The following is a 144,179-nucleotide window of genomic DNA, read 5'->3' on the forward strand; positions in this document are numbered from 1 at the left end:
AGGTGGGATGTCAGTATAGAAAAATGTGTACTAAATCCTGAGAGTTTGCTACCTCCCCAGTCAGAAATTAAATATATTATGACTTATGTCACTGATAACAAGCACTAATGGATAGCTCTGGTGATGTTCCAAAACAACTGAAAGAAGACACCAGCTGCCATCAGATGCAAATTAAAAGATTGTTATCAAATATGATAGGAGACGAAGATCATCTTATCCCATCTTAGGCATTCCAGAGGAAAGGATATATAGCTGCTGCTACTCTTACTGTGGATTTGTATGGCCTTTATAGTGTGTCTGTGTATGTGTGTATGTGTGTATTCAAGAGTTTCCCAGTTCCTAACTACTGCAATCCATTCAATCCTTTGAAATAATTAATTCATGGATTGCCAGACTACAGCCCAAGGACCAAACCAGCCCAAAGCCTGTTTTTGCAAATAAAATTTTATTGGAAAGCAGTCATGCTCATTTGTTTATGTATTTTCTATAACAATTTTTGCACTACAAATGCAGAGCAGTTTCAGTAGAGATTGGCCCCCAAAGGTGAAAATATGTAACCTCCTGCTTTTCACAGAAAACACTTGCTAATCCCTGAGTTAAATCATTAGGTGTCGAAAAAGCTGGAGAATCACTTAACCTAGGCAAGTGACCTTAAACTGGCCTTCATAAATATGTATCTGGGGTCCGTCATTCCAAGAAATAATTTGTGTTATTTATTGTATGTGTGCATTTTACTGGTAAGAGAGTCCTGTGTCTTTCGTCAGATACTCCAAGAGGTCTTGTGATCCAAAATGTGTTAAGAACTAACTTTTAGGTGAATACTGTTTATTTGTTCTTTTGAAGGCTTATGGGCTAGAAGAAAAAGCAGTTCACAAAACTGACCCAACACAATGAAATATCATTAGACCTGTTAGGATGGCTATTATTAAAAAAAAAAAAAAAAAAAGATAAGTGTTGGCAAGGATGGGGAGAAATTGGAACTCTTGTATAATATTGGTGGGAATGTGAACTGCTTCAGCCCCTACGGAATCAGTACAGAGGTTCCTCAAAAAATTAAAATAGAACTACCATATGATCTAGCGATCCCACTTCTAGGTATATACCTGAAAGAAATAAAATCAGTTGCTCAAAGAGATAGCTGCACTCCCATGTCCATTGCAGTATTATTCACAATAGCCAAGCTATGAAAACAACCTAAATGACCATCAATTGATGAATGGGTAAAGAAAATGTGATATTGATATTATTCAGCCTTAAAAAAGAAGGAAAACCTGTGATATGTGACAATATGGATGAACCTGAGGACATTGTGCTAAGTGGAGATAGGCCAGTCACAGAAGGACAAATACTGAATGATTCCACGTATACGTGCTATCTAAAATAGTCAAACTCACAGAAACAGAGAACAGGATGGTGGTTGCTAGGGGCTGGGGACGGGGGCAATGCTGTTCAATGGGTATAAAGTTTCAGTCAGGCAAGATGAATGAGTTCTAAAAATCCGATGTACAAAAAATGCGATGTACAATACTGTTGCCTATGGTTAACAAACTGTATTGTGCACTTAAAATTTTGTTAAAAGGGTAGATTTCACATTATGTGTTCTTACCACAATAATAATAATTAAAAAACTGACCCAAAGAGTTTTTTGAAAGAATGAGGAAGTTGGTAAATACTGTTGGCTAAGGGAATTTTGTGTGCAAGAGAAAGAATTTTATAACTCTCCAGAGTTAAGTCTAAGTCATCTATTCCTATTGATTATGTGCCACATATTGTTCATAATGTCTAGTTTTCATGACCTTGCCTGATGGGTATTAACCCCTCATTTTACAGAAGCATGAACTAAGGCTCACTAAGGATACATAATTTATTGTCAAGTAATAGTAAAGATGTGAAAGAGCGTATGATTCCTAAGACTGTGTACCACACACCCTCTTCACCAAAGTTTCATACATTATCAGAAGTTGTCTATGACATGTTGTTAAGGAATTTAATGCTCGTTTTAAATTGAGAAAAATCTTCTCTTGTTGCTCTACTGGGAAGCCCAATGCTTGAGGTCCATTTCCACGAGGAATATTATACAACTCTTCCCTCTGAGCTCAGATCACCTCTAGAGAGTGGAGTAGGGGGCTACTCTCTTCAGAGAACTCACCGACTTTCCACAGTCTGGGGAAATTTTTCCTCTCACCAATGCCTTCCTCAAAGTCATTCCTCTCTCTCCCCTCCTTGGCTTTGATACATAGCTTTGCCTTAGCAATGAATTCAGGCTTTCAGAAAAGAGAGAGGGTTATTTTCAAGTTGTGTCTGTTTTAGACCCTGAACAAACCTTTATGCCAAAAAAATACAAACTTGATCGTGTGTGTGTGTGGAGTGGGAGCGTTATAAGTGCGTTTAGGTAAAGAGAACCAAACCACAAACTAATTTATAAATACATTATCATGTGACAGTCTTATTTGCAATGAGAAGCCATTCGGTTCTTTGTGGAGGGGAGTGAAGGATGGAAGCATTGTTTTAAGAAAAGGGAAACACATATTTGCTGCAAACTTAGAATCAAGCCTTAGACTTTTCACAATGTAATTATTTCACAATAAAATTACTGTGAAATAAAGTTTACTGAGGTTACTTGAAAATAGGTGCAAATACACAAATGGCCAAAATCTACCTTAAAATGTAACTTGCAAATAGAATGGAATTGAATGGGCTTTCCTACTGCCCACCCTCTACCTTACACCTTTGGTGCCTTCTACACGTGAGAAAAAGAAATGAAACACTGGAAATTTTAGCTTTTCCACTGTAAAATCACTAATGTGTTAAATCACCCTTTAAAACTAGTAACCAGCATCTTTCTTTGTGATACTAGTGTTCCGATGCTCTCCTTTTCAAGCGTTTTCTTGGGAAAGGTATTCTGTTTTCTGAATGTATGAATCATTTATATGATGCTCAATCAATCATTCTGGATCAAATTGCCTTTGGTCTTTTTATATCACTGCACTCCAAGAACATCAGGTCCTGGCAATGACATCTGTGCTTCCTGAAGTGTGTGCTGTCCCTTCTGGGTAACCTTTTGTGAAGTCACATGAGTGGCAGCTACCCTAACTCTGGTTGTCCTCCTCTAGGCAATGACATTTGTGCGGCTGCTGTTTCATCTTGCAGCGTCTCAAAGCCAATTTTTCCTCCAGGTTTGATTACTCTTTCCCTTGCTGAATCTGTAAAATGTGTCTTGGCATTTTCAATTACCCAAGCATTCAAGAAGACAGCTTTTGTGTGTGTTGACTCAGGCCCACACCCACGCTAATGACAGAGGCTCTGTAAACACACAGCCAACTCCCTGTAATAAGAGTGAATGCACACATAAACTGAATTGTGATTTAATCTATTATTTTAATCACCAAAGTAAAATTCTGGATTATCCTTCCTACATTAGAGGAGCAATTTACAGCTAATCCAAAATATCTTTTTTGTATTAGATTTGGCTTCTCGGTTACAATTTACTACTAACAACATAATAACTTAATGAGAGGAGGAGGCAGCACAAAAACATGTAATTCTTGCAGCTAGAATTTAGTAAAAACATAGAAAATAAAAAAGTGGAATCAAAAACAGAGTTTAAATTTGAAAACAGTCACGGATCCACAAAGTAAATAGTCTATGCCTAAAGCATGGAGCATGGTTTTAAACGCCCGCTATAAATTGTCTTTTTAGTGAGGGTTTTCCTTATATCGTCCACACACCCCCTAACCGCTTCCCGCCCTGCCAGTGCCCCCAGGAAACTGACATTGGGGGAGCATGCGCAGAAATTCTGAAGGTCGAAAGGAAGGGAGAGAGAGGTAAGTGTATTACTTGCTGCTTCAGGGAGGGGTCTCCAGTACTCTGTCTGCCCTAAAGACTACAGCTCCTTCTGATGGGCCCTTCCTCTTCCTCCATGGTTCCAGTCTGGGCTATGGTTTCCTCTTCCTGTCCTTTAACACCCAAGGCTGTTTACCTGCTTCCCACTTTTGCTGGTCTTTTAGCTTTTCACATCCCTTCATTATTCCCTTCCCCAGGCCTTCACATGCTTGTGGTCCCTGCAGTAAAACCTCTTCATTTGAACCACCTGCTGCAACCCTGATTGATACGAAGAAACTACAGTGAATAGCCATGGAGTGCTTTGAATGGTATCTTTTTCTTTTTTACTGGCCATATTGGAATGTAGGTGTGCATGGGGGGAAAAATCTTGTGATCAAGCGTCTGACTAATTTACAGATCAAACAGTTAAGGGTTGGCTATTCATAGCTCCTTTGTTAACCATTTATCATGGTGGCCTCCTAGAATTACACTTCCTGAAGTTAGGTCAGATCGTCATCGTGTTTATAATTTAGTAGCATAGAAACAGGGATTCTTTCATTTATTTCAATTTGGTAACTTCTCAATCTGGTATTATTTGAAGGAAAATAGAGTTGTATGACCATAGCAAGCATAAAATGGCTATTAGTAAATCTCAGCATTCATTGGTCATAAAGTCAAACACTTTAGCATAAGTTTCAAAATGTTGAACACTAAAGTAGGTAGGGCATTAAAATGCCTCAAAGATCAAATCAAAGTCAGTAATAGAATTCAAAATGAATAACTCACTTATTTGCATAAGCAATCTGAACTTTAACTCTCAATATTCCAAATCAAATACTAATTTCTTTTATCTTGTGCAGGTGTCTGTAGTAATGTACCAACTAGCAACGTTAATCTGCTAAAACCTCACCCAGTACTAGCATACTATAACTACATCTGTTAAGTGTGTTTTCTTGTTAACATTTATGTCTCAGTGTAAGATACACAGGCACCCACACACACATGTTTTAGAGAAGCTATTTAAGGTTTTTTCAGTGAAAAATAGAAGTGTTTCTAGAGTGTAGATTTGAGTTCATCCCAAGTAAAATTAAAACAGTCCCTCAGAAATGTCTCCTGTTTGCATTTGGTCTGAAACATTGCTTCTCTAAACTGTCTACTTGTCAGAATTGCCTGGAGAGCATTTTTAAAACACAGATTACTGATTTCAATCTCAGTCCTTCTGTGGAGGCTGGGGCAGAATGGGACTATATCTGTTTCATTCATCACTGTGTATCCAGAATGTCATGCAAGGCCCTCAGTAATCATTTGATGAATGAATGAATCAGAATGTCTGAAGGTTGAATCCAGGAACCTGTATTTTTGTAAGGGCCTCCAGGTGATTCTGCTGACCAATCACTTCTGGAAAACACTGATCTTTTTTTTTTTTTTTTTTAATAAATTTATTTATTTATTTATTTTTGGCTGCGTTGGGTGTCCGTTGCTGCACGTGGGCTTTTCTCTAGTTGCGGCGAGCGGGGGCTACTCTTCGTTGCGGTGTGCAGACTTCTCATTGCAGTGGCTTCTCATGTTGCGGAGCACGGGCTCTAGGCACGCGGGCTTCAGTAGTTGTGGCTCGCAGGCTCTAGAGCGCAGGCTCAGTAGTTGTGGCGCACGGGCTTAGTTGCTCTGCGGCATGTGGGATCTTCCCAGACCAGGGCTCGAACCCGTGTCCCCTGCATTGACAGGCAGATTCCCAACCACTGTGCCACCAGGGAAGCCCAAAACACTGATCTTTACCTTAGAATTTTAGACCTGGAGGAGATCTTAGCCAGCATTTAATTCAACACACTTACTTTGGAAATGGAAAAACATGAAGTCTGAGAGATTAAATAACATATATAATCATATTTTCATACTTAGCAACACATTTTAGGACAAATGATGAGAAACAAAGAGAAAGGGAGACTAAAAGATACACTTTTTCTTTGTGTGTGTGTTAAAATGCCAATGTGGCTAGAGTAAAGATTTTTTTTTAATTGAAGTATAGTTGATTTACAATATTATGCTAATTTTAGGTGTACAGCATAGCCATTTAGTATTTTTACAGATTATACTCCATTAAAAGTTATTACAAAATAATGGCTATAATTCCTTGTCCTATACAATATAGCCTTGTTGCTTACCTATTTTATACATAGCAGTTCGTATCTTTTAATTCCATACCACTAATTTACCCCTCTCTCCCCAATGGTAACCACTAGTTTATTTTCTATGTCTGTATGTCTGTTTCTGTTTCACATATACATTCATTTGTATTATTTTTAAGATTCTACATATAAGTAGTATCATACAGTATTTGTCTTCCTCTGTCTGACTTATTTCACTAAGCATAATATTCTCAGGGTCCATTGATGTGGCTGCAAATGGCAGAATTTCATTCTTTTTAATGGCTGAGTAATATTCCACACCTTCTTTATCCATTCATCTGTTGATGGGCACAAGGGTTGCTTCCATATCTTGGATATTGTAAATAGTGCTGCTGTGAACATTGGGGTGCATGTATCTTTTTGAATTAGTGTTTTCATTTTTTCCAGATACATACCCAGGAGTGGAATTGCTGGGTCATATGGTAGTTCTATTTTTAGTTTTTTGAGGAGTCTCCGTGCTATTTTCCACAGTGGCTGCACCAATTTACATTCCCACCAACAGTGTACAAGGGTTCCCTTTTCTCCACATCCTCTCCAAGATTTGTTATTTGTGGGGTTTTTTGTTTGTTTGTTTGTTTGTTTGTTTGTCTTGGTGATAGGCATTCTGACCGGTGTGAGGTGATACCTCATTGTTGTTTTGATTTGCATCTCTCTAATAATTAGTGAATAATTAGTGATGTTGAGCATCTTTTCATGTGCCTGTTAGCCATCTGTATGTCTTCTTTGGAAAAATGTCTATTTAGGTCTTCTGCCCATTTTTTGATTGCATTGTTTGTTTTTTGATATTGAGCTGTATGAGCTGTTTATATATTTTGGATTAAAAGATACTGCTTTTACCTTCAAGACAAGCCATTTTACAACTTGGCCTTAAGGACTATAAGAGGTCAGCTGAAGGGCACTCACCTACCTGAGACTCTTGGTCAGGATCCTATTTCAGGGATAACTAAGGAGACTTCCCTCCTCTGCTCCCTTTCACTCCCACAGACTTTCATCCAGTTATGTCAAATCCTTGAAGAAAAGTGTTTTGCTTTTGCTTAAAGTATCTATAATGGCCTTCTCTTCCAATGAGAATTTCTCAAACAACTCTCATGTTCTCTGTGCTGCATAAATTAGGCAAATAGTTGTGAAGTTATTTTTTTCTTCCAAAAAAATCTGTCAATAATGTAAAATTCACTTGCTAACATAGTATTTTGTGCAAATACACCAAAAAATGTTTAATACCTAACCTTCTTACTTCTGCCTGCATATTAACATGATTAGAAAATATTTGTGTTTCGATAGTCATCAGAAAGTAAACATTTAGTCACCTAGCTATTATTCACAAAATTATTTCACTATGTTTCAATGGAATTTACTGCTGACCACAGTAATTCTTATCTCTCATAAAAGGAGCTATGCAGCTCATATCTTCAAGAGTATTCAATAGCCCAAAATAAAAGTGCTGGCATAATTTTTTAAAGTACTGGCAAAGTAAAATTTAGCATTTGCTAGAAAATGAGCCTCATTCTTTTTAAAAAGGGTGTATATTGTCTTAAAGACTATAATAATAACAAAACTATAAGTAAGAATAATAGTAATTAGCATTGATAAAGCACTTACTATATGCTAGTTATATGCTAAGCAATATGCATAGAGTACTTCATTTATCTAAAAAATGTAAGATACTTAGGCAAGTATCATGTGTGGATATTTATGTGTATGTGCATATATACATATCTGACCATATATATGGCATATCCATACATATGATACAGTATATAGTACTCACAATATATTTACTTAAATACATACGGAAAATTTCTGGGCAGATATTAAGACACAGTTGATCATTTTCATTCTGGCCATCACTGGTGGTTGCCTGCCCAATAGCCATCGCCCTTCTTTCTTGCCAACAGAACACTGGTTTTGTTGAGGCAGCCATGTGCCGGCCCAGGGGAGGAGTTACTATGAACCTAAATCAGTCACGGGTCTCATTCTCTTCTGCCCATGGTGGGTCTAGGGATAGGAGTCAGTTCTTGTCTGGGGCATGAGAGATGAGGGGAAGTCTGCTTAGGGCTTCTAGGAGGATTTCCCTCCTCAGGAAACAAGGATGTGCATGAGGAGAAAGGTCTTTTTGCTTCTAGTCCATTCCCTCCTGCTTAGGAAACTTTGATTTGAAAATGCCTAGAGCTGTGTTAGGCTCCTTGTGGCAATGAGGTGTGACACTGCTGGTACACTGTGAATAGAGGGTGACTTCTTGATTACGTCACAAAGTACAGAATCAACCCTGATACCACCTACCTCTGAATTTCATATAAGTTAACAAAAGCCAGTATTAATAGGGGTTCCTGTTACTTGCAGCCAAAGTATTCATGACTGATACAGTTACTTCTGGGGAGTGAGATTGAGGGTACAGGAAGGGAAAACAGTGTCTTACTTTTGATTGTATATTGTTTTCTGCTGCTTTAATTTGATTTACCATGTATGGGCAATACTTCAAAATTACAAAACAACTCATTTAATTTTTTAAAAATTGCATTTCTGAATAACTGGTATATTAATTTGGAGAAAACTGAGAGCCATAATGTTTTAAATAGTACCCCAACTCATTAGCTCACAATTTATATCCAGGCACTCTTTGCACCAATACATATACGCAATCACTTGGAGTATTTGAGCAGTTAGCTAATTTTGAATTTTAACATCAAATTCTCCTTCTTTCCAAACTATCAATATTTGTGAGTGTTTGTGTATCTCCCAAACAATGTAAGTATGAGTCTCCCTAGCATGTGTTTGGAGGGGAGATGTTTAGTGTGTCTACTGGGATTTACTTCCTACCCACAGTTTTTTTCTGAGTAACAGAGTGAGAATGAAGAGTTGCTTCCACTAGCTGTAGCTAATATGAGTCAGGAGGTATTTATACCAGGTAGATGCATTGACCAGGAGGAGGATGAAGGGCTGAAGCATCAGGCAACATGAGCTCAAGTTCTCACTGGAATTTCTCCAAGAAAGGACCTTTATCTTTGTACAACCCAATTGACACTAACATCAATTTAACAACTATCAGCCTAGGAGAAGGGTTAGGATTGTACTCGTGCAGGATTTCTGGGGACTAGGCTTGCCAGGGAATCCATTATTTCCTTCCCATTTCTCCTCAGAGCTCTCACATCTCATTCTTCTTTCTCCCTTAAATGAGGGTGTAGGAATTGAACAGAACAGTATCAGGTTCTCTGATACTACCGCCTAGAGAAACGACAAACTACTGCATCACCAAGAGCTAACATCCCCATCCTCATCAGCAATATTTAATTAGATGGATACAGGGTGAAGAATCAGGATCAAGACAATCAGAGCCAGGCCAGTCTTAATACTGCCTCTCGTGTGAACCTTCCCAAGGAACAGTCCTCGAATTCGGCATCACATTGACTTCATTATTCATAATGCCATCCTCTACGCCTGATCTGTCATCAAGACCTGTTGAGGTTTTCTTGGTTAAAGTTCTTGAAAACCTCACTTCTTTTTCAGTTCCCTGTGCTCTTTTATAACTACGGTATCCCCCTTTCTAGATCTCCAGGTCATTTACATATAGCTGGCATAATAATCTTTCTTATTTGTCATCATATTATTCCCTTCCTAAGTTTTACTAAGAGATAGAAACAAACATTTGAACAAATGGAGAGATTACAAAATCAATCGTTTAATGACAAATGATGGGATCCCCATTTTTCCATGAGATAGTACTTCTCCCAATTTTTTGGTCCCACTTGTACATATAAACTTTTAGGGATATAGGGAATTCCCTGGCGATCCAGTGGTTAGGACTCTGTGCTTTCACTGCCGAGAGGGCCCGGGTTCCTTCCCTGGTCGGGGAACTAAGATCCCGCAAGCCGCATGGCACGGCCAAGGCCAGAAAAAATAAAAAATAAAAAAACTTTTAGGGATATAGATGAAATAACCATAAATCTATTACTTATTTATTTATATTATTTTAAATACCCTCACTACTTAAAATCACAAATAAGAAATTTTAGATTGATGAAGTTAAAATATTTCTTTTTCTCATCAGTGAAGGACAAAAATTATTTAAACTGTTTCCATTGTAGCTTCTACATGGCATCTTTGTCATGGTTAGAGCTCCTTTTTATCATCTCACAAAAACAGATGTGCACGGCTCTCTCTCTGGGGGAACTTTACTTAAGAGGAAGAAGGTAACAGAAAACCTAAAGGAGGCTCTGAGGGGAGATCAGGAGGAAGAAACGAAGTCTCCGGCTCAAAACGCCTGTGCGGACAGTGCGTGGATAAGGCATTTCCCAGCACCAGCCTCCTGGGTCTGATACACCACCTCAGTGCTCACTTAGACGGTACATTTTGTTCGGGAAGCCAAAGGAATGTCCTGATTTTTACTAGTTCCATCCATGACTCTTTACCTTAACTGACAGAAGATGCTGTGACATATCCATTCTTCTTAATCTCAGTTTTGACCCAGTCAGCTGAGTATAAATGGCTTTGAGACCTTTTCCCAGTAAGAAAATCTCCAGAATCCCCCAAGAAAAAACAATGTTCCTTTTACCATAACTGTAATAATCATCAATCTTAGAACACTCAGAAATAGAACAGCCTTGGCTGCACAGACCAGAGGCAGAGCCCTAGGCCACTTGGTCCACGGGGGGACCCGGGCCCCGCCAGGTGGGAGGAAGGAAATTGGAGTGTGAGAGGTGCCCCCCGGGTCCCAGATGCACCTGGATGAACCCACAGTATTTTCTTTATTGCCGTGGAGCCTGAGAGGATTACAAAAGTGTGTCTGGTGAAGTAGGGCCAGGGGACCGGGGTGGGGGAGATTAGGGACAGTGGGTTAAACTAGAGATGAGGGAGGTTTAGGAAGCCCTCTGCCACCGTGACTGTGAGCCCTGGTGGACAATGCCGTGACCACTGTGCAGTCCGCGTCCTGGAGATCAGGTGATGGGGTGTGTTCTGAGAACCGACTGAGACTGGGGAAAAAAAGAGAAAAGAAAGCCTTGATGTTGCTCTTTTCATGTAATTACAGTGCAATGTCTGTGGGTCTACTTCTAGATATAATAATTCAAACCTAATGAGAGTTTACTGAACAAGGCTCTATAGCCAATATATTATCAGCTATTTTCTCCTCTTTTACAGGAGAAAGTGGGTTGTCATAACGTTACAGTGAGTGTAATTTTGTAATGATGGAGTGAGAAAATCACTTTCCTACCGCCCTAGCATGCTTCTACATACACAGACACTTAAAATGGAGCTTTAAATTGAAGTGGGCTGTAACTAATTCAAACATACATGTTGTCTGCCCTAGGAATACCTGCTGTGAATCCAAGTTTGTGGAACCATCAGACCACACGGTGCGAGAGAGCATGGGTTTCAGGATCAGACACACCTGAATTAGCAACCAGACTCTGTCACTTACTAGCCGTGTGACCCTGGGTAAGTTACTTAATCTCTCTAAGTCTCAGGTTCTTCATCTGAAAACCAGGAATAGTGCTGACCTACCAGCGCTGTTGTTTTTCCTGGAAAAGTAACTGAAAAATTCTGCTTATTTGTCCAACTTCCTTTCCCTCTCTGCAAATAAAGGCCAAAGAGGGCTTCCCTGGCGGCGCAGTGGTTAAGAATCCACCTGCCAATGCAGGGGACACGGGTTTGAGCCCTGGTCCGGGAAGATGCCATATGCCACGGAGCAACTAAGCCTGTGCACCACAACTATTGAGCCTGTGCTCTAGAGCCCGTGGGCCACAACTACTGAGCTTGCATGCCACAACTACTGAAGCCCACGCTCCTAGAGCCCATGCTCCACAACGAGAGAAGCCACCACAATGAGAAGCCTGAGCACTGCAACAAAGAGTAGCCCCCGCTCGCTGCAACTAGAGAAAAGCCCGCACACAGCAACAAAGACCCAATGCAGCAAAAAGTAAATAAACTAAATAAATAAATTAAAAAAAAAAAAGGCCAAGGAATAAGTAGTGTATGCCAAGTGCCAATGCCCAATTAATTGCAGATACATTTTCTTTCCCCTCTGGAAGAATGTTGTTTGTCTTTCATTAAAAACTATAGCTGGGTTTAAAATAAGATATCCTCAAGTGTTAGAACCATATAAAACTCTTTTTTTAAAACTTTTGGCTGAAAATGACAACCACTCAATTATACACAAAAGTTTAATGTAAAAGGGTTCAAACAAAATAACAATACAGTGACAAAGTGATGTGGAAACTGGATTTCAAAAGAAAAAAAGATCAATCACACATGCATCAAACAATACAAAATCAAAGTAATGGGCAAAAATAAAAATTTTACTTTAATTATAACTGAAAAACTAAAATAAAATCCAAGTTTCAAAATTTTCTAAAGAATATATATAACTGCATAATCAAATGATTATTTTTTTGCTTGAATAGGATTTACAACCATTTTTTAAAACAGTGGATATAAACATTGAATATTTAAAAGATTGCATATCCTACATTTTAGTTAAAAATTGAAATTAAAAATAATGTAATATTCAAAAAATGAGAATATTTTGCTATTAAACTATTCCACTGCCAGAGATAAATTCTGATCTGAAATGATGGCCCCAGGAAGTTGAGTCAAGCCAGTTGATTACATCCTGTGAAGTCCCCTCTCTCTGGCCCCCAAATCCGGGCAGGGCTAGGATTTGGCTCTGGCTTTGATCCTATTGGGGGTGATGGAGGCAACAGAAGCTGTCTCTCTAGGAAATTCTTGATCCTGGCCCTTCTCTGATTTAGAAACAAACTTCAACCGGGTTAGGTGAAGGTATCAGAGAAAAAATGAAAAATTCTACTCTCTGCTGACTCTCCTGAAAATGTTCACATTGTCTCAGTCAAGCTATAGCACAATAAAGAGGCATTTTGCTTCAAAATCATGTATTGATAAATATTTATTGCATATACCTGAGTTGGATATTGTCTGCCTTATGTATCACATTATGTTGATCTTAGATACACAACTCCATCGGTATTTGTCCTAAAAATCTTCAGTTAATGTTCAAATGTGTCACTAAAAGTTTTTATTTCAATTTTAGAATTTCATTTCATTGATGGAGAGTAATTCATGAATTTAAACCTCATTTGGTGGAAAATAATTTACATATATATTACTTTTTCCATTTTAATGGCTTTTTTCCCAAAGCCTGCCCCAATATTTGAACTTGTCCTTGGTAGTTATTTAAGATACTGTGAGGGTTCCAGGACACTGAAACCCTGGGTCCAGACCGTAGTGATTAGAGACACATTTTGAGATTTCTTCCCAGCTCTCTTCTTGAAGAACACCTCTCTCCCTCGGCCAGCTAGAGCACCAGCCCTGGGCCCTTCTTTCCTATGTTTATACCAAATAAACCCAACCCTCCTTGATTAGATAAAAGGTGGACACCTGATCCATGAACCAGACAAGTCTGATTATTTTTCTCTTGAGAATTTGAACTGAGAGACACAGGCTGGTGGTCAGGTGCTGGTGGTCATTAGAGCTTCAAGGTCTTGTGGAATGAGAGGCTATGACAGTTATTAAGGGCCATGCATGTGAGGGGCTCACACAGAGACCCAGTCTGCAGGGAGAGACTGGACAGGAGAAACAGAAACTGTAGGCGAGAGAACTTGCAACCCGAGAACAGCTGCATAGTCCTGAAGCCTTTTCAGTTTCCAAGTCTAATTCCCCATGGGGCTCGACTCTCCTTCCTGTCTTGAATCCCATGAGGAGCTGCTGTAAAATAAATCCTCATTTACGTGTAGTGGCCAGAGCGAGGTTCTGTTCCTTGCAACCAAATGAGCCCTACGACCGAGTGAAGCCTTATTGTTTTAGAAATTCTACACGTTTCACTCCATTGACAGCAAGGGAGCATTTGATAATGGCATCTTCTTTGAAATACTTCCACCAAAGAGTTGTGGATTCACTCCTCTGAGAATAATGACATTTACAACTCAATGTTAATTACACTATTGGATTAGATATATATGGCCTTAGAGAAAATCAGACCATCATATTTTATAACTTAATTCCTTTGTAGAGAGTGAGTTGTAAAATTATGACTCGCTTTACATTTGCCCTACTCTTTTCAGTGTGAAGATGCTCCATTTTCCTTGAAGAAGAACAGCAGCTATTGAAAGGCTTTGCCTCCTCCTGGCATCTGTTAACGTTTACCATCTTCCCCAAGCAGTAGGCCTGTTCTTTTCATGGTGATTTTCTCCTTCTAAACATTGCTAAATGAGTTCTGAGGGCCTTAGCATTTTTGTCCAGCTCAACTTATTTGGGACCCAGCAAAGGACTATTTCTGATAGAAAGCCAGTTCATTTACCTTTTAACCTAAGGGATAGGTAAAAGTAAAATGAACTTGGGGAGATACAGAAATAGGAGAATGAAAAATAAAAATGATAAAAATAATTGTGGTAAAGAGATGAGTTAAGAATTCACCTTGTGGGGAAAATACACATGACTGCATAGGTTCTGAAGAAGTCCTTAGAGCCAAATGGAATAGCTTGAAGTTTCCTATGTGCTCATTTGCCTTCACTTGGACATCTCTACAGAAACGGTCTTTCACAGCCAAGGTGTGTGCTATTTTTAACAGCCACGATTAGGATGCTTCCAACCTTGTCTTGGTGGAAACAGTCCACTCTCTGTCCCTCTACTTCTCTTATTAATGAATAATAGTATAGCAAGAGCAGGAAATGTGATGGTTACAAACAGGCTCTAAAGCCAGACTGCCTGGTTTTGGACTCCAGCTCCACCACTGAACAGCTGTGTGACCTTGCAAGTTACTTCACCTCTCTGTGCCTCTCTGTGTTTTAATATGTAAAATGGGAGAATACTGGCACCTACCTCACAAGAAGGATGTGAGAAGTAAATGAATCCTGCTGTATTGTATGTGCTCAAGAAAGTCAGCTGTCGTTGTGAGGGTTGTCGTTAGTATTATTTGAGCAAGTCAAGCCTAGGCGGTATGAAAGAGAATGGAAACTTGAGTCATAATCTCCCAACAGGAGTTTACTCTTTCTACTGGATGACATAAGTGAGGGGAGCCAGGGCCATGAAGTCAGGCTTTACTTCTTTTTTTTCTGTTGATTTTATTTATTTATTTATTTTAACATCTTTATTACAGTACAATTGCTTTACAATGGTGTGTTAGTTTCTGCTTTATAACAAAGTGAATCAGTTATACATATACATATGTCCCCATATCCCCTCCCTCTTGTGTCTCCCTCCCCCCTCCCTATCCCACCCCTCTAGGTGGTCACAAAGCACCGAACTGATCTCCCTGTGCTATGTGGCTGCTTCCCACTAGCTATCTATTTTACATTTGGTAGTGTATATATGTCCATGCCACTCTCTCACTTCGTCCCCATGTCCATTCCTTCCCCATCCCCATGTCCTCAAGTCCATTCTCTACATCTGTGTCTATTCCTGTCCTGCCCCTAGGTTCTTCATAGCCATTTTTTTTTTTTTAGATTCCATATATATGTGTTAGCATACGGTATTTGTTTTTCTCTTTCTGACTTACTTCACTCTGTATGACAGACTCTAGGTCCATCCACCTCACTACAAATAACTCAATTTTGTTTCTTTTTATGGCTGAGTAATATTCCATTGTATATATGTGCCACATCTTCTTTATCCATTCATCTGTTGATGGACACTTAGGTTGCTTCCATGTCCTGGCTATTGTAAATAGAGCTGCAATGAACATTTTGGTACATGCCTCTTTTTGAATTATGGTTTTCTCAGGGTATATGCCCAGTAGTGGGATTGCTGGGTCATATGGTAGTAGTTCAAACAACCCAATCCAAAAATGGGCAGAAGACCTAAATAGGCATTTCTCCAAAGAAGATATACAGATTGCCAACAAACACATGAAAAAATGCTCAACATCATTAATCATTAGAGAAATGCAAATCAAAACTACAATGAGATATCATCTCACACCGGTCAGAATGGGCATCATCAAAAAATCTACAAACAATAAATGCTGGAGAGGGTGTGGAGAAAAGGGAACACTCTTGCACTGTTGGTGGGAATGTAAATTGATACAGCCACTATGGAGAACAGTATGGAGGTTCCTTAAAAAAACTAAAAATAGAACTACCATATGACCCAGGCTTTACTAGCCCTCTGACCTTAGCCAAATGACTTAACTTCTCTAAGCCTTGGTTCGCTTACCTAAAATTGGGCATAATAATAGGGGCTACCACATCACAAGTGCTCAAAGTTAGTTATATATATGGTGCAGAGCAGGATTTAAGTACCAAGTGAATATCCATTGTCGTAAGAAAACACAATAAGGATTTTGAAAATGAGGAATGCTGCCTCAGCTTCCCCAAAGTAACTGACAATGGACAGAAACACAGAGTAAAGCAAAGCTAAGTTCACTTGACCACCTGTGGTCTGTACAGGCCTGCCACACAAAGCTCTCCTCTTAGCCCCACCCTAAGAAAGGAAGTAGGAATGGCCAATGAATTTTTTATGTCTTTTTTTTCTTTTACCTGCTTTAAGATTTTGTCTTTGATCTTACCAGCATCATCTAGGTGTGGTTTCCTTTGTATACATCCTGCTTGGGATTCGTGACGCTTTTTAAATCTGGCTTGATATTTTTCCAAAAATTTCGGAAAATTCTCAGCCATTATCTCTACATACGTTTATTCTGCCCCATTCTCTTTGTCCTGATGTCTCTCTCCTTCTAGGATTACGATTACATATGTATTAGACTTTTTCACTTGTCCCAGATGTCGCTCACACTCTTTTGTATATTTTCTATCCGTTTGTCTCTCCATGATTCAATCTAGATGTTGTCTTCTGACTCATCTGATTCTTTTTCAACTGTATCTAATCTGTTATTTAAACCTATTCATCAAATTCTTAGTATCAGTTATTGTGTTTTCAATTCTAGAATTGCCTTTTTTTAACTTTTATTTTCATTTCCCATTCTCTGCCAAATTTCTCAATCCAGCCTTTTAATTTCTTAAACATATTATCCTAATATTCAAAAATTCTATTGAATAACTCCAATGTCCATACTCCCTACAAGCCTGTTTCTATCATCCTCTGTTTCTCTTTCAGTCTCATCTTTTTATGTGCTTGATACTTTTGAATTGATAGCCAGACTTTGATATAAAACATTCAGAGAGGATTTGTGACCACAGGTGATGTTGTCTTCCTCCAGAGAGGGTTTGTTTGGCCTCTGGCGAGCAGCTGGGCTAGAGCGGTAGCAGATAGAGATCACCTAATCAATTAGGCTCTGACCTTTGTGAGGCTACTCTGTAGCCAGCATACTTTTATTCCTCGGGTATACCCCTTTGAGACTCCAAAAGAACATCTGGGGGGTTTCCCAGGTCCCATCCTCCTCGGCAAGCTCTGAATTCTAATTTTTCTTCCCCCAACCATACATCTGCTGAGAGCTCTGCTCGGGATCCTACCTCTCAGCTCCCACTTTTAGAATTGACATTTGCCTGAAGAAGCGAAGCGGGGAATTTCAGGCTCATTTTTTTGGGGTTCCCTCTGTTCCCATGTCCAGACCCCACTAACCCAGTTCCTTACCACCTAGGTAGCTTTTCTAATTCTTGAAGAGAGGGTTGGTTCAAAACATTCTTTTTTTTTTTTTTTTTTTTTTTTTTAAAGGTTGACTTGCACATTTTATTTTATTTATTTATTTATGGCTGCGTTGGGTCTTCGCTTCTGTGCGAGGGCCTTCTCTAGCTGCGGCAAGTGGGGCCACTCTTCATCGCGGTGCGCGGGCCTCTCACTATCGCGGCCTCTCTTGTTGCGGAGCACAGGCTCCAGACGTGCAGGCTCAGCAATTGTGGCTCACGGGCCCAGTCGCTCCGCGGCATGTGGGATCTTCCCAGACCAGGGCTCGAACCCGTGTCCCCTGCATTGGCAGGCAGACTCTCAACCACTGCGCCACCAGGGACGCCCCGGTTCAAAACATTCTAGTTCACCATTGCTAGAAGCAGAACTCTTGACTATGCTTTTGTTGAAAATCTGATGATCTTACTCTTCATATTTCAAGCAGCATGCAGATTTCTAAAAAAATAATATTAATAAAGTGATAAAGTTCCAAACAGCTTGCCAAATAAACCTTTAGTGGAGAAAATGAATTTTAAAGACATAGGTAGGTCAATGGGAAAAGATGGAAGCATCTCTAAGGAGATCCAAATCTTTACCACAGATGGTAAGGCCAACATATTCCTTCAGGTTATAAATCACATTATCTATACCTTGAGGAATCTTGTGTGACCCCTTTAGTTTCCAGGATGTTACTAAATTCCTTGGGAGCCTTTGTTCCTGACCTGTTAGTTTTTTTGTTTTTGTTTTTGTTTTGGACATCTTAAAAATTTTATTTATTTACTTATTTATTTATTTGAAGTGTAATTGATTTACAATGTTTTAATTGCTGCTGTACAGCAAAGTGATTCAGTTATACATATATATACATTCTTTTTTAAATATTCTCTTCCACTATGGTTTACCGTAGGATATTGAATACAGTTCTCTGTGCTATACAGTAGGACCTTGTTGTTTATCCATTCTATATATAATAGCTTACATCTGACCCATGAAGTTTTAATCTCCTTTCTCCTAGCCCATCCTAAGGTTACTTTTGATGAGTAAAAAAGATTGATTCATTACCATACAAAAGGCAACAGCATGGTCACAATAATCTGTTTTACAGGTTTGGGGCGGCGGGGGCGGGGGGGGGGGGGGAGGGGTAGTTTGAGAAAACAAAACCAAATTAAATGACTGTAAGGGATGAAGCTGTCTTCAATCCCAGACTGAAAGGTTGGATACGACTTAGATGTATCGCAGTACAACACACACGAGAGTTATGCAATAGATACCTGTTGAATTATTTATTGAAAAAAATAAATCTCTCTTCTAGACTATAAAGAAATTTGAGCTGATTTCACCAAGGGTTGACATGAGCTGAGAGGACATCTCCCGCCAGGCAGGGAGCATTTGGCGCTGCTCCTAGAAACTGAACCTGGATATCAAATCCAGGCGGTGCTTTCTTTTCATTCTTTTGAGTTGGTATGTGTCACTTTCATCTTTATTTCATTAAAATAATAAACTCTTTATGTCTCTAGTCCAGGTGAATCCTTCCCTCTCTGGAAGCTTCAGTTGGCTAGTCTGTTGGCAGAATTCATACCTGTTGTTGAAAGACAGGAGGTCTTCCGCTTCTAGCCTCTATTACAGTAAGAGATAGGAAATCCCTGTAGCAAAAAAAAAAAAAATGATGTGCTCATAATAATGCAGAAATGGTCAGCATTCCTTTCCATCCCAGATGCTACGTCAAGAGATAGAGGGGCAGACACTCCATGGCTTTATATTTAGATAAAGCATGAGCATTGGACAGTGACCCAGATCATAACGTTGGAGTTACACCTCCTAATTAGGCTTACTTTTCCTAACAGCTACCATTCATTGAAGGTTTTCCACATACTAGGCGCTGTAATGATGGCATTATATTTTAACTCATTATATTTTCACAGTAAGTCTGCAAGACACATGTTGGTTGTTTTATATTCTTTAATGAGATGGTCAGTCAGGTGAGGCCACAAGAGGAGTCAGAGGAGAAGCTTAGGAAGAAACAAAGTTTATTATACTCACAGGTCCTAGAGGCAGGAGGCACACCAACCAGGGCCACATGGAAAAAAACAGGGTGGTCAGAAGGCAGAAGACAGGATGGGGGGGTGGGGAAGCGCTTAAGCTACTTCATTGAGGTTTCCATGGGAAATGCAAAGCAGGGCAGGGTAAACAGTTTAGGATTGGTGAGTTTGAATCATTTCATTTGGCTCTGGCCTATAAGGGTGGTCACCAGTTGCCTGGCACCTGGCCCTGGGATGATTAAGGCAGAGGAATATTGCCTCTGTACATGCCAGATAGAAGAGATAGGGCTCGGGATAGGTTAGCTTGCATAACAAAGTCATGCTCCAGGCTGGGCCTTTTGCCATCTCTAAGAATCAGCTAGCCCAGGGAGGGGCAGTCTCTCTGTAGCTAGAATGGTTTCTTATGATGTCAAAACATCATAATATACAAGAAATTATGTATACACAATATATTAGTATTCCTATATAACAGAAGAGGAAATTGAGGTTCAGAGAGGTTCATTTAGAGCTCAACTGGTATTTATCAGAGTAAGATTAATTTTGAAGTCTGAATGACCGTTAATTGCTATCCTGCATTAATTTTTCTCTTAAGTTCTTCCAAGTCATAGTATTTCTAGATATGCATTTAGAAAAATGAGACAATACTGCTAGAGTGATTTGATTTCTTTGATGGATTATTTTGCAAATTAACTGTAGTTAATATGCACAGTTATCAGAGTTGAAGACACTCTGTAATTAAAAACATTCATCAACCAATATTCTTCAACTGTTCAATTTTAACAAATTTTATATTTCATGTTATTTGCACTGGGGAGTAGGGCTTTGCTCATTCAATAGACCATATAGCTTGAGCTGTATTGTGTTTTGTTTTCTCCAGCTGGGACAGAGCAAGTAAAAATGGTCTTCACTGGGACTTCCCTGATGGCGCAGTGGTTAAGAATCTGCCTGCCAATGCAGGGGACCCAGGTTCGAGCCCTGGTCTGGGAAGATCCCACATGCCGTGGAGCAACTAAGCCCGTGCACCACAACTACTGAGCCTGCACTCTAGAGCTTGTGAGCCACAACTACTGAGCCCGCGCACCACAACTACTGAAGCCCATGTGCCTAGAGCCTGTGCTCCGCAACAAGAGAAGCCACCGCAATGAGAAGCCTGCGCACCACAACAAAGAGTACCCCCCACTCGTCGCAACTAGAGAAAGCCCACACATAGCAATGAAGACCCAACGCAGCCAAAAATTAATTAATTAATTTTGAAAAAATGGTCTTCACTGATTTAGGTTATATATAAGAAACTTTCCAACAAAGAGCTGAGAGGTCTTGGAATTGTATTTTGCAGCTTCATTTAGGAAAAGGCAATCTATGCTATGGGAGACAGATTTTACTGTTTGAACAGAAGGAGCAAAAGTAAACTGTTATAAAGAATGTGAACTATATACATACAGGTAAGATAGTACAATTCAAAATTTAAAGAATTTCTGGGAACAACTCAATGTTAGAAGCAGGAAAAAAAAGCTTTGATGGGAAATCCTAAAACAACAAACTAAGAAGCAACTAAGCTACAGCTTTTAGATCAAGCCTAAATCTTAATAGTTGGGAGACTATGTTTTTATCTTTTTATTTATTGAATTTATTTTGGTCCTGCTTCTTTCCAAAATGGACTTGGAGAAAAGCCTAAAGATACGGCAATATAAAATAAGGGTAATAAAAGAAAACTCTGTTTCTTCCTACTCACAACACTTCTGACACCAAATGTGTGGGTTTTCCATGCCAAGCAGTTCTCCAGTTCTCTGTGACACCATCTGGGTGTCCTACAATTTAATTCGTTATGACACTAACTATCCAGATTTAGCACAAACTCCACAAGTTAAGGGCTCAGTCCCGTAAGACTGCCCCCACTTCAGACACCAGTCACAAGTCCCACGTTGTCACTGGTATTTCTGACTAACAGGCTATAAACCAGAGGTTCCCATGACCCTCTCCTTGAGTTCAATACTTTGCTAGAATGGCTCACAGAACTCAAAAAAATACTTTACTTACTATTGCCAGTTTACTATAAGGGATACAACTCAGGAACAGCCAACTGGAGATACACAAGGCAACAAATGTGTGAACAGGTGAGGAGCTTCATGCCCTCTCCAGACCACCACCTCCTGGTATGTGGATGCGTTCAACAACCTGGAATCATTCTGAACCAAGTCCTTTAAGACTTCAGTGGAGGCTTCCTTACGTAGGCATGGCTGATTAAATCTTTGGCCATTGGTGATTAACTCAGTCTCTGGCCCTTCTCCCCTCCTCAGAGGTCTTGGTGTGGGGCTGAAAGTTCCAACCATCTAATTGCACGGTTGGTTCCTCTGGCAACCAGCCCCCATCCTAAGGCTACCTAGGGTCCCAGGGAGAGTCACCTCATTAACTGAAAAACAAGAATGGTCAAAAGGGGCTTATTATGAATAGGAAAAGACATTCCTCTCACCCTTATCATTCAGGTAATTACAAAGGTTTTAGGATCTCTGTGCCAGAAGCCAGAACAAAGACCAAATATATATTTCTTATTATATCACAACATGTTAGGTAATAAAACAGAAAGAGAAAATCGGGACTAGTGAAAGAAAAAAAAAGAGCACACATGCTAATCCACCTCAAGAATTTAAATACCGGGCTTCCCTGGTGGCGCAGTGGTTGAGAGTCTGCCTGCCAATGCAGGGCACACGGGTTCGAGCCCTGGTCTGGGAAGATCCCACATGCCACGGAGCAGCTGGGCCCATGAGCTGCAATTGCTGAGCCTGCATGTCTGGAGCCTGTGCTCCGCAACAAGAGAGGCCACGATAGTGAGAGGTCCGTGCACCACGATGAAGAGTGGCCCCCGCTTGCCACAAGTAGAGAAAGCCCTCGCACAGAAATGAAGACCTAACACAGCCATAAATAAATAAATTAATTTTTTAAAAAAATTAAAAAAAAAAACAGAAACAAAAAAATTTAAATACCTCTTGTGGCAGAGTTTAACTCAGAGAGATTGGTTTAAGATGGCTGAGTAGAAGGAAGTGTGCTTGTTCCCTCTTGCGAGACCATTGGAATAACAACTAACTGCTGAACAATCATCGACAGGATGATGCTAGAACTCACCAAAAAGCATACCCTACAGCCAAAGACAAAGGAGAAGCTGCAATGAGATGGTAGGAGGGGCAGAATCACAATAAAATCAAATCCCATAACTTCTGGGTGGGTGACTCACAAACTGGAGAACACTTATACCACAGGACTCCACCCAATGGAGTGAAGGTTCTGAGCCTCACATCAGGCTTCCCAACCTGGGGATCCAGCAACAGGAGGAGGAATTCCCAGAGAATCAGACTCTGAACACTAGTGGGATTTGATTGCAGGACTTTGACAGGACTGGGGGAAACAGAGACTCCACTCTTGGAGGACACACACAAAGTAGTGTGCACACCAGGACCCAGGGGAAGGAGCAGTGACCCCATAGAAGACTGAACCAGACCTACGTGCTAGTGTTGGAGGGTCTCCTGCAGAGGCAGGGGGTGGCTGTGGCTCACCGGGGGAACAAGGACACTGGCAGCAGAAGTTCTGGGAAGTACTCGTTGGCGTGAGCCCTCCCACAGTCCACCATTAGCCCCACCAAAGAGCCGGGTAGGCTCCAGTGTTGGGTCGCCTCAGGCCAAACAACCAACAGGGAAGGAACTCAGCCCCACCCATCAGCAGATAAGCGGATTAAAGTTTTACTGAGCTCTGCCCAACAGAGCAACACCCAGCTCTACCCACCACCAGTCCCTCCCATCAGGAAGCTTGCACAAGCCTTTAGATAGCCTTGTCCACCAGAGGGCAGACAGCAGAAGCAAGAACTACAATCCTGCAGCCTGTGTAACGAAAACCACATTCACAGAAAGATAGACAGAACGAAAAGGCAGAGGACTATGTACCAGATGAAGGAACAAGATAAAACCCCAGAAAAAAAAAAAACTAAATGAAGTGGAGATAGGTAACCTTCCAGAAAAAGAATTCAGAATAATTATAGTGAAGATAATCCAGGACCTCAGAAAAAGAATGGAGGCAAAGATGTAGAAGATGCAAGAAATGTTTAACAAAGACCGAGAAGAATTAAAGAACAAACACCTAGAAGAATTAAAGAATAAACAAACAGAGATGAACAATACAATAACTGAAATGGAAAATACACTAGAAGGAATCAATAGCAGAATAACTGAGGCAGAAGAATGGATAAGTGACCTGGAAGACAGATGGTGGAATTCACTGCTGTGGAACAGAATAAAGAAAAAAGAATGAAAACAAATGAAGACAGACTAAGAGACCTCTGGGACAACATTAAACACAACAACATTCTCATTATAGGGGTCCCAGAAGGAGAAGAGAGAGAGAAAGGACCCGAGAAAATATTTGAAGAGATTATAGTCAACAACTTCCCTAACATGGGAAAGGAAATAGGCACCCAAGTCCAGGAAGCAAAGCAAGTCCCATACAGGATAAACCCAAGGAGAAGCATGCCGAAACATAGTAATCAAATTGACAAAAATTAAAGACAAAGAAAAATTATTAAAAGCAACAAGGGAAAAACGACAAAGAACATACAAGGAAACTCCCGTAAGGTTAACAGCTGATTTCTCAGCAGAAAGTCTACAACCCAGACGGGAGTAGCATGATGTATTTAAAGTGATGAAAGGGAAGAACCTACAACCAAGATTACACTACCCGGCAAGTATCTCATTCAGATTCAATGGAGAAATCAAAAGATTTACAGACAAGCAAAAGCTAAGAGAATTCAGCACCACCAAACCAGCTCTACAACAAATGCTAAAGGAACTTCTCTAAGTGGGAAACACAAAAGAAGAAAAAGACCAACAAAAACAAATCCAAAACAATTAAGGAAATGGAATAGGAACATACATATCAATAATTACCTTAAATGTGAATGGATTAAATGATCCAACCAAAAGACACAGGCTAACTGAATGGATACAAAAACAAGACACATATATGTGCTGTCTATAAGAGGCCCACTTCAGACCTAGGGACACACACAGACTGAAAGTGAGGGGATGGAAAAAGATATTCCATGCAAATGGAAATCAAAAGAAAGCTGGAGTAGCAATACTCATTTCAGATAAAATAGACTTTAAAATAAAGAATGTTACAAGAGACAACGAAGGACACTACATAATGATCAAGGGACCAATCCAAGAAGAAGATATACCAATTATAAATATTTATGCACCCAACATAGGAGCACCTCAATACATAAGGCAAATGCTAACACCTATAAAAGAGGAAATTGACAGCAACACAATAATAGTAGGGGAATTTAACACCTCACTTACACCAATGGACAGATCATCCAAACAGAAAAGTAATGAGGAAACAGAAGCTTTAAATGACACAATAGACCAGATAGATTTAATTGATATTTATAAGACATTCCATCCAAAAATAGCAGATTACACTTTCTTCTCAAGTGCACAGGGAACATTCTCCAGGATAGATCACATGTTGGGTCACAAATCAAACCTTGGTAAATTTAAGAAAACTGAAATTATATCAAGCATCTTTTCCGACCGCAATGCTATGAGATTAGAAATCAATTACAGGGGAAAAAACGTAAAAAAGACAAACACATGGAGGCTAAACAATACGTTACTAAATAGCCAAGAAATCTGAAGAAATCAAAGAGGAAATCAAAAAATACCTAGAGAAAAATGACAATGAAAACACAACGATCCAAACCTATGGGATGCAGCAAAAGCAGTTCTAAGAAGGAAGTTTGTAGCAATACAATCCTACCTTAAGAAACAAGAAAAATCTCAAATAAACAATCTAACCTTATGCCTAAAGAAACTAGAGAAAGAAGAACAAACAAAACCCAAAGTTAGCAGAAGGAAAGAAATCATAAAGATCAGAGCAGAAATAAATGAAATAGAAACAAAGAAAACAATAGCCAAGTTCAATAAAACTAAAAGCTGGTTCTTTGAGAAGATAAACAAAATTGATAAACCTTTAGCCAGACTCATCAAGAAAAAGAGGGAGAGGACTCAAATCAATAAAATTAGAAATGAAAAAGGAGAAGTTACAACAGACACCGCAGAAATAAAAGCATCCTAAGAGACTACTACAAGCAACTCTATGCCAATAAAATGGACAACCTGGAAGAAATGGACAAATTCTTAGAAAGGTATAACCTTCCAAGACTGAACGAAGAAGAAACAGAAAACATGAACAGACCAATCACAAGTAATGTAATTGAAACTGTGATTAAAAATCTTCCAACAAACAAATGTCCAGGACCAGATGGCTTCACAGGTGAATTCTATCAAACATTTAGAGAACAGCTAACACCCATCCTTCTCAAACTCTTCCAAAAAATTGCAGAGGAAGGAACACTCCCAAACTCATTCTACAAGGCCACCATCACCCTGATACCAAAACCAGACAAAGATATTTTAAAAAAAGAAAATTACATACCAATATCGCTGATGAATATAGATGCCAAAATCCTCAAAAAATACTAACAAACAGAATCCAACAACACATTAAAAGGATCATACACCATGATCAAGTGGGATTTATACCTGAGATGCAAGGATTCTTCAATATATGCAAATCAATCAATGCGATACACCATATTAACAAATTGAAGAATAGAAATCATATGATCATCTCAACAGTTGCAGAAAAAGCTTCTGACAAAATTCAACACCAATTTATGATAAAAACTGTCCAGAAAGTGGGCATAGAGGGAACCTACCTTAGCATAATAAAGGCCATATATGACAAACCCACAGCAAACCTCATTCTCAATGGTGAAAAACTGAAAGCATTTCCTCTAAGATCAAGAACAAGACAAAGATGTCCACTCTCACCACTATTATTCAGCATAGTTTTGGAAGTCCTAGTCACAGCAATCAAAGAAGAAAAAGAAATAAAAGGAATACAAATTAGAAAAGAAGAAGTAAAACTGTCACTGTTAGCAGATGACATGATACTATACACAGACAATCCTAAAGATGCCACCAGAAAACTACTAGAGCTAATCAGTGAATTTGGTAAAGTTGCAGGATACAAAATTAATACACAGAAATCTCTTGCATTCTTATACACTAACAACAAAAGATCAGAAAGAGAGATTAAGGAAACAATCCCATTCACCATTGCAACAAAAAGAATAAAATACCTAGGAATAAACCTACCTAAGGAGGTAAAAGACCTGTACTCAGAAAACTATAAGACACTGATGAAAGAAATCAAAGATGACACGAACAGATGGAGAGATATACCATGTTCTTGCATTGGAAGAATCAATATTGTGAAAATGACTATACTACCCAAAGCAATCTACAGATTCAGTGCAATCCCTATCAAATTACCAACGGCATGTTTTACAGAACTAGAACAAAAAAATCTTAAAATTTGTATGGAGACACAAAAGACCCCAAATAGCCAAAGAAATCTTGAGGGAAGAAAACAGAGCTGGAGGAATTAGACTCCCTGACTTCAGACTATACTACAAAGCTACAATGGTCAAGATAATATGGTACTGGCACAAAAACAGAAATATAGATCAATGGAACAAGATAGAAAGCCCAGAGATAAACCCACGCACCTATGCTCAACTAATCTATGACAAAGGAGGCAAGGATATACAATCAAGAAAAGACAGTCTCTTCAATAAGTGGTGCTGGGAAAATTGGACAGCTACATGTAAAAGAATGAAATTAGAACACTCTCTAACACCGTACACAAAAATAAACTCAAAATGGATTAAAGACCTAAATGTAAGACCAGACACTATAAAACTCTTAGAGGAAAACATAGGAAGAACACTCTTTCACATAAATCACAGGAAGGTCCTTTTTGACCCACCTCCTAGAGTAATGGAAATAAAAACAAAAGTAAACAAATGGGACCTTATGAAACTTCAAAGCTTTTGCACAGCAAAGGAAACCATAAACAAGACGAAAAGACAACCCTCAGAATGGGAGAAAATATTTGCAAACGAATCAAGGGACAAAGGATTGATCTCAAAAATATATAAACAGCTCATGCAGCTCAATATTAAAAAAACAAACAACCCAATCAGAAAATGGGCAGAAGACCTAAATAGACATTTCTCCAAAGAAGACATGCAGATGGCCAAGAGGCATATGAAAAGCTCTTCAACATCACTAATTATTAGAGAAATGCAAATCAAAACTACAATGAGGTATTACCTCACACCGGTTAGAATGGGCATCATCAGAAAAATCTACAAACAACAAATGCTGGAGAGGGTGTGTAGAAAAGGGAACCCTCTTGCACTGTTGGGGGGAATGTAAATTGATACAGACACTATGGAGAACAGTATGGAGGTTCCTTAAAAAACTAAAAATGGAAATACCATATGACCTTGCAATCCCACTATTTGGGCATATACCCAGAGAAAACCATAATTCAAAAAGACACATGCACCCCAGTGTTCATTGCAGCACTGTTTAGAATAGCCAGGTCATTGAAGCAACCTAAATGCCCATCGAGAGACTAATGGATCGAGAAGATGTGGTACATATATACAATGGAATATTACTCAGCCATTAAAAAGGAATGAAACTGGGTCATTTGTAGAGACATGGATGGACCTAGAGACAGTCATACAGAGTGAAGTAAGTCAGAAAGATAAAAACAAATATAGTATATTAACACATATATGTGGAATCTAGAAAATAGTACAGATGAACTGGTTTGCAAGGCACAAATAGAGACACAGATGTAGAGAACAAACGTATGGACACCAAGGGGGGAAAGCGGAGGGCGGGGGTGGTGGTGGTGGGATGAATTGGGAGATTGGGATTGACATATATACACTAATATGTATAAAATAGATAACTAATAAGAACCTGCTGTATAAATTAATTAATTAATTTAATTTAATTAAAAAAAAGAAAAGAGGGCTTCCCTGGTGGTGCAGTGGTTGAGAATCTGCCTGCTAATGCAGGGACACGGGTTCGAGCCCTGGTCTGGGAAGATCCCACATGCCGCAGAGCAACTGGGCCCGTGAGGCACAATTACTGAGCCTGCGCGTCTGGAGCCTGTGCTCCGCAAGAAGAGACGCCGCGATAGTGAGAGGCCCGTGCACCGTGATGAAGAGTGGCCCCCGCTTGCCACAACTAGAGAAAGCCCTCGCAGAGAAACAAAGACCCAACACAGCCATAAAAATAAAATAGATAAATAAATTTAAAAAAAAAAAGATTACCTGTGGGTATACATGTGCCATGCTTTGAAAAAAAGAAAAAAGAAAAGAAAGAATTTAACTCAGAGCTTCCTGGTAGACACTTTAGAAAATATATATGAATTTATTTATTTATTTATTTATTTATCCTCCAAGTTTACATGAAAATTTTAATTGTCCATAATTTAAAGTAAATAACATTAAACACAACTGCCATATGAAATTTAAATTATTGGGGAAAATTAGTGGTAAGATATATAAACCCTTTCTTTTAAAAAAATTTTAATAGATTTATTTTTTAGAGCCGTTTTAGATTCACAGCAAAATTAAATGGAAGGTACAGAGTTTTCCCAGACACTCCCCTGCTCCCACACACCCATAGCCTCCCCCATTATCAACATCCCCCACCAAAGTGGTACATTTGTTACAATCAGTGCACCTACACTGACAAATTATAATCACCCAAAGTTCATAGTTTTTTTTTAATAAAATTATTTATTTTATTTATTTTTGGCTGTGTTGGGTCTTTGTTGCTGCGCGCAGGCTTTCTCTAGTTGCGGCGAGCGGGGGCTACTCTTTGTTGTGCTGCACGGGCTCTAGGTGTGCGGGCTTCAGTAGTTGTGGCTTAGTAGTTGTGGTGCACAGGCTTAGTTGCTCCGCAGCATGTGGGATCTTCCCAGACCAGGGCTCGAACCCGTGTTCCCTGCATTGGCAGGTGGATTCTTTAACCACTGCGCCATCAGGGAAGCCCCAAAGTCCATAGTGTACACTAGGGTTCACTCTTGGTATTGTACATTCTATGGGTTTTGACAAATGTATAATGGCATGCATCCCCACCATCACCATATGACACAGAATTGTTCCACTGCTCTAAAATTTCTCTGTGCTCTGCTCATCATCCCCTTCTCCGCATTAACACTTGGCAATCATTGATCTTTTTGCTGTCTCCATAGTTTTCTGGAAGCCACTTTTAAAAGGGAAACTTGATATAGTAAGTGTTCATCAGAAAATAGAAGACGTAAAATTTTCTCCAAAGAAACAAAATTTTTATTGGCCTGAAATTCTATAAGAAATTACTTTATGGGATCAAAACAGATACATCAGACAACATCCACAACAATCTTGCAGAAAGTGCAGGTGAAGATCTTATTTAACTATATCTTATAATAAACTCATTTAAGCTGTAGGTCCAACTTAGTAAGAGAATAATCTTCCAGGTTCTAAGTTAAGTTCCAAGAGACTAACTTGATCCAAGGTTAATATTTGGGAAATCCAGAGGAATTGTTAGATAGCACATCCCCTTATCTAGGTTGGCTTCCATAAATATCATTTATTTTAAGAAGGATTTTTATAAGCGCTAAAGTTTTGCCTAAAGAATTGGTCTTCCATGTTGTTTGAGAACAGATCCATGCTTTAGAGACCAGAAGAGTAGGTTGATAATTTATTATGAAAGGTGAAAAGCTTAACTAGTACTTCCCCCGTGTGGCAGTGAGATGCAAGAGTATTTTAGGCAACTTTGAATTTCCTCAAATACTTTGATAAAAGCTAAATTGAGATTAGAGATTCACAACACAGCATTGTCAGAGCTGGTTTAGGCATAGAAGATGTTCAGGCAAGTGTTTGCAGTTGCCTGTCTTAGACATAGAAAAATCTTAGAGAAGCATTTAATTCCCAGCAGTAAAACCAATCAGTATTTGTTGAGCACTTATTACATGTACCATGTGCTTGACTAGGTACTTTACACAATTTACCTAATTTAATTGGGTGAATTATATGTTAAGAATTACCAAATAAATATATTGACTTACTGTATGATGAAAATCATAGACTAAGTGAATTTTGGAGAATGATTTTCAAGTACAATGATTTTTCAGTGATGTCATAATTAGTGTTAAGTTTTCTTTCTGGCAATAATTAAATACTAAGTTTACTGATTTCTTGAGGCTATGGCAAAGACAATGCTAGATATTCAATTAAAAGTTTTCATTTTCCTCCTTGGCACACTGGAAAAATATATTTCCCAAATTCTCTTGTAGTTAAATTGGAGCCATGTAACTAGGTAGTGGCCAGTGGAATGCCACAAACCCCCCAGGTGTAATTGCCTGGGCTCTCTCTCTCCCTTGGCCACGTGGCTACAGGAGAACTCCAGGAAGATAAAACCACAGGACGGAAGGAGGCCAGCTGCCTGAATAGCCACTTGCAAAGGATCTCTTAGGAGAGCTGTCCAACTTGCATTAAAATTTTGCACTAATGAAAGGAACTGAATTGTGTTAAGCCAAAGATATTAGGAGTAATGTGTTAAAGAAGCTGGCTAGTGGTACCACTCTTGGTTTTGTGATACTAAAAATTTATTGTCAATGAAGAAGAATCTTTCTACTTTTATACATAAAAACATGAAGAAAAAATTTTTAAATTTGTATCAGATCATTAAGATACAAATTTAAAACAGCTGAAAGGTAAGAGACTAAACATAACTTATTTCATAATTCTTGAAACTGCTTTCTAATGTGTTGGTCAGCCATTCATGCCTATTTCAATTCTTCCAGTGATATTAAAATAGAATTGAAGGCCTATCAAATAAAGTCTTCCATTGTCTTTGCAGAATTACTTGAAGATGGATGAGAATCATTGACAGTAAGTACAGTTGTCCTTCCATATCCGCAGGGGATTGGTTCCAGGACCCCCACGCAGACCAAAATCCACAGATGCTCAAGCTCCTTAAATAAAACGGTGTAGTACGGTTGGCCCTCTCTTATCCGGTTCCCACACTTGCAGATTCAACCAGTGGTGATCCATCTTCAGTTCCATCTTTGTGACAACCCTACTGGCCTAGTGTCCAGTCTCTGCACGGGACATGCGCAGTCACTGAACTCAGGTTGTTCCAAAGCTATGGTTTGCCATCTGGCATATTTGGTTCTCCCTGTCTAAATGCAGTTTACCAATCAGGGGTCCATTTTTACCAGCCACATAGCTACACAGTTCACAAATCACCTTATCAGGTTGCCAGGGGAACAATGCTAAAAAGTTAACATAAGATCAAATTCTCATGAAGAATGGGAAAGGATTTTGTTAACCGTTTACCCACATAGAGGTTTCTGTCAACTTGACTGTAATGGATTCTTTTAATATATTCCTAGATTGTACTTACTAATCATTTATTTAGGGCTTTTGCATTGATATTCATATCTGTATATGTGTGTATGTTTGTGCACATATGAAAAGGCTATTTTTTCAGGTGTAGATATCAACGACTTCTCAGGAATAATTCGTAAGCATTTCTTTTTTGATACTTTAGAAGAATTTAAGGGAGATTAACCAAGATGGCGGAGTAGAAGGACGTGCTCTCACTCCCTCTTGCGAGAGCACCAGAATCACAACTGGCTGCTGGACAATCATTGACAGGAAGACCCTGGACTTCACCAAGGAGGACACCCCACGTCCAAGGACAGAGGAGAAGCCACAGTGAGACGGTAGGAGGGGCGCAATCAGAGTAAAATCAAATCCCATAACTGCTGGGTGGGTGACTCACAGACTGGCGAACACTTATACCACAGAAGTCCACCCACTGGAGTGAAGGTTCTGAGCCCCACCTCAGGCTTCCCAACCTGGGGGTCCGGCAAAGGGAGGAGGAATTCCTAGAGAATCAGACTTTGAAGTCTAGTGGGAATTGATTGCAGGACTGTGACAGGACTGGGGGAAACAGAGACCCCACTCTTGGAGGGCACACACAAAGTAATGTGTGCATCGGGACCCAGGGGAAGGAGCAGTGACCCTGGGGGAGACTGAACCAGACGTACCTGCTGGTGTTGGGGGGTCTCCTGCAGAGGCGAGTGGTGGCTCTGTTTCACCGTGGGGATAAGGACACTGGCAGCAGAGGTCCTGGGAAGTTCTCCTTGGCGTGAGCCCTCCCAGAGTCTGCCATTAACCCCACCAAAGAGCACGGGTAGGCTCCAGTGTTGGGTTGCCTCAGGCAAAACAACCAACAGGGAGGGAACCCAGCCCCACCCATCAACAGTCAAGTGGATTAAGGTTTTACTGGGCTCTGATCGCCACAGCAACAGGGAGGGAACCCAGCCCCACCCATCAACAGTCAAGTGGATTAAGGTTTTACTGAGCTCTGACCGCCACAGCAACAGTCAGCTCTACCCACCACCAGAGCCTCCCATCAAGCCTCTTAGATAGCCTCAACCACCAGAGGGCAGACAACAGAAGCAAGAAAAACTACAATCCTGCAGCCTGTGGACCAAAAACCACAGTTACAGAAAGACAGAGAAGATGAAAAGGCAGAGGGCTATGTACCAGATGAAGGAACAAGAAAAAACCCCAGAAAAACAACTAAATGAAGTGGAGATAGGCAACCTTCCAGAAAAAGAATTCAGAATAATGATAGTGAAGATGATCCAGGACCTCGGAATAAGAATGGAGGCAAAGATTGAGAAGATGCAAGAAATGATTAACAAAGACCTAGAAGAATTAAAGAACAAACAAACAGAGATGACCAATACAATAACTGAAATGAAAACTACACTAGAAGGAATCAATAGTAGAATAACTGAGGCAGAAGAACGGATAAGTGACCTGGAAGACAGAATGGTGGAATTCACTGCTGCGGAACAGACTAAAGAAAAAAGAATAAAAAGAAATGAAGACAGCCTAAGAGACCTCTGGGACAACATTAAACGCAACAACATTCGCATTATAGGGGTCCCAGAAGGAGAAGAGAGAGAGAAAGGACCAGAGAAAATATTTGAAGAGATTATAATCGAAAACTTCCCTAACATGGGAAAGGAAATAGCCACCCAAGTCCAGGAAGCGCAGAGAGTCCCATACAGAATAAACCCAAGGAGAAACACGCTGAGACACATAGTAATCAAAGTGGCAAAAATTAAAGACAAAGAAAAATTATTGAAAGCAGCAAGGGAAAAACGACAAATAACATACAAGGGAACTCCCATAAGGTTAACAGCTGATTTCTCAGCAGAAACTCTGCAAGCCAGAAGGGAGTGGCATGAAATACTTAAAGTGATGAAAGGGAAGAACCTACAACCAAGATTACTCTACCCAGCAAGGATCTCATTTAGATTTGATGGAGAAATCAAAAGCTTTACAGACAAGCAAAAGCTAAGAGAATTCAGCACCACCAAACCAGCTCTACAACAAATGCTAAAGGAACTTCTCTAAGTGGGAAACACAAGAGAAGAAAAGGACCTACAAAAACAAACCCAAAACAATTAAGAAAATGGTCATAGGAACATACATATCGATAATTACCTTAAACGTGAATGGATTAAATGCCCCAACCAAAAGACATAGACTGGCTGAATGGATACAAAAACAAGACCCATATATATGCTGTCTACAAGAGACCCACTTCAGACCTAGGGACACATACAGACTGAAAGTGAGGGGATGGAAAAAGATATTCCATGCAAATGGAAATCAAAAGAAAGCTGGAGTAGCTATACTCATATCAGATAAAATAGACTTTAAAATAAAGAATGTTACAAGAGACAAGGAAGGACACTACATAATGATCCAGGGATCAATCCAAGAAGAAGATATAACAATTATAAATATATATGCACCCAACATAGGAGCACCTCAATACATAAGGCAACTGCTAACAGCTGTAAAAGAGGAAATCGACAGTAACACAATAATAGTGGGGGACTTTAACACCTCACTTACACCAATGGACAGATCATCCAAAATGAAAATAAATAAGGAAACAGAAGCTTTAAATGACACAATAGACCAGATAGATTTAATTGATATATATAGGACATTCCATCCAAAAACGGCAGATTACACGTTCTTCTCAAGTGCACACAGAACATTCTCCAGGATAGATCACATCTTGGGTCACAAATCAAGCCTCAGTAAATTTAAGAAAATTGAAATCATATCAAGCATCTTTTCTGACCACAACGCTATGAGATTAGAAATGAATTACAGGGAAAAAAACGTAAAAAAGACAAACACATGGAGGCTAAACAATACGTTACTAAATAACCAAGAGATCACTGAAGAAATCAAACAGGAAATAAAAAAATACCTAGAGACAAATGACAATGAAAACACGACGACCCAAAACCTATGGGATGCAGCAAAAGCGGTTCTAAGAGGGAAGTTTATAGCTATACAAGCCTACCTAAAGAAACAAGAAAAATCTCAAGTAAACAATCTAACTTTACACCTAAAGAAACTAGAGAAAGAAGAACAAACAAAACCCAAAGTTAGCAGAAGGAAAGAAATCATAAAGATCAGAGCAGAAATAAATGAAATAGAAACAAAGAAAACAATAGCAAAGATCAATAAAACTAAAAGTTGGTTCTTTGAGAAGATAAACAAAATTGATAAGCCATTAGCCAGACTCATCAAGAAAAAGAGGGAGAGGACTCAAATCAATAAAATCAGAAATGAAAAAGGAGAAGTTACAACAGACACCGCAGAAATACAAAACATCCTAAGAGACTACTACAAGCAACTTTATGCCAATAAAATGGACAACCTGGAAGAAATGGACAAATTCTTAGAAAGGTATAACCTTCCAAGACTGAGCCAGGAAGAAACAGAAAATATCAACAGACCAATCACAAGTAATGAAATTGAAACTGTGATTAAAAATCTTCCAACAAACAAAAGTCCAGGACCAGATGGCTTCACAGGTGAATTCTATCAAACATTTAGAGAAGAGCTAACACCCATCCTTCTCAAACTCTTCCAAAAAATTGCAGAGGAAGGAACTCTCCCAAACTCATTCTATGAGGCCACCATCACCCTGATACCAAAACCAGACAAAGACACTACAAAAAAAGAAAATTACAGACCAATATCACTGATGAATATAGATGCAAAAATCCTCAACAAAATACTAGCAAACAGAATCCAACAACACATTAAAAGGATCATACACCACGATCAAGTGGGATTTATCCCAGGGATGCAAGGATTCTTCAATATACGCAAATCAATCAATGTGATACACCATATTAACAAATTGAAGAATAAAAACCATATGATCATCTCAATAGATGCAGAAAAAGCTTTTGACAAAATTCAACACCCATTTCTGATAAAAACTCTCCAGAAAGTGGGCATAGAGGGAACCTACCTCAACATAATAAAGGCCATATATGACAAACCCACAGCAAACATCATTCTCAATGGTGAAAAACTGAAAGCATTTCCTCTAAGATCAGGAACGAGACAAGGATGTCCACTCTCACCACTATTATTCAACATAGTTCTGGAAGTCCTAGCCACGGCAATCAGAGAAGAAAAAGAAATAAAAGGAATACAAATTGGAAAAGAAGAAGTAAAACTGTCACTGTTTGCGGATGACATGATACTATACATAGAGAATCCTAAAACTGCCACCAGAAAACTGCTAGAGCTAATTAATGAATATGGTAAAGTTGCAGGTTACAAAATTAATGCACAGAAATCTCTTGCATTCCTATACACTAATGATGAAAAATCTGAAAGAGAAATTATGGAAACACTCCCATTTACCATTGCAACAAAAAGAATAAAATACCTAGGAATAAACCTACCTAGGGAGACAAAAGACCTGTATGCAGAAAACTATAAGACACTGATGAAAGAAATTAAAGATGATACCAACAGATGGAGAGATATACCATGTTCTTGGATTGGAAGAATCAACATTGTGAAAATGAGTATACTACCCAAAGCAATCTACAGATTCAATGCAATCCCTATCAAATTACCAAGGGCATTTTTTACGGAGCTAGAACAAATCATCTTAAAATTTGTATGGAGACACAAAAGACCCCGAATAGCCAAAGCAGTCTTGAGGCAAAAAAATGGAGCTGGAGGAATCAGACTCCCTGACTTCAGACTATACTACAAAGCTACAGTAATCAAGACAATATGGTACTGGCACAAAAACAGAAACATAGATCAATGGAACAAGATAGAAAGCCCAGAGATTAACCCACGCACCTATGGTCAACTAATCTATGACAAAGGAGGCAAAGATATACAATGGAGAAAAGACAGTCTCTTCAATAAGTGGTGCTGGGAAAACTGGACAGCCACATGTAAAAGAATGAAATTAGAATACTCCCTAACACCATACACAAAAATAAACTCAAAATGGATTAGAGACCTAAATATAAGACTGGACACTATAAAACTCTTAGAGGAAAACATAGGAAGAACACTCTTTGACATAAATCACAGCAAGATCTTTTTCGATCCACCTCCTAGAGTAATGGAAATAAAAACAAAAATAAACAAGTGGGACCTAATGAAACTTCAAAGCTTTTGCACAGCAAAGGAAACCATAAACAAGACGAAAAGACAACCCTCAGAATGGGAGAAAATATTTGCAAATGAATCAACGGACAAAGGATTAATCTCCAAAATATATAAACAGCTCATTCAGCTCAATATCAAAGAAACAAACACCCCAATCCAAAAATGGGCAGAAGACCTAAATAGACATTTCTCCAAAGAAGACATACAGACGGCCACGAAGCACATGAAAAGATGCTCAACATCACTAATTATTAGAGAAATGCAAATCAAAACTACAATGAGGTATCACCTCACTCCTGTTAGAATGGGCATCATCAGAAAATCTACAAACAACAAATGCTGGAGAGGGTGTGGAGAAAAGGGAACCCTCTTGCACTGTTGGTGGGAATGTAAATTGATACAGCCACTATGGAGAACAATATGGAGGTTCCTTAAAAAACTAAAAATAGAATTACCATATGACCCAGCAATCCCACTACTGGGCATATACCCAGAGAAAACCGTAATTCAAAAAGACACGTGCACCCGAATGTTCATTGCAGCACTATTTACAATAGCCAGGTCATGGAAGCAACCTAAATGCCCATCAACAGACGAATGGATAAAGAAGTTGTGGTACATATATACGATGGAATATTATTCAGCCATAAAAAGGAACGAAATTGAGTCATTTGTTGAGAAGTGGATGGATCTAGAGACTGTCATACAGAGTGAAGTAAGTCAGAAAGAGAAAAACAAATATCGTATGTTAATGCATGTATGTGGAACGTAGAAAAATGGTACAGATGAGCCAGTTTGCAGGGCAGAAGTTGAGACACAGATGTAGAGAATGGACATATGGACACCAAGGGGGGAAAACTGCGATGAGGTGGGGATGGTGATGTGCTGAATTGGGCGATTGGGATTGACATGTATACACGGATGTGTATAAAACTGATGCCTAATAAGAACCTGCAGTATAAAAAAACAAACAAAACAACTAATACTAAACTTTCATTGGGTTATTTGTATGGAAATATGTTAATATAAATGTTTCAGACATTACATGAAATTTCTAAAAATCTTATATTTGTATTTGTATGGAAATATGTATGGAAATATGTTAATATAAATGTTTCAGACAGTACATGAAATTTCTAAAAATCTTATATTTGTATTTGTATGGAAATATGTATGGAAATATGTTAATATAAATGTTTCAGACATTACAGGAAACGTCTAAAAATCTTATATGTTCTGGTATAATGTTATAAGTAATAATCCTAGTTATTACTTTAAAATGTATATCTCAGAAATAACTAATTTTCTTGTCAACTGCATTATTATGAACTTTCATCAAATCTTTAACCATGGTCATTTTTAAGTCTTTTGTCATTTACAGACAGTTCTGGGTGTACTCTGATGATTTTGCAAATATGTTCCTATAAAAGAGTTTCATCTTCAAGAAATTCATGGAAAAGACTCTGACAAGTACAGGTTTCTGGTAACTGACTGTACTGCTGAACTGAATGAATAAGCATTTTCAGAACTCTAATGAAAAACTGATGAACTCATAAAAGTGCTAACAAAAGATCAAGATGAAAAAAAAGAAATTAATTACATGGGACTGAGTGAACTGATGAGGATGAGTATAATTTTTGTGACTTTCTGTCTGAATTAAAAAAAAAAAAAATCCCACAAGGACTCAGAGGAAAAGAATATACAAATCAATTTTCACTGCAAAGTAAAGGAGCTGTTACAGTGGAGGATTACTGGACTGAATGTCAATGTTATGACATAGTATAAGTGTGTTTCATGTTTGGTAATTGCAATCATTGTTGCTTTTGTTGTGGTCATCCATGTACAATGCTTGGTGTCAGTCTATCTATCTCTTGTAAAAATAAAATACAGTGTGTGTGTGTGGAAAAAAAAAAAAAAAAAGAATACTAGTTGAAGGGTTTCCTAAGGAGATTACAATAGGATAAATTAACTCTATCTACAGAAACACTGGAGAATAGCATATAAAATGTAGTAGATCTGTATGTAGTAAACATGCAAAGATATCTAAGGCCTGTTAGTGAGTAAAAATAAGGATGTTACACACACACACACACACACACACACAATATAATCCTACCTATCAAAACAGCACAGAACAATTCTCTATTTTTCTTATGGGATGTGTGTGTGTGTGTGTGTCTGTGTGATCTTGAAGATCACATGCCAACATGTTAGCACCTCTGGGAAGGTGCGCAGGACAGGCAGAAGGAGAGGAAATGGGGACGGAGAACAATGACTAAAGGGGGGTTTTAGCTTTGTATGGATTTTTTTTAAATGAAATGATTGTGTTTAAAAAAAAAAAAATGTTAAAAGCCAAAAAATCATTATGCAAGACCAAATATATAATATTACTACAATTATGTAAAAAATATATATACTCAATGTAACATAAGTTAAAAAAAACAAAAACAAAAAAAAAAAACATTAAAACCGAAGTAAAACACACAAAAAAAAAAAAAAAAAAAAAAGAATTTAAATAGTATTAGAATTGTTCTTTGAAGGGGTGGTATGCTCTGATTGTGGTATAGCTACAGCTGCTGTGTGTAGGCTGGAAAGCTTGTGACACATGTTATTTTGTAAAATTATTACTATGTTCACTTGGAAGGTACAGTATATATCCAGATAAAAGGAATATCATTATAGAAAATGAGAATGTTAGTATCTTTGCTGCTCCTTGTTGCTTTTATAAGGTATCTTAAGAAGGGGATGGGCTCAGGCAAGAACTGGCTGTTTTATAAGCAGAAATGGCAGGAAATGAGAATGTCCAGAAATTTCGGGCCTCCCAGGCTTGAAAAAGACAACTGCTTTTAGGCCCTGAACATTAATATAAATATATATCTGATCCCTGTGGCCAGGATCAGAGTACGGGTGTGGCCCTCCCCAACAACCCTATAATTTCAGCTAGCCTCAAGGGGGCCTCCGTTAAGATGAAAGAGTAAGGTATGGACACGAGGAATCAAAGAAATAAAGCAGGCTTAAGAACTAGGACTAGAAAAGACTTTGGTTATGTTATCTGCACAAGGAACTGACTGGAAGCAATTAGATCAGAAGTCTATTAGGGTTTTAAGGAGATCTTAAAGCCACAGAAACCATGAGTCTGGCCTGAAAATGTGCTGTCTCTCTTAGCTCCTTAAAAGCAACACTCAGGCCTTCAAATCTGTACCAGTAGAAAAAGAACTGTCAGTGATGTACAGTCCCCAAGGAAGGCATATGCTCCAATAGTCACTTCTGATGTGGCCCTAGAGGATGGATGAATGGACAAGGTAGTAGAAGCAGGGGTGACCTGATTGTCTGCCCCTCCCTCTGCTGCCAGAGAAGAGCATCTCCGTGATTCTTGCTCACCTGGGGTCAGAACTGCCGCGAATGAGCAGCTGTGTGTTCCTCATCCTTCTCTTTTCTTAACAGGACTTTTTGAAGCAGTAACCCTGTCCCTGTGTCACGGCCGCATATGGGACAGGAGGAGCAATCGCTTGCTTAACAGCTTGCACGACACAGACTATGAGAACTTGGTAGAGAAAACACACTTTCTCTCTCCTTTGCCTGAACACTACCGCTACCCAACACCCTCACTTTATCCTGACTCTGCTCAAATGTCATCTCCCAGAGGTGACCAAATCACTCCACCTAAAATCACAGTCCATCTCTTTCTATCACCTTATCCTTCCTTTATTTACACCTTTTACCCTCTCTTTATAGCACATATTGTCTTGCTCCTCCAGTGCAATGCAAGCTCTTTTGGGGCATGACTTTGTCTTGTTGCTGAAGTCCTAGCACCTAGAAATGGCCAATACAGGGTAGGCTCTCAATAAATATTTGCTGAGGAAACAAAAAAAAGACTAAATAATTAAGAGCTTCTGATTCCCAGGTATTGGAAGTTGTGTTCACTGAGTTCTATTTTGCCGTTTATCTGTATCACATTGTGGCCAGTGATAGATGATTATTTGTGTGCAAGGAAATTGGGATTACTCCTTGCAAGGTGGCATTATCTGGTATGAAACCTAACCGAAACGTTGTCCTACTGGAGAAGTACAGATATTGCTAAAAGCTGTTTGGTATGGTTCTTTCTTATTTTATTTATTTGGCTGCATTGGGTCTCAGTTGCAGCATGCAGGATCTTTCCCTGCAGCACGCGGGCTCTAGAGCACGTGGGCTTAGTTGCCCCTCAGCATGTGGGATCTTAGTTCCCTGACCAGGGATTGTTCCACGTCCCCTGCATTGGAAGGTGGATCTTAAAAACTGGACCACCAGGGAAGTCCTCTTGTTTGTTTTTAAGACTGAGATAGTGAAATGTCACTCCCATAGGAACTCCACCTCTTTTTTGGAATGGGCACTGGTGGTCATAATGGCAGCAGATTACCCAGTTAGACCTTGGAATTCCTTTAGAGTCTCCTCACTCCATGATTCAACAAAGCCTGATATAATTAGCTATGGCTGACTCAAGGGAGAAGCTAAAGTTCACCAGGCAGAATTTAATCCAACCCAATGAGATCTATTTAATATTTGCTGAATTTAAGCCTTGTGCCAGGCATCGTGCTGGGCGCAAGGGATACAATGACGACTGCCCTTGCCCTCCTATTGGTTAGATTAGTGTCTCGAGGGAAACTAGATTTGATAGAGAAGCAGTTCCACCACAGTACATTAAGAGTTACTCTAGGGGACGCATAGGGCTATAGAAGCACATGCCACAGGAGTCCCAGGCACGCGAAAAATCACAAAGGCTTCCTTCTTGGGTAACCGTCAGCTAAGCTTGTACCCAAACGGTAAGTGGAGAGTGTCCCTATGAAGAAGGAAGATGCTGATTCACTTTGCTGTACACCTGAAACTAACACAACATGGTAAATCAACTATATTCCAATAAAACTTAAAAAAAAAAAAAGAAGAAGAAGAAGGAAGATGAATTGAGTGTTTTCTAGGCCAAAGAAAATATATGGAAAAAAAAAAGGAAGAGATAGGCAGAGGGGGTATTACACACTTACTCCAGACATTTGTCCTATTTTCACCTACCACTCATCCTCGTTTTGTTCTATCTATCTCCAGTTTTTAGCCTGTAGGTTGGCCCCTTTCTCTCTAATCATCCATTGCTCAAGCCAGGAACCTAGAAACAAAGAAAATGGCTAAGAAGCAGCCACTGGAACCTGGAACCAGGCCTACATTACACTTACAAAAATTTGATTTTCTGCAGAAAAAATATTTTGACTCCTACGTTTTTAGAAAGATCTGAAATGGATGACACCAAGCTGTTTGCCTAAAATAATGTCCCAAGCCTGAAATGGAATGGATATTTCCTGAGATTAAAATAGAAACTTGTTTTGCTAACAGAAAACAACTTGGAAATCAAAGAGTCATTTAACTTGAAACCATTATTTTTCCTTTTCTTGAAGAAAATTCCTGTGTTTATACACACTAAGAGATTGAGATAATGAGGTCCCTCTGCCACAGAACTTTCCATTAAAAATTTAAAGTTGGAGAAATCTCAAAAAAACAATAAGGATGGGGCGGGGAGTTTGTAACGTAACAAACTCATTCAGTAAACATTTATGAGCACCTACTACATGCCAGGCACTAAACAAAGAAACTTGCCCTTGTAGAGTTTGCATTCTACCAGAAAGAAGACATGCAAAACAAGAAATAAGCAAATTATATAGGAAACTAGAAGATGAGTGCTTTGGAGAAAAGACAAATTAGAACAGGCAGGGACAGGTTGCAATTTTAAATAGGGTGGTCAAGGTTCGTCTCCACAAAGAGGTGACATATGAGCAAAGACTGAAGTGAGAATGGGAGCCATGCCGATATCTGGGTCCAGGCAGAAGTAACAGTCAACGGCCCGAGGCAAGGGGCATGCCTGGAGTGTGGGAGAAAGGCACGGAGGCCATGGATTAGAGGAGAGGTGTGGGAGACCAGATACTGGCCTGGGCAGTTATTCCGGGTAGGGCTTGGGAAGAGAGGTGACTTGATTGGACTGATGTTTTAACGTGCATTTTAGGTTAATCACTGAGTGTTTTCATTTGAACACAGTCCTTTTATAATACATTTTACTCTGCAATAACAGAGCAATGACGGTTCAAAATGGTTTTCTAAATGATCTCTGCAGTATCGGGCACCACAGGACTGCTAAGTAGTAACCGCCCTCCCTCTCCGGGCGGGGTACACGTGCCCCTAAAGGGGCAGCCGTCGCTCTCCTTCTAATGTGCTCATTGTTGAGCTGGCAGAGATGGAAACAGTCTGCACGTCTCTTCTTCAAAACTCGAAAAAGAAGCCAAGCATTTCTTTCGCTTGGTTACAAAATTTTTAAAAATCTGCCTCTGCCAACTCTGCGGGAGAAGCAAACTCCCTGAGTTTGCCTTTGCTAATTTGTCCAAGTCGTGCTGCGGTTTCACTACATGCAGACACTGCTCAGCTCCAGTCCCACAAACCTCTCTCATCTTGGACTTCGCCCTCCGGTGAAAGCTGCGGCTCGCCCCTTCGATCACCACCTGCTCGGAAGGAACCCGCGGAGCGCGCACCTCCGGCCCGGGCCCCTTTCCTCCCCGGCTCTGACTTTCCTGCCGAGCACCCTGCTCTCCCCAGCCCAGGCCAGGCTCGCAACTTTCCTCCCAGCCTGGCGCTCACCCCGCTTGGCTGGTCCCCAAGAGACGCTGCCTTCCCGCGGCGCCCCCGCCCGCGAGCTTCCCGCAGCCAGGCCGAGCACCCTCAGCCCTCACCCGGGGCCCCGCGAGCGGCTAGTCGGGCGCACGCGCGCCCCCCGCCCCTCCCCGCAGGCGGCGCAGCTTCCCCTGCAGCACCTCCCCTCTCGCGGAGGGAGCCGGAGGGGGCTCGGGACGCTGCGCGCAGACCTGCTCCGGCTGCGCGCCGCGCCGCCCTCCTCCGAGAGTGGCAGCAGTAGCCGCGGCGGCCGCAGGGGTTCCCGGCTGCCGCAGCTCCCCGGGGGAGCCGAGCGCGCCTCTCCTGCGAGCCCAGCACCCCCAACCTGCTCGCCGCGCGGGACTCGCCGCCCACCATGGATTTCCTCCTGGCGCTGGTGCTCGGGTCCTCGCTCTATCTGCAGGCGGCCGCGGAGTTCGACGGGAGGTGAGTCGGCCCCCGGGGCGCCCTCTCCTGCTCCGTGCAGCGCTAATTTCACACCGCCCTGGGGTTCCCCCTCTCTGCTCTCGGTCCAGAAGTTGGGCCACCGCGCAGCCTCGGCGGGAGGAGAGCCGTCGAGCCGCCCTCTCTACCAGTGGCTGCCCGAGGCCTGGAGGGCGCGCCCCCTGCGCGTCCGGGAACCCCGCCGCGGCTCTCCGGGAGAGGCTGCGCGGCGGCGCGAGCCGCCCACGCCGCGGCTCGGTAAAGAGTGCTGGGAGAGAAGGGAGGCTGGAGCCGGGCGTCTGGGTTCTGAGGGCGCGGGTTAGCCGCCCCAGAGGAGGTGACGCGCGGGACATCCCTTGGCTGGGAAACTCTCGCTCTTGATTTAGACAGCTCTGCGGTGGGGAAACTTCCAGGTGGTCGGGACCAAATCCCGGCTGGGAGCTGTCAGGGCCGCTCACACAAAGGGTGGGGAGAGGAAGCGACTGGGCTTCCGGGGGGGACCTGTTTGCCTCCCCTCTTGGTTTTCTTGGCGGGGGTGGGGAACTCTGCGTGCGTGCGTGTGTCTGTGTGGTGTCTGTGTGTCTGTACGCACGCACAGCTCCCGAGACTCAGGGCGAGCCTGACTGCTGCGTGCTCTGACAGGTTCCAACAACCCAAGGCTCTGCTCCGCTCCGCTGTCACTCAGCCGCTCCTCCCGCCGCTGCGCGCGGAGCCCTCTTCCCTGCCGCCGGATCGGCTCCCGCGAGTGTGTGAGAGTGTGTGTGTGTGTGTGTGTGTGAGTGTGTGAGTGTGTGTGTGTGTGTGTGTGTGTCGGGAGGGCGTGCTCGGCTTCCCCACCTCGGTGCAATTGCAGACCAGACTCGCCCCGAGCGCCGCTCGCTGCTGCTTGCGCAGAAATTAGGCAGGAGCACCCAGGAGAGTTTTTAACTTGGGTCACACCGCCCTGCAGTCGCCCTCAGGCAACGACCGGCACCCACACTCCCGCCCCCGCGCAGCCGGAAAGACTGCCGCACCTGTTTTTCCTGCAATCTTGGAACGAATCAATTCCACGATTGATTGGTTTTCTTGTACCTGGAAGGAACGGAGGGAAGCCAGTGGAGCGCTGAAGAGAAGAAGCGCAGCCTCTTGTTTACCACCTGGTTGGAGGAAATGGAAAGTTCGTGGTTATTTCTCCTTTGGGCTTGGGGGCATAAGGGGGAGTTGAAAGGAAGGGGAATTGAAAAGATTAGGGAACTAAAAAAAACGTGGGTAGCGGCCAGAGGCTGTTTTATTTTATTAAAGTAATAATTTGCCCACATTCGGGTCTGTTGTGCGTTTCTTGCACACATATTTGCAACAAGACATACATCACATGATTATGCATAAGATTTCCATACAGCCTTAAAAAGATGTCTAAAACAGACAATTAAAATATTGATCCTCTAGGGGGAAAATGTCATTGAGGTAGGCGTGAATCTAAACAACGAACCGATTTACCAAATAAGGTGCCAAAGTGGAATCCGGTAGTAAATCTTATCCTGAAATCGAGTGCTTGCTTTAGTCCTTATTTACATTAGAGAGGACGGTAACACGAATCGTTGATGCAGGAAAGTTTCAAACCACAAGGACACTTGAGATGTTAGCTACACTTTAAACTCTCCTTGGTTTTATTTAGTCTTCTTTCTCAAGTACATTTTTTTTTCTGGGAACTTTTTCTGAAGAAGAGTCATATCTGGAAAAGAGTTCTGTTTTCATTTGATTTTGAGAAACCTCCCTTCCTTCGCCTTCCCACATGTACCTGTTATATAAGGCAGAAAAATTTTTTCTTTCTGCTTTGACATGTCTTATTTAATACTTTTCAGTTTAAGGTGTTATCAGTCAAAACTGACTTTCCTCTCAGGAACAGGTGTGGGCCTTTGAGGAATCTTTTATTTCAAGCTTAAGAAACCATCCTGTGAGTGGCAGCCTTGAGAATTCCTGGTTTTAGCTGGTGCTCTTTCCTTGTAAGAAAGGATCTTCCCCTCCCTTCCCCCCCCACCCCCCCACTCTTGGGTGGTTGTATCTGCGTTTGTCTGATGTTTGAAATTAGATCATGGCAGAACTATTTCCCTGAAGGTGTGTTATTGTTTTGTTTCTTCAGGCATGAAGGAGTCCATAGAAAATTGTTGGGTGTGATTAAAATTTTTTTCTAAAGTAATAACAAAGAGGAAATTATTTTTAATTTCGAAAAGTGTCTTTATTTAATTCGAATCTTTTTGTTTGGTAGGTGGCCCAGGCAAATAGTGTCATCCATTGGCCTGTGTCGTTATGGTGGGAGGATTGACTGCTGCTGGGCCTGGGCCCGCCGGTCCTGGGGACAGTGTCAGCGTGAGTATCACCCCTGGGACTTCGGCTTCCTTTGAGGGCGGGCCGTCCACCGTCCGTCATGGCTTCGCTCTGCACGTCGGAGGGCTCACTCCTGAGCAAGGCTTGGTGGTGTGGTTCTGACAGAGTCTGCAGTCCCTGACCTCTTATTCTGCCCCTTTCCAACCTGAGCCACCTGTAGGAAGGTGCCAGTTTTGTTATTCACAGAGAGCCACCTAGGATGCTCCTTTTAGCTTTTGTCCCCCATACCTCCAGCTCTTGTTTTCCCATCAGGCTTACTCTTTTCTTTGCTCTGGGCTCTGAGGTGTGGGTAAGATAATGAGTCTAGACTGTATTTACACTAAATAAACTCTGAACCTTATAGCACTTATAAATTCCTTAAACCATGGCTGTTGTATAAAGTGGCCTATTTGTAAATCTTTTTTTTGAAGTGAGATTGTATTGACTGGCTTCTAAATGGACCACCCAGTATAATCCAATAATACCTCTGGAAAAAAAACCCATCACCTTTAAGTTCCATGAGTAATCAACATCCTGTAATAAGTGCCCAATCAGAACACTGATTTTTAATTTTACATGATCACAAATGGGTATTTTAATGGTAGAAATCAGAGCCACATCCCAGTATTTTGAGAAATTCATTCCCAGCATTTTATCTGGATCTTAAAATTTTATCCCACTCCCCCTAACAAAAGAATCCACAAACTATCAAGTAAATTTCTGGGATATCTTTGGAGCAGGAGGTTGGCATGTCTGGTTAGATAGTGGGAACCGAGTTGGGTGCTATATATCCCAGTGTTCACTGCTGATGGAAAAGGGGCTTAGAGGAAGAGGGAAGGCTAGTTAAGTCTGGAGCTGGAAAGGTAGGAGCCTGCCTTAGAGAAGTGCTGGCAGCATGAGGAATCAGGTAAATTTCAGTTTGGAAAGCTAGGCGCTCCCTCAGCTATTTCAGTCTTTGAGAACTGTGTGTGATGCCTGTCCTTTGTGAAGGAGGGAGAGTGACAGTCCCAGGTTGACCTCTCTGGTTAGGGATGGAAAGGTAAAGGGGATTGAAGTTGGTCTACCTGCTCCCTGCAAGCCACTGGGCCAGACTTTTTGCCCAGTTGGGTCATTGCTGCTTTTTATAAAGGCAGATGGTGGTAACTCCAGTTTTCAGTAAACAAAAGAACTAGGTAAAGGTTCTGTGCCCCCACTGGTTAGTCTATTCCCATTGTTTTTAAGGGAAGATGGTCAAAAAAGAAGAATGGTACCTGGTGAAATAAAGTCTTATGCCACAGGGCCAGAGGTATTTGCACAGCTGGAGGCCACAGGTGTGGAACTTGAAGAGCAATCCAGTGTTGATAAGCAAAGGGTGAAGAGAGGATTCTTCTCTTGACCCAATGCACACACCTCTCCTGCATAAAAAATAAGTAGTTTCTTTGCAGGAAGGGAGACAGTTTCCTCCTCCTTCACTGCCTTCATTTCCAGGACACTCCCAGAGCAAATGTTGCAGTGCTTTGGGTGTGCACAGGCCGCCAGCCCCACCCAGGACAAGGCTGCCTGGCAGAGTGCCCTGAGCTCCGTGGAGTACACCTTCCATGAAGGCAGCGTGTCAGGGCAGTCGGCAGAAGCACGCGGAGGAGTATATTTGCACTCTGCCAGATGTGCTAAAAGAATTCCGCGGAGAAAACCCTCTCTCTTAGAGGTTCATCAACTGCGGAATTCCCCAGAAAGAACCTCTAGGAGCTGTTTTATGTCTCTTTACCTTGGAATTAAATTTTCTCTAATATACACTGACTTGGTAGTTCTGAATTTGAATGAGTGTAAAGACCTTTGAAAGGTCCAGTGGCATTACAAAACTTAAACATCCAAGTGATTTCCTAGCATTCCACTTTCTGCACAGTAGCTTTCCCAGCAGATATGGGACACTATTCTGTTATTTTCTATACCTTCATTTTGTTTCTAAAAGACTGCACAGTGGTCAAATATAGTATTGGATAGTACTTATCTTTTCCTTCCTGTTATTGAATCTGAGGAAGCTACAGCATGGCATGAGGTAAATTACTGAAATGGTAATAAATGCGTAAGGTGATCCTGCACAAATCACAGTTTACCTTAGATTTGGTGGAAGTTTGAGAGGCAGCATAATGGAGGGAACGTGGACTCTGGAGCTAGATTGCCTGGGTTTAAATTAGTTCCACCTCTTATTAGCTGTGTGACCTTGAGCAGGTCATTCAATCCCTCTGTGCTTTATTTTCCTCATCACTAAAATGCATCTAAAATAGTACAATACCTCCTAGGACCACAACACAGCTTAAGTAAGTTATGATTTGTAAAGCGCGTAAAACTACTCCTGGCACAGAGTAAACACTGTTATGTGTGTTTGATGAAATTAAAGAAATGTAAAGGACTACTGCTACTGACACAGTGTTCTGGGATGGGACATACCCATGCTATCAGATTCTTTGTTCTTTAGACATAATATATGCATTTTTGCATTTAGACTGCTGAAATAAAAAAATGGTTCCAAGGTTCTGTGTTGCAATAAAACAAAATGTCTTTAAACTAAAAAGGGCCAGATGGATCTTTACCATTAATATTACAGATGGCAGAGTTGTAAAAATGAGTTCAAAGATGGATGCTTCCTTGTCTGTGTTTTATTTTTGCAGAACTTCAGATGGTCCAAATGTCTCTTGCCAGTTCAGAGATCCCCCTGTCTTTGTTTTGCTGTAAACAGGTAGAGGAATGTGGGAGAGGAGGTCACCTCAGAGTGGGAAGGAAGAACAGTGGCAAAATGAGGCTTGTAGGGGACAAATGGAAAACTCCTGATTAGTTTTTAAAGGAAGATTTTGTGAAATTAAAACCTTTGTCACTATATTTATTCAAGGAAAATACCTTGCTATTCTTTAACAGTTACATCTGGTAATGGATTACCTATAAAAATTCCAAACAGCTTCTGGGAAATCTAATGTGAAAAATGTTTTTGCCTTCCTGACCCTTAGATAATCTCAGAGTTCTTTTTCCCATGAGGAGCATTCTCCCTTCCTTAGCAAAAGTGCCCTGGTTCTCGTTTTTCTGAATGATTTACTTTGGAATTTTCCTTCAAATCAGCACAGCAAAGCAAAAGGAAACTGTTCCCACCTGCATGGAGAAGCTCCCAATTTATCCCTTAGAAGATGTGTAAGTTGGGGGAGACCATACCTTCATCGTACTACTTGTCAGGCCTCACACCCTAGAGCACTGACCCTTGGGTGAGTGTTTACTTACATTTGGTTGAGCATACGTGAGACATATTGACTCAATATTCGTGTGAGTCGAGTATATGTATTTACACAAAACATGCTGCATTTCATTTTCACTTGCTGCCCCCCTTTCCATGGACTTGTTGGGAGAAGACAACGAACGTGGCAGGGGGCTTGTGTTGCCCAGCCTCACTCCTGCCTCACCAAGTCCAGCCACAAAGCCCTGTTCAGCCCAGACTTCCCGCCCTTCCCTCTGGGACTGAGGAAGGACCAGAGCTGCTACCCAAACAGGCACAGGAGCTGTCCTTCTGCTTCCCGCCTGTGCCACCCAATATTCCCACCCCGCTGGGGAAAGCATGACCTATTCCAGACATAGGCAGGTTATGTTTTCATTGTTCTTTTAGAGATCATACCCGTACCTTCTTAATATCCTTTGATTCTTTGTTCTATGTTCTTGACTTAAAAACAGATCTCTACACGTTGAGAATTCAAAATTGGGTTTTCCAGTTAATCGTCTTGGGCTTTACCTTTATTGACTATTGATATGGCTCTTGATTGTAAAGGGAAAATTTCTTAATATGTTTGTAACACACCGATGCTTCCATATTTACAGCACACAGCACCTTAATCACTTAGATTATCACAAAATACTTGTTTCTTGCTCTGTAGTAACTTCCTTAACTTTTCCATCTTGTTAATGGCACATTTCATTTTAATTATTTTAACAATTTCTCTACTCCAAGTGGAGATCTCTGTAATAAAGTTTTCTCAGGGTTTGTATACCTGATTTTAAAAAGCCATGTATTCCGTGGAAACAGTTCTTAACTAAACGCACTAAACAATTTGGGACAGCTGAGTGGAGCCCTGACTTTTGTACCTGATTAGCTATTTAACATTTCTCAGCTGCAGTTTTCTTATTTTACAAGTGGATCTCTAAGGTGCCCTGCAGCTCTAAACCCCATCTGAGAACTTCCTTAATATTGAAAAGGGTATATAGGGTCTAGATAGTGCATTTCTGTATGGCTGTCTTTCTGTTTACTTGGACATTTGGCTCTATCTGTGGCTATAACAGTGTTTCTGTTGAAAGCACTTTGTTAAGGTATGAAGAAAAACTCAAAATACAACTAGTTCTAGGTTTCAACAAAGCTATTCAGTTCCTGAGTTCTCTGGCTGTCATTGAGCAATTTGTGGTTTTTGAAAGAATTTATATAAATTAAGATGGTTTTGGATCATTTTTCCTTAAGACCAGACAAAATGCAGGTGTTTTGTTATGTTTCTTTGGAGATTTTGGTGAGAAGTGAAACCTACTCCTAGAGTTTGCTTTGCTTTATTAGTTCTAAACCTTGTTTTCTCCTCCCTCCTCTCTGAAGTTAGTAAAGGCTACAACTGTACAATTGCCATGTAAAGTGAAAATTCTGGATTTTTATCAGCGCTAGATAAACGTATAGGTTAGTGCAACTTAAGGACTGAGAAACAGTAATTCATTCTGAAACTGTTTTGGAGTTGTATAATTTCACTTGGATAATGTATGTTATGGCTGATGATCGTGGACCACTAGAAAGAATGATGAACAAATCATTGAATTATTTATTTCTGTATTTCAAATGAAATGGTTATTAGTTTAAGCAGAGAATTTTGATTTGGTAAGTGAAACATTTAAATTTCATATTTCATTCCTTATTCATATCAGGGTTCAGGAATCAGCCTCTTAAAAGGAACATGATTTTTAAGTTTTTGCTCCCTATGTTGGTCATTGATTTCCTGTCCCTAGTCACAAAAGTATATAGATTACACCCTTCTTTGATTTTTTGGATTTTGAGTACTTTCTTTAAAATAGTTAAGAGTAAACAAGAAATATTGGAAGTGACTTTGAAGGCCACACATAGTGTTCCCCTACTGTTCCTAGTGAGTGCCTTTCCATTAGTAGTGAACAACTATGGCAACCGCCACTGGCCATGAATCGGCATTTTATAGATGAAGCAGTTTCTTACATCCATACAACCGTATGCGCTCCAGGAGTAATTGGGAATCTCAAGGCAGGTTGTGCTGCTTAGAGCCGTGTTGAAGATTGCCAGCAGGTCCCAGGCCAGCTTAATGGAGCTGAGCACGCTTCACTGTCTTAAAGTTTATCAGCTTCCTCCTCTAATTTTGGGGTGAGAATGCAAAATCTCATGTTTTATTTTTTTTTTTTATTTTTATTTTTTTTAAATTTTTTTTTTTTTTATAGCTACTTTATTTATTTATTTATTTATTTTTGGCTGTGTTGGGTCTTCGGTTCGTGCGAGGGCTTTCTCTAGTTGCGGCAAGTGGGGGCCACTCTTCATCGCGGTGTGGGGACCGCTCTTCATCGCGGTGCGCGGGCCTTTCACTATTGCGGCCCCTCCCGTTGTGGGGCACAGGCTCCAGACGCGCAGGCTCAGTAGTTGTGGCTCACGGGCCCAGCTGCTCCGTGGCATGTGGGATCTTCCCAGACCAGGGCTCGAACCCGTGTCCCCTGCATTAGCAGGCAGATTCTCAACCACTGCGCCACCAAGGAAGCCCTCATGTTTTATTTTTTGAGGTAGGAATAAATGCAAAGCAGTGGACAATCTTATAACTACTTTCAGCGCTAAACCTGAATCTCCAAATCCTTAGGAAGTCAATTTTTTGTTTAAGATTATCCAACCACCACTTTCCATGAAAAGGTTAAGAACAGCATGTACTTTGGGTGACTTCAAGTGGTCTTGGAATGCAGATTCCAAACTAGAATCAGTGTTGAAGAAGTTTGACCTTTTTCCGTAGGTAGTTTTGGAGTATGTGTCGTCTTGAGAGTTAAGGTTCACAGAAATTACCTTGTTCCTTCATTCTTTGCCCCCATTAGAACTGATCTTTATATCATACTGTTGAGAGCTACTAATTTCCTAAGATCCCCTCATAAATTAATCTGGGCAGGTCTTAACCTTTACGGACTAGAAATTTTAGCACTTCTCAGGCTGGGAGGTCAGGTCAAGTAAAGGGAAGCCCTTCAGTGGCTGCAAGTTCAGCTTCTCCATCTGCCCTCCAATACCTGCCACGAGGAGATGCCGCCTGAAAGCGCACGTGCGCGTACACCTGGTCCTGAGGAGCCGCTTCCAGCCCAGAAACAGCACTTTGCTACTGGGAAACTTTTTGATAAGCTTTGGAAAATGTAGGTGTGCTTCCCACACCCCCTTCTGTAGCAATTGTAATGGTGGTTTTCATGTTATATGCATTTTCGGTCAGTTGAATCAACTGCATGCTTTTAAAGCGAATCCAGAGATGCTGAGTGATTCCCTGCAGTTTCCTTCAGTGAGTAATGGAAGATATTCATCACAGGGGCTGCGCCTTCATCACGGGGGAGATGAAAGGGAACGAGAGAAGGGTTATAATGGTCTAATCCTCATCACTCCTCCCCTCCCCCACCGCCATAACAGACCCTTTTGCCCCTTTCCCACCGATTTTGTGCAGGCTTAACAATTTTCCCATCAGTCTTTTAAAACTATTTATTTTATAAGAGAAAATGCGTTCATCGCCTCAAATACCCCTCCTTATAGCAATAAATGTTACCAGGTTTTTGTATACCTTTCAGAAATACTTTACGTACTTATGGGTAAATTCTTATGTATCTTTTATATATATATATATATATATATATATATATATATATATATATATTCTTATATATAGCATGCTATATACAGCATTTTACCTTCTTTATCCTAAAAATGCATCTTGAAAGACTTTCTTTATCATCAGCACATGAAGAGCCTGCTTACTTTTTTATGGCTGTGTAGCATTCCACTGTATGGCTATACCATAATTTGTTAACCAGTTTCTTATTGGTGGACATTTATGTTGATTCTAATCTTTTGCTAACACAATTCTAAAATAAGCAACCTTAAACATACATTGAAACAAATATTGTTCTGCAAGATAACTTTTATATGTGGTCAAATGACATATACAGTTGTAATTTTGACCAGGGGGCCAATGGTTTCTTCCTTGGTAGTAAGCAGGTAAATGAAAGACTGGATTGCAATGCTGACTTAAGGTTCTGGCAATTCCACATCATGAATCTGATCTGTTGCTTGACTCTAGGATGCTCTAATCTCTACTCTTTCCCAGAAAACCCCTCTGACAAGTCAGTGAAGGTCCCTCTGCCCCCATTTTTCATCTGTTTAATCTTGGACTAGAGGCAACTGGTTGGGAGGATGGGGTGAGGTTGTCCATCAGCCAGGATCCCCACCTGGCGTCCTGCCTGTCAGTTGTCTACTCTTTATGGATATGAGGTCCTTTTTACTTATAAGAAAGACTCATACATTCTTTTAGGAATTGCTTAATTCGTTGACCTTTTATTATGTTTATAGTTCAGCCGTAATTTTTACAGCTATGTATATAGTGTTTGCTTTTTTACTAGACCCATTACCTGTTAGGGAGAAGTATGTAGAATTTTGATACCTGAATAAAGTTTTTTGGGACACCTGCTATGACATGAGTATTTTCAGGAAATATTAGACTATTGTACCAAGATACTTTTAAAAAGTGACTTTGAAACTCTAGGGGTGGGACTTCCCTGGTAGTCCAGTGGTTAGGACTCTGCACTTTTACTGCCAAGGACCCAGGTTCAATCCCTGGTCAAGGAACTAAGATCCCACAAGCCACGCGGCATGGCCAAAGGGGTAAAAAAAAAAAAAAAGCAAAACTGTAGGGGCATATCATTTCCATTAGTTACTCTAATCCTTATTCCAATTATATCTTAAGTCATCTTATTTTTTTAATTTTTTTTTTTTAATTTATTTATGGCTGTGTTGGGTCTTCGTTTCTGTGCGAGGGCTTTCTCTAGTTGCGGCGAGCGGGGGCCACTCTTCATCACGGTGCGCGGGCCTCTCACTATCGTGGCCTCTCTTGTTGCGGAGCACAGGCTCCAGACGCGCAGGCTTAGCAATTGTGGCTCACGGGCCCAGTTGCTCCGCGGCATGTGGGATCTTCCCAGACCAGGGCTCAAACTCGTGTCCCCTGCATTGGCAGGCGGATTCTCAACCACTGCGCCACCAGGGAAGCCCCAAGTCATCTTATTTTTTAAAATTAAGAAATGCGTGCATAAGTTAAAAATTAAAAGAACCAGATTGGGAGAGAGAGAAGGCAGTGAAGGTAAGTCTTTCTAACTTCTCTGTTTTCCTGACACCTAGTTCCAACCTCCAGCAGGCCACCACTGTTCCCTGTTGATCTTTGCAGAGATTTCTAGGCATTCCAAAAATTTTCCGTGTTCATAAAATGATGGCACGAAGTAAAACTAGTCTGTACCTTCTTTTTTCATGTAATGTTACATTTTGGAGGCTAGTCCTTATCAATTCATGTAAACCTGACTCATTCTTTTAAATATGGGTGTATCATATCTTTTAAATATGGATGTACCATAATTAATTTTAAATTAATTAATTTAAAAATCCCCTATTTATGTACATTTAGGTGGTTTTCAATATTTTGTTTTTACAAAATATGCTGTAGTGAATATCTTTACACATTCATCATCACTGTTATATACATACAGATATGGGACAGATAGTCATCCTATTTTTATGTAAGTACAATTGTTGAAGAGCTCTCATTTTATTTTTATAGATTTTCTTATATAAAATATGTAACTTAAAGGCGATTAAATCTTGGATAATATTACAGAGTGGAAACCTTCCATTCAGTCATTTTCTATTTTTGATTCCTTAGAAGATACCTTAAAAAACGAATAGAATGGATTTATTTCTATGTTTTTATGCCCTACCTTGTTTGGGAAAGGATGTGAAGTGGCTTCCAGGAATGAATGCAGTAAAATAGGAGGATAGAATTAACAATGGCTAGAGGAAGAAAAAAGGATAGAGTAAAAGGTAAGATGTTGGGAGGCGAGTTAATAAGTGCAGATATGTAAGCCATAGGATTTAAATTATGCTTCATAATTTGGCTCTTAGTTTCTGCTAGCCAAAGGAAAAAGGGAAGTTTCATTGCTTATATAATTCATGTTGTTTGTTAGGGAAAAATCAAGCCAGTTATTTGGGGAAATTATGGCTTTTCCCACATATAGTACTGAAAAAAGACTTTCATGTGGTCTTCAGAGAGTGGGGTTGAATGATGGAGTGGAAGGGGCTACAGCAACGTTTTTATCATGAAGCAAGTGGTGGTTTTGTAAAGCTGTTCCATAGAAGAGCCTCCAACCTAAGAAGAGGCCCTGACTCTAGAACTGCAGTTCATAGAAAACTATTTTACAAGCAGCTTAAGAAACGTTATACATACTTAGCTTTCTGATGACTCAGCTTGATTCAGCCCAGAATATCTAGCAGTGATGGGTGAACTGTATAGTATAGGGCTTTGGGTGGACAATTCCAGGCTAGACAAAAGACAGTTTCAAGTTGGGATCTCTAACAATGTCAAGTTTGCTGTAATATTAATTCAAAGCTAGTCCATATATTTTTTCCTTTTTTTTTTTTCAGCCCATGTATTTTAAAAATCAGTCAGCAGTTGATGGAGTTGGTACCCAGAGGCACTGGGAATGGAATACAGATAGGTGTCTCCTAGGATCCAGTATTAGGAGACTCTGCAAAGAAATCAGTGGGAGAATTTTTTGTATCAATTTTGTATGAGTTAATTATTTTTATATTCATTGAATATCAGTATAGAAAGTCATTACCATTTTGTATGTACTTACTCATTTTCACGCAAATTATAACTTGGGGTAAGAGGTGAGGCACAAACATTGCTTCCAGGAATCATTTATCCTGCTTATGCTGTTACATGGAATAAGGGCCAGTGAGCCCAGGAACAACAAAATCTTTGAGCAGTGCTCATTTCCCCAAAGCTCCTGATTGTTACAGGTGTGCAAAAGAGCCCAAATGACCCTTAGTTTTTATTCTAGTTCATCTGGATCTCATGGAGGGCTGCTTTAAATAAGCCACTGGGGCCTGAATAGACTCAAAGCAGAGTCTCATGTCACCGTCCAGACACAAACTTAACTTGTTTTCACTGGGGTATGAGGAAAGGTTAATCCTCATGCACTCCTGAAGCTCCATTGGCAATGGAACCTGGAACTCTGGGGTAGGGTACATATGCCCTAGGAGAATCTCTCTCTCTCAAAAAAAAAAAAAAGAAAAGAAAAAGAAAGGCTCAACATGATGTGTCTGGAGAGGGCCCCAATCCAGTAAGTGCCCCATCTCCTTGGGAGAAAGGGACTTTGAATGCCTTTCCCCAGAGATCAGCACCAAGCAAGAATCTAACCTGTCCAAGAATTGTCACCCTATATCAACCTGGAGGGGAGCCAAGGAGTTTACATTGCCAGGGCCAAGATCTTACATTTCTTTGTGGGAATAAATAAATGATCAGTTCTCAAATATAATAGACTGTAGCCAAGATAATTTCATTTGAAAAAATTTCAAAGTGATATCAATCGCTGACCATAGAAACATACTGTAGCATAGGCCTGATGTGATTGACAGTGCATCCCTGGGAATCTACCAGAGACAATTGGTTTCAAAATGTATATTTAGTTACTTAAAAATCATCAGTGTGTTACAAGGTATAGAGTTCAGTTAAGTAATATCAAATATAAAGAAATTTATATTTGTGCATTTTAAATTACATTTAGTGCATTTTAATGCACTAAAGCTTCATTTTAAATTTTCCAATTTCATCACGTAATTACTACTAGTGCCTAGTTGAGATAATTATGGTCGTAATATAAATACTAATAAAATTCCTAATAAAGCCAGCATAAAAGAGTACGTTACAGCCTAGATGTGATAAAGTATTATTATGTATGGTAAAATAGCGTAGATATCCATGTGTTATTACATATTCTTTCATAGATAGTCTCAAGAATTTTTGTTTTAACTTAGCCTGATGAAACACTGTTAAGTCAACTTGTTATTCTTAGGTCTGATAGAAGGAAAAAGAGATATGAATAATCAAATTGGTTTCATAGCTTTATAATATAGTAGTTGATTTTGTAGAAGAAACAGTTTTCCTCCTAATTATATTTAATTAGAAGCCCTCATTTTCTGCCATATATTAACCAAAGGCTGGAGACAGCCTTGGTAGGTATTAGATGCTGGGGAAAGCCAACTTGAGACTAAGGATTTGCTGTAGGTGATTTGCATGAGGATAGTCTAGAATCAAATAAATTTTAAAACTGAACACTTCATTTGGTTAGTACCTCTTTAATGGTCCTGTAGATTAATGATATAAATTCTCCAAAACTGACATTGTTTTCCTATTATAACATCATCAGATCACAAGGTTAAGGTTGTCTTTTGTAAATATTACTGACTTATTCTGAACTTTTAGAACTATGTCATCACAGTTTAAATTTGTGCTAATGTACACAAAAGAAACTATTAGACATTTCTGGATTTATGCTTACCTTGCCAAAAACAGTGTTATTTTTCAAAAATCTCTAGCCTTATATTTATAGATCAGAGTTTTCAAACTCAGTTTCTGTGAAAAATCCCTAAATGGTCAAAGGTGTGTGTTTAGCACACAGACTAACTCCTTGGATAGATTTTCCAAACATAAGCTTCCTGCCACCCAAAATATTTTGCTAAAGCCTTTGTTACCTCCTATTTTATTTTAATGTTAAGATTTTGTAGGTACTTAGTAACTATCTGCCAAATGCTTTCATGCCAACAAATAGCAAATAATAGAAAAACACAAATTGCAGCTCATGCTTAAGTGTTTTTTTTAATGTACATGGATGTTTAGAGTTGATTTTATATTATATAACTTACTGTGGCAATAGTTTCTACTGGGTAAATTGTCCCAAGCTCATCTGATTACATAAATATTTCGTGGTGTTTCATATAGATAATGGTTTCAAGTTCTTTTGTCCGTTGGATTGAGCTTTTAAATCAAAACTCAATTGAGTTTTTACTGATGAATTAAAAGGTTCATTGCATCTTGGTGTCTATGTATGGCCAAAAATTAGGATATTCCCCTGTATAGTTTATTTCCTAATTAAGGCAGAATTGTGTTTTTTTGAAACAGGTAAATTGGGGGAGAAAATATAAAATTATGAAGAAATTATTTGTAGATTTGTTAAATGTTCTGTTCTCTAATCTTGTGTTGAGGTCTGATGAATGCTATAGCTTTAATGCCTATAAAGCAGTAGACTGAAAGTTGGGGTCATCCAAATTCTTACTCAAAATGCGATTCGTGGGCATGGGATCTCTTGTCCTGGATGTTGATGTTATAAACATGCAGAGTTGCAGAGCTGTCTATGAGTAGAGTTTGCCAGGCTAATATTAACTTTTTTGACAATGAGAAATATGTGAAATTTAGGGTTGGGGTATGGAGAACACCTTAGAATTACTTTTTTTCTAGCTAGAGATTAGGGTTAGAAGGTAGAAGTACAGTGTCAGGGAGGACCATTCCCTTTCATCTGTGTACCTGGCATTTATCACCTGGAAAGAGGTGCCTGTATCATGCTTAAGAGACTGTCTGACGATATGCCAGAAGATAGAGATACCTTTGGCTAATAAGGAGGCTCAGTTCCTTTGGGTTTCTTATCCCTCATTTTCCCTAACTCTGTCCAAAGCCTAGGATGGACTCCAAATCTGTAACCTGTGTTTAGCAGGCAAGAAAAGTCATCCCCGAATAGTTCCGTTTCTCTGGTTTATATTAGTCACAATTTTATACAATCATTAGGGTGCTTATGATCTTTAACCATGCCTGATAATCACTGAGACCCCTCAGTAGAGTGTAGTGTCACTGAGAGCCCTCAGGTGAACTGAAGCAGTGGTCTGGGACAAGTCACAGGATAGAGTTCTACAGTTGTGAATTCTCACCAGGTGGCTTTGCTGGCGAGATTGCATGTGTTAACCACTGTGGCTCTTTATAGTGGCTGTCGGGAAGCAGGTTATCAGGAAAAAATGGGACAGATTTTTCTATATTATGTGCTACTAATGAATCCTATTTTAGTGCTTTTTAGTGGGGTTTATACCACAAAACAATACATGTAGGGCATTTATTTTTGGCAGCTTTCACAAAAACTGTGGTGATGGTTGCCTGTGAAAATTTCCTTGTGTCAGTAGAGAATAGATTCCAGAAACTTCCTGGAAATAATCTTCTCCATGTTTAAAATTGCTTTGATTTAAAATGCAGTTTTGTATAGTTTTAAAATGCAAATTTTAGAATATGGGGCATTGGCTAAAATTTCATGCTAAAAAGTCTTACTTAATGGCTATACATACTGATAACATAAAACTTGCTAAATCTATGTGTGTCAAGGCTGATTTAAGTAAGAGAAATGTGACCCAACTTAAGATATTATGAACAAAAATAAACTATACAGAACTGTTGGATGCTTGGTACTAATATAACTACTTAGAAAACAATGACGTTTGCTATTCTTCATTGGCTTGTTTTACCTTTGTTTAAAAATCATTTAATATTTTTTCTTGATAAATTAGATTTTTCAAAATTGGCATTTAAAGAGTATTAAAGAAACGGTATCCTTTTATATTTTTCCCTTCTCATACATAACCATAGTCATAAACAGTTTTCTTTAATATGTGATCCAGAATATAATTTGCAACTTATACTTTGATTTATTTTCAGCTTTTTGCTTAGATTGTGCCTGATATATTTCATTACTTTTTTTTAAGAAATGTATCAACATCAAGATATGGTGAGTTCTTTTAAAGTTATAAACCTAACCAACACACAAAAAAACCTCTAATGGGCAAATGTAATGTGTACCTTTAAAAGTACAGAGCAATCATTCTGGATCGATAGTTAAATTATTACTTCAATTGAATCAAATTGGACTTAGAATTTTTTTCTTCTAATATTACCTAAAAGAAGGCTCCATTCACCTAATTTTAAATTACACAAATAAATACACAAATGGAAAGTTAAAGTCTTTCCTCTTTAAAGCATATTTTATGCTTTAAAGAGGAAAGACATTAATCCAAAAGAGAAGTCATACAATCATCTCTTCCCTTACCTCTAGGATCTCTAGGTTGGTCGAACGCTGATTATTACTAGTAGTGTTTCAAGTTTCTTCCATTTACTTTCATTAAAATGGGTAATTTACGTATCTTCAAGTGAAATGGCTGAGCTTTCACACTAATTATTGTTGCTATTGACAACCAAAGCAGCCATGCAAGAAGAAAATGCTGTGGAAGGAAAGAAAAAAAAAAACCTTAATATTTCCTCTGCAAAGTTGGAGAGAAAAGGGAACACACAGAATGTAAGAAACAGGTAAGTAAAGATATATCAATTTAAAAACTATCAGACTTGGTTACTAATTTATCAAAAGTTTTAATTTTTTTCAGATATTTTGTCCAACACTCATTTAAATAAAAGGATACTGTCTCTTGGAACCAAAAATTAATATTCTGAAAATGAAAAATTGGATTGGAAGGTACAGTGTCACAAAAGGTCTGAAATATTTTAATTTAGAATTTGAACTATGAAAGAATAGCACAACTTCAATTATTGGTTAATATTTTTGTTACAAAATGTTTTTTAATGACAAAATGGTGACTAAAATATACTATTTTGAACATGTCCTAGATTTTTTTGTTTGTTTCAGAAAAGCACTGAAAGTTGCATATGTGTAAGTCTCCGGGAATGTAACAAGTTGATAAATACCCAAGTCCAGCCTCCTTACAGAGAAAAGATCTGGAATTTCTTTTTTTGGACATTTGTTTTGCAGCTTTCTACGTCTTAAGGCAGAGAATAGCCAGGATAAGGTGCCAGCTCAAAGGTTAGATGAACATATTTTTTGAAATAATTTTGGCTAATCTATGTCTTGAAAGACATACAGTACTTCTAAATAATAACTTTACAAAGTTATTAATAAAACTTAACACTAGTTGTGTTTTTGAGTTGCTTTTGGTGGGGGGGGAACTATATTCCTTAGAGGTGTGTTTCTTCTGTTTATAATTTTATTTCAGTTATTACATTAAACATTTCCCTTTCAGTTTATAATTCCTTTCTCCTGTTTTATGAATCTAATAAATTGACCTCCATTCTAACTTAAAGGACAGTTTATATTTTTAATACTTAAAGAAGCAAATAAAAAAAAAGTCCACCAAATGAAATTACTAACACCATCCTATCATTAACCTGAGGGAATTGTATCTCATATTCATTAATTCTCCATGGAAAGAATCAGGTAAGAAATATTTTTATTGTATAAGATATGTAAGATGTTATAATAGCACCTCGTAGTATTCATGCTATTGTTTTGGTGCATAAAGTGTTTCTTGTTTTAAATATTTTTGGAAGTGAACAGTGTTACCTAACAAATCACCCTTGTGATACTTTTGTGGAAATTTTTGGTGAAATATGTGAAATTCTATTTAATGGAGTTGGGGCCAAGAAGACAATGTACTTTAAACTGATAGATGGAAGATACTATGACATGTCAGAGAAAATGTTTTTAAGGGGAGATTTTAATAAAATCACTTGGGAACAAAATTGATAGTTCTAGAAATAAAAGTTAAGAAATTTCTCTGTTCAGGGACACTTAAAAAACCAAAGCATATGTATCTTATATTTACTATCAGCTATAGTATTAACTAGCAGAGCTGTGGCAGAGGTTAAGGAGGTCATAACAAACAAAGAGTATAATGTGGGCTTTGTCACCAACAGATGTGGGCTCAGGACCTGTTCCTGTGACTCACCAACTATGACATACTAGATATTTTACTTAAATTTTCTGAGCCACAATTTCCTAATCTTTAAACCTACTTGGCAAGATTGTTGCTGGCCATAAGGAGAATGCCTCATGCAGAACAGTTCTTGATAAATGTTTGCTATTATTATTGTATGGTCAATATAAAGAATACAAATGAACTTTGAAAAAGTGTTTTAGTTTTACTAGGGTCCATGGTATAGCATGTTTTAAAATACATTTTGTTTACCATGCCCATCATTTGGAAAAAATCCATTGGAAGTAGTAGAAGATTTCTCAGATTATTCATTTCTAAAATAAAAACTGTCATTGGATGACCATCTGTGCTTTTGAACCATGCCTTTTCCACTTCTTTAATAACATCCATTTGCAAATGTCAGAGTGAAGTGTAGGGTTTTGGTTACCTAACTCAAGGAAAAGGAACTGGAAGCATCGAGAATTGAATTGTAGAATTACATGTAGAGTTACTTAGTCATTTATTTGACACACATTTGAGAGTTTACTAGAGGCAAGGAGCTAAGTTAGGGGCTGGCAGAGATACAGAGATTAGTAAAACATGGACTCTTACTTGGGAGGAGCTGAGTTGGTAAGATGGTTGTCTCTTATTCCTTCCAGTATTCTAAAGTAGGCAAGAGTTAAGGATAAAGAGTTGAGGCTGTTTAGAGGAAGAATTACTTCCTGCTGGAGAGGATCAAGGAACATTTCACAGCCTCAGTAGTGTTCAGTTGATTCATTCATTCAATAGCTACATACTGAGGGCGATTACCTGTCTGATCCTGTGCCAGCCACTGCAGATACATCAGTAAGATGAAGCTACAGGCGTTTATGTCATTCCCTGTCAATGCTGAAGGCCCACAGATGAAGACAATATTGGGTGAGAGGTGTGTTTTGAGATAGGATATTGTGAGAGCACGTCTCAGTGGGCAGTATCCCCGCCCAAGAGCGATGGGCTGGTGGCCTAGCTAAATCCCGAGGGATAAGTAAGTCAAGTAAAGGGCACCCTGGCCAGACAGAAAAATGCACTGAAACTTCAGAAGCCGGAGTGAGAGGCATATTCCAGGAAATGTAAGAACCTTCATTTGGCATTAGGGTATGTGTTTGAAGGATATCTGATGAGAGATGCTGTGGGAGAGGTAGGAATGGGCTGACTCATGGAAGGCCTTTGATGTCATCTTAAATAGAGTAGGGTTTATCCCGGAGTTGCAGAGGGAAATTGTACAGGTTTTAAGCAGGGAAATTGCGTAATCAGATTTATGTTTCATAAGTTATAAGCTGGTGCCAGTGGGTCAGATCTAGCATACAGGTGAATTTGAGTTTTGCTCACAGAGAGTTCTAACATTTTTCGAAATAGTCGCCAGTGTTTCCGAGGAAAAATGGGTATCAGGCTTTGTTGATAAATCAGTAGCTCTGCATTGCTGCAAGGAATTGGTGAGCTGGAGAACACGGGAGAAAGTGCAGATGAAGACTTCAGTGTTGGATGTGTATGTGTGAAGTGCTTACGAGACTTTGAAGTGGAGAGATGTGATACGTGGTTGGATTCCAGGGCCTGGAGCTCAGGGGTGAGATGTGAGAGGGGCACAGGCTGTGATTTGATGATCTCTCCACCCCTGTCCTACCCAAACCTTCCTTCCCCTCCGTCACCTTCGGTCAACATTAATGATCCTCACAACTACCTCCATAGAGGATTCATGTTACACAGTATCAGAAGAATGCGGGAGAGGTAAAATACTGTATTGCCTGTCGGCTGAAATGTTCTCTGAGAGTTTTCAATTCTTGAAAAACTTTCTTTCCAGTTTACCGTTTTGGCCTCCAGCCGAAAGAAATGAGTAATTCAGCATTTGCTTATATCAAAGGCTGAAAAACATCACACTCTACAAACATTCTATCTTTTTTCCCCTTTTGGTTGGCTTTTTCTGTTTCCAATCACTATCACTCCTAAAAGCAAATATTCAACTAAAAGTAAATCACTGTTAGGAATGAATGACTGTACTTATGTTTGAAGTTTGTATTCTTTCTTAGCTGAACATAACTGAGAATCAGCCCTGCCTCCAGGCCTGGCTCAGATGCCACCTCCTCCTTTCTTTCTTCCTGATTTTAGTGGCAGGAAGCCTCTTCTTTCTCTACATTTAGTTATTAACACTGGCACGGAGCCTATCTCATCCTGCCCTACGTTGTGGTTACTTGTGGATCTACATCATTTGTTCTGCTAGGCTGTTAGTTCCAGGAAGCTGGGGCCTGTGTCGTATACATCTTTAGCTTCTGCAGTGCCTAGTCTAGCTCAGTGAGTACTTTGAAGGTATAAGGACCAGGCACTTCTATATAAAAGGCCTGAAAAGTGTGAACATGATGTAATCTTAATAAGCAGATTGTAGTTTTAGGAAAGACTGTTTACTGGGAAAATACGTATATTTAATTTGTCTGCCTGTCTTATGACCTTATTACATATTAGAGATCTTAACTCTTGATGAAGGTGCTTAAATCAATTTACATGCTTGAAAACACATAAAGTGTAATCTGATTGTGTCATCTACTGCTTATAATCCATTATTGTTCGCCATTATGGATAGAATACTGGTTCTCTGAGTGCGAGAGTCTTCAGGCTGATGATTGCCTTATTTTAAAAAGGGAGTATTTTTTGCAATGTGGACACAATCCCAGTGGACTGCCCTCGCATTGCCAGACCCTCTGCTGCTTCACGCCCCTCTGGCTTTGCTTATGCTGCTTGGTCTGAATTAGGCCCTTCACCCAGCCACATGGTGAATTCCTACTCATCCTTTAAGATTCAGTTCACATTTCTTCCTGCTGCCTTTCCTGACATTTTTCCTACCCCCTCCTGTCTGCAGAGAAATTCTTCCTTCTATATTCTTTTAACACCTTGAACACCTGTCATGTCTGTCTTTGTCAGGAGACTGTATGAGATTTCAGAGCGGGTACTGTGTATTTAAAGAGCTGAAAGCCTAGTGGGGGAGCAGGATAAGAAGAATAACTGTGGTAATTAAGCATGATATATGTGTATATGTAAATATATGTGTATAAAATTTATGGCAGAGGTATGCACAGAGGTTTAGGAAAGCACTGAGGAGGGTTCCAAACTCAGAAGGAGGAGCTAAAGCAAATCTTGGAGGGGCTAAAGCAAATAATGTTTAAGCTGGGTATTGAAGCCTGTCTAGATGTTAGTCCAGCAGACAAGGGGAAGAATGACATTCCATGTAAAAGCATGCAAGTATTAGAGTATGTTACTTCCTGGGAACTGCCATCAGTTGGTCTGTTTGTGGATATGATTGGAGAGGAGGCTGGTGGGACAGGCAGGAGTCAAATTATGAAAGGTGGGGTTGAATGCCATACTGAGAGTTTGAACCGGTATGATAAGTATGATGATAAGCAAACATAGTGAGGAGTCAGTGAGTATAAGGGGGAGAGTGGCATGGTGAAACCCCCAGTTCTTAATACAGTTTCTTAGACACTGTAGCTATTCCTCTTTGTCATTCGTATAATTCTCATTATAGATAACATTTTATTGAGCTCTTACTGTGAGATGGGTACTGTTCTAAGTACTTTATTTGGATTTTCTCATTTAATCATCCCAATAAACCTATGGGTAAATTCTATATGCACCGTGTTGCTTTACTATTTTGTAAGTAAAAAATGGCAGTGCTGACAACTTCCTCTGGTTCAACCTATGATCTTCATTTTAGATCAGAGAGAAGTTGGGTAATCTGCATGGGTCATTCATTTCCCAAGTGGTAGAGCTGGGACCCAGCAGTCTAACTCCAGTATGTGTGCCTTACCCTCTTCTCTAGAGTGCACTAAGTGAACAACAGCTCACATGTTAAGAAATATTTGTCAAAGTATACATATTATCTACTCACGTTTATAAATTTTTTCCCATTTTTGTGTTTGAAAATTTCAAATCCACAGAGGAATTGAAAGTATAGCAACAGTAAATAGCCATATACTCTTCATGTACAGTTGTTAACATATTACATATTTGCATGTATGCTAACTCTTCTCTCTCTCTCTCTCTCTCTATATATATATACACACACACATATACACACACACACATATACACATATTAGTGTGCCATTGGAAAGTAACTTACAGACATAATGGCTCTTTGTACCTACATACTTCAGCATGCATACCATTATCACACTTAAGAAATTTACCACAGGTACAATAATGTTATGTAACAAACAGTCCACAATTAGATTTGCCAAATTATCTCCAGATGATTTTTATGGTTTTTTCTGATCCAGGTCCAATCAAGGATTATATATTTCATTTAGTTGACATTCCTCTTTGGTCTTCTTTTTTTTTTTTGAAATCTAATAAGTATTTTGATGCTAAAATGTAAATCTAAATGATCTTTTTTTTTTTTTTTCCACACACACACACTGTATTTTATTTTTACAAGAGATAAATAGACTGACACCAAGCATTGTACATGGATGACCACAACAAAAGCAACAATGATTGCAATTACCAAACATGAAACACACTCATACTATGTCATAATATTGACATTCAGTTCAGTAATCCTCCACTGTAACAGCTCCTTTACTTTGCAGTGAAAATTGATTTGTATATTCTTTGCCTCTGAGTCCTTGTGGGATTTTTTTTTTTTTAATTCAGACAGAAAGTCACAAAAATTATACTCATCCTCATCAGTTCACTCAGTCCCATGTAATTAATTTTTTTTTTTCATCTTGATCTTTTGTTAGCACTTTTATGAGTTCATCAGTTTTTCATTAGAGTTCTGAAAATGCTTATTCATTCAGTTCAGCAGTACAGTCAGTTACCAGAAACCTGTACTTGTCAGAGTCTTTTCCATGAATTTCTTGAAGATGAAACCCTTTTATAGGAACATATTTGCACAATCATCAGAGTACACCCAGAACTGTCTGTAAATGACAGAAGACTTAAAAATGACCATGGTTAAAGATTTGATGAAAGTTCATAATAATGCAGTTGACAAGAAAATTAGTTATTTCTGAGATATACATTTTAAAGTAATAACTAGGATTATTACTTATAACATTATACCAGAACATATAAGATTTTTAGAAGTTTCCTGTAATATCTGAAACATTTATATTAACATATTTCCATACATATTTCCATACAAATACAAATATAAGATTTTTAGAAATTTCATGTACTGTCTGAAACATTTATATTAACATATTTCCATACATATTTCCATACAAATACAAGATTTTTAGAAATTTCATGTAATGTCTGAAACATTTATATTAACATATTTCCATACAAATAACCCAATGAAAGTTTAGTATTAGTTGTTTTGTTTGTTTTTTTATACTGCAGGTTCTTATTAGGCATCAGTTTTATATGGTCTTCTTTAATTTAGAACAGTTTTAGAAGAGTTCTAGATCTACTTTTTTTTTTCCTTCTTGACAATAACATTTTTCAAGAGTCCAGGTCAACTGCTTGGTAGAATATTGCACAATCTAAATTTGTCTAAGGTTTCCTCATTATTAGATACTAGTTAAACCTTTTTTGCAAGAATATTACTAGGTGATCATATATTATAACATTCACATTGCACATAATGTCAGTTTGTTCTATTACTGGTGGTGCTAAGTTTGATCACTAGATTAAGGTTCTGACTACCAGATTTTTCCACTGAAAGGCACCTTCTTCTCTTTGTAATTAGTAAGTAATTTATGGGGTGATACATTGAAACTGCTTGAATATCCTGTTCCCCAACAAACTTTTGGATAATTTTTACTCAAATTATTTAATGGTGGTTATAAAGTTGTTTTTTTCAGGTTCTGTCGTTCCTTCTGTGTGTTCACTGGCATTCTGTAAAGAGGAGATCTGTTCTCTTCTTTTTTAGAATCACTTTGGACCCGTGGATTCTTTTATTATTCAATTGTTATCAATTACTACTCTTATTCTTCTTGGTGCTCAAATTCTCCCAAATTTGCCCAATGGGAACACCTCCAAGTAGCTCCTGTGTCCTTTTCACTTGTTTCCATCATTCTTTCAATATGTCCTTGCTTTTTGTCACAGCAAAATATTTCAGCCTCTCTGCCCCAGCTCTGATTCCTTTTATTGTGGGACGGTATTTAAAAACAAAGATCTGGAGACTTCCCTAGTGGTCCAGTGGTTGAGACTTCGCCTTCCAGTGCGGGGGTCTGGGCTCAATCCCTGGTTTGGGGAGCTGGGATCCCACATGCCTTGCGGCCAAAAAACCAAAACATAAAGAACAGAGCCAATATTGTAACAAATTCAAAGAAGACTTTAAAAATGGTCCACATCAAAAAAAAAAAATCTTGAATAAAAAAAGAAACAAAGATCTGGGTGTTATGTCTGCTCATTGCTACTGTTACCCTACTTAAAAAAACAAAAACAAGAATCTACTTCACACTCCCTGATAAGTAATAACACTTTCTGATGTGTTCTTAAGGTCTCATTTGGCATTAATCTAAATTCCACTCTTCTACCACAATGAAAACAGAAAGAAAAGTTAAAATTTCAAGTAAACCAAAAATGACTATTTTTCAGAAGATTTCTTAAGTGGAAATGGATATTGCTTAATTATGGTAAATAAAAGTTAGCTTGAGATTCAAAGATGCAGATGCAGGCACTTATTTTCTTTGGTCTACTTCAGGAATTAAAAGTTAAATAGAGGTTAAATAGGTACTTGAGAAATTTGAATTGGATTTTCCCAAAGACAAAAATAAAATAAGGTAGCCAGACAGCTCTTGGGAGATAACATTATATAGAGCAGAAATCCTTATTTATTTTAACTTCATACTCTAAATTATTAATCAATTGGTTGACTTAATATTTGACTGTAGTTTATGATTAGTTTAAATTCTTAATAAAAATAATGTTACTTAAAATATGAGAACAAAAAAAAATCATAGTTGTAGTAATACATCAGAAGAGATAACAATTCTATACTTCATTAATGATTCAAAATCTGGGTTCTGCACAAAACATGCAGTAGAGCAAAGAGATTATTTTATGTTGAAACATTCTGGCAGGGTTACTTTAATTTTCTTAACTTACAGATTGTATTCTTAACTGCGACTTTTCCTTCCTAGAAATGTAACCTAAATACCTTTATGCCTTCAATTACCTTTGATATTCTCTATCCCTCTCATCCTTTCCTGTTTAATATTACTATAATCTCACTCTCTTCCAAATCCACTCAAAAAGCTAGGTTTCTGGCCTTTTTCTGACTACCAGAAGTATTAGCAGATTCTCCATGGAACTGGGATAAGAAATTTTTACTGAAATCCGGCAAGTCACTTAACTTTCTGTGCTTTTGCTTGTCTGCTGGTAAAATGAAGATAATGTCTTTCTCTCTCCTGCCTTATATGGATACTGTGAGGGTAAATTTAATCAGTCATATAAAGTGGTTTTGCATTCTGTATTCATGAGATCGTTTAACAGATAGTGTTTTATAGTGGTAACAATCAGAGGCCCTTTTATTTCAGTTTTTACTACAGAGGGAATTTAGATTTGAAAATAGGATATTCAACACTAGAATACGGGATATTAGGAAGGCTGGAGGGTTGTTTTTCCTCTGGAGATCTTGGAATCTGTAGGATTCTTCCCTCTGGATTTGTTATACCTATGATATAGGGAAGCTCGAGGTACCTTTCCAGTGGAGCCCTATAAAAATTCTGCCTCCATTCCTTCCAGGTCCTGTTAATATAGCAATATAGCAATGACTTGTTTAATGCCTCTTTCAGCTACTCTTTCTCTCCCAAGGCCAACTTGCATACTTTATGTCACCTGTTTCTAAATTGCAGACTCTGGAGGACAAGGTTCTTTTTTCTGCTTTTAGTGTTCCATGTCTGAATAGCAACATGATGGAGATTGCAAAAATTACAAATGATGCTTAGGATTCGAAAGACAATCTTATTTACATTAAGAAAATCATTTTTGGGCTTCCCTGGTGGCGCAGTGGTTAAGAATCCACCTGCCAATGCAGGGGACACGGGCTCGAGCCCTGGTCCGGGAAGATCCCACATGCCACGGAGCAACTAAGCCCGTGCACCACAACTACTGAGCCGGCGCTCTAGAGCCCACGAGCCACAACTACTGAGCCCACGTGCCACAACTACTGAAGCCTGCTCACCTAGAGCCCGTGCTCCGCAACAAGAGAAGCCACCGCAATGAGAAGCCCACGCATCGTAACGAAGAGTAGCCTCTGCTCACCACAGCTAGAGAAAGCCCACAAGCCCAACGCAACCAAAACTAAAAATAAATTTAAAAAAAAAAAAGAAAGAAAAAAAAATCATTTTCAAGTTACAACAACACCTGAGGTTGAGTTGGCTTTTCCCTTGTCACTTTCCAGAGCCACCACCTGCTTGGGCAACTCAACATGTCTTTATTTTTTTTACAAATGTTGGCACTTGACTCCCAAGTGTGATTAGATTACATAAAAAATATTATATAGAACTGATGTGGGAGTTTAATTTTCCCCCAACTTATTTGATAACATTGTCCAACTCAGTGTCAGAAAACATTGTCCAACTCTCAGAACCCCAGTTACATCAGTTAGGATGAATTTTTAAGAGTAAAATCTCTTAGATTGCAGTCAAACAGAAGAGGCTTGGAACATGTGACATTAAAGAGCTATGTTTGCTTTGCCAGTTGAGACATGTTTCTTTTTCTAGTTAAAGTAATGACTTAGGGGTTATTTTAAGGGCACTTTGGAGATCGTGTTGCAGGAATGTTAGAGAGTGAATTTTGAGTGTGATTTGCCCATTTGACCTTAATTCCAGCATCTGATTTTTGGGGAAAAAGAATCTGTCATTAATGGACTACCTGTGATCCTCACCTGAACTTTATTTCTTGAGCTGCTAAACCATATGTGGGTGCTAGTGGCCACTGGACCAAATGTGGCCCAGACTTCTTGTCACTGATCCACGTGAAGGTCAGAGAAACAATGCTGACTTTTGTGATTAAACTATAGCGACAACAAGACACATTCTTTCCTACAAATCAGTGTCTCATCTATTTTTGATGTTTTGAGAAGATCATTCTAAAATAGACTACTAAAGATAGTCCACTTATTTCTTTTCTGACCTGCTATTCACAGCAGGTTGTGAAGGTTGGTGTGTGCTGGCCACTGAGAACTCACATTACAGTGAAGTGGGTTGTCAAAAGGTGGGTCTGTTTACACAGAAGTTGGGAATCATTTTCCTCTAGTCTCAAGGTGGCTAAGTATTTTCTAATCTAATTTTTAGATGTAGAAATGAAATTCTTTAGATACTTCTAATGTATAAGATATTATAGGTATAAGATAACTTCGACAAATTGTATTTCTTTACTAATATTTAATCATAACATTTCTGTCCTAAGTGTGTATCCAAAGAAAGCATTTGTTGGCTTGATGGTAAACACAGATTAAGTTCAGATTCCTCAGCCTTGTGCTCAAGGATAGTTAGGAATTGTAATTGTAACTGTATTGAATTGTAATTGTAACTGTATTGTAATTGTGTTCGGCTGCAAGTAACACTGACACAAAGACCAGTGTCCTAAATTACTTGGATGGCCTTTTAGGGTTAATATTATGACTTCCAGCTTTGCCTCTTTTCCATTATCAAGATTCACCTCATGATCACAAAGTAGCTGCTGTAGTTTAGCCATGACTTCCATATTCCAGGCGAGAAGACAGAGGAGCCACCTGTCAGCCACCTTTTGTTTTTTTTTAACATCTTTATTGGAGTATAATTGCTTTACAATGGTGTGTTAGTTTCTGCTTTATAACATAGTGAATCAGCTATACATTTACATATATACCCGTATCTCCTCCCTCTTGCGTCTCTCTCCCACCCTCCCTATCCCACCCCTCTAAGTGGTCACAAAGCGCCAAGCTGATCTCCATGTGCTATGCAGCTGCTTCCCACTTGCTATCTATTTTACATTTGGTAGTGTATATAAGTCCATGCCACTCTCTCACTTTGTCCCAGCTTACCCTTCCCCCTCCCCATGTCCTCAAGTCCATTCTCTACATCTGCGTCTTTATTCCTGTCCTGCCCCTAGGTTCTCCATAACCAATTTTTTTTTTTTAGATTCCGTATATATGTGTTAGCATATGGTATTTGTTTTTCTCTTTCTGACTTACTTCACTCTGTATGACAGACTCACCTTTGTAAGTAGCTTTTAAGTTCCAAAAGCCCCACCCAATAACTTCTGATTACATACAATTGACCAGAATTTAGTCGCTTGGCTACCCAAATATGTCAGGGAGGATAGGGAATGTAATTTTCCACTGCTGACTCATTATCCACTCCAAAAAAAAAAAAAGCCATTCTGTTTTAAAGAAGAAGGGAAAAATAGATACTAGTAAGCACCCAGCAGTTTCTGCCACCAGTACCTTTTATGACCTGCCTTAGCCTGTCTTTTGCTCCCATCCGCTGTTCTAAGCACTTTGTACTGTAGCTCCACCAGAGCTGTGATGTTCCCTGAGAACTCCCTTCGTTGTCCTTCCCCCATCCTTTGCTCATAGTTTGAAAGGCTTTGTCTCCCATCCCAACTATCTCTGCCTCTTACCTCTAAGGCGTTGCTCAGATCACATTTCCTGTAGGAGGCCTTTCCAAGACCCCAGTCACAGTTATGATCTGCCCCTCCCCCTTCTTTTATCTCATCTCTCTATCATAGCCCTTGTTAACTTTCAGCCATTGTATTAAAGTTTCACAGTTAATTTTCAAATCCTCTGTGATACCTTCATCACCCTCACTTGCCTAGCAGAAAAACTGCATGTATTAAATATTCAGTTCCTGTTTATTGGACTGAACATCACATTGCAGACCTAATGCCAGCAAGATAATAGGAGATAGTCTTTTGTGCAACCGTTTTCAAAGGGTGTTCTTTTTGTAAGAGAAAAAAAATTGGTTACATCAGCATTGTGAGTATCCTATTCCATTTAATACCTGTTGGCTAATATATAGGTCGTTGGTTACTTCAGTGGATAGTCTGTTGGGTAGACGTGCAAACAGCAGTTTGTTTGAAAATACTGGCTCCCTAAACATGTAAGAAACATTAACAGCCTGGGTCTCTTGGAATGAGGGCATTTGATGTGCTCCAGATTGGGGCACTCCACTGAGAACAAACAATGAGAAAGGGAGGGTGACAATAAAAACCTTTGTTCCTGAAAAGCACCTGAAAGTACTATAGATGGATGATCTTCAAGCTGGTCAGTAGGTCAAAAGGCAACACAGCCTGAGCGCCTCATATTTGTTTCATAGATAAACTTTTTCATGATTTTTAGTGGTACTTTCTAAACTTCTTTTTCATGTTTTTGAGATGTTTTCAAATTGCAATTATTTGGGGAGGTTATTACCTAGACTTGCATTTAATTATTTTGAGATGTTTACTTTTTCTTTTTTTTCTTTTTCTTTTTTAAAAATTTATTTTATTCAAGTGTAGTTGATATACTACTTTTTTCTTTTTAAATATGGCACTTTGGATGCCTCCGTGATAACTTGATTCATTCAGGTTGTATTCATATATAATTGTTAAAATTTATGGAACATCTTTTTTTAAGATTAAAGAAATTTCTTTTTAACTTGCATTTCTTGGTGATTGGGCCTGGAAATTACATAAAAGGTGGCTTATTTCTGGGACTTGTTTTTAAAACTGCATATAAACCATCTACCAGGTATATAATTGACTGAAGCATAATATTGGAAGGCCTTCCTAGGTAGTGCATTTCTTCTCACAGATCTGAACAGAATTGTTTCCTGTTGAATGTCATGCCATATCTAAAATCAGATTTTTATGAATTTCCCCATTGCATTTCTGTACCATTTACACCCTGCTCACCCTTTCTCTCTGCAAACTTTTGCATTAAATACCTACAGAGCAGCAGTAAGGATTCATCATGGTACAGGGTCCAGTTGGGGTGACAAATATACAGGCAGGAAAGGCCTGAAAGTAAGACTGGCAAATAAGCCTGTGGAGTGCCAGGCGAGGGGAGGGTTGGTGAGAGTTGAATGAGGAAATGTAGAAAACACCAAAAATAGCATGCACATCAGCTTCACAGGAGTGTTAGAGTTTTGAAGGGAATGTTTGAGAATTGTCCGAAAATGGGAGCATCTCCCAGAATGGAGAAAAGCATGGGCTGATGTGAGAGGGAGCAGGTGTCAGGGACTGGAGAACACAGGGTCACTGTTGACCCCCCCCTCCACCTGGTCTTCAAGACCTGTCTGCTCTTCACTCAGGGGTTACTGAAGCCTGTCCCCTCCTGTCCCAAGAACAAGTCATGCCTTCTGCATGTCAGTTAGACTCTGGTCTATCCTACGTATCCTCCCCATGCTCCTGTTCCCAGAGTTTTTATTTTATCAGGTAATCCTCCTGATGATGATGATGATGATGATGAAGTTTTCATTTATAGATAAAGTATAGAATCCTCAATCTGGAATTTAGGGAACATCGTTGGCTGGTACCACTCACCTATGATTGTCCACTCTTACTCTTCCCCCAGCATTTACCCATCTCTTTAGCTTGACAGGCCTCCTCAGTGTCCTCTAAATAAACGATGGCCTGTTTGGCTCTACAGTTCTCCATACCTTGGATGGTCCGCTCTCTTCTCTTTCTACCCTGGCTTCAAGATCCAACTCAAGATCTCTTCTTCGAGGTTTTCTGTGCAACTCTGTGTGATGATTTCTTCCCAAATTTCATACGTGCCACCAATTTTGCTCATAAATAAATATTGCCTTGAATTTAAAACATGATTGTTTTGTCTCTTCGTCTAGATTGTAAGCTCTTTGAGACCAATGACCACACCATACAGTTATTTTTCATCTCGTTTAGCATCTGGTGTACGATACGTATGCGAGACGTATATTTGGTGTGGAGCGATTTCTCAACCTGGCACCATCACATTTTGGGCTGGATAATTTGTTTTTGTCGGGTCATCTGAGCATTGTAGGATGTTTAGCAGCATCCCAGTATTCTACCCACTAGATGCCAGTACCACCCTCTTCCCAGTGTGACAATAAAAAATGTCTCCATTTGTGCTAAATGCCCCATAGGCAGCAAAAATACCCCCTGCTGAGAATCACTGTGTAAACAGAAAAAATTCTAACCAGTATCTTGGTAGGAATTGAAGACTGTGAAAAGATTTGAGTGATGATGATTTATAGCATTTTGGGGTCTTGAAGGAAGACAAACTCAGTTGATGGAAGACTGGAAATGTAAAATAGAACTTTCTATTTTCTGTGATAGGCTGTAGAAAGTGTATGATAGATTGATGAGCAATTACAATGCAACTAAGGTTAAGAATGGGCAAAATGACAAGTATTCTTAAGTTGAGGTTTCAAAAATATTTAGTTTTAGTTTTTAATTCATTTTGAACCATTTATTCTTGGAAATACCATTTCCAATAAAATATTATTTAATTGGAAATTTATTTGGAGTTCATACTTAACCGATACCTTTGGATTAAGAACTATGTTTTGAAGCATATTTGAGAAAATGATTTTGAAAGTATGGGTGCAGGTTATTATAAAGTGATAACTATTGACAAACATCAGTTGTGTTTATGCATGGTTTTCCAATTTTTCTTCTGTTTGGCTATTTGAGTATTGTCCTCAAGTTTAGCAAAATTTTCAGCCCCAAGCAATACACCACACACACACAAAACACGTGTGTGAGTGTGTAGTCTAGACAGTGTTTACTGCTCTGGGACACAATGATCTTGTATATTTCTATTACTCTATTGTAAGTTCTTAGTTTTTTCTTTTATTATCAAACTAGTACATGACGTAGATTCTACTTGGTTGACATGCAGCTGACCTAGAAATAATGCGTGATATCCTTTTTCACAGCTGTGTGCCAGCCACAGTGCAAACACGGTGAATGCATCGGGCCAAACAAGTGCAAGTGTCATCCTGGATATGCCGGCAAAACCTGCAATCAAGGTAGGGAAACTGTGTGACACAAGTAAACAGTCATAAGCCCTCTCTACTCCTGCCTGATATAAAAATTTAAGTTCTCATGCAAACCACTTTTCTATAACTATTGTCACCAAATATATGAGATGCCATTTTGCTGAAAGACAAAAACATAATAAGGGTAAATCTTTTAAAATCTATTTAATCGGAGTGCAATTAAAATAATTTTATACTCTTATTCATTATTAATAATGAAAATGGATTTTGAAAAAGAGAATTGCAGCACCAGTAACCTTAGAAGCCTTACGTTCTGCTCCTCCTTGTTCTTCCACTAACTAGTTGGGAAGCTTTGGCAAATTGATAGCCTCCTTGGATCTCTGTTAGATGAAAACACTTTAATACTCAAAGTCAGGTAGGAGGTTTGGCTTGAAATTTTGAGGTCCCTTCCAACTCTGAGCTCTTTGATCTTTGTGATTAAATTCCCTTCAACTGTTGACCAGTTTGTAATGTTCCTCTGAGAAGGATTTTGATTAACTTAGCAAGTTGTTTTTAATTGGCGTCAGATGCTTATAAAAGCAAATCGTTATTTAGCCCTCATAGTGCTTGGGTATTTTACATATATTATCTGTGTTCATCACTACAATAGCATTAGGAGGTAGAGTGTTATTTATTATAATAAGCTATAAATAATATTTCATTTTTCATTTGAAGAGACATCAGGGATATTCAGTGTCTTGTCCAAGATCACAAAATTAGTTGGTAAAAGATCTACTATGTCAACTTAGAGCAGTTGTCTATATAACTCCTGTTCTTTCTACCAGTGTAGTTTTGGATGAAGAAAACGTCATTGGAAATGTGATCCTCTGACACATGCTGCATTACAAGGCTGACAAGACTCGTCTCTTTAATTAATTTCAACTGAAAATGTTCTACCATTAGGTGTTAAAAAGAAAAAAGCAAATAAAGAAGAGATAGAGTTAGATTTCACTAGAAAGATGCAAGGATAAAAGAGTAAAATTTTTCACTTATTCCTTTCAGTAATATTCCCTAGCATTTTAAAAATTTATTTATTTATTTATTTGGCTGTGTTGGGTCTTCATTGCTATGCGCGGGCTTTCTCTAGTTGCAGCGAGTGGGGGCTACTCTTCGTTGCGGTGTGTGGGCTTCTCACTGCCATGCCTTCTCTTGTGGAGCACGGGTTCTAGGGCTCGTGCGCTTCAGTAGTTGTGACGCGTGGGCTTAGTTGCTCCGCAGCATGTGGGATCTTCCCGGACCAGGGATCGAACTTGTGTCCCCTGCATTGGCAGGCGGATTCTTAACTACTGCACCACCAGGGAAATCCTTTTCCTAGCATTTTAAATGTCAAATGAAAGAGTTATGTGGGGTCTAACTGTCCCCTAGATACATAGTTGACCTCACCTGATACAGAAATAATCTTGTTGAAATACTCTTATTCTTCAGTATCTGATACTCCTTTAAGTGTGTCATGTAAACTCGTGATTTATAGACATAGTTTTCACAAGAATTAGGAACACTGAAATTTGAAAGTATATGTAATTGTTCCTGAACTACCAGATGAAATCCATGTTAGTAAAATGTGACGTGTCCAATGGGAGGACAAGCTGTTTATTCTAAAGTGTGTTCTTTAGTATCAGCTACTTGACTGATAGCTGATAGTTTCCAAAGTTTCTTTTCTATCTTATAATATTTTTTTAACTTGGAATTTACCTAACATACGTGGGTAGTATTTTTGAAATAAGTGGGGTTCTTATTATCTCAGTTCAGTCTTTTAAAAACCCATTTGATTTTTCCTCTCCAGTGTAAGTTCTCAGGTAGCAGCATGTTCAGTTCTGATTACTGAGTTTTCAGTGTTCATCTGAGAGTACCAGCATGCTTCTTTTTTTTAAGTGCTGAACATAAACCATCAAAGGTTCCCTTAATATGTCAACACCATAAAACTTTGTTGTCCTGATGCCAGGAATGTATACATAGAAGACTTATTAAAAGAAGCCACTGTTGAGATTGCAGAGGAATTCATTTAAATTTATTTGCAGGAACTACATCAACTTTAATGTGCTTCAGAGACTAAAACTATCATTGGAACATGGATCCATCTCTGGGTATCTCTTATTTTCAGAAAACCAGTTTACCATGTACTCTACCCTGCAATACATACCCATTTCTCTTAAGAAAAATCGAAATATACTGAGTTGAAATCTTGCCTCCCAAAACTAAATATAGTTAGGCGGAAGAGGATTTTATTAGTGGCAAAATGGGATTTGACACCTGTAAAAATAGTGCTGCCACTGAAGATGTAATTTCAGGTTCAGTCTTGAATATAAAACTCCAGTCCACAGTAAACCTAATGTGTTTTAATCATCTCTTTCTTTTCCTTCCTTACCATAAAAGCAATTGTGGCAAGTTCCTGATGGGAAAGTTTATGTTCTTTGAGAGCAGGAACCCTTTGTGGGGTCCCTCTGATTTCTGGGTTCCCGAAAACTTTTATCAGAATGATTTGCAGATGATAAGTGCACATTAAATATTTGCTTAGTGACTGTTGCATATAATGGCTCTTGGTCCTGAACACCATAGGAACGGGAAAGAGTTCCATGGAGTTGTCTGGTATAGCTCCTTAGTCTCTGAATCCGTGGACTGTCTGTCAGAGTGAGAGAGGCAGCCAGGAGTGAGCTAGGTAAGTGGGAGAGCTGTTCAGAGACCCCCAGAAACGTTACTAGAGCAAATCGTCTGTATCTGCTGCATAACAAATTAACGTAGACAGTTTTTTATCCAGACCATACATTTTAATAAAATGGAAAACATGCCTCAGAGGTATGGGAAATCAAATAGGTTTCTTTTTTCTTTTCTTTTTTTTTTTAAGCACAGAGGTTTTCGGGAGGGGGTGTTTGTTTTGGGGGTGTTTTTTTTGTTTGTTTTTTATTTTTTGGCCGGGCCATGAGGCACGTGGGATCTTAGTTCCCCGACTAGGGATCAAACCTGTGCCCCCTGCAGTAGAAGCGTGGAGTCTTAACCAATGGACAGTCAGGGAAGTCCCTAGTTTCTTTTTTCTTGAGGAGAGAAATGTTAAGAAGAGGTATACTTGAAGTAGTTAATTTCCACAGAACTGGAAATTAACATTTGATTAAAAGTAAGTTTTGGTATAAGGCGAAAATTATATCCGCTAAAAATTGTGTTGCGAGCTGTGTGCTTTAGGAACTCACCTCCTGGGAACTTGCTTGGCTGAGTGAACAGCTTGAGTAGATGAGTGCTTTCAGAGCTGCCTGGGGAGCTGCAGGAATAGCAGGGCAGGCCCACTGTGGAACTGGCTTAAGTTAGCAGACTTGTTACAAGATTAGTGTGAATCTGCTGGTGGTGGCTTTTGCTTGCCTCTGAGTTATTCTCTGGATTTGCCATAGCCAGATCATGTATCGAATCATGGCCTTGGGCTGACCATATTCTGTAAGGCACAAGGTGCCTTTCACAGTAGATGAAATTCTAACCTGAACTCTGGCAAGATTTGCTTTTTCCCACCTTACTTTCTCTGGTAATTTTAATTCATTCAGATTTACCCCCTCCTTGAGTCTCTGTACCCATACAAATCTCCTCAGCCAAAAAGGGATACTATTATAGATAATAATCTTTTTCATAACTTTCCCATTAGAGAATAAATTGGGGCATGTAATATACCATATCATTGCATATTTTCAGGAATGAAAGATATTCTTTTGAATTTACAGCAGGCATTATAATAATTTCAGAGGAAACAGTTTATATATATCAATTATTAACGTTTTGACATGGTTCATGTTTCACATGTTGAATTCCTTCTCCCAGGAAAAGACTCAGTATCTCATAGCACAGAACCAGATGGTAAACTTTGGTCAGCTAGTTAAGCCTCAGTTGATTGCTTTCCTTAGCACAGTAGTCAAAGTGCTTTAACCCTAATATTAAGGTAGTTTCTTAAGGCCTTAGTTTTTGAACGATATGTGATTTCAACCCCAGGAACCAATGTTCATTTAATTTGGAAGTTTAACTGGCTGTTAATAATATGAAGTCTTGAAACAGGATGGGATTGCCTTTTTGACTCTACTTTGGGTCTCACCCATCTTATAATATTTTGGTTAGGTAATAATGGCCACAGTTACCATTTTTTGCAGAAAGCATCTTATGTATATTCTTCTTTTTCTTTTTCCAGCCCCAGATATCTCAGTCCTATCCGTCTTTGCATGGAGTGTCTTATGTATATTCTAATTAAGTGTGACCTAAATGTGACATAAGTTCTTACACTTGAATTAAAACATCCATGATCTATTGTGTTATTTAAATGAGAGCTTTATGCAAATCATAAATTTATGCATAACTCTGGAGGGTTTTAAACTATAGGACAACATAATAATATAGGAAAAGATTTTAAATTGGTCCTATAAGACCTAGGTGTACCTAAACAGAGCAGGTTGATAATAATCAGTTTTTATATAATCTGTTTTTTTGAGTTTTCTGTCTGTGTTGATGACTAAAATCATCTTTTGAAAAAGGACCATCTCCTTTTTGGTGCTTAAAAAAATTGATATGAGGATGTACGTGGATGTTAACTTATAATGTTTGTGTGTTCTTGGGACACAAGATGGCAGTGATAAATTTTAAGGAACATAGAAATTAAGAAAGAGAAACCAGAAGAACTAGAAACTAATTTTTGTAAAGTATCTAAAGCATTCTTTTTGAACTCCACCAACTTTATGTAATTGTTTAATATACACTTATAAAGATTTTTAGGGCTAAAAATGACATCAGTTCAAAGTTGACTCTTATTACCTTCTTCCTGGTGTGAAGACGAACACTTCTACCCAACTCCTCTTGACCAAGGCAGTGAACAGCCTCTTTCACAACCCCTGGATCATCAAGCCACAAGTTTACCTTCAAGGGGTGAGCGTGCGTTATCTCAGGTGGTCTGCTCCTCCCACCTGCACGGCTTCCTGCAGTGTTGTCACTTCTTGCCAATGTTCTGAAGACTCACCCCAGGAGTGCCCAGTCCTCCGCATTCCTGAGCATGTGAAGCAAGCAGCAGGAATTGTCACCTGGTGCTGATTCTCTGTGCTCTACAAAGCCTGGAGCCTCCGCTGTCCTTTCCCTGCCTCAAGTATCCGTTGCTTTTCTTCTTCTTTTCTGGGTTTCAAAATGTTTTCTAAAAAATCAGATAACAAAGTAACTTTTGTTTTCCTGTGTAGGTGAAGTCAGGAATTCCAAAGCACCTGAGATTGGGGTTCTGATGACTTTCGCTAAATAGATTTTAGAAGTGCTCAAGTCCTCTTCCCCACCACCACATTTGGGGCGTAGAGTTTTTAGGTCACTTGGAAATCAGACCATACATTAGCTTCCTTCTTTTGGTGAACATTTTGTGGTACTAGAAAGCCTGAGTTCTGGTTCTAGCACAACGCTGAAGTAGCTCAATGATTGAGAGCAAGTCTTAGCAAACCGGTTCGTAATAGGAGGAGAGTAATTCCTGCTCTCTTCACCTACAGGGCTGGTGTGAGAATAGAAACACCAAAAGTATTAATGTCTTCATTAGGCTGGAAGATTTTGTAGAAAAATTAGGTGGCAGTATGACTCTACAGTATTTCTAAAAGACTTTATTCCTCACTCACTCATAGATTTAGGAACTTAGAATGACTGAATTAAACTCATTTAAATTGTTAATTGCTGTTTCTGCTCATAGGGAACTTGTTGCATTTGGATCAAGAAATTAGGGCAATGGGATGAATTTCAGAATCATTGAAAATTTATTTTTTTTCTTTTTAAAAAATTTTGTATTGAAGTATATAATTGAAAATTTAAAGAGTAAAAGCTATGGCAGTTGACATATTGAGATCTGTTTGCCTGTGACCTCCACTTGAGTCAGATAAAATGTAAAAGCTTAGACTTCTGAGACATTGCACAGTTTAAGCCTCAAAGGGAAAAAAAAGGTCCAAATTACATTAAATGAATGAAAGATTATTTTCCTTAAAAGTCCATTGGGTTAGAGGACTCAATTAATCTCTTCCAGATTTTCAAGCACTTTTCAGTGTCTGCATGCTAATAAAATTTCTGATTCTTTCTTCTTCCTGAAGTGTAATTATAATGCTACGCAGCTTGCATTTTTTGTTCTGAACCAGCTCCTTCCCCTTCTCCCCCCACCCAAGCTCCTGAATTCACCACCTTGCTTAAATATACTCCTGACTGTAATAGATGCTCTTTAAGAATTGTATATACAACAATTTAAGCATTTGAATATAAGTGGTTTAATTGTAAAGTTCTGTCCTTGATGTAAGATAGGTACATGATAGAATTCATTAATTTTTTATCATAGATTTTCTTTATAATGTATGTTACATTACAAACGTCTAGAAAAAAGAGCAAGATTTAAGTAAATTTGAAATAAAGACACTAAAGTTTTCTTTCCTATGTTCTCTTATCAACTTTTAAGATTGATTTGAGAAAGCGAGATCAAGAGTAATTTTCTTGTTCTCTACATTTTACTTATTATTATAGGAGCATTTACTATAAATTGAAAGTGTCATTTTTGAATTTCTGACTTAATTTGCTAGTAATAAAACTGTTACTAGGTCTATAATCCAAGACGTTTTGGAAGCAGCAAGTATTAACTCAATTTTATAAGGCATTTGGTCAATAAGAAAATAAGGTATAATAATCATAGACTGGAAACCCTGAAGAATGTTGAGGAAAAAGTTCATCACCAGGACACCAGATGCTTTTAATCTTTTGAAGCTCCCTGCTTTAGCAAAGTTCTGATATTTGGTAAAAATTGATCATTGTTGATTATTATGGAATCCTATTTCATCGTTTCTGCAGTGGTTTTGTAAGGGTCAGCGGGAAGTTTTTAGGAGACACGTGCATGTGGCCGATGGCAATGGTAGCAGTCACGGGGGACATCGACAGCAGCCAACTATCAGGGAGTCATCCAGCCCGTCACCAGCTGTTAGAGTACGGATTTCTCAAATTGCTTTCAGCCTATTTGGCTACTTACGTGTCAGTTTATTAATAGTAAAATAGCCAACAAGCATCTCTACATTTGCCCACTGAATGCTGCATGTTTATTTCCTTTTCCATATTATTTCATAGGTGATTCTCAGGTTGGTTTGGGTCTTTTTATTGGAGTTATGACATCTTATCGATTTTACATTTCCTTTCAATTTCATGATTCTTAACCCCAAAGTGCTTTTGCTTATGGGAAGGGAAAGATAAATTTGGATTGAAGACCACCAGCAACCCCAGTCTGGATCATAAAGACTCATAGCCATCCTAAGGGGCCCTTTATCAGCCAAGGCTAGAGTGGCCTCAGCTTTAGTTCATGGCCATAGTGTCTGAAGAAATTTCCATCAGCGTAAATACGCCTTGTATGTGAGCTGCCTGGAGCTATAAATATCTAACCAGTTCCCATCAGGAACACACAGAAGTTTCTGAGGCTCGTTAAGAATAAACTTAAGGGTTCTTAATTGACACATTTTATATCCATCAGTATCCTACCCTTGAGGTATAGAATTCAGTCTTACTCTGTTATTTGTTGTACTATTCTGTTATATTTCTGCTTAGTACAGAAGAATATTTAAAACACAAAGCCTTTCTCTAACAATGTATTCAGATTTAAATACTATTTACTATAATATCAGTCAGGGATTTATCAAAGCCAGATGTGAATCTGCAGGGACATATTAGGCATGATAATTAACTCCTCTTAGAACATGAGAAAAGATTCCCTGACTCTAATTTTTAATAAATATTAAAATACAAGGTAGAAGAATATGAGAAGTGAAGTGAATACCCTTGACTGGGCAAGAGAATATGAAGTTTAAAATTAAAGAAAGCATAGGAGATGATGAAGGCATCTGGTTTATTTACGTAACCTCCGCAGGCTTCACCCAGCTGGGGATCTGCTTCCAGTTGTGTTAAGGTTAGAAAAAAGGCCAAGTTGGCAAGTTAGTAAAATATTTAAAAAATTTTGAGATGGAATAATTATTTGGTGGTTTTAAAAAACAATGTAACTTGGTGGTTACATTAAGTATATATATTAATATGTATAGATTTTTAATAAGTGAGCAGGTCAGATTTAAATTTGATTAGATTTGAAAACAACTTGCAACCAGATATATCCTTATTTCTGATTTGACGATATGGATTAGTAGATAATTAAATTATGCTGGCAGTGCAGACAAAATAAACATGTCATTTCTTCTTAATGAAGTCTATATTTTGGACATTACTGTTTCAGTGTATATTTGTCATTATGAGATTTATTTTCACTTGAGGCAATGTTCAACTTGAGTTGGAAAATTCTCAAGTGAAGTTTATTAACTCACTTCGTATTGATGTTTACACCAATAAACCTAAAATATATAATGATAATCTATTATATATTGTCCATTAGTATTTCTGTATGCCCTTCCTAACTGCAGAATGAATGAAAATATGATGTTGGAGGGTCTTTTTTTTTTTAAGTTTATTTTGTGACTCAAATGCTTTACCAAAGTAGGAGACTGACATTTCTTTAATCTGAGATCAATATACACTCTATAAGACTGAACAAGAGGAACCTCAATATTGATCACTCTAATTCAATGAGCTTCTATCCTCTGAAAAAAGAGCTTTTCTTTGGGAAGGTCAAAGCAGTCTAATGTTAAAAATCCATGTACTTTCTGTAAACTAAGATAGGCTCACACAGTATGTTCTAAACAGAGACAGGAAGAAATTGCAATAGAAAGATCACATTGTCAGGAGTGAATCTAGTAGTATCACCCAGATATTTTGAGGTTATGGAGTCAGAAAGATGGTTTGTACTCTGCTCTTTCTAGGGATGATAAGCCACGTGTCTGTGAGGGGAATCTTCCCAACTGTCCTTTGTAAACAAAGATCACATGTACTACATTACTTAAGCTCCAGAAATTCACACGGCCTTCCATGATTATAAGGCTTTCGGTCACCTCTGTTAGGAAACTCCTGGTGGCCCCCAGTGTAACCAGCATTAAAACGAAGACATTGTGAACAGACTCTATCTCTTATGTAAATGGCTGGTTACTATAGCTTGACTGACTCTTCTCCTTCATTCTTCGGAATAGAGAAGCATTTTCAGTGGCTTGCATTAATGTTGAGGCTTTGTCAAATTTCTGCTTCAACCCCATTCTTTTCAGATCTAAACGAGTGTGGCCTGAAGCCGCGGCCCTGCAAGCACAGGTGCATGAACACTTACGGCAGCTACAAGTGCTACTGTCTCAACGGATACATGCTTATGCCGGATGGATCCTGCTCAAGTATGTCAAGAATCTTAACTGCTTTATAAGTGCTTTGGGCTTGACTTCATGCTGTGCTCTGGGAGTGTGTGAAAAGTGGCCTCCTAGCCCTCCTCCTAAACAGGATGTGAGCACGTGTTTGTATGTGTGCCTAAGGAATGGAAATCAAAATAAGAGTTGCCCATTGTAGATGTCTAACATTCTTTTATCAGGGGTGCCAATGTTAAATTGATTCGGAAATGGTCTTTAGAACAAGAATCACAAAACTAATGTATTTTCTAACGTTTTTCCTAGCAGTCTTCCGCTTGTCTTCTATCTGGGCATAGAACTATTTCACGTAGAAAAAGAACATTGGTGACCATTTGAGGGCTCTTGTGCTCTCGGTAAGGATGGACACTAAATTATTTGCTGGTAGAGAATCCATCCAGCCTGGTGATTGAGTATAATCCATCCATAAGTACCTCCTTACTTCATTTTTACATTTCTTTATAATAGTCTGAAGACTAAGTTATATCTCTTTTCTTAAAAAAAACCTACTTCAAATGAAAAAATAAATGATTATAATAACATAAAAGTAGATTTCATGTGTGTCTTTGTAAGAAAGAAGTGGATGGTGTTTCCTACTATCATTTTGATGTGTTTATAAAACGGACAATGGCCTGAAATTCTCTGCAGGCTGAACATTGAATTGAGATTGTGGTTATATGATATCCAACAATTGATGACTTGATTTTTAATTTTACTGAACTGTCAGTTAAATTAGTTAATTACCAATCAGTTAATTATCAGTTATCTCTCTCTAACTGGGTTGCATTTTATAAAATAAAAAAGGTTAGCTAATTTTATTTATCATTGCATATTTGGCATGGAACTTTTTGCAATAAGGTGAGTTCATGTTTATTAACATGTGGCAGTGATGCTAGAATCCTCTAACATTGTACAACTCAGTGGGAAATCTGCTGTACCTGGAGAAGTTTAATGGATGGTTGAGACAGTTACTTGGATGCCTTAGTTAAGACCATCACTTAACATGAGTAATCTGGAAAAATACCTCAATGCTCCAGTTTCCTTGGCCACTGGAAAAGCTTCCAGATAATCTCTGTGAGATAAAGTTTTACATTTGTCTTTTATTTCTTCAAATACGTTAAAGGTCTTCCCCAGATGCTAACAGAGCTGGTTCACTTCTTAATTATCCCTGAGGGAAGAAGGTATTCGTGTTTTTCCTCCTATTTTTGACTTCCTTAGACTGTTGGAGAACTAAGCCCTTTTCATCTGCATTGTTGATTCAGTGTCACTGATTTCAGAACAAGTAGAAAACATAGTTATATTAGGTACAGAGTATGCACTCTGCCTCTCTCGGACAGTCACTGTCTTTCCAGGTGCCCTGACGTGCTCCATGGCAAACTGTCAGTATGGCTGTGATGTTGTCAAAGGACAAATTCGGTGCCAGTGCCCCTCTCCTGGCCTACGGCTGGCTCCTGATGGGAGGACCTGCGTGGGTGAGTTGTAAAATCAAGCATCTCTATCAGCAGCCTCTCTAGGATAAGGAAGAAAGTGAAATGTGATGGCAGGAAGGAAAAAGAGCAGTTACTTAACATCAGGTAATTAGCTATCCTTTAGACAATATCAGATGTCTCAGAAGGGGACCTCTCTCTGTGAAAAGACTGTGGAAACTTTGTTTCCCTAAAAAATGAGGGACAGGAGGAGCTTCAGGCAGAGGAAACCACACGTGCAAAGGCATCGAAGTTTAGAGGGAGCATAACATTCAGGGAACAAGAAGAGCTCAGTATCTCTAGGACGTAAGAGGCAATAAGTATTGAAGCTGAGCTGGTAGACAGGGCTAGACTGTATGTATTGCACTAAAGGGTTAGTTTTTTTTTTTTCCCCCTGTAAATTAGGAAGGCAGTAAAAGATTGTGGTTAAGAGTCTGGGCTTTGATTCTAAACCTGGCTCTGCCATTGACTTGATGTGTAACCTTAGGTAAGAGGCTTCCTTTCTTTGAGCATCAGTCTTCTCATCTTTAAAATGGGAGTAATGTCCTTGTGAGGATTGAATGAGATCATGAATGCAAAGAGCTTAGCGCGGTACCTCACATGTAGTAAGCACTGAATGAATGGAGGTATTTGGGGGCTCAAGAGATATTTACTGAGTACTTTCTATATACCAGGCACTGTGCTAAGTGCTAGGAAATAGAGTAATGGACAAAGCAGACAAGATTTCAGTCCTCACAAAGCTGATGTTCTAATGGAAGAGACAGAAAAGAAAGAAATATTCAGTAAAATTACAAACAGTGCCAAGTGTTAATATGAATAACTAAGAGAGTGAAAAACAAAAAGGATCTATTTTAGAAAATAATGGTCAAGGAAAGCCCTGAAGTAAGACATGGACCATTGGCCACATGAAGAATCAGCCAAGCAGGTGAAACACTGCAGAGCACTGCAGTGAAGGAGAGGTTGGTCTGTTGGAGGTTTTGAAAGAAAGAAAACCATATCCTTAAGTACAGAGTATGAGGGGTGGTGGCTTGAGATACAGCCAGTTAGGTGGATGAGGACTGTTTATTACAAGGTCGTCAAAGACGTGGTGAAGAATGAGGAATGAATTCAGAAAGCAAGTAGAAACAGTTGAGAGTTTTGAGCATGGGAACAATCCCTTCTTATGTCTTAATAAAATCATTTGTTGACAATTGAGTGGGAATGCTTTGGAGAGGCTAAGATTGGCAGGGAAAAGGCCAGTTTGGAGGCTCTTGGAATAGTCTATCCTGGGAGATGGTGACTTGGACTAGGGTAATGGCAGTGGGTGAAGAGCAGAGTAAATGAATTTTACAAATTTACAAATTCAAAGAATTTGTCAGAGGTAGAATCAGCTGGGGTTAAGGGAAATATGGTTGTCAAGGATGACTCATGTTTCTAGTTCGAACAACTAGGGGGGATACAGGTGCAGTACGTGCTGAGATACAGTACAGGAGAAGGGTTAGAAGGATGAGTTGAAATTTGGAGATATGGAATTTATGTTGCCTGTCCGGGCAACCAGCTGGATAACATTCATGATGAGCCACTACGTGCCACGCAACCATTGCAGATAGTTGTATATTTTAAAAGCTACTCCATCTGAACATGCTGTTGCCCTTCCTAAGACACAGTTGGCTTATGTTTCTAGACATTGATGAATGTGCTACTGGAAGAGCCTCCTGCCCTAGATACAGGCAGTGTGTCAACACTTTTGGGAGTTACATCTGCAAATGTCATAAAGGCTTCGACCTCATGTACATTGGAGGCAAATACCAATGTCACGGTAATGAACCCCAACCCTTGCTTTGTGTTGTTTTATCCTGTGGAGCGGAAAGGTCTCTTAATTATGGTGATGACTGGGATGTCAAGGGCAGGGGAGGGTACTGGCATTAAATTAAACAAACAGAAGTGAAACTCAAACACTAGTAGTTCTGGACGCACACTACTTTATTTCTTCTCTTTATCTGCCAATTTTACGTGAACCTTCACATTGCAAAAAAAATTTTTATTTGAAACTGTGTATTTTTGGTGTGTAATCATATTTATCTCCCAAATAAACCTCTTCTTTTCCTACTTCCCGATGCAGATATAGATGAATGCTCCCTTGGTCAGTATCAATGCAGCAGCTTTGCTCGATGTTACAACATACACGGGTCCTACAAGTGTAAATGTAAAGACGGATACCAGGGCGATGGACTGAATTGTGTCTGTGAGTCATGCTTGTCTCCCAGCTCTAAATTCCAGCAGGAAGTACAAGATTACACAAAGGCCATTACTAGGAAAGATAAGGAACAAGATTAATTATCAAAGGAATATCACTTTTCATACCTAGTAATACTAGTCTGTGATTTCCACAAACAATAAAATCACTTGCTCTGTAATTTTTAAAAATTAAAGACTCAGTAATACATTCTACTCTTAAAAGCATTCAGTTCCTTGACTAAACTCTCTCAGTAGCTTCTCCTTAGCTGGTACGAAATTATAGAGCCCTCCTTGAGAATTTGATTTTAAATGTATGTTTGTCATTAGCATTAGATTATAATGGTGGGATAATCTGAATATATTCGTTCCTCTGTTTTATGCCTCCAATTCTGCTCTTAAAAAATCATTTCCATATTTATTTTCTCTACGTTCAGAACTGTTTTGCTTTTTAAATTTTTATAAGCTCTATTTGTGGTATGGCTATGTCAGTAGATAAACATGAAAAAAATACCCTCCAAGGTGAAAGTTTTACAAACCAAAGGCCACAATTTAGCATACATTTCATGCAACGATAGATCATTTTTTAAATTTCTGGAGTAAAATATTTACTGAAAATCATGGGGCATAAAATCATGAGGATTAAAGGATTTTTGAAGGGTCATGTAGTTATACTCAGTCTGGAATATATGCTTCCAAGAAGATTAAATATTAATTCCTTTTGGTGAATACAATCAAGGACAGAGTTTCCACAGGTGATCTTGGTGACCTCTGAAATTTTTTTTAAAAAGAAATTGTATAAATTAGTAAAGGGGAAGGAAAACCAAATATAAAACAGTGAGTAGAGCATTTAATGAAAATGTATTTGTGTGAATTGAATTTATATAAAGTGTGGAAGAGAAAACTATTAGTCTTCAGACAATTCTAAACATGATTTTATAATATACGCATACCATGGAGACACTTAACATAGACTCTAAATATAGATTTCTCATATTTTAAAATTTTAGAATGTCTCTGCACTTAAAAATCTCATTGATTCTTCTCTCTTTCCACTTTACAAATACTTAAAACATTTTGTGTTTCAAATGATACATTTCATTACAGAAACACAATATAATTTTTGTGTATACCCACCAAATAGATATATGTGTGTATGAATATATATGTGTATATATTACATATACACACACATATTAATTTTTTTTGGAAAACAGCCTGACTTAACAGTAGGGGAATATTCTCAATGTGAAAAGTAAGCCAGTTGGCATGAGGTATTTTGATGTGTTTGTTTTTTACAATTTGATATTTTACTTCTTAAGGAGAGAGGGTTGTACACTAATTTAAATACATTTACTGTTTTAGATATTCCAAAAGTCATGATTGAACCTTCAGGTCCAATTCATGTACCAAAGGAAAATGGTACCATTTCAAGGGGTGATGGAGGACACAGTAATTGGATCCCTGACGTCAGAAGTACTAGGTGGCCTCTGAAGACACCCTATGTACCTGCTGTCATTACCAGCAGGCCCACCCCTGAGCCAACAGCAAGACCTGCCCTGAAGCCAGCGCCACAGCCTGCCCCACCCACAGAACTTCGAACACCTCCGCCAGCAGCAACCCCAGGAAGACCAACCACCAGACTGACAAGTGTAGCACCAGTTGCCACTGTGTCTCCAAAAAGGATTACAGTTGACAACAGGATACAGACAGAGCCTCAGAAACCCCGAGGAGATGTGTTCAGTAAGTCATAGACGTTACCACATTTTCTGAGGGCTTTTTTTCCAGTTTTATTGACGTGTAATTGACATACAGCACCGTATACGTTTGAGTACAGCCTAGTGGTTTGGCTTATCTGTATCATGAAATGATTACCACAGTATGTTTAGTTAACATGCATCTTTTCATGTAGATACAAAATAGAAGAAAAAGGAAAACACATTTTTTTCTTTGGTATGGGAACTCTTAGGACTTACTGTCTTAACAACTTCCATATAAGTTATACAGCAGGTATAACTATAGCCGTTGTTGTATATATTGTTGTACGCTACATCCCTGGTACAAGTGTATCTTATAACTGGATTTGTACCTTTTGACCACCTTCATCCTGTTCTCCCTTCCCACCTCTAGTAACCACAAATCTGATCCCTTTTTCTATGAGTTTGTCTTCTTTTAATAGTCCACATATAAGTGAGGTCATGTACAGTATTTGCCTTTCTCTGTCAGATTTATTTCATTTAGCATTCTATCCTCAAGGTCCATCCATGTTGTCTCAGATGGCAGGATATTCTCATTGTTATGGCTCACTAATATTCCACCGTATATATGTTTATATATACCACAATTTCTTTATTCATTCCTCTGTCAGTGGACACTTAGGTTGTTTCCATGTCTTGGCTATTGTAAATAACGCTGTGAATGAAGAGGTGCAGATATCTCTTACGCATAGTGTTTTTATTTCCTTTGGATATATTCCCAGAACTAAGATTGCTGGATCATATGGTAGTTCTGTTTTCAGTTTTTTGTGGAACCTCCATACTGTTTTCCATAGTGGCTGCACCAGCTTAAAATCCCACCAACAGCGCATCAGGCTTCCCTTATCTCCACCCTCACCACTTGTTATCTCTTGTCCTTTTGGTAAACAGCCATTCTAACAGGTATGAGATGATATCTCATTGTGGTTTTGATTTGCATTCCCTAATAATTAATGATGCTGAGCATCTTTTCATGTATCTGCTGGCCATTTAGTATATCTTCTTTGGACAAATGCCTATTCAGGTCCTTTGCCCACTTTTTAAGTGAATTATTGGATTTTTTGCTATTGAGTTGTATGAGTTCCCTATATATTTTAGATGTTAACCCCTTGCCAGATACACAATTTGCAAATATTTTTTCCCATTCCATAGGTTGTCTTTTCATTTTGTTGATGGTTTCTTTTGCTGTGCAGAAGCTTTTTAGTTTGATGTCACCCCACTTGTTATTTTATTGCTTGTGCTTTAGGTGTCATATCAAAAAATCGTTGGCAAGACGCATGTCACGGAGCTTTCTTCCTACGTTTTCTTCTAGGAGTTTTGTGGTTTCAGGTCTTATGTTCAAGTCTTTAATTCACTTCGAGCTAATTTTTGTGAGTGGTGTAAGATTAGGGTCTAGATTCATTCTTCTGCATGTGACTATCCAATTTTTCCAGCACCATTTATGAAGAGACTGAATTTTCTCCCTTGAGTATTCTTGGCTCCCTTGTCAAATATTATTTGACCACATGTGCTTAGGTTTATTTCTGGGCTCTTGATTTTGTTCCATTGGTCTATATGTCTGTTTTTATGCCAGTACAATACTCTTTGATGACTATATCTTTTTAGTATAGCTTGAAATCAGGAAGTGTGATGCTACCACTTTGTTCTTCTTTCTCAGGATTGCTTTGGCTGTTTGGGGTCTTTTATGTTAGCACATTTTTAATAAGCTTTTTATGATGGCATTTCAACCACAGGACATGGCTTGAATAAGAATAAAACTCATAAAAAGAATTAGTTATACAAAGTGTGAGTTATATATCCCTATTGTTAAATATTATAAAGAGCTATATAGAAGTCAGTCAGTTGGGCAAATAAGAATGTGAATAGAAATGGAAGGAGTATCACAAAGTTATATAGTAGATCACAGCTCCTATCCAGTATGAGAATTCTCCTAACATATTCATATTTACTTGAAAACTCTCAGAGATGGGGAGCTTAATATAGCACGTGCCATTTAACTTTTAATGTAAGTGTTCATTCATTCAGTCAGTAAACATTTTTAGTGTGTTTTAGAATGCCAGGCCCTATATTAAGCATTGGGCTTACAAAGTAAAACAGAAAACCTTATAGTCTGGTGGAAAAGACAGTTGCCCCGAAGATAACTGTGGTACTGTGTTAGTGGGAGAGATTTGTGTGGGGCGTTATGGGGGTAGAGAGAAAGGGTACCTAACCCATCTTTGGCCGGGGACAGTTTGGGGAGTGGGGAGGCTTCTTGAGTGAAATGGGGCAAAGGGGATGAAAAAAGGGAGGCATTATAGTTCGCAGGGACCACACAACAGAGGCACAAGCGTAGGAAGCAGCACAGCATGTGCAATAAACTACCAACAAACTGGCAGGTTGAGCCAAGGATTGATGAGAAAAACTGGACAGCTACCCCTTGTATTTACTGTAAACTGGTGGTTAAATCTAAACTGGAGCTAGGTTGGATTTAAAGATTCCAGATTTTTAATGGGTGACTGGGTACCACCAATGGTGATAGAGGCTATAGGTAAAGAAGAAGTTTTGAAGGAGGAAGAGGTTGTTCCCTTATTACCAGAACAAAATTTGCAATTTTCAACCTCTTTCTTAGCCTTTTAATGTGTTCTCTTTTTAAAAGTCTCTCTTGCTTCCCATTATTCCTCTCTATACCAATACACATATGAATTAAAAATAACATTGAAGTTCACCAACAGAATTTAGCAGGATGAAACTGGGGAGACACGGGGTTCCGATGATGTTTGAGAGCATTTGTTCTAAGACAGTGTGATCTTAAAGACATGCCCTGGGAAAGAATTACCTTGATCCCATGCCAAGGCTGTTGCATGCCACAGATAGCATTGCTGCCTCTGGATATTCCTGCCAAAAATTAAATTCCACTTTCATTTCATCTTCAGCCCTAGCTGCTGGTTAATGTCAGCATGGATGAGGATATTTTGGACACTTCTTAATTTGCTGTCTGGAGACTTTAGCATATATTCCAAATAAGGGAGTAGTTCTAAGTTTTTAATTCAGAACAAATAACTAGTATTTATTCATTGCGAAAACAGAAAGGAACCTTAGCACTATTTTAGTTCAACACCATTTATTCATTGACTATTTTCTTCATTTCTGGCATAATAATTTCTTAAGCCATCCTAAGCCATCCTTATTCTCCACTGGTCTGAGAGTAGACTTTGGCTCTCCTCATTCCATGAATTTTCAGGTGATGTTAATTACAGCCACTGTTGGGCAGTCTCCAAATAGCCCCATACTTCAGTTGTATTTTTCTTTACATTGAAAGATATATATGTTTAATGGAAGAGGTTGTTAAACAGAACTTTCCTCTGTAATGTGTGTGTGTGTGTGTGTGTGTGTGTGTGTGTGTGTGTGTGTGTAGGTATATATTGTCCCCCAAGAAAAGACTGTAAAGATATTCTAAAAGGAAATCAAGGAAGAAAAACAATTATAGCACAAGTACATCTCTAGCCCAGACTTCTCCCCAAACTGTAGACTTGTATATCACCTGCCTGTTTAACTCCTCTAGTTGGATGAAGATACATGTCTCAAACTCAACTTGTCTAATCATTCCTGATCGTCACCCCAAACACATTCTACCCACAGCTTTTCCCACCCCAGGAGACGGCACCTCCATCCTACCAATTGCTAAGGCCAAAAAACTTGGAGTCATTTTAAATTACTTTTTATACCCACATCCAAGCTGTATGGAAATCCTGTCAGCCCTGCCTTCAAATTATATCTGAAGCGTGGCTACTGCCAACCATTGCCAGGGCTACCACTCTGGCCCAGGCCATCCTTCCCCGTGGTGTACAGGTCCAAAATCCTTTTTCCAGATAAGTAATACAGCATTTTTTTTAGATTTTAGAAAAGTAATAAGGCGCATTTGCTGTATAGCACACACTGAAGCGTATTAATGTTTCTACAGGAAAACATGAATATTTACACTCATTTGGCTACTAAAGCCATTTAAGTTAGGTTAAGTGAAGGTTAGATTTGCCACCTAATGAGTTTATGGAAGCAACTTTTGGATTTGAGAATGACGGGTGAGGACCCGAGGATCTGTACTGCAGTAGCCTTCCGGCCCGTCTGCCTGCTCCCACCCTTGTCCCTCTGCTGTCTCTCCTCAACCCAGCAGCCAGGGTCATCTTTGAAAACTTAAATGAGATGTCATTGTTCAAAGCTCTGCATTAGCACCCACTTCCTTCAGTGAGAATAGGAGCCCTCCCGGCGGCTTCCAAAGTCCTCAGGTCACATCTCCTAGCACTCTTCCCCTCGTTCACGTCACTCCAGCCTCCTCGCTGTTCCTCCAGCTTCTCCCATCTTAGGATTGTTGCTCCAGCTCTTCCCTCTTTCTGGAACACTCTTCCTCCTGCTCTCAGCTTGTCTCACTTTCTCACCTCTTCATGCACATCTCAACTTGCCAGTGAGGCCACTCTGACCCCCCTCTTCAATACTGTGACCTCTACAGCCACTGCCGGCACACCTGATCTCACAACTCTCTACTGTTTTTTTAAATAACGTTTATCACCTTCTATATACTATCTTGTTTCCTTATTTATAATGTCTATTTTTGTCTCTTCTGACTAGAATATTTGCTTTTTGAGGGGCAGGGGTCTTTCTCTGTTTTGCTCATTGGTATATCTCAAGAACCTAGAATAATGCCTGGCACATAATCAGCAATTGAATACTATTTGTGGGACATACAAATGAATGATTAGATCAATCACTCATGACATTTTAAAATAAAAATTATCATGTAATCAATTTCCATACAAATGCTAGTTTAGTAACACATTAAATCTATATTAAGAAATAAAAAATATTCTTTCCTGATTGTTACTTATTTTTATAATATGAGGAGGTTTTTAATTGTGCTTCCACCATCTTTTTCTCTCTTTCTCCCTTTCCTCCCTTCCTTTTTGGAGATTGATGTTCTATTCAGTGGATTATTAAATCTGAAAAGTCAAAGTTAGTGAGAAGGAAAACAATGTTAATTTAGAGATAATGTTTCAAAGTATATATTTCCTAGCTCCTGAAACTAGCTCAAATAATTTTTCTGTTGTACTTTTATTATTTATTTTATTTATTTTTGGCCGCGCTGGGTCTTCATTGCTGTGCGCGGGCTTTCTCTAGTTGCAGCGAGTGGAGGCTACTCTTCATTGCCATGTGCAGGCTTCTCTTGCGGTGGCTTCTCTTGTTGCGGATCACGGGCTCTAGGAGCACGGGCTTCAGTAGTCATGGCGTGCGGGCTCAGTAGTTGCGGCGCACGGGCTCAGCAGTTGTGGCTCACAGGCCCTAGAGCATGTGGGCTCAGTAGTTGTGGCTCACAGGCTCTAGAGCACAGGCTCAGTAGTTGTGGCGCACGGGCTTAGTTGCTCCTCAGCACGTGGGATCTTCCCAGACCAGGGCTCAAACCCGTGTTCCCTTCATTGGCAGGCAGATTCTTAACCACTGCACCACCAGGGAAGTCCCAGGAGCATTTAAATAATACATGATGAAGGAAATAACTTTTTATGTATGATATATTAAACATGTGTTTTAAAAATAATTTTAACTTGAGGAACCCTAGGTTTTTCAGATTGTGTGAACAGAATTATAACCAGATGTATTTGCAGGGCTAGCCCTATAAACATGATTTGAGCAACACTAAAGTTACCTGATATAGCATGAAATTCTTGTTCCTTCACTAATGGGACAGACCAGTGCTTCTCAAAGTGTGTTTCATAGAACATTAGTTCTCTGGAATATTATGCAAGTGTATGCCTGAAAAAGTTCTGAGGTCAAATAAATTTAAGAGACCCTTGGCTTAGCCACTTAAATAGGTTTGTTAAGTGTGGGACTTTTCAATATGCTAATGGTCACTGTGAATCTCTTGGAGAGGTATATAATGTGCGTCATTTCCTGAGTGGATTTAACTGGGTTTATTTAACTGTTGGGATTAGAGTTTATTGTAACCCACTTCAGATCAGGCTGGGCTGAACTAAGAATTATAGAGACCATGCTCCACAAATCGAACAGCCTTCTACCATTAGCTCTCATTTGCATGGTTTCTGAGACCAGTGGGTTGATCTTGGACTCTGGAAGAGCCTGGGAGGGAGGGGAGAGCAGAAAAGTGCTGGGCAGACTTAGAGCAAGAAAGGCAGATTTAACTGGTGGGCTGCCTGTCTGGACACCAGAGGTATGCTGTAGGGGATTGCTAAAAAGTTGGAGACCAAGTGAACACCAAAGATAAAAATCTGGTATAAGAGCAGGTAGGAGCTATCCCAGAGCAGAGAACATAAGAAAAACATTATGTAGAATCCAAAGTAAAGGACGTTAGGGGAAAATGCAATTCCAGTCTAGCAATACCATGAAATAGTATGAAGTAATGTTTTTTTTAAAAAAATGTTTAATGACTTGGGAAAGTACCTAGGTGATAAAAATGTTAAGTGAAAAGAATATACAAAACTGTGCATACCATTTGATCCCAATTACGTGTAAAATACACGTCTTCATATGTCTGGATGAATATAAAAGTCTGGAAGAAAAAAGACCAAAATAGTAACCATGGATCTATCCAGTTGTTGATATTTGGGGTGATTTTCATTGTCTTTGTGTTATCCTCATGCAGTGATTTTTAATCTTCCCATTCCCACTGTCACTGGTCACAGTAATTTATTATAGTAGTCAATCCTTAGGAGAAGGGCCAGGGGTAATGGAATCCCGCTCTCCCAGCAGGAGAGTTGAGTCGTGTGTTTTGAAAAAGTACCCCGGGGGGATTCTGATTGTGAATCATGTTAACTTTATTTAGAACTTACTGGTTTTTAAAAATTCATTCAAAGTTTTAACTTATTTTTAACCTTTCAAAATGTCTTTACAATTGAGCACGTCAGATCTGTCCAGTTTTAGCTAGGAAGCTCTGCAAGGAATATAATAGCACTTGGATCAGGAAGTAGATTTTTCTCAAAGTGTTATCAGAAGCCCAGTTGAACCAGAATAATCTAGGGTGCTTATTGAAAATGTAGATGCCTAATCCCTACCACCAATTTACTAAATCGGACTTTCTAGGGAGGTACGTCTCAGTCTTTAGTGTGTGTACAGGTCACACAGAGACTTTGTTAAAATGAAAACTTTGATTCAGTGGGTCTAGGTTAGGGCCTGAGATTCTGCATTTTTAACAAGCTCAGAAGTAAGTAACACTGCTGATCTGCTGAGTACACTGAAGAGTAGGGCTCTCTCAACCATAATAGCAGCTCCAACCCAGCAGAACCATGTCCTGAATGGAGACAGAATTAGCCAGATGTGGGTTGTTTAAAATTGTGCCTAGGGCTTCCCTGGTGGCGCAGTGGTTGAGAATCCGCCTGCCAATGCAGGGGACGTGGGTTCGAGCCCTGGTCAGGGAAGATCCCACATGCCGCGGAGCAACTAGGCCCGTGAGCCACAACTACTGAGCCTGTGCGTCTGGAGCTTGTGCTCTGCAACGGGAGGGGCCGCGACAGTGAGAGGCCCACGCACCGCGATGAGGAGTGGCCCCCGCTCGCCGCAACTAGAGAAAGCCCTTGCACAGAAACAAAGACCCAACACAGCCTAAAATAAATAAATAAATAATTTAAAATTGTGCCTAAAATGTAGCATATAGCATCTGGGTCATATAAAGAAAAGAAGTGTTGCAGAGTAAAGATTATAGAATACATTGTAATACGTATCAGGTGCTCTTACCAGTGGCCATATCAGAAAACCAGACTCATTGTTGCTGTGATGTTCATGAGAATGTGTTGAAATTCCAAGCACCACCAGTAAGAACAAAACTGTTTGCACTTTAACGATTGCTGCTTTGCTGCCTGCTGTCCACAGGTTTTTTTCTCTCATTTCCCTTGTACGGATTTTACAGAGTATGGCTGGTGTGATCACATTGTTCTTAGTCATGGAAATATGATCTGATTCTATGTGGTGATGAGTAGAAAGATTGTTTCTGCTGAGGGGTGAACAGGTCTTCAAACTAGTTTACTTCCTAGTAAACCGTAAGGCCTAGAGAGACCCTGAGAAGATGCCTGACATCTCCCTGAAGATGAAACTTCAGCGAGTGTTTGGAAGGACTGCTTGTAGGTCAGATTCTGGTGCTGTGAATTCTGAAAGTTTTCAAGGCATTTTATGTATATTTTAATTGGATCCTATGATGGCTGGTAAAGGAAAAAAATAGCTCTTTCCGGAAAGTATAAATTGAGTTCTTGGTGAACGTGACCAAAGTCAGAAATCAGATTTTTTGTTGAGTTTTATGCACATTTTTGTATAGAGTTGTAATGAAAAGTATTGTGCCACAGCCACTCTGAGATGTGGGGCATGTTACTAAATCTTCCTATGACCTTGTTTCCTCATCCGTAAGTGGTGATAATAATAGTATCTACTACATTGGGCTGTTGTGAAAATTAGGTGAGAGAGTGCTTGGCGTAGAACAAGAACTCAATACACAATAGCTATACTACTTCTGTTGATGTTGCTGAATTCATTGATATGGTAATGATAACATTTCCTACTTAACTCATAAAAACACAGCCCTATTTTGTGTTCTGGTTTTGAGTTTATATTTTTCTGATGCTTTTTATTATGGTTCATTACAGTTTTAATGTTCACAATATTTTAAATGTTATTTTTGGCTAACCAGATCCTTTAGAAACAAATTGATGTGCAAGTATGAGCTATTAGGGGAGCAGAGAAAATGAAAATAGAAAGCTGCTATTTCATAGACCCTTTACTTACGACCAAATAATTGGAACATCCGGTTTTATTTAGGTGTTTACGGTACCTAATTGAACAGTTGTGATGTTAAATCAGAGACAGCATCACCTCAACTTCTCTACCCAGCGAATAGTAACAACAGCCTTTTCAGAGATGGATCTGTCTAGATGAGAAACATACATGATGGGTCTGATAAATATCAGAAATAAAAGCTTCCTTTCTTCCTCTAAAGTGATTCATTTGGCCTGAGGGCATTGACCCCTGTCCCCCACAGTAGGTGGGCTTCTGTGTCACCTCGGGGGTGTTCGTGCCACACTCACCCAAGCAGCTATACTGTAGTCAGTTGGCTATAGCACCACCTGCGTTCTGTTCCAGCGCTCGGACTCAGTCCTGACAGCGCCTAACCTTCTGACTTCCTTCGGCTTAGAAGAGGGCAAGGGGATAAAAACAGTTCTGGTGGCAAAACCCAGGGATCTTTAGAGATGACAGAGTGGGGATGAAAGACAAGGGGTCTAAGATGCCATCTCTTACCTCCCCCCTGCATCCACTCTCTCATCTCCTCCCTTCTTCTGTCCCTCCACGTTCCCTGTCAAATGATCTCCTGATCTAGAAAAGTTGAGTCATCACCTTTATGGCCACACTTAGAAATTGCTGCAGGCGGTACTTCAAGTTGTTCTGAAACTTTATTAGAAGAGAGAGAGGGGAGTCACACATTGGGGCTCATTATTGTTAGCTGGGTGTATGTTCCACCTTTCACTAGAGACTTCATTTTTCCCAGTTCTGCTCTGTACTCTCAGCCCAAAGGTGTCTTTTGAACTTTTTGGATTTTTCCTACGCAGTGAAAGCTTTAGCACACAAGGGCTTATTTCTGTGGAGCCCAGCAGCCTTTTGCTTTTTGCTAGTAATCAGTAGATGGCTGGGAATTTTCTCTGACGTAGTTAAGGAAATGTCAGAATCTCTTTTCCAATCTTTGTATTGCTTCTCTCTGGTAATTTAAAGCTATAATGTGTATGTGCTTCATCTGGAGAGGGAAGAAAAGGGGCAGAGGAGAAAAGGGAGGCGGGGGCAGAGGGAGAGGAGGAGAAGAGAAAGCGGTGTGGAGGGGAGATGCAAGAGGTGGCCTCTTAAAACCCTTGCCACTCATCCCCACTCTGTCATCTATACATTTCGCCACCAGAAAGAGCCTTCAGGATATTAGGGAAGTTACATACATACCATTCTCTTCAGATGAACTAAATCCCTAAGCATAGAAAGAATTTAAGACCGTGTTATCTTTCATCTTTTAGTCCAACAACAAATGCCAGAACTGGCCTGGGTAACGTCATGGGAGCTACCCTAGAACAGAAGCAGAATTAGCAAACCTACCTTTAATAAATTGTGCTTACATTCTGCTATAGTAGTTACTGTTTGGAGGAAGTCTGGCAGTGGGAGGTGTGTGTGATAATATTTACATTTACTTCACTGTGCTTACTTTTAATGCTTTTTTGGTAAAAATATGCAGTTGACTCTTTGGGAAACTTCATTCACGAACGCAGGCTATAGATTAATATTATATCCCTGGGGAAAATATATTTAATAGAATGTTCTGGGATGGAGTTCCTTTTAAGAAGTTTCTTGCTTATCTGTGTGGCCAGTTCTTCTCACAGGCTCCAGGGCTCCGGGGTTCCCCAGCCGCTAGGAACGTACTGGGCCCCTGAGCCCCCGCCAACCACGTTTTTTTTTTTTTTTTTTTTAAACTAATTATAGCTACTTTATTTATTTATTTTCTTTCTTTTTTTTTTTTTATTTTTGGCTGTGTTGGGTCTTCGGTTCGTGCGAGGGCTTTCTCCAGTTACGGCAAGTGGGGGCCACTCTTCATCGCGGTGCGGGGACCGCTCTTCATCGCGGTGCGCGGGCCTTTCTCTATCGCGGCCCCTCCCGTCGCGGGGCACAGGCTCCAGACGCGCAGGCTCAGTAGTTGTGGCTCACGGGCCCAGCTGCTCCGTGGCATGTGGGATCTTCCCAGACCAGGGCTCGAACCCGTGTCCCCTGCATTAGCAGGCAGATTCTCAACCACTGCGCCACCAGGGAAGCCCCGCCAACCACGTTTTTATCCGGCTGTCTGCTCGCTTCAGTGCCTGTACGTTCCCTGTGTTTTAGTTCATGCGGAAGATTATAAGACATACGTCTTGGTGGATGAAACGTTAAGTAATGGAAGAAAAATGTTTAGGAAATAAATCTTCTAAAGAGTATATGAACATTCTTTTTTTTATGTTAATTTCGGTCATAACTGCCCTCTGACAGCCACTCCCTCCTCCCTCCTGTTCGTTCTCTGTGCTCCAGCCAGAATGATGTACCTGATCTTGGCGCTCCTCTGTTAGAATCTTTGAGACTTCCAGTTTCCGCCAGAATAAAGTCCACAATATTTACAGAGCTTTAAAAGGCCCTGCGGAGTCTGCCTGCATCTCCAGCTTCATTTGGTTCCCTCCTTCCCTCCCCCTCCCTCTCCCCCTGTGAGCTCTACACCTAGAATGATGTTTGAGTTCACACCCGTTCACTCTCTAGGGCGCTAGCTCACAGTGACTCATCCTTCAGGTCGCGGTGTAAGCAGCACCTCTCAGGGATTTTCATGCACCTTCCTCCTGGGCTAGCTTAGACAGCCCCCCGTCTCCCCCTCACCACCAAGGCTCACATAGCATCCTCTAGTTCTCCTCTAAAGCATCCATTACATGGGAGATTGTCAGATGCCTGTCTTCACCTCTAGAATGTAGATCCCATGAAGGAAAGAGTACGCTCATTGCTTCACAAAAGTGAGCCCAGTGCCTCGTACTCAGTGGATGGTCAGTTTCTTGATTGAGAGCATTAATAAGTGGATGGAATAGAGGGAGGGAGGATGGACAGACAGACGGTAGAGGAATTGTGTTGTTAGCATTTCTCGTATCCTTTTCTAATCTCTAAAATTACACCATTCTGATTCTAAGGATTAATGGTCCAACTACAGAAAATATCAGATATGTGTTTGTCTTTATAAATATAAATATATATGTGTGTTTGTTTGTGTGTGTGTGTGTGTGTGTTAGCATCTCTCCCAGTTGTAATTCTATTTTTAGATAAGGCTAGTCATGTATTTTAATTAGCATTTTCTGCATTGAATCAAAGAATATGTTTGAATTTCACAAATACATCTCAATTTCATAGCCTCGCATTTAATAACAGGTATCAAGACTATTCAAAGTTCTCTTTAAGCAATCAAACTACAAATAACAGACATATAGCTGCTATGGGGTAGGAGACTGTGTATATACTCTGACAGAACTCTCTTTTCTTTCAATGTTTTAGGTACTTTTTTTTTCATAACAGAAATCCTTTTTATAAACAATCTTAAAAAATACAGAATTACAAAAGACAAACCAATAAATGATAAAACATTACTTTTATTTCCAGTACTCAGACTACTTCTATTAGCATATTGATGTATTTCTATATTATTATTATTGATGTATATGGACATATAACATTACATCGGTTTAGGTGTACAATATGATTCCATATTTGCATATGTTACAAAATGATCACCACAATAAGTCTAGTTAACGCTTGTCACCAAACATAGTTATAAATTTTTTTTTTCTTGTGATTGGAAACTTTTAAGATTTGCTCTCTTAGTAACTTTCAAATATGCAACACAGTATTATTAACTACAGTCACCATGCATACATTATACGTCCTCATGATTTACTTATAACTGGAAGTTTGTACCCTTTGACCCCCTTCACCCATTTCATTCACCTCCTACCTCCTGCCTCTGGCAGCCACCAATCTGTTGTTCTATGAGCTTTTGTTTTTAGATGCCACATATAAGTGAGATCATACAGTATTTGTCTTTTTCTGTCTGACATAATAATACCCTTAGCATAATACCCTCAGGATCCATCCATGTTGTTACAAATGGCAGGATTTCATTCTTTTTTATGGCTGAGGAACATTTAATTGTGTGTATATATATACCACCACTTCTTTTCCCATTCATCTATTGATGGGAACTTAGGTTGTTTCCATGTCTTGGCTGTTGTAAACAATGCAGTGAACACAGGGGTGCATATATCTTTTCAAATTAGTGTGTTCACTTTCTTCAGATATATACCCAAGAGTGGAATTGCTGTATTACGCAGTAGTTCTATTTTTAATTTTTTGAGGACTCTCCATAACGTTTTCAAATTCCTATCTCCACCAACAGTGCATGACAGTTCCCTTTTCTCCGCATGCAAATAACCATCTGTTATTTCCTGGGCAGTCAACCCTTGAACAATTCAGGGGTTGCAGTACTGACCCTTTGCACAGTTGAAAATCTGCATATAACTTTACATTTGGCCCGCCCCATCCAAGGTTCCATATTGTGTGACGGATTCAACCAGCTGCAGACGGTGTGGTGGATCTGTGTTGCACGTGTTCAGTGAAAAGTACCCATATGCATAAGCGTGGACCCGTACAGTTCAAAGTCGTGTTGTTTCGGGGCCCACTGTCTTTTTGATAGTAGCCATTCTAATAGATGTGAGGTGCTATCTCATCGTGGTTTTGATGTGCATTTCCCTGGTGATTAGTGATGATGAGTGCCTTTTCATGCACTTTTAGTATATCTTCTTTGGAAAAATCTCTCTTCAGATCTTCCCATTTTTTTAAATCAGATTGGTTGTTTTCCTATGGAGTTGTATGAGTTCTTTATATATTTTGGATATTAACTCCTTATCAGATAAATGATCTGCAAATACTTCCTCCCATTCATTTTTGTCGATCATTTCCTTTCCTGCGCAGAAGGTTTTTAGTTTGATGTAGTCCCACTTATTTATTTTGCTTTCGGCGTCAGATCTAAAAAAAATCATCTCCAAGGCCAGCATTAAGGAGCGTAACTCCTATGGTTTTTATTCTACGAGTTTTATGATTTCAAGTCTTACGTTCAAGTCTTTAGCCCATTCTGTCATTTTTTTGTGTGTAGTGTAAGAAAATGATCCCGTTTCATTCTTTTGCATGTGGCTGTCCAGTTTTCCCAACATTATTTATTGAGGAGACTGCCCTTTCCCCATTGTATATTCTTGGTTCCTTTGTCTTGTTAATCGACCATATAAGTGTGAAGTGTGGGAGTGTATTTCTTACCACTGTTTTTTCTAGTCTGGTTTTTTTGTTTGTTCATCTGTTTCTCTTGTACATAGTGGAAATTATTTCACTTAATATTTTTATATAAACTGTAAAACATACTAGGGAGTGAGTAGTGAACCTTCTCTCGACACTTCGGTGGGATGCTTACCAATCCATACTAGTATGTGTAAGGAAGGAGGAGTCGTTCAGTGCTTGGGCAGAGCTACAGACTGGAGCACACAAAATTGTAAGAACTAATAGCTGCTGAGCATTTCAGGTCTAAATTCCTTGGCATGTTTCCCAGTGAATTGCAATGAAGGTGTGCATGATCGTCCACTGCTAAATTAAAAGGTTCTTGGAAACCAAGTGCCTAAAATACCAATAACCATCTGGCACTTTGCGAGTTGTTAGATAACTAATTTTCTGGGTGACTGTTTTCCAAACGTGTGGTCTCATTCCTTCCTTTTAACCTCCTCCCATCCCACTTTCTTCGCTTCTGAGCATCCTCCAGACACTGTGAACGCCTTTCTCTAATGTTCCCGAGTGCTATCTTTGTACTTACTGCCTGAAACACTCCGTCTTCCCCCACTCCAGCACTTTGCTTTTTGCCTGGAAGGTTCCATGTTCTTTCCCTCTCAGACTGAATGGTGCTTGCTCAGAGAGGACGTCCTTGATCTCCTTATATAAAACAGGTCCCTGTGCCAGGAAACCTTTCTAGGATCCTCTCCCTCTGCACCAAGACTCCATTTACCATTTGACCATCCTTCACTTGGAGAAAAGGGTGCTGACAAACCATCATAATGCCCCTAAAATATGGTACTGTAAGATTTGAACTATTACAATCCAGAGATGATTTCTATAAGTTACAACAAGAGAAGGGAACAAAAAAGTGTTGTTCTATAGAGTTGTGTGTGTGTGTGTGTGTGTGTGTGTGTGTGTGTTTTTAACTTTCTCTGTCATGAGAAATGAAGCATGTATGCCTACAACTCTGTAATATTTCTAGTAAATAAGAGGCGGTCTCCCTCTCAGAGCTCCAAGTGAGGAAAGGAAAGCTGGAATTGGATGCCATTGCTGTCAGTCATCTGAGTGTAAAAGAGGGCGGCCATTTGCCTCTCCCAGGGCACCTGGGATCAGGCTGTGTCCCCAGATCTTGTCCGTTGACCCGCTTCTCTTCTTCCATCTTTCTCAGGCTGTGTGTAGAGGGGTATATGTGAGTGGGGGGAGTGGAAGAGGAAGGGGTTCACTGTTTGGACTTTTGCAACAAAAAGGAAAAACTTCAAAAGCAGTAAGCTCAAAAAATCAGTGCAAATATTATGGGTTCGTTTACTTAATTTAAAAAATTACTGCTAAAAATAATTGGAACATTAATGAAAGAGAACCCTTTTGACTGATGTGTGTTCCTTGGTGTTCTACATCTTTTACTCCCTGCCTTATAAAAATAGAGCTAATTAATTTAAGTTCTGGCAAAGAAAAGGGAGGATTCCCTGATCTTTAGCCAAGAATTCCCCTCCACTGCCACCAACGTTCTCACACACTCCCCACTCCCAACCAAGCTATTCTCCCTGACATCATCTGGTGTTTTTCCGTCCTAGTTTTCATCAGAATTTAGAGCTGTGGTGTTCTTTTATCTACATGTTTAGTGTTTGCCTCTCCCATTAGAATGCAAGCTCCACAGGAGCCAGGTCCTTGTTGGTCTTGTTCACCCTTTTACCTTGTCTCCTCGGGACCTACCCCAGTGCTTGGCATATGGGTGGCAATCAGATGTACATTGAATGAATGAGCAAATAATGATTTATACGAATCCATTTTTTAAAGTGTATTTTTCAGCTCTGTCCCACTTGTTTCATTTGAGGAAAAGGGTTGACAAAGTACGTGGGTTTCTGACAAGACCTTCCCATTCATTCAGTAAACACTTATTGAGTGCCTGTCACTAGGTCAAGCCCTAGGAATGCCACATGAGTAAGACATGATCGATGCCCTCCAGGACCTCAGAGACCAGCAGAGGGAGAGACACACATGTGTGTAAATAACTGCAGTTCTTTAGGAAAGAGTGTAATAGAGGCATGTAAACATGAGCCATCAGAGTACGAGGGGGAAGATTTGAATTCGCCTAGAACGTGAAAGTTTTCACCCAGGCAGTGATATTTACACTGACCCTTGAACAGAGAGGGGACGTTTGGCTGGTTAATTACCAGGAAGAAGAGCATCCCAAGCTGGGGATGGGGTCAGAGACGTGAACATGAATGGCATATTTGGGCAGTATTTTGTGTTTTGGGGGATGGATTGTGAATGCTGTGCAATTTGGAGTTTGGATTTGATCTTAAAGGAGCCAAGGAACCTGCTTAAGCCCAGAAGCCATAGCATACGTAGGGTTCACTGGAGAGGAGTCCATGTTTTGGTTAGAAAGTCAAACCATTCGCTGCAATTACGGGCATTTTTTTTTTTTCCATTGAAACAGCCTTAATTTAGAGTTCATAATGTATCTTTCATAGACAAGTTTTAGAATTTCATAGAGATATTTTGCTCGCAATTGGTAGCTGTTTTAAAATGTATTTTCCAGATAAAGACATGTATTTTATGTTGAATTTTAGAAACTTTTGAAACCCATTTTTTAAAATTGTACCCAGATAAATGTTACAGTATAAGATCTCTGCAGAACAAACTTCATGAATCTTCATGTGAAATGTGATTAAATATTTTGGATTCTTCCAGATGAGTGAAATACCTAGGTCTTTTCCCCCTGCCCCATCGGTAAAGGTAATGCTTCTTTGTCAATGCCTCATCGAAACAAAACAAAATGCATCTCTCTCTTGTAGTTCCACGGCAGCCTTCAAATGACTTGTTTGAAATATTTGAAATTGAAAGAGGAGTCAGTGCAGATGATGAAGCAAAGGATGATCCAGGTAGATCCCTATAGTCTTAGTACCGTTATAATGACATTTTATTTTTTCCCTCCATTTCATTAAAATAACTTTTAAATTGTAGATTGTTCGGTTACATCTGGGAAAATTATACATTTTTTTTTTACCACTTGGTTTCCTCTGTAGTTAAATCAGTTGAGCAAAAACAGTGAATCATCATTATCTTTTTAAAAAAAAATATAAAAGCATCATTTAAGCTGAGGAGGAAATCATATTTTATAAGTGATGATGTAAGAAGGTCATAATTTGGCAACAATTGTGTGTTCTATTTTTACAGCTGAGCACTGATACACAATTGTGCTGAGAAAGGATTCATATGATTTCCTTTCGATCTCACGAAGAGACATTCTGGTGGGATAATTAAGTGCAGACAGGAGAGAACACTTGTACAGATACCCCTAGTTCACAAATTCATTTTTGTCATTAGCTGTTGGGTTTGTGGTCTACTCATGTTCCTGGTTATTTCCTTGCAGGTGTTCTGATACACAGTTGTAATTTTGACCATGGGCTTTGTGGATGGATCCGAGAAAAAGACAGTGACTTGCACTGGGAACCAGTGAGGGATCCAGCAGGTAAAACCATTCATCTAACCAGAATCTAACCAGATTCATCTAACCAGTACACATTTCGGTTGGATCCTATCTGAGGACTCCAGTTCTTCTAATCAAGGATACCATAACGCAGCTCTGTGTTTACTTAATAGAGAAGATAAAGAAAGCTTGTCCAGCATTCATCTTCTGTTTTTTTAGGTGATCTGAATTTGTTAGCTATCAATTAGAATTTTAAGTAGACAAGCAGTTTATTAAAAGGCCAGCTAATTTCTCTCAAAAAAAGCTTTGTATATATAAAACATATAGACTCATTCTAAAATATAATTTTCAAGTTACGTGTAGTGCCCCATTCCCAAGCATGAAAATAATATTGTGGTACAGCAGCCATCACAGTAGCCTGTGGTTGTTTTCTTGATTATGTCTTTCTTTTTTAAGACGTAGCAGAAGGAGACAGTGGAAATTCCTGCAAAGTTGTGAATATCTCTCACAGTCTAATTTTCAGTCTAATTTGGATGCTGGAGAAAATAGTTATAAATTACCACCACTTATTCCACAAGAGAATGTTATAAGAAAGGGAGATTTAAATATAGTCCCTTGGAAAATTAAGACTTTTAAATTGCACACTTCCGATGAATCTATAAAGTTTCAGAACTTACAATATGTTTTGTCGTCTTATTTCAGGAAGCAAAGCTACATATTATTGTTGGCTTTTTACCCTCCCTTTAGTAGTTAAATCTTATACGGGTGAGTCCAACTTAATGGAAGGGTGAGGAGTTTGGTTTCTTTTTTTCTTTTTTATACTCCTGATTCTAGACTTAGAAATGAAAGATACAAGACATGAAGAAAAAGTATGTTACTTGTTTTTAAAAGCCTAGTTCCTAAATACCATCCCAAGTGTCCAGATAGAGCACAAAACATGTAAAAGTTAACTTGAGGATATGCTCTATTAAAACCAGCTCTTCTCAACGGTCAGTGTGCACACAGGTCAGCTAGAGGCCTTGTTAAAATGTAGATTTTGATGCATTTCTCACACGCTCCTTGGGGATAAGTTTAGGGCTCATCCTTAATGCACATGTTGAGTAGCAAGTTATTAAAGAATTAGTGCAAAAATATATTCATTAGATCCCCTAATATTGAAATGTTATATTAAAAAATGAAAATTTGAGGTAAGCTTTTAAAAAATGAGTATCCAACAAATTCAAAGGAGTTTTTAGATTTCTTTTAACTATAAAATAATTTTTAATGCTCCCGCCCACACACGCACACACACCGGTACACTCCCTCTCATTCTCACTTTCATGTTCTCCCTCTCACTTATTTAAGGTTAACCCTTAAATTATTACATTATTATTAATATCACAGATAACTGTGAATAAGAGAGAAACCAACATTTATTTAATACCAACTATAGTCCTGACTCATTCATCATCTCAGTTTATCTAATCCTCTTATCTACCCTGCGAAGCAGGTAATACTGTTTTTGTTTCACAAAGTGCCAGAGGTTACATCAGTTTCCTAAGGCCACAGAGCTGAAGAATGGACCTCCCATCCAGGCCTCTCTGTACTGCCTGTGCAGCCATCTCAGCAGTTCAGTGCCCAGAACATCTGCAGCATTATTCTGGGGTTTTCACTACCCAGTCTGGTCTCTGTGTCCTGGTTGTGTGCATAATCCGATTAGCAGATCTCGGGCATGTAGATTTGAGTGACCACTGACCTGGAGTAGTGTGCTACAGAAGGAAGGATCTTTAGCAACCATGTGTGATTGATAGAATGGTGAATAATGTTCATGGTCATAATGAATAACTCTTTCAAGTAAGGTATACACTGGGGAGAATAATTCATGCTAAAGTCAGAAGAATTCATTGCACTTCTCTGTAGACAGTCTATGTAAAATATTTGACCTTTAGAACTTAAATACTATCTTTTAGAACCAATTTAGCACTTTTCAACAGTTTCTATTATTCGTCACATATGTAAATGTTTAAATTTGTTGTGACCCCAAATCCACTTGCCCTCCAATAGAAAAATGAGAAGAGAATTGACAGAGTGGTAGACAAAAAAAAAGGTTTGAAATGGTCCTTTGGCTGTGATAATACAGAACAAGTTGAAAGGAAGTGGTGGCCGCTTGGGTGATTGGATAGCTCCTGGTGATTGGCTCTGGCCCCTCAAGGATGCTCTTCTGGGGTCGCTCCAGGTTTTTACCAACAACTTGGATGAACTGGATATTGAAGGCATACTAAGCAATCTGTGGATAACGTAAAGCCAGAGGAGAAAGCGACTGTGTGTGCTGACACAAACAGCATCCAAAGATTAGATCAGTGGGTCACACTTAAGAGGGTGAAATCTGCTGGGGATGAATACATGGTGTAGCTCATGGTCGAGAAACCACCTACACAGCTGTAGGAGGGGGAAGATGTGACTTAGCAGAAAGTGTGAAAGACTTCTAGAGTTTTTGTGGGTAAGAAATCAATATGAGTGAACCCTGTATCATTGCTGCCCAAAAGCTGGGTCATCTCCATAGAAATAGGGATTTTTTCCAGCATGGAAAATACACTTTTTGGTAGGTTCTTACCAGTCTGAGAAGTATAGAGGTAATGGTAGGTCACTCAAAAGAGAATGACCTGGATGGAGAGGTGTCTCAGAGCCTGTAGAAAAACAGGTGAGGAACCCAGAATGTTTAGCCTGGAGAAGAAATAATGGAGCAGGGCAGCTTTTCAAATACAAGACCGACAACATCTATCTCAGTTGTTCCGTGATCACAAGGGGAATAAGAAGTCGGATCGGTAGGTGAAAACTACAGGGGGATCAATTTTTGCTCCCTCTCAGAACTTCACCATAGTCAGAGCTGTCTAAAGAGAAATCAGGCGGCCGCGGAAGCAGGGAGCTCTCTGTTGGTGGAGATGTTTGACTGGGTGACATATGACAAGATGTTGTTTTGAGAATTAGACAAAGGGTGGATTAGAAAGCCTCTTATACCGGCTCTGGGAGCCTCTGACTCAGAATGGAAAGTCCCAGGTAATCCCAGGAGCTCAGTGAGTAGGGTTCTAGCTTGGAGAATGGATGGGAAGACCAAAGATGGCAGAGATTTAGTTAGAAGGGGTAGGAGGGCATAGCTTATGTCAGGGCGGAATCGTAGGCGGGCTTTTTAGAATATGTCGGGGAATTCTAACCATATACAGATTCTGACATATTCAGATGGAGAATGCTAATGAAGCTTACTTTCCGTGCCTATTTTTCTTCTAGGAAGTTCAGGTGAGGTTATGTATGTATCACATGCTAAGGCCAGAGAAGACTATAAGCAATTTAATCAATTATTTTTGTGTATCATTCTAACTACCAAACTAGTTGTTTGCGTGATTCTATCTAGATTATTACCATTTGTAAAGGAACATACGTTTGGATTTCCACATATGATTTTTATGTTGTGCATTGCTTATCCAAGATCCAGATATGCAAATATTCTTATATGCTAAAATCTCTAAAAAACCCTCCCTTAAACAAACTTATAACTTTGAGAAACAGCTGCAAAATAAGTGCATTTGCTAGTCACCTTCCTGGTGCTCGTTAGGTTTTGTTATCACGTTCAGTCTTAAACTTAATTGCGAGATAGTGAAATTAATCCATCCTCTAGGGAATGGAAAATTGTGCTCCTGACAGATGTGATAATGTGCTACAGACTTATAGCTGTGGCCCTGAACACACACCCTTCTCCTGTAGTGTCAAGGCTAAACTTGGGGCCCTTTTCCTGGAACCCTAATCTCAACCGACTCAGCACTCTGTCTGCTACTGGTAGCTACAAGGAATTCGTTTAAATATAAAATATGCCAGCGTGTACATACAACTATGTCTATTGCAGCATTAAGAAACATTATTTTGAAATACATGAAAACGGAATAATAAATCAACAGTGAAAATAAAAGCTCCCTCCCAACCCTGGCCCCCATCATCCTCCCCAGATGCAACCAGTTTCTTGGTTACCTTTCCAGAGAGCTGTTTTTCCTCACAACAGCCCTCTCTTCTGTACCTTGCTTCTTCCACTTAACAATATTATCTTAAGAGTTAACCTGAGTGTGGACCTGCTATATAACACAGGGAGCTCAGCTCGGTGCTCTGTGACGACCTAGATGGGTGGGATGGGGCGGTGGGAGGGAGGTCCAAGAGGGAGGGGATATAGGTATACATATAGCTGATTCACTACATTGTACAGCAGAAACTAACACAACATTGTAAAGCAATTATACTCCAAAGGAAAAAAAAAAAACAAAAAACGTGAGTGGACTTTGAAGCCAGAATGCCTGGGCTGAAACCCACCATCACCACTTACGAGCTTTGATCTTGAGCAAGTTACTTAAATGGGGTCATCAGTAGTGTCTAGTAAACATATGTAAAGCATTTAAAGCAGTCCCTGTCCCAGAGTTACCATTAAAATAGTATTAGCCATTGTTGTCCAAGATTGTTCTGGATCAGTGCATACAGAACACCTTCATTCTTAAATGAATGGTGGTTACTCCATCACCTTTTAAACGTATTTAACCAGACATCCATTGAGGGACGTTTCAGTTGTTTCCAGCCTTTTGGTAGTTCAGACAATGCTGCAGTTAGTAACCCTGTCCAGATATCATTTCATATATGTTTGAAATTAAAATTTTATCACCTATATATCTGGCAAGTGTTACAGCATCTATTCTTTACCAAAAAACAACTTTAGATATTGTGATGCTTTAAACTGAATCCATGAAAATATTTAATGTAATTTTTTTACTTAAACCAGTATTTTCGAATCAGAAGTGAAATTTTTATTTAATAGGTAATTTGGAGTGCTAGATCAATTTTTCCCTTAGCTACTGTTCCAACTTTGTAATACTTCCATTTATTAAAAAGGGAAAGAATTCTTCATGGTAAAAAGAAAAAAAATCCTAGTGGCCACAGAGTAGCCCTATAGGGGAAGCGCAATAGTAACCTCATTTATAGAGTTTTAAGTAGCTATATAAAATGATTATTTGACTCTTTTATTAGGATGTCTTGGTTTTTGTTAGGTTGTCTTGCTGCAGGCAGCATCTGGCATAGTGATATTAGTATACATTCCACAGGGATTTAAGATAATCCTTGTTTTCTTAAAACTTGCAGGTTAACTGTAATAACCTTATATCTTAGTCTTAACCAAAATACCTGTGATGATTCAAAAAGTTGACTAACGGGGAGACATTGTAAATCCATCTAAATATTTTGGCTCAAAATATTGTTTGGATTAATTTGGGGAAGACGGGGGTGGAAGGAGTACAAAAAACTGTGTTTGTTTTTGGTGAGTCAAGTACCTGACTCAAGGATCTATTTCTCTGTTGTTTTTTGCTATATTCTTGGAACGTCATTTATTTAACAAATGGTATTAAACTCCTACCATACGCTAGGAGTGTAATGGGGTTTGGAGAGAGGTTGGCTATGACATCAAAGAGTTCACAGTCTCTTTGACTGTAAGAGACCCTCTTTGACGGGGGGAGAGAAACGTGTAAACCAGTGATTCCTGTGCTGAATAGGGGTTCAGGCAGTTCTGAACTTAAACTGTTACTCTGCTGCCTACTGGCTGGGTGACACCTTGGGTGACTTCACCTCTCAAAGCCTTAGGCTTGTTTTGCAGATGCAGAAGCTAATAAGTGTTCACTTCAAGGGCTTGTTAGCAAGGTTAAATGAGATACTCCCTGGAGAGCCCTCGTACAGAACCTGGCCCTCACAGGTACACACAACTCACCCAGTCGGGCCTTTAAACGCTCAGAGGAGACTTGGTAGAGGAGAAGTCACTTGAAGAATAGGACATCCCAAACCTTGTCATGTCTTGTACAGATTAAGCATAAGGAATGCTTTTCAATGAAAGATAAGTGGGGTTTCTACCAAAACAGTTACAGGTGTTCAGCATTCCAACCACATTTTTCCTATGGATAAGTCAGTGTTGAGACTACAGTGTGTTTTTCAGGTGGCTGCAATAAAACAGCCTGAGGGGAATGTCACTTGTACCTGGACTGAGTTTCAAACTACTACTTGCAACTTTCCATCTCTTGAGAAGCACCGTCCCCCATGTCACTGCTGCTCAAACTTTTTTTTCCCCCTTAACTGCAATTCCTCTAACAATAGAGGGAAGCAAACTCTGGAGCCCTAGGGATCCAAGGACATCATCAAAGCGACCTTTCCAAAGGGAAAGATTTTACTAACATTTTGTGTTCATGTATGTGTAATGGAAAATTTATATATTAATTAGATTGTTATGGATTTGTATTTATATAAAAATCTTTTAAACTGCTTACCTCCAAATATTATTGATGCTCCAGGAAGATGTGGCAGGTTTCCAGAACACTTCTGCACTTCTTGAGGTCAGGTATGAGAAGCACAGCAAACTCGTTTTTAAAGGATCCTTCTCCCTTTAGAGCATTGGTCCCCAACCTTTTTGGCACCAGGAACCGGTTTCTTGGAAGACAGTTTTTCCACGAGGGGAAGGGGGGATGGTTTGGGGATGATTCAAGCACATTACATTTATTGTGCACTTTATTTCTATTATTATTACTTTGTAATATATAATGAAATAATTATACAACTCACCATAATGCTGACAGGAGGCGGAGCTCAGGCGGTAATGCGAGCTGTGGGGAGCGGCTGTAAATACAGATGAAGCTTCGCTCACCCGCCCACCGCTCACCTCCTGCTGTGCTGCCTGGTTCCTAACAGGCCACGGACCAGTACTGGTCTGTGGCCCGGGGGTTGGGGACCCCTGCTTTAGAGTTTTTTGTTGTTTTTTTTTTAAAGAGGGGAGAGGAGAGAATAAACAGATCTAGTGCCCCTTTAAATCACTGCCAGGAGACAGAAAATCCACCTAGAAAACTCTCCCTGGTAACTTCACCACCACACCAGCCAGCCAGCATGACATTATGATTCTAGGTGCAACAGGATCAAGAGGTGGTGAATGTGTGTATGCCTGTGTATGTCTGATCATATTTAACTGGAAATATTTATAGCGTTAGGATGACTACTTATTGCCTGTCCCTGGCATAATCTGTACTCCTCATGAGTGAAGTGTTTTCTGTAAATACAAAACCGTAGAATTTAAGACAGCCATGGACCGAAGTCCTATCTTCCTCCTTCGGGAATCTGGAATTCTTTCCTGATGACTGGCACCGTCTGAAGTTCACTAAAACAAGAGCAGGGCGATGCCCGTCCCCGCCGTCGCGCCGGCAGGGACCTGGGCGCGCGCACACACGGCCCTGCTCTCCCCCCTGCAGGTGGACGGTATCTGACGGTCTCGGCGGCCAAAGGCCCGGCGGCAAAGGCCGCTCGCCTGCTGCTCCCCCTCGGCCACCTCCTGCACTCGGGGGACCTGTGCCTGTCGTTCAGGCACAAGGTGACGGGGCTGCACGCCGGCACGCTCCAGGTGCTGGTGAGAAAACACGGTGCCCACGGAGCAGCCCTGTGGGGAAGGAATGGTGGCCACGGCTGGAGGCAAACGCGCATCGCCCTGCGAGGGGCTGACGTCAAGAGCGTAAGTAGACCCGCCGGGGAGGCAGAACCGGGGAGGTTCTCCTTTCAGAGGAGAACTCGGGGGTCTGCGGTGGACGCCTCCGTCTCTTCCTGAATTGAGGCGCAAGGCTTGTGCCTCGGCCGGGCGTGGTGACCCCCATGCGTTGCCTCTTTCTGTACCCCCCTCTGCCACTTCGTACACATTCTTCATGGCAACCTCTGGCCACCGTCACTCTCCCCACCCTGGTGACTAGCCCCTATTTTTAATGAAAAAAAAATTGTAGGAGTTGAAAAAGTGAAAAAAAAAAAAGTTAACAGAAACTTCAAAGGGTGGCGGCGGGGTACCTGCTTTTCCTTTTCCTTAAACTCCTTGTACTTCGAACTTTGACCACCATGAGTTACCCTAAAGTGGTTTTTGTTGGGGGGGGGGGGTGGAATGTTTCTTTAAAGTCTTTGTTTTCTCTTTGCCTCGGAGATCATAGTTAAGCAGCCTTGGGTGGGAACCAAAACACTATGCTTGGAAAGTATTATCCTATTCAGGACAGGTGGTGGGAAAAGCTTTGATTGCATACATAAATTTTATCCTAAGTAATCAAGTCATAGGTAGCAATAAAATGATCTATAACACCCCACTGAAATAGTGAATGTATTTGGAAAAAGTGTCTTCTTTATGTTGATCCTAATGAAACAGTTATTAGGAAATTCTGCCTCTCTACCTATAGGTATAGTGTCTAGAAACTTTTTAAAAGAAAGAATAGACTCCATGAAGACAGCTTGTATCAGAGTCTTGGATTTTGTTTTACTCTGTTTTTCTTTCTTAAAATTTTTCTTAATATTTACATTGTTTGGAAATATAAAAATAAGTTGTTTCACATCCTAACGTAGGTTTCTGTTAGATAAAATACAGGAAAGATTTTGGTCTTTACATAAGTGAAACAACACTGTGTTTGCATTAGGGTGTTTGATTCTGTTCCATTTTAGGCAACAAAACTGTATTAAATTAACCCAGAGGAGGAACTAGAAAACGTCTAAGCTAGGCTGCATGATTATGATCTTTCAGATCTTTGGCTCCTAATTTCTACACCTTTATATTCCATCACGCTCTTTACTTCTGACCTTGGTAATCTTTGACAAAAGTGTCCACTTCATAATCATTCCTAAATGGAAGTAGTCTATTGTTTAGAATGACTTTTTAAAGAGTAACTGATTCTGGGCAATGGGGTCTGGTTAACGATTTACTGATGACTTAAGTTTCTACCAGAAGGCAAGCCTCAGTGACACAGGCAACTCTGTTCTAGTCTTTCTTTCCTTCTGTTAAGTACATTTACTATTTAGTTTTGGGGAAAGTTTGTCTTTATTTTGCTAAACGAGCAGGCATTGGAAAGGGGCAGAGGAGGCTTGACCGGTGTGTACGTTCTCTCCCTAGGTCATCTTCAAAGGTGAAAAAAGGCGTGGTCACACTGGGGAGATTGGATTGGATGATGTGAGCTTGAAAAAAGGCCACTGCTCTGAAGAACACGAGCAACTCCAGAACTAGCAATGAACCCCCGTGTTGCTCCCTCTTCTTTTTCCAGTCTTCACCTCCTGTCCTCTCCTCCCTCTTATCAGGCCTAGGAGAAGAGTGGGTCAGGAGAAAGTCTGGTTGGTGACCCCCATCTTGCTGGCCTGCTTTTGTGCAATCCCAGTGAACAGTGACACCTTCCTTGAAATACAGGGGGGCATCTGTAGATTTATCCAAAGCCATCTTTGGGTGTTACCTTTCATCCTGTGTCTCTTAAGAAGGCCTTCATTGTGTGTGACCTATACCGTCCTTCATCCTGGTTACAAGGTGTTCCTTGTAGCAAATTATAGGAGAAGTTCTCAAAAGAAATCTGTGCAAATGACCTTTCTGTTATTTGTTCAGTGTTGTACCACGAGTAGTATTGACTTCCCCTAAGATGCGTTGTACAATGTGCTTGTGAAATTGGTTTCTCCTCTCTACTTGGTAGTTCTGGTCTGACCTGAACTCTGACTTTTACTGCCATTCGCTTTATAAAAGAAGGGTATGTAGCATATCAAGATGCATTTATTCTTGTTATCTGTATTTTTCTTTTAAAGATAATTATGTAGAGTGGGCACGCAATCCCTCGTTAGTACTGTGTTTTGTGTAAATGTGTTATTGGTATTAAGTAGTTATGTGTTCCTAATATTTACAGACTCTAGTTGCAAGGGAAAGGCAGCTTATGATCTCTTGAGTTAAAAAAATACATGGTGGAATGGCATCCAGTTCCATGACCTTATATTGGCAGCAAGAGAAAATTGGAAGAGGTGTCTGTGGTTGTAGGGAGATGAATTTTTTAACGGCCTTGAGTTTGATCACTACAAAGTAATAGACAGGAAACTGTAGTTAACATGTAAAACCCTCACTGTTTCAGGTCACACTTTAAAACCAACAGCCTTTACCATAACAACGTGGTTCTTTCTGGTAATAGGTAAGAAGCTTTATGAAAGTTCTGGTTGTTTCAGAGAAAAGATTCTGTTTGTGGAAGCTGGGTGTGGGGAAGCATGGGGGAAGCTCCGTTGAAATAGATTTTCATACTGACTTTTCAATGAGTACAGATTTAGGCAGGTCTAGATCACAGCCTATGTGCTGTTGTGTCAGGAAGGGATGGGAAGCGAGTCTCATTCTTTGAGGCACTGGACGTGTTGGAATGGGATTCACACACACACTAGATCAACAGGACAAGATTGGAATTCTAAGATCTATGAACCCCTATTTCCTCCCTGCAAAGTTTACCTTTAGATTTAAACAAAAGACATAACTTTTAAAAGGCAACTTATTCCTGAGGCTTTTCTTTACTTCCGATTAAGTAATCAAACTATTTTCTGCTGTTTTTGCCAGGAATCACAAAGATGATTAAAGGGTTGGAAAAAAAGATCTATGATGAAAAGTTAAAGGAACTGGGATTATTCAGCGTGGAGAAGAGAAGACTGAGGGGCAAACCACTGCTGGTTTTCAAGTATATGAAGGGCTGGTGCAGAGAGGCTGGTGGCCAGCTGTTGTCCATATGCACTGAGAACAGAACAAGAGGAAACAGGCTTAGACTGGAGTGTGAGGGAGCATTTCCTGGCAGGGACAGTTATTAAGTTAGAATCCTTTGTCTAAAAGAAAAAGTGTGCATTTTTTTTGAGGCTTTCTAAAAATTTGATAACTTTTTTTTCTATTTAAGATGGTTAAAGACATTCTTTCCTCAAGGTAGAGTAACATTACAGAATCTCCCCAAAGATGTTTTGATCCTATTACTATGTAATGAAAGTCTCCAGAACTAAGTAACTTGGACCAGGGCTAAGGTCTAATTTAGGTACTTCCCTCTTAGACGCCTAATAGCGAGGAATGAAAAGGGGAAAAGCCACCAAATGCTGAGGTCATGAAAATGTCTATCCCTTTATGGCAAACCTAGCAGTATTTAAAAAACAAAAACAAAACACAGAAAAAAATTAAAAATCTGTTTGTTCCAAAAGAGTATGATGGGCAGATATTTTAGTATCTCAGTAATGTCCTAATGTGGTGGTGTATATTTCTTTTCTTGGTAAAGGTATAACCCTTTCACTTGCTTAATGGATGATATTTCAGATTTTTAAAGAGACCATAGCAAAGAACACAGTTTAGAGAGATTTTTATCTGGTGCATTCTCTCTGCAACATGTGTGACAGCTTAATTTGGCTACTGAAAAAGAGAGTGCCATGCCCAACACCACTGCCAGGACCTTTCCTTCTCCTAATGGTAAAAGTTTCTCTTATCAATGGGAATCTCCCAAGTCCCACAAAATGGTATTGTTTTGGGAACAGTAGGTACAATAGACAACAATAGGTCTTTCATCATTTAACTTGGTGGATGCAAGGCCAGAGGGGGAATATAAATCAGTAAGCCTTTGAGTAGGGGCCAGAAAATATGGCTTTAGATCCATTTTTTAATGATTCATTTCCTTTTTGGTCATATAACTGCACAACTGGAGATGAAAGGGGAAAATAATAGAAAGTTTCACTTTTAGGTGCCAATAATGCATTGCACTACACTGATGGAAGAAGTTATCCAAAGTACTGTATAACATCTTGTTTATTATTTAATGTTTTCTAAAGTGAAAAATGTTAGTGGTTTTCCAAACAGCCAAATAAAAGTAATTCTTTATAAATAAAAACAATAATACCAGTTGTCTGTCTCTTTTTTTTTTTTAACTGGAAGAATTATCGAGGTAATTTGATTTTTCACAAAAGCCATCTATAGTATTGCTTTAGTTATGTTTTCTCATATCTCATTCAGTTGTAAACAGTTGCCTCAGATCCTTTTATATAAAGGCAGGATAAGTAAAGATATAAATACATATGAATTATAAATGAAGTCTTTTACTAGTGTTGATTTTGTTAATTTATGACATTTTACTCATATTCCAATAACCTTTCCTGATGGTGGAGAAAAATAATTATAAGGAAACAAAATTAATGAAATCATTCAAGATTAAAAATTAGTCCTCCTACAGAATTATAATAGAGAATATGCTTAATGGCTTCTTTCTTTCCAATACTCAGAGAACCCTTAGTGGCAAGGAAACTCAAGTTTTGGATAAATACATACTTTAAGCAAAAGGTAAAGAAAAACTGCAGCTTCCTTATCTCAGAGTTGTTTCCTTATCTCAGAGGTCCTTCCTAATCATCCCCGGGAGATCTGATAATGCTGAGGTTTTCCAAATATGTTAAGAAGTTAAACCTCTTCTGAAACTGAGGTGGGAGGAAGCAGATAAATATGAGATCCCAGAGTCCAGTTCATCGATTTACTTGACAGATTTTACAGCACTTACTATGTGCCTGGCTCTGGGCTGCAACAGTAAGCAGACACCCCTTTGTGGAGTTTCAATCTAGAGAGGAAGATGGACATTTATCAAATTTATATAGATAAATGCAAAATTGCTATTCTGAAAACTGGCATACTTTGAAGGCTCTGAAAGTATGGTGGGTTCTAGGACATTTGGCCCATTGTCTTTCAAACTCTAATGTGCATGTGTATGGGAATCACCTGGAGATCTTGTTAAAATGCAGCTTATGATTCAGTGGATCTGGAGTGGGACTTGAGATTCTGCATTTCTTACCAGCTCCTGGGTGATGCCCATGCTGCTGGTGTTGGGGACAAATTTGGATTACAGGTCCTTAGTGATAATACACTGAGGGGCCTGGGGCCTTCATCTCTGTTAACATTCATTGCTGGAAGGCATAAAGGTCCCTGGTTGCAAGATCTACATTCACAAATATTCACTAAGTTCCAGTGAATTTTTTCCTTCAAAAAACATTTGGGCTTAGACAAATAGAGAATATCAATAAGTAGACAAATATTATTTTAAAAGAACAGAAACTACAGTTATAATACAATCACGAAGATGAAAAACTGACCAAGGTATTCAACAGCAGATTTGAGCTGATAGGAGAAATAATCAGTCAACTTGAAGATGGGTCAGTTGAGATTATCTAATTTGAGGAAAGGATAAAGCTTCAGTAAGGATAAACAACTAGACTTGAGATCAACAAGAAAACAGAAGAGTTGAAAAATTCTGTAAGCCAACCAGACCTAACATCTGTAGAACACGCCACTGAACACAAGAATATACATTTTTCTCAAGTGCATAGAGATGTTGACAGACATAAATTAGGCCATAAGACACTACCTTAAATTTAAAAGAATTGAAATTATATAAAATAAGTCCTTCCACCACAGTGGATGAAATTAGAAATCAGTAACAAAGGGAAATTTGAGAAACTTACAAATATGTGGAAGTCAAATAACGTGTTTCTAACCAATGGCTGAAAGAAGAAATCACAGGGAAATTAAGAAATGTTTTGAGGTTAATAAAAAAAACATAACCAAATTTATGGGATAAGCTAAAGCTTTGTTTATAAATGCCTATATAAATTATATATGCCTATAAATTTATATTTATAAATGCCTATATTAAAAAATAAATAATCTAAACTTCAACCTTATAAAACAGAAAAAATTAAATCACAGTAAGCAGAAGGAAGGAAATAAAGATTAGAGCAAAAAGAAAAATGAAAACAAAAACAATATAGAAAATCAATGAAACTAAAAGTTGGTTCTTTGAAAAGATGAACAAAATTTATGAACATTTAGCTAGACCGAAAAAGAGAAAAAAAAAACTTAAATGAACAAAATCAGGAATAAAAGAGGGGACATCATCACTGACCTTACAGAAATACAAAGGATTTTAAGGGAATACTGTGAACAACTTTATGTCAACAAAATAAGATAACCTAGATGGACAGAGTCTTAGACACAAACTATTGAAACTGCATCAAGAAGAATAGAAACCTGAAGAGACCAACTGCAAGTAAATAGATTGAGCTAATAATCAAAAACTTTCCACAACAGAAAGCCAATTCCCAAAGAGCTTCAATGAAGCAATGAAGTAAACTGACTATTTAAGAATTAGTACCAAGTCTTCATCAACTCTTTAACTATATGGGGAAGGATACACTTTCCAACTCATTCTATGAGACCAGCAAATAGAAGAGTTTGGAGATTACTGCCATCTTAACAATATTAAGTCTTTCATTTCATGAACATGGGATGCAGCAAAGGCAGCGCTCAGGGACTGCAGTAAACACCAATAAATAGTGAAAAAGAAGATCTCAAATCAATACCCTAAATTGATATTAAGGAACTAGAAAAAAGATGCAAATTAAGCCCAAAAATAGCAGGAGGAAGAAAATAATAAAGACATGAATGAAGGTAATGAAATAGAGAAAAGAAAAACACAGAATCAACAAAAGGAAAATTTGGTTCTTTGAAAGGATCAACAAAGTTTTAAAACCATTAACTAGACTAACAACCAAAAAACCCCTAAATAATTAAAATCAGAAATGAAACTGGGGTTGTTACTACTAACCTTACAGAAATAAAAATAAGAGAATTCTATGAACAATTATATGCCAACAATGAACAATTATATGCTGACAAATTAGATATTCCAGATGAAAAGGACAAATTTCTACAAATTAAAAAAAAAAACCAAAAACTCAAGAAGACAAAATCTCAACAGGCCTATGACAAGTAAAGAGAATGAAGCAGTAATCAAAACCACCCAATAAAGAAAACTCCAGGACCACCCAGATGTCTTCACTGGTGAATTCTACCAAAACTTAAAGAAGAATTAACAACAATTCTTCTCAAACTCTATGAAGAAATAGAGGATGAGGGACACCTCCTAACTCATTCTATGAGGCCAGCATTACTGACACCAAAGCTAGATAAAGATATAACAAGAAAATACAGTTGACCCTTAAACAACTCAGGTTTGAACTGCTGGGGTCTGCTTATACGTGGATTTTTTTTCCAATAAGTACATACTACAGTACTACATGATCTGAGGTTGGTTGAATCCATGGATACAGAACCACAGATATGGAGGGCCAACTATAAAGTTATACACAGATTTTCAATTTCCCTGGGGGGTATTAATGCACCATTAATACCTGCATTGTTCAAGGGTCAACTGTACAGATCAATATCCTGTATGAATATAGGTGCAAATATCCTCAACAAAATACTAGCAAACTGACTCCAATAGCACATTAAAAAGATTATATATCATGACAGGATTTATTCCAGAAAGGCAAGGATTTATGCAAGGAAGGCAAAAGTGGTTCAAAATAAGAAAATCCATCATTCAACATTTTACTGGATGTTCTAGTTAATGCAATTAGACAAGAAGAAGAAATACATTGGAAAGTAAAAAGTAAAACTATCTCTATTTGCAGATGACATGATCCTACATATAGAAAATTCCAATGAATCCACAGAAAAGCTACTAGAGTTAGTAAACAAATTCAGCAAAGTTGCAAGCTACAAAATTAACACTAAAAACTCAGTTTTTCTTTGCACTAGCAATGAGCAATATGAAAAGGAAATTAAAACAATTTCATTTATGATAACATCCAAAAGAATAAAATAACTAAGAATATATTTAGCCAAAGAGATGAAAGACTTGTATACAGAAAACTAAAAACATTGCTGAAATAATGTGATGAAATAAAATTCATATTTTATGTCAAGATAAGAAAAGTTTAATCATAAAATTTTTCTTTGCCCATTTGGGCCTCCTCCCTTCCCTTTAGTATGTAGTGTGCGTTTGCATTAACCAAACCTCCTTAGGAAATAACCTTCCTTCTTAATCTTGTAAGGGGCCACGATGACCCATGATCCACTACTCGTTCTGTACATGTAGATCTGGATGTAAACTGTCAGTAATAACATCATTTGACATATAACCCTTTGTCTCAAAAATTATATAATTGTGCTTTGACCTCTAACAGGCAGAACAGTCCTCCGAACTTTCTGAAAGACCATCTCCTGGGTTATAATCCTCAGGCTGGCCTGAATAAAATTTTCCATCTCTTTCTTAGATCAACTATTGATTAATTTTTTTGTCTACCAATGTAAGAAAACTTAAATAAATTGAAAGAATTATGTATTTGTGGATTAAAAGACATAATATTATTAAGATCTTAATACTACCAAAAGTCATCTACATATTTAGAAAAATCCCTTTCAAAATTCCAATGACCTTTTTTGAGAAAATTGGAACACCAATGTTCAAACTGACATGGAATTTCAAGGAACCCCAAATAGGCAAAATAATCTTGAATAAAAAGGACAAAGTTGGAGGATTCACAGTTCCCATTTTCAAAACTTACTGCAAAGCTACAGTAATCAAAGCAGTGTGGTAGTGGCATAAGGACAGACATATGGACCAATAGAATAAAATTAAGATTTCATAAATAAACCCATACTTATGGTCAGTTGTTTTTTGACCAGGGTTCCAAGACCATTCACTGGGGAAAGGATAGCCTCTTCAACAAATTGTGCTGGGACAACTGGATATAACACTACATACAAAAATTAACTCAAAATTGATCAATGACCTAAATATAAGAGCTAATACTATGAAACTTAGAGAAGAAGATATACAGGTAAATTTTCATGACCTTCAGATTTGGCACTGGATTCTTAGCTATGACACCAAAAGCATGAGTAATAAAAAAAAAATAGGTAAAATGGATTTTATGACAATTAAAACATTTTGTGCATCAAAGGGCACAATCAAGAGAGTGAAAATACAACCCACTGAATGGGAGAAAATATCTGCAAATTGTATATCTCATAAGGGTCTAGTAAACAGAATATGTAAAAACTTTTACAACTCACCAAAACAAACAACCCAATTTAAAATGGGTAAAAAATTTGAATAGACATTCTCAAAAAAAGATCTATACAAATGGTCAATAAGCACATAAAAAAACGCTCATCATAATTAGTCTTTTGGCATTCCGAGACTCAAATTCCAATGTGTGTGTGTATTGGGGGGGGGCATTCCCCACACACCGACAAAGAGTTCTTGGACACCAGCAGGGTATCCAAGAATTCAACTCAATTCTGACATTATCTATCCACATTATTTACCTGGAGATAGCAACAGATTCCACAGGTTAAGGATTCAGTGTTACAAGACTGTCCCCCATAGCCCCACCTCTGACCCCAGTTGCAAGCTCTGTGCTTCCGACTGATCAACTACAGACTGGAGATTCCTACGACCCCCTCCTTGGGTTCAATTAATTTGCTAGAGTGGCTCATTGAATTCAGAGAAACATTTTACTTATTAGATTACTATTTGTTATAGAAGGATATAACTCAGGAACAGAAGGATGGAAGAAATGCACAGGGCAAGGTATGGGGAGGGGGCAGGGAGCTTCCATGCCCTCTCCAGGCTGCACTCTCCCAGCACCTCCACGTGTTCATTAACAAAGACTCTCTTCAAACCCTGACCTTTTGGGGTTTTATGGAGGCTTCCTTACACGGCGTGATGGATGAAATTATTGGCAATTGGTAATTGCTTTAACCTCCAGCCCCTCTCCCCTCTCCAGAGGTCAGGAGGTGGGACTGAAAGTTCCAACCTTCTAATCACTTGGTTGGTTCCCCTGGCAACCAGTCCCCATCCTTAGGTGAGGTCCAAAATTCACCTCATAACAAAAGAAGCTTTATTGCTCACCTCACTTAGGAAATTAAGGGTTTAGAAGCTCTGTGCCAGAAATGGGACAAAGACCGAATGTATATTTCTTATTATAAATCACAATATCACAATTAGTCATTAGGGAAATACAAATTAAAACCACAATGTGATATCACTTTACACCCGCTAAATAGGTGATAATCAAGAAAATGGAAAGTAACAAGTGTCGTTGAAATTATAGAGGAATTGAATATTGCAGATGGGAATATAAAATGGTATAAACACTTTGAGAAATTGCCAAACTGTTTTTCCACAAAGTTAAACAGTTACCCTATGACCCAGAAGTTTCACTCTTAGGTCTCTACACAAAGTTTTGAAAACAGGTACTTAAACAAATACTTGTATGCAAATTTTCATAGCAGCATTATTCACAATAGGCAAAAGGTGGAAATAACCACATGTCCATTAACAGATGAATAGATAAGCAAATTATGGTACATCAATTCATAGAATATTAATCAGCCACAAAATGGAATGAAGTGCTGCTATGTGCTGCAGTGTGGATGAACCTCAAAAATATTATGATAAGTGAAAGGAGACAGACACAAAGGTCACATGTTCTATTATTCCATTTATGTGAAATATCCAGAGTAGATAAATCAACGGAAACAGAAAGTAAATTGGCAGTTGCCAGGGGGGAATGGAGAGTAACTGTTTAATAGGTAAGGGATTTATTTTGGGTAATTAAAATGTTTCAGAACTAACTAGAGGTCATGGTTGCAAAATGCTTTGAGTGTCATAAATGCCACTAAATTGTTCACTTCGAAATGGGTAATTTTATGTCAGGTGGTTTCATCTTATAAAATATATTTTAAATTTTCAAATAGTGTAGCAGAAAAAAGGAAAAAGACAATAAACAAATGAAACAAATAGAAAGCAAAGAACAAGTTGGTAGATTTAAACCAAACTCTAATAGTAATAATATTATGTATAAACGGGACTAATGGGTCTAAACACCCCATTTAAAAACTGTCAGATTGGATTAAACAAAAAGCAAGACTCAACTACATGCTGCCTAGAAGTCACACAAAAAAAGACATTAGACAAAACTTTGGAGCATGGAATATTTAAACTTACTAACTTGGTGCAGAACATTGCTTTGTCTAATAAATGGCAGGGCCTTCCGAATAAGAAAGTCATAACTGAAGACACTTAAATGTAAGTGAGGTAGCAAGCCGGAAGCCCACATTTTAGAAGACAAAGGGACATTCATGAACTGCGGATAATTTACTAGAAATGATTTTCAGGGCTCCAGGATGCAGAAACCTGAAAGCAACTTGGAATTACAGTGCAGGTTAGTTCCAAGCTGATTATTTGGGGTTAATACACTAGAAGCCAAAAATTGAGCCCTCATCATAATTTGGTCATTTAATTTCGAAGAGCATGGATTACTACTCTGTTTCACTGTTTCACGTGTATCTTCATTTTTCAGACCAAGCCCCCTCAGGGGTTCTGGATTTGTTCGCAGACAGTCCTTTCAGATGCGTTGAATTATCTAGAGTTGTGGTTCCCAACTGGGGGCAATTTTGACCCTCAGGGGACATTTGGTAATGCCTATAAATATTTTTAGTTGTAGCATCTTGGGGGTGCCACTGGCATCTAGTGGGTAGAGGCCAGATATGTTGTTACACGTCCTATAAAGCACGGGACAGCTCCACACAACAAAGAATTATCTGGTCTAAAATGGCAATAGTGCCAAGGTTGCAAAAGCCTGATCTAAATCAATGATTTCCAAAGCGTGGTCCCCAACCTTGCAGCACCAGTACTGGGAACGTATTAGAATTGCACATTCTCAGGCTTCACATCTGACCTGTACAGTCAGAAACTCTGGAGGTGGAGCCCAGCAATCTGTGATATAACAAGCTCCCCAGCTGATTCGCATAAGCGTTGGTTTGAGATTAAATTTCCTTACTCCTTCCCACCGACTACAGAGAAGAGGGACTTACATGAGATCCACCTTCCAGAGCCTTACTACCACTACTTAACTCTGAACTTTAGCAGAACCGTTCTATCAAAATTGCTTTTTCAAAGCCTGCTCGTTATCATGTACACGGTTGCACTGTTCAACTCACATGCATCATCACACCAGCAGCATTTGGCAACGGTGATTGCCACACCGACTTTGCTGAAATTCTCGTCCCTCAGGCTCCACAAACTACACCCCTACATTTCCAACCAATTACTGAAAAAATCCAAGGAGCCCCAAACTTACCAAGTCCCAAACTGTATGAATTATAGTTTATTATTATTCCTCTCCCTTGTCATTTCCCCCAAACCTGCTCCCCCTTGCTAATTCCCACCTTGTCTGAATAAAAGCAGTATCTTTTCAAGGTCACCAATTCTTGATATCTGCCACTGTTTTTTTTTTTAACTTATATATTCTTATTTCTACTTATTCAAATCACTGACAAATTCTAATTGTTCTGACTCTGTTACACACACACACACACACACACACACACAATGCAAAATATTTGAGATGACATTTTAAAATTTTAAGTTAAGAGAGAGAATGGTGATTTAATTCAGAAGGCATTTTAAATGATGCGTAAGTAGTGCTGCTTGGTCCCCTCTCATGAACTAGTTTTGTCTCTTTGGCAGGCAAGAGCCATGGATGCACCGTGGAATTTTTTCAGTTATCTTTTTGTATTGTATGTTCTCACACAAGCTCTTTCTAATATATTATTCCATAAGGTAAGTAAAACAAAACAACAGGACATACCTTGGTTCCTGCAGGGTTGAATGTGGCGTCCACGCTAGCCGAAATTAGGCGCAGGCTACTGGCTGAGAGTAGGAAGCTTGGGATATTTAGGAATAAATAGGGAGCAGCCTCTTTCTTCTTTAATAGAAATCAGCCATGAGCTGTACCTTTCAGCCTTGTTAGTCAAAGAATGGTCAGCGGACCAGTTGCATAAGCATCACCTGTGTGCTTTTAGAAACAAGGCTCAGGAGCCCACCTTAAACCTAATGAAGCAAAATCCACAAATAGCAAGAGTCTGTAGGTGACTTGCATGCCTATTAGGGTTTGCAAAGCACCACTTTAGAGTATAAAGCTTTTCTATGGACCTTAGCTTTTCCTACATATAAGCACCTGTGAACAAATCTACCCAGCCTTACCATGTTCAGAGCAGTGGGTTCTCACAGTGTCGTCCTGGAAACAGCAGGGTCAGCACCACTAGAGAATGAGTCAGAAATGCAATTCTCAGGCCCACCCCAGCCCTCCTGAATCAAAATCTAAGGGCAGAGGCCCAGCAGTCTGGCTTTTAACAGCCCTGCAGTGATTCTGACGCTAATGTTAGAGAACCACCACCTTAGGGACGACAGTTCTGCATCACAGATGCCCAGAGAAACTCCCTGCCTTCCCCGGTGGCTTCTTGAGCACCTGCAAACGCTTGCTCTCCTGCAGGCGCCAGCAAATGCCTACAACGTGGTTTAGGGCTAATTCAGAAGCAGGAGAACCTAAGTCAGTGTGAGTTCATTGGCACTGTGAATAATAACATTTCCGAAATACACAGAAAACTTGTAGTTTACAAAGTGTTTTCCATGCTATTTAATTTAATCCTCACTGCAATACAAGGACATAGATATAATTGCATCCCCAACAGATATGAAAATTAAGCTTGAGAAAGGTTCAGTGGCCTTTTAAAGGGCACGTGGACGTGAAGGGGGCAAGGGTAGGCTTGGAACCCAAGAACACAATCGCAAAGAGACCTTTCTACCAGCTGTTTGAAAAGTTAAATGGAGGCAGAGTTTCAAAGGAAGCTGAAAACGCCAAAATGTTTTTAACTTTTGGGAAACAAATTTCCAGCATTGAGATTAATGTAGAAAGACCCATAAGAAATAAAATTCACAACTTTCTTTCTAAAGGTTCAACTACAACAGCAAAACTATGAATAGAGACAGAGAAAGAGATAAAGCAAATGAGGCAAAATGTTAACATTTGGTGAATCTAGAGGAAAGATTTCTGAGTTTTCATTGCACAATTTCAGCAACTTTTCTTTGAAAAATAAAATCCACAGGGCTTTAATGTGTGTCTGTGTGCTGAAGTAGATGAGACACTATACTTCTTACCTATCATTGCATATGCTTTTAGGACTTCTGTCAAAAAGCTTCTAAGTATAAATGAATTTATCTATGGCTACATTGTAAGGAAGCAGGGTATAGACATATGAGTAACAAGCAAGATTTATTTGCATTTTTTTCTTTTGCAGTGAAGTTCATTCGTTTATGCTAATATTCTTCACGGGGTCAATAATTCACTGCCAAAGGGGCAATTCTGAGTTGCAGTTTTTATTAATATGGTTGTTTTCAGTCTAACCCCAGGCATAAGACCAGTCTACACGGAGACTCCTGGGGCACCTTCAGAGAACCTGGCTTTTGAATGTGTTGCCGCCCTGATGCTACAATTCTCCTTGTAGCCAGGACCCACATTCGGCTACATCTCAGGACTTTTCATAAGCTGTTCTTCTACTTGTAGACCACTTTCCTCATGATTCACAGCTAGTGTTTCTAAAAGCCTTTATGATTAAATACTCAATTGGGAAAAAATGACTAGAAAAACATTGTTGAGACAACTAGGGAAATTTGATTTCAGTAACAGCATTTCTGTCAAAAATGAATGATTACACCACCACACACCCCTAAGCCACTTGTAAGGAGCAGTTCTGCCATGCTGGGCTTGGGTCCTCTCGACCCCTCCTATTCCCGTGTGGACAGCAAGGAAATTATGGTAAGAGGTAACAATTGCACATGGGTTACAGCTGACAAACACTTTTCCATTTACCGTCTCATTTGGCCTCATTGGATAATATACGATTCCCTCGTTTGACAGCAGTGCTTGAGTGTTAAGTTCCTTATTTCATAGACAAGAAAGATGAGGGCCATTGAGTAACCAAATTTCCCAAGGTCACTTGGACAGTAGGTACCAGGTCTGATTTTACTGCAGAGCCAGAGTAGCAAGTCCCAGAGGCCATACCGGGCTGCAGGGCAAGGCCAGAACAGGAAGAGGCTTTAGGGTCTGAACATCCACTCCGTGGTACCCAGAGAACCCGATGAACATTTTTGAAAATGCCTAAAGTCAGAAATGCTTATTGGAAAATATTGAGAAAATTCAAAATGAAGGGAGAAAGGAAAGAAGGAAGGAGGAAGGGAGAGAAGGAAGAAAGAAAGACATTGTACCTCAACCTGGAAATAGCCACGGCTGCTACTTGGGTATGTATTCTTTTACACTTTTTTGTTTTATTTGAACCTATGCTCTCCAAACTTCCAGGTAGAGGCTTATAATTAACAACACTCTGTGGACAGCTTTCCCTGAAGTTGGACATGCCTCTACCAACTCATTTGAATGGCTGCATAATATTCTATTGAATTGATAAACCATGAACATTTGTTTCTCCAGGACTTTGGATCGCTTCTGTGGACGGGCCCTCTAGGGACTCCAGGAGCCCAATTATGCTGCAGGAAATGAGTCACAATCTGTTTGTGATTGCTGGCCTCTTTCCTTCCCTTCACTTGCTCCAGTGAACCATGGAAACGTTCCCTGAAGGCCTGGGATATAGTGCAAGGAGGTTAGATTCCTAGAAAAGCCAGGCCTAAGTAGTTGGTAGTCCTTTAGAAATAGAAATAGGGAAGACACGGGCCAGTAGGAATCTTTCTTTTTAGATCCAAAAACGTTTCATTGAAAAACAGCATAAGAAAAAGGGCAGCAAAATTTGTTGCTCCGTCCCAGCTGCTCTGTGGGCCACCTGCAGGGGAATTAGCAATGGGCAGTAATGGAAATTTGTAGATTTGAAGGTTTTGCAGTTGAGCTCAGTGGGTTCCTTCTCTAAGGTTTTGGTAATTAAAGCATTATAATAGTGAAGCTAAAGTCCAAGTTTAGATGCCTTTGTGGATAACTCAGGTTCGTTCTGGAAGACTACCAAAGAGGGCAAAATGCCTGGGGGCCACATTGAAGACGGAAAATCTGGTGAATCTGTGGCCAGACCAGTGCCAATGTTGGAAAAGTAACTTGTAATCATATGTCTAAATGACTGTGGAGCTCTTCTGATAAGCAAAGTACAGTAAATGATTTTCTACACTGGTTTGCTTTAAAATGGCATTTTTCTTCAACAGCTACTTAAACTGCTGGATGTTAGCCAAAATTGCATTGCTTGGGGTTAAATGTTGCAAGAATTCTTCATAAAAGCCCACAAGTCCAGGGGCTTCTGGGTGATATGTGAAAACAAAACCAGCAAAATAACTAACAAACACTAAACCAAATTACACCTTGCCTTATTCTGCTTAGAAAGGTGTTGATTTTTAGCCTTGACTGTGTTCGTCAAACAAAAGAAGTTTTTTTCAACAGAGGTTAAAATTGTTTGGAAGGCAGTCTGTTCCCTTCCTGCAGGGCTGTCCTGTGCGTACTTGGAGACAGTCGTACCTCCCCGCCACTGGCTCACTGTCCTTGGGCTTCCAAGCACACGTGGCCTGTATCACTCTTCCATCCCAGTGGATTCACTCAAGTTCCTTCTCTAGGCCATAATCAGACCAGCCTTTCCAATCAGTTCAAGCTAGGATTAAACACTGAGACCCACGAACCATTCTAGAGCTAGTTTGTACTATGATTTCCAAACAATGCTCTAAACTGGTTTTGTGGCTTTCAAAGAGCTAGGAGACCTCATCCCACCCTCCAGCATTACTTTAGATTCAGGGCTATCCTGGCCAGTTCACACAATTCTCCCTCATTTACATACAGTTTGATTTTCTCCAAGCAGAGTAGATGTCTCTACAAATCAAAGGTCCTGGTTCCCATTTGAAAGTTGAATTCAGTCAAGCTTTGTAATATACCTACCCTCAGGTTAGGAAAAAAGCTTGGTTATCTGTTCTCCCACAGGGGAATGTGAGATTAGGGTCTCTGTGGGCCTCTCTCTCTCATGGTCATGGGAGGCAGTAAGAGCTGTTTGCAGCTGTATTGGGTTGCTCCCAAGGACCTCTTGATCCAGCAGCACCATTAACCTGAAGAAGTCACGCTCCAGATGCAGAAAACAAAATAGGGTGAAGAGAATTTGCTTTAAGCAGTTTTTTCTTCTATAGTTTCTTCACTCCACATCATGTTATGTTGCTAACAAAGAAGAAAAGTAGTGACCTTTGAACCTCTGTTTTGAAGAAGTCTGTTCTTCGTTTTAAGGAATGAGAAAGATGTACCTACTGATTCTGCATTTGCATTATGGTTAATTTTTAAAGGTATCTTTTCGGTCTAATAAGAACTATGTGGGAAATGGAGCTTTTCTTGTGTTCTTTCAAAGCTTGATGAGAACATATTGCAGAGAGTCAATTGTCTGGTCTTTCATGGAGTATAGAGTTCTGTATCTCCAAGGTGTGTATGCATTGCTGCAAGAGTATGAAGACCTTCTAAATGCCCAACCCTCCTACAGCCTACGTGGTGAATAGGGCCTTGTTTGAGTTAGACACTTGGCATCATTTTAACTGTAACTTGACGTATTTATACCACTAACTGCCCATTTGACTTTTTCATGGACTTCCCTAAAAATATCCCGACACCAACGACTGACTGTCATTCCACTGTAGGAAATAGATTATATTAGTTTTCTATTACTGTCTAACAATATTTCCACAAACTTAGCAGCTTAAAGTAACACACATTTATTATCTCACAGATGCTGTGAGTTAGGATTCTAGGTGTAAGTGGGTTCTCTGCTTCAGGGTCTTACAAGGCTGCAATCAAGATGTCAGCCAGGGATGTGGTCTCATTCAAGACTCGCCTGTGGAAGGATCCACTTCCAAGCTCATGTAGTTGTTGGCAGAATTCAGTTCCTTGCATCTGTTTCATTTCCTTACTGGATGCAGGCTGTAAACTTCCCTTAACTCCTTGAGGCAACCCATAGTTTCTCCCCACATGGGGCTCCCCAAGATGACTGCTTGCTTCTTCAAAGCCAGCAAAGGAGACAGAGACACCAGCAAGATGGGTACTAAAATATTTTACAATGTAATCACATAAGCATGTACATGTAATAATCCAGTGGTCTATTTAAATACATCTGATTTGTAATACAGAAAGATTATCCTAAGTCCTGCCCTATAATATGCTTAAATGTGATTTGTGTCTGCCCTGTTCCTGCATGGGAATCAAAAGCCTTGAATTATTTATCTCCTCCAAGATCAGAAGAAAGTTCCTTTGTATACCACAGACTTCCAAAGAGCTATGCTAATCCTGAGAGGAAAGCTTTGCAAAACATTGTTTCCATTTTGATGCGCTAGCTTTAACCCTACATGTAAAAGCAATTGTCTCTATTCATATTTTTATGAGCTCACTGAGGAATGGAGCTGCCATAAATTTCTCCTCTAATGGGTCACACTTGTATGCAAAGAATACCAAGTTATTTTTGTAAAAATGTTAAGTTGCTAGGTATTTTTAAAAATAGTATTAATGGAGAATTCTGTCAAGTGTGCACTGCTCTTCTTAGCAAGTCTATATATTTTCAAGTTGGTTGCAACCTGACTCATCCAAGAGTAGCCAGCTGTCCTAAACAAGTTTTTTTTTTTTGCTTCAAAGTTTGTGTGGCCTTATTAGAACACCCCTGGAGAGGCCTACTAACAGAGCATTTAACAGTGCTCACTGTTAAATACTGGCTCAATTCCCACCCTCCTGATCTCCTACTATACAAAAGCTGTGATTTCTTTGGGCATGAAGGAAATCCTCCCATTGGTGGGAGTTGCTGGCAGCTCCTGATATGAGATCACTGGCTATTTTATCCAAGTTGCAACATTTCCCTTTGACCTGGCAATGCCATTTCTAAACTCACAGCATTTTCAGAGGAGATGAAAAGTGCCATACTGAAAAATGGGTTAATCTGGTTATTTTAGTAATTTTAAAATCCTGAACTCATTGAATAATGAAGATATGATCTTACTTCTTAACTGCTTTGACAAAAAGTATCATTCATTAAAAAAAATTTCAGTCTCAGCAAAACTCACGAAAGGTATATTTTTGAGTGTACAGGTTGTGACCTGAGCATGTCAACCATTCTTCTCCTTCACTCCTTCCTCTGTAACCTTAGTGTGTCTACACCTCAGTGCATAATATTCAGTAACTTTAAAACTGGCTACAAGATAGTAGATATTTAGATCCTTGAATCATTCTTCAGGATGTTTCATATTTCTAATATTTCCTTCTATCTTTTCACTTTTTCGAGAGCCACTTTTTTCTTCCTTTTCATTCTTATTTCCCTCCAGAGTCTTCTTTTTTGTTGCTTGTCCATACAACTCTCGGATGTGTGTAGGGATGGGCATTCAGAGTGGGGTGGGTGGTGATTGCTGTTCTCCCTTCCCTGGGTTCCCACCAGCCCACAAATGTAGGAACTCTTCCTTTTCTGAAGGAGCAAGGAAGTCACTGCATTTTCCCTTCTTCCCCTTCTGTCTTCCCAGGAGTAGTGAATGGTGTCAAGTTAGACTCTTGGTCCATGGTTCCTGGTTGGGTGGGGCTAGTGGGGCCTCACTTCTGTCTCTCTTTGCCTCCCTGTAGTCTCCACATGTTTTTCTCAATCTTGTAAGCCCCCCGCCCACCAAGGGAAGATCTTGCCTCTGGAGCGGGATGGGGTTCAGTCCTGTAATTGTCCAGCTGCTCTGGCTGAAAACTACTCTTAGATGAATGGGGAGGAAGCCATTTAGGTTGCAGATCCGAGCTGCCTTCTGGAATCTTGTTTAGCAGTGCTACAGCTAGTGGTTTGGTCTTTGACAACCGAGTCTTTTTCACTTATTCCTCATCTAGAGGAGAGGCGGGTGCTATGAATTAATATCCTCTAATACCAATAAAGTGCTATCAACCTGGATCTGCCTCCCAGGGAGAGAGACTGGGAGGAAGGCAACGGGTGTCTTGTGGGCAGCAGAGCTTGAGAGCAACTTCACGGGTCCTGCTCAGGAAAGCAGAAAAAAAGCCGGATGTCCTGTGAAATGAGGGCATTTGGCATGTGGGCCACCAAGCCAAGTTTAGTTCTTTCTGATTCCAGCCAAATCACAGGCTGGATACCAAGATTTCAGTGGAGACTCTGGGCAGGAAGCCAGGCTTGAGAAACCTGCTAAAAACACGCCCGGCGAGTGCCCAGGGCACAGCTCAGAGACCCAAAAAGTGGACATCCTCAGTGAGTCATGATGACAGAAAAGGACAAGCTGGCCACAGCCCTGAGGGAAGCAGGCTCACTCACGGCTTCTATGCAGTGATGTCCAGTGTATTTGAGGCAGAAGCAACAATGTGTCCTCAGATTGCCATCCTCCAAATGAAGAACCATGACTTTGACCAACCCAGACTTCAGTGAGGTGAACACAAGGCTTCTATTAAAAAGAGGGGAGGGGGCCCTATATGACTAGGAAAGTGGTGTGGCCATAGCAGGATGTAGAGAACAGACTATCCACACAGAAGCTGAAAATGCTCTGCTTCACCCAGAGACACATCATAAAGAGTCCCCCAGCCCCCTGCTAGCACCGGCTGAGGTTTTGGGCGAGCGAAGATAAGTGTCTTGGGCAGGCAGGAAGGGGAAGGAAGGCCTTTATTATTCCCTCTTTGGCGACGGGAGCAAGTTTATTGAATGAGATGCCTCACAACCAAAGGAAATGCAGTGTCTGACCCTGGATGCTTCAGTGAGGCCTCCATAAGCCCCCAGAGAAATGGCAGACCCTGTCACCACGACAATGTCACCAAGAGCAGCAGCTGCAGCCCCATAGGACCCGCGGTTTTGACTCTCTCTCCGCAGCCCCCTCCTTTCTCCTATAGGTCTGTGCTTGCCTCAGGGGGTGTGGGGCAAATGGAGTGGGCAAGAAGGGGCTGCAGGGCTGCCTGCCCCTCTTGGCACTAACTGTGTGCTCATTCACCTCTGTCTATCTGATGGTGACTTGTCCTCATCCTGCAGCCCAGGTCCTCCTGGCTCACGGGCCCAGGAGGCTTCTTGTTATCATCATTGTCACAGCCTTTTTTCACAATCCAGTAATATGCAACTCTGCTCTCCACTAGCTGTGTGACCTTGGGCAAATTAATCAACCTCTCTGATCCTCAGTTTCCTTATCTTAAAGTAAGAGATATAATACTTCTTTCAGGATTTATGAGCAGATTAATTTGTATAATATTTGTGTAGCATTTAACACAGCATCTGGCCATAAGAGGCATTCAATAAGTAAGAAGTCATTATTATTATTGTTATTATTATTATTACCAGTGTTATCATTAACACTGTTATTGTTGTCGTTACTGGTGGCTTAGATTGCCTATGCTAATTTGTTTGCTATGTATATACCGTGGACCCTTGAACAACTTGGGTTTGAGCTGCATGAGACCACTTATACACAGATTTTTTCCACTAAATACATACCACAGTACAGCATGATCCATGGTTGGTTGAATCCACAGTTGTGGAATCACAGATAAGGAAGGCCAACTGTGAAGTTATATTTGGATTTTCAACTGCATGGAGGGTCAGTGCCCCTAAACCCTCATTGTTCAAGCGTCAACTATATTCACATACATACATACTAGTTTCTGCATCCAAACACTTAGATCTTTGAATGACCAGCACTTGTATTATGAGGCATAGCACACATAATTTATGTATAGAATATATCTGTTATTTTCAGGGCAACAGGATCAACATACAATGAAATTTTATTTCTACAGCTAGTTTTGGCATACAAGAGCAGTATTTGAGTTTTATTTCCCATTGTCACCATGCAGTAGGTTGGGGGAGCAAGACGGCCATTGTCTTAGGCTAACCAGGCTGCTGTAACAAAATATCATAGACTGGATGGCTTAAGCAAAAGTAATTTATTTCTCACAGTTATAGAGGTTGGGAAGTCCAAGATCAAGGTGCCAGCCAAATGGGTTCCCTAAAAAGGTCCTGCTTCCTGGCTTGCAGACTACCACCTTCTCACTGTGTCCTCACATGGCAAAGCTCTCTGGTATCTCTTCTTACAATGGCACAAATCCCATCATGAGGGTCCCACCCTCATGACCTCATCTAAACCTAATTACCTCCAAATACCATCAAAATGGTGTGTGGGGGGGGGCGGTTAGGGCTTCAACATATGGCTTTTGGGTGGGACATAATTCAGTCCATGGCAGGCATGTTTAGCTGTCTCTAACCTAGATATAGATCAGTCCAGCAAAGGATTTGGATGTTTTCCAAGATGGAGAAAGTAACATAGGTGGAAATAGCATTATGTGATACATTCTCTTCAGGAAACAGATCTAGGGCAAAAACAAAAAAACAAAAAAACCTCACTGGCTAGTGGTTACGAGACCATGACTGTTTAATTTTGAATATTCAGTCATCTTACAATACCCATGAGTCAAAAGGCATGTGGACAAGACCATGACTGTTTAATTTTGAATATTCAGTCATCTTACGATACCCATGAGTCAAAAGGCATGTGGAATTCAAATCCCATCTGGGGCAACAGGCTCAGATTCCTAAAGAGCATAAACCTTTGGAATCCAAACTAACGAAAATCATTAATTAACCAACAGGACAAGACATGGTGTTAGAAATGAGTTACACATTTTTCATGTTGTGTGAATCTAGAAAAGATAATATAGGGATAAAGTGAATGCACCCAACACCTGGCAAAGAACCAGAGAAAAATCAGAAAGCCTCAAAACCACAAAAAAAGAATAAAAACTCTTTATTTATTGTTGCTGACATGTATTATTTTATTTAAACTTCACAACAACTTTTAAAGAAATATTATTGTCCCCATTCTATAGATGAGGAAACTGAGGCCTAGGGAGTTTAAACAACTCTCCCAGAGTCACACTAGTTTTTAAGTGGCAGTGGGGCTCTGAAGTTTACACTCTTTCAAATAAACCATATGCCGCTGTGGTTTCTATTGTACTAGCACCATTACTGCTCTAGTCGGTTGTACTGTATACAGACAGCACCACTTTAAAGTACAGTAATGGAGGCAGTGTAGAATGGGAGGGGTGGAGGTGGGGGCACATGGACAGGGCATTCAAATGAGCCCTTGGGATTCTCTCCTCTTAGAAATCCTGCGATGGGTTCCAGAACCATGCTTTCCATTAGCATATATGTCAGCCCAACCCATCAGCTATGTTTCAAAATAATACCTGGGCACTTTGACAAGCTGACACAACAACACTAAACACAGTTGTCCCTCAGTATCTGAGGGGCATTGGTTGCAGGAGCCTTGCAGATACCAAAATCCAAGGATGCTCAAATCCCTTATATAAAACAGCACAATATTTGCCTATAACCTACACACATCCTTCTGTATACTTTATATCACCCCTAGATTACTTATAATACCTAATACAATGTAAATGCTATATAAATAGTGGTCAGTGTGCAGCAAATTCAAGTTTTGCTTTTTGGAACATTCTGGAATTAAAAAAATTTTTTTTCAATCCATTGTTGGTTAAATCCATGGATATGGAACTCGCAGACACAGGGGGCCAATTGTACTTTCCATTTTCAATAAATTTCTTATTTCAAAGATAGTGTAATTTTCAGAGTCCACATTCTAAAATACAGCAATGATTCCATGTGTCTGAAATATCTCCACTTAAATACCTCACCTCTCAGGGCTTCAGCAAATAAAGCCCCGCTCTCTGACCCTGTGTGCCGAGAATGGAGAAAAGTACTTTCCGTTGAAGTAACCCCTACAGCCACCCTGCAAGAAACTGCTACCCACACCCTCTTCTACAGATGAGGAAACAAACTGATGCTCAGAGAGTTTTAATAACTTGTCCAAAGTCACAGGGTGGAACCAGAAATCAAATCCAAACCGCGGGCTCTACAGTGCTGTCCACACTGCTGGACTTTGTTACGAAGGTGCAGGTATGTTCCTGGGCGGGGCAGGAACCTGCAGGAGAAATAGATAGGGGCCTGGAAGCAGTTCTCCTGGTAATTGTTTGAAAAGACTTCACTTCGCACGGGGCCTGATGCGTCTGACTCTCACGCTCTTAGAGTAGAAGCAGTGGCTATTAGTGAAGCAGGAAATCTTCCAATGACAGTAAGGAGATCCCCTCAGTTTACCCTGCCAGCCCTGGATCCTGTCTGGCAGGTGCGCGGCCACGTGCCACATCCTGTCCTGTCCTCCGGGCAATAGCAGAGCAGTCAGGTCACTTACACATGGCACGAGAAGGTTTGCGTTCACCTCCAAATCTTCCCCTCTGTGTGAGCTTCGATTAACTCCGCTCATTTCCCAATGTTTTTCCATTCCACAGACACACTAACTCCCTTATATCCACCAGGCAGTTAATAACTGCCATGTAAAACATTCCTTCATTTGTTTACATGGGAGCAAACTGAGACATAGCAAGATTCCACACTAACAATAAGGATTATTATTATTCGTATTTTATAAAGGAGAAAATTTGGGATCAGAGAGGTTAAGTAATTCGCCCAAGGGCACACAGTTAGGAACTGTGCCGACTGACTGACTGACTGACTGACTGACTGACTCCAGAGCCCACGTGTTGACACTGCTTTGAGTAAGTTAGGGGCACACACCAGACTAGAAGCATAGCTTTCTGCAGCCATTTCAAAGCCCTTTCCAGTCATTACACTGCTTTCCTCCCTGAGATGAACTGAACATTATGTCACCTTTTCCTAACACGCCTCAGGGCCAACGTTGTGAGTGTGTTATTAACATGTGTTGAAGAAGTAGCTGCCAAGGGAGGTGTTGTGGACATAGAACCACTGGGCGCTGGTCCTGGTAACAGCCCCAAATCTGATTTTCTTCAGATGGCTCTGACGGCACTTGCTTTTTAGTTCCTAACTGCTACCACTTCAGTTAGAGTGAAACGTGTCTTTTTTAAAAAATGTATTTATTTATTTGGCTGCTCCGGGTCTGAGTTGTGGCATGAGGGATCTGGTTCCCTGACGAGGGATGGAACCCAGGTCCCCTGTACTGGGAGCGTGGAGTCCTAACCACTGGACCACCGGGGAAGTCCCTGAAACGTCTTTTGTAGCACAACCAACCTTCCTGCAAAATTAATCCTCCAGCTGAAAGATAACACAGCCTTCTCACAAGTGAGTAACTTCACCGTAGCTCACGTGGCGTTGCTGATTGTCTGCACAGTGGCTGCAAAAGCACAACAAACAGCTCCTGGTCAGGGGGCATCCTCACGCCTACCTCACCCTGAGTTTCCTCTTGGGCATTTGTTGGGTGCTTCCCTACTTTCCCCTTCTCTAGATGACAGAAGCCTGATGCTAATTAGGTGAAAACGCTCTTTCCCCAGTTGTGACAAGTGCTTCGGGGAGACCCGACCCCACTCGAGCTCCAGGATAGACCTGCTCACTTAAGCTGATCAATTAGCAGGAAGTGGTTCAGGCACCGGCCTGTAACACAGACCCGGGCCGACCAGAGTAGTGACCTTGCTCTAGTGACGGGTTCAAACGTGAGCCCTCCACCCAAGCAGGTCCAAACTAAGTAGATCTCCCAGTCATTGCTGAGAAAACGAACACAGAGACTCCCTTCCCTAGACAATGTGGTGTGAGGGTGACAGTCTTGTGGGAGTGGCAGCTCCTTGCCACCATCAGGGGAACATCTGGAGCTGCCACAAGAACTTTGGAGTCTGAAGATAAACTTGAGCTTGTGGAAAACAGAGAGTAAGACAGAGAGAGCCTGGGTCATTGGAGACATGGCTGAGCCGCTGGATCAAGCCTCACTTGAAGGCAGAGTTCTCTCCCGGCTTTTGAGTTATGTGAGCCAGGCAACTCTCTCTGTAGTCTAAGTCAGCTTTCTGTCCCTGTAACACAGAGGGCTATGCACCTGTCCTTGAAGGCTGCTTCCGTGACTTATTTGTCTGTGCTTCCTCTACATCTGCTAATATTGTGCTTTGCTCAGACTAGGTACAAACACACTTTTGCAAAGTAAAAGTACTTCATTATTCATCCCTCAGTACATCTGTGAAACCAGCCTGTGGTGCTTACCACTCTCCTTGAGGCACAAACGTTTTTCATAGCTGGACCTGTGCACTAATCTGCTATGACAAGGCTGAAAATATTTACAGTTTTCTAACACACACTGAATGCTGCAGGTGGAGAGCCCATAAAGAAAGTGAGACTGGTGAGCTGTATCGTGTTAGCCTAAACAGGAATGATTTTGGCCCATCAAGCACTACTGGGGCCTTTCAGAGAAAGCCGTGAGTTTTTATTTATTTGATGGATCCTTTACCCTATACAGAATTGGTCACATTAAAAAGAATTCCTTGGGAAACTTCTAATTAATTAGAATTTTCTACACAACTAAAGGAATTAAATTCTTAGAGTCTATCGCTATGGTGGAATCTTGACATACAACTATTTTACTGAACAAGGTATATATTTTTTTAGTGCCCATCTCTGAGGAATACAAAAGCTTTTATAGCTTTTTGCATAAAGCCTGTGATTTTGATGCCTGAAAAATACCTGTGTCACCTTGAGTGGGTCTTTTAACTTCTTTGGGCCAGATCTTCCTCTGTAAGATACACGAGTGGGTCTCAGGAAAGTTCTCTGTTTTAATATTACTTAGCTGTTTACTATACACAGTTGGCATTTGAATATTCAATGGTGTTTTCCTCAAGGGACTTAGAAGTGATTGGAATTGCCCTCCTCCATGAAGTGCCTTGTCTGGAGCCTGGAGCACACTTCAAAAATGTTGGTGGAAGGAAATTTAAACAAGAAGGGAAGTGCCAGTCCTGCTCGAATCAGTCTATCCAAAGAATTGCTTGAGCACTACCTCTGGGTAAGGGTAGAGGCAACAGTGTATCTGGCCCTCACCTCAGATTGCTTATCTGTTTGCAGAGACAAACCCAACATGCATGAAACAGTAACATAGATGACAGTTCACAATTAAGTGCCAATGTCTATGGCATAGACTGTGAAGAGCTGAAAGAATTTAGAGGGCTGGGATACTCAGAGGGTAGAAAAGGTCAGGGGAGGTTTACAGAAGATAAAGGGCTTGAGAAAAAAAGAAGGATTTGGCACGTGTGCGCATGTGTGTGTGTGTGTGTGTGTGTGTGTATGTGTGTGTGTAGGAAGAAGGCTCAGGGAGTTAAGATAAAATCTAATGTTTGAGTCTCTGCTCTGCCTTGGCTTCTGGTTCAGTCAGCTGGGACTCTTGCCGCTACTATATCTTTAAAGCCTTTTTTACTGCTGTGGAAAATCATCACTCACTGGGGGCAGAATATTACGGCCCCGACTTAAGCCTCGGTCTCAGAGTGCGCACATTTCCTGCATGGCAAGACAACACCATTGGTAACATAACCCACACATTAAGGAGCCAGTAAATAAATAAACCTTTACATTCCAGATCAATCCATCCAGCCTTGGACAATGACTTATGGCTTGTACTGCTAGGTTAAATATTAGTCAAGGGTGCCCCAAGTCAGCTCACACCCTGAGATTTGTGGAGGAAAAGCACATCAGCCATGAGCCTGGTCTGTGAACACAGCCTGAGCTCCTAAAATGAGATCACTTGGATATGAAGCAATAGAAAGAGGGGGGAGAAACCACGTGAGCAAGATGCCTTCAAAACACTGCAAACCCACTCACCCAGATAAAGTGGGACACCGCCCACCACAATCATTTTTAAGGTTAACACAAGTAAACAGAGAGCTCCTAAGGACTCGTCATCTTAATTTATATTCTAAGAGAACTGTATCCAGGAGTACTTATAATAATATCAGCTTCCTTTCTAAAATGCTCTACGGTTTATATTCCTTCACTGATATCAAGTCTATGACCCTGAAAGGTAGGCCTCATCTCCATTTTAAGATGAACAAAACAGGTGACAGAGAAAAGAAATTCCGTATTCAAAGTTGCACAGCTGGAAGGACAAGTACCCAATTTTATAACGATATTTAAGAATAAACCCAAGGATGCACTTGCCTAACCATGTACCAAGACACAGCTTGTAATGACAAAACATTGTTCCACGCTGTGGCTTTCTGAAATAAATTACAGTACACCTAAACAGTAGAATACTCTGCATTAAAATCTATTCTGAGGACCTATGTCTATTAACATAAAAAGATTTTCATGCTATATTGCTAAGTTAGAAAAGCAGCTACCAAATTGGATATGGGGTAAAATTCTCTGTTTGAAAATAAAAAAATATTTGCACAGCAAAAACAAAACAAAAACCAATGACATACACATATATATCAAAGGATCACTAGTAA

The 144,179-nt window shown here is 39.5% G+C and overlaps 1 protein-coding gene and 2 non-coding genes across 6 annotated transcripts; all 3 read left to right on the top strand.

Moving 5' to 3' along the window:
- Nucleotides 1-10,895: 10,895 nt before the first annotated feature.
- LOC114238995 (small Cajal body-specific RNA 18) lies at nt 10,896-10,978 on the top strand. Its single transcript, XR_003624209.1, has one exon. It is a non-coding gene; the product is annotated as a small Cajal body-specific RNA 18 (non-coding RNA).
- A 33,157-nt stretch (nt 10,979-44,135) lies between these two features.
- On the top strand, nt 44,136-120,090 carry NPNT (nephronectin). 4 transcript variants are annotated; one of them, XM_057547160.1, is made up of 14 exons: nt 44,136-44,225; nt 46,468-46,568; nt 61,482-61,532; nt 76,286-76,378; nt 81,179-81,271; nt 85,528-85,647; nt 87,006-87,125; nt 88,783-88,917; nt 89,221-89,343; nt 90,699-91,076; nt 107,746-107,832; nt 108,324-108,422; nt 115,667-115,923; nt 117,328-120,090. In XM_057547160.1, the coding sequence occupies exons 1-14, from the start codon at nt 44,155-44,157 to the stop codon at nt 117,436-117,438; spliced, it is 1,839 nt and encodes a 612-aa protein (XP_057403143.1). In that variant the 5' UTR covers nt 44,136-44,154; the 3' UTR covers nt 117,439-120,090. The 4 variants fall into 4 exon arrangements, with proteins under 4 accessions (XP_057403143.1, XP_007191051.1, XP_057403144.1 ...); XM_007190989.3 differs by lacking the exon at nt 81,179-81,271; XM_057547161.1 differs by lacking the exon at nt 61,482-61,532.
- On the top strand, nt 54,354-54,426 carry TRNAK-UUU (transfer RNA lysine (anticodon UUU)). Its single transcript has one exon. It is a non-coding gene; the product is annotated as a tRNA-Lys (tRNA).
- Nucleotides 120,091-144,179: the final 24,089 nt, after the last annotated feature.

The sequence above is a fragment of the Balaenoptera acutorostrata genome, chromosome 5 (assembly GCF_949987535.1).
Source record: "Balaenoptera acutorostrata chromosome 5, mBalAcu1.1, whole genome shotgun sequence".
Classification (NCBI taxonomy): Eukaryota; Metazoa; Chordata; class Mammalia; order Artiodactyla; family Balaenopteridae; genus Balaenoptera; species Balaenoptera acutorostrata.

Coding starts and splice junctions, on each gene's coding strand:
- NPNT (XM_057547160.1), top strand. CDS start 44,155: ATGGATTTCCTCCTGGCGCTGGTGCTCGGGTCCTCGCTCTATCTGCAG. Junction 85,648..87,005: donor GCCGGATGGATCCTGCTCAA/GTATGTCAAGAA, acceptor CTGTCTTTCCAG/GTGCCCTGACGTGCTCCATG. Junction 87,126..88,782: donor TGATGGGAGGACCTGCGTGG/GTGAGTTGTAAA, acceptor TTATGTTTCTAG/ACATTGATGAATGTGCTACT.